Here is a 140,259-nt window from a genome sequence, read left to right as displayed (position 1 = left end):
GCCAGAACGAATGCAGCCATGGTTTTCATTTTAATTGCTGGCTAAAATAATACAGTGTTTAATTTTAATCTAAGGTTTTTTTCTAATGTAATTTAAACACGTTCATACAGCGTAACATCCACAGACATAAAAATGAACCCATGAAAGTATATTCAGTACTAAATAATTCTAATAAACAAATGCCGAATAAAATTATTTCCACTGCATTTCTTGGCAAACAAAAGCTCTTTCTGAACATCTGTCAAATTCCAGTTTTCAAATAAAAGTCCTAAAATGCCAAGCAGATCACATTGCACCTCCAACTATGCAACCCGCACTGCAAAGTGCGTAAAGATAGACAATATACAAAGCAAAACATGCCAACATTCACAATTATGTTTTTAATAACACTGTTATCAACAGAGTGTCATGTGTTCGCGATTTAGGTGTTATGTTAGACGAAATGCTATCATTCGATAGTCATCTTGAATTGGTCATCGGTAAAGCTTACTCAAACCTTGGCCTTATTTGTTGCATGACTTCGGGCTTCACCGATCTGAGGTGCCTTAAGGCATTGTATTGTTCCCTAGTGCGCCCCGTTATTGAGTATACTTCTGTTGTCTTCTGTACTATCAGGGTAGGTTGGAATAATAAACTCAAAAGTGTGCAAAAGCGCTTCACTAGGCGTTTATATCGTCTCTTTGGAATTTCCATCACCTCATTACCGTCATACAGTGATCGTTGGATATTATTCAATATTGAAACACTCGAACCTAGATGAACTTAAGAATTGTGTCATTTATCAGCAATTTGTTACGAGGGAATGTAGATGCACCAGACTTGCTTTCTCAGCTTAGTTGTGTATGTTCCTACTAGGTGTTTAAGAAATCGGACTGCTCTAGCAATACCTTTCCGCAATACATCTTTTGGCACTAATGATCCGTGGCTAATTTTTTTGCGTCAATTCAATGAACATTGCCATGATTTTAATTTCTAAACTATGTTCCGGCTCATGTTATACAATCAAATTCTTTTCTCTTCTTTTTTTTTCCTTAATTTTTTGTTTTTGTTTTTAAAATATGTTCTTCTTATCCGCTGCTTATTTCTTGCTGTTATATCCTTTTCTACTTAGTTTAGTACAGTTCCAATTAGCTTAGTACCAATAGGGCCAGCTAGGTGTTAAGCATTTATGTTCAACCCAACAGGCAGACATATTGAAATTTATAAATGAAATGAAATGGTTTTACATAACATTTTATACAGTTTTCTAACTACATCTTGGATCTTTAATAGCTTTATTCAATATTCCCGTGATGAAGACGTCGCCATGATTTAAATTGTTTCTTCCACTCCAGATGAAACAGTCAATATTGCTTAACGACTTCAAGTGTTAAAGTGTTAAAATAAGATAAGTATTCTTAATATACCGCTAAGGCTCAAGTATCAAGCTTGATAAAGTCAAGTGTGAGATATCTTTCAACGTTAACCAACACTTCTTTACTAAAAAAATCATTGTTCCTACCAATACAAACCTCGATTGCGAGCCTCACTTCAAACCAATCCAATTCTCCAACTACCGCGCCACAGCTCACTCTACCGAGCAGTTTTCAATTCAAATTCACCTTAAAATGGACTCCCTACCCAGACCCGACCGTATGCTCAACACCATACGTGACAGCCGCTAGCGCTGGCTAACAGCGGCAATGGCTGTGGCGTTTGGTCCTTCGCGTCCTTATCGTGATGGCTCGCTTCTGACCGTGTCGAAATGACAGCGGGAAGTGAGCTGGGCTGCGCCCGGGCTGATCGAATCGGGTCCGTCCATCCCGGTTTGCCGGTTGGTCGAACATCGCTCCATTACCTTCCGTTGCTGCCGAGGAGGCTTGAGAAGGGAAGGAAAAACGACCCGCTTCCCGGAAGGGTCTCGGCAACCCACGGCAGCGGGGCGAAGGGGGATATAAAATGTCCAACAACCCATATCAATTCTGGTAAAAATTTAATCGACCCTCGTTTTTCTGACCTTTGTCTATCCGGAAATATTATCGGAGCGGGATTGTATCATACACACATACGCACACACGCGTACAGAGAGATACACAACAGTAAGGAGAAGGCTAGAAGCGAGAGTGAACTTTACACACATGCCTAAAAATACGCTGTTTGGCAAGCAGGAGCGACACGGGTCCACACGTGCCCAGAGCAAGGGAAATAAATTGTACCAAAAAAAAAGGCAGCGAGCAACAACCGAACGGAGTGACACTTGGTGGAAGATGGGTTAATGTTTTTCGATCGAATTTGTGAATATACTAAGAAAGGACTGTTCTGAGAATGTGTTTTGATTTCTTTTAAATAATAACAATAATTTTAAAATTCAAATCCTCAGCAAAACTGTTTCCTTCAGCACTCAAATTCCCGACAGAGTAATCTCCTCCAGAGAACTCCCTCTTCCACTGCTGTAATTGAAGTCCTTTATCCCACAATCGAACATGTAGTGCTGGTGGGTTTAATATCCTTGCATACTTCCTCACTCACTCACACACATGCACAAACCATTCGTATCGCCATTCGTGCACATAACCCTTTTTGCCAACAGCTTCCATCGGATGCAGCGCGGCAGGAAAATGTCGCGTCTGGACAGTAAATTCGCAAAGGGTGGAAAATGCTGCACACAATCAGAAAACGGTCGGGCCTCCTCCGCGCGGGCCTACCCGCACCGCTGACCGTTTGCCCGCAAAAATCGCCACCCATTAGCCCGAAAGGACCGTGCCCGGTACCGTTCCATTGGTGGGTGCAACGGCACAAAAGCATGGCGTCTCGTCCCAGGCGCGCGCGTGTGTGGTTGTGTAAATGAAAAAGGGTGCTTGAATAAGGAGCGTAATGTTTTGATTTATGCCTTCCTGTCCTGGCACCCTTGCGGGCGGTCCGGTTGGCAATGATGGCTACCGGCATGCGCGATATGAGGCGTATTTTGGATGCGAATTGTAATTTTGCTCTCAAAAGCACACACCTATTTTGATGAATTTAAATCATTGCTCGAATTGAATTCACGTATGGTTTGCAGCCTTTTAATCACCTCCCTGGACATGTCCTTCACCAAAAACACAAAAACCTCCCATTTTGCGCCGTCTGCTACCGAACGGACTGCAAGCAGGAAGCGCTCGGTAAAATGTCGATTTCCCTGTCGTCCAATTTGTCAATCGCGCCGCCGTTTCGGTAGGTGCGGTTCGTGCTTTAATTGCTCGAACCACCTCCTTCCGGCTTTCCTCTCTGCACGCTTTCAACTCTCAACCGTCCCGTCCCAACAATCTGCATGCCCGAGCATAAGCGCGATTGCACAGTGCAATTGCATGCGGGAAAAAGACGGGAAGCCACCGGCAGGCGAGAGGCTGCAAGGAAATTAAAAATTACATGTGCGGGCGCTGACGATTCAATTTTCCACCTAAAAACCAACCTCCCCCCGGTAATGAATCTAGCCCGGTGCCCCCGGGGGCGAAACTTCGATTATCGAAAGCATGTCTACGCGCAAGCGGGTATGGTGGGATGGGCACACATACAGCCTGGGTTGATCGGAATTGGCTCCGAATGGGCGAACATGGAAATGAGGAAGTACACATTTGGTCGCAAAATTACATCGCCCAGACCGGGATGGGTTTTGTAATTTTCATTGGTGCACATGGAATGGAAAATTCAAATTGCATGCATGTTACACCAGTTACCGGTTCGATCGGGCAACATTCGCAATGCAGCGCAAACATGCGAAGGTCATGGTGCTGGGAGTGGATGAAACATTTTGCAGCAAAAGTGACATGTCCGCTTTTCCCGAGGTGGGTTGTAAGCATTTGAATGGTAATTGGAATCGTTTGCTATTCAGTTTTGAGTTTGGACATGAAGCAAACTATGAGAATGAAATAGAATAGGTAGGAGCAAAACTTTCGTTATATGGTTTAGTTGTAGTATTAATCCTTTACATTAAATTTCCATACAAAATACAACGGTGAGTATAAAATCAACACCATCTTCCAGACAAATTACCCACCTCGCTTACCTTCAATATTATTTTCAAAACCCACGTCGCAAGCCTACACGGCCACCTCACATTTGGGACCATTTTCACCTCAACCCGCTTTCCATCATCCATTCCTTTTGCTTCCTGCGACGCTTTGATCTGAGGGTGAAAAACAAAAACAATAGAAAACGGCGACGTCCTCTAAACTTATGATGAATGGTCATTGTTTTCCCCTGGAGTGCCATTGTTCGGGTAGTTTTGAATGGTCGGGTTTTTGCTCCTGCAGTATTTTTTGCGTTTTTTTTGTTTCTACCCACACACATGTCAATCTCACCAATGCCGTCCCTCCCAAAGCCCACTCCACACACACACACACACACACACACACACACACACACTCACTCGCATACGGATGGCTTATCCCACTAATAGCACTTTCCCTATTGGCTAATGAATGTTTTGCTGATCTCAAGGATGGCTTTGCTTTATGCTTCGCGGCTCATGCACATTTGGACTGTCGACGGGTGTATCCACATGTATGTATGATGTGTGTGTGTGTGTGTGTGTGTGTGTTCATTATGTGTGGAGGTTTTTTTTTGCTTCCGTCTTTTGTTGGACCCTTAAAGGAAAGTTATTGGTTCACCGCAATGAAAACTGGGCGACGAAGATGATGATGATGGGGAAAGGAAACTCTTTTAAGCGCGCGCGTTCCCATTGAAATGAGCCCTCCATGGACGGGACGGGATATTGCTTCCCATTTTCCACACACACACACACACACACACACACACACACACACACACACACATACACACACATACACACACCTACATACACGGGATCTGGCGGGAGACTTTAATTAGCAATGATGAACGTAGGCGTACGATGATAAAAGCAAGCCATCGTTTGGGAGGTCGTGGGTCACACACATGTGTATGCAGGTTTTTTTTTTGTTATTATTATTTCTACGGCTAGTGGCTTGCAAGCAGGCCGCCATGGTTCGCGGTTTATTATGCCTTTTTCTTCTACCTCTGCCCAGTTTTCGTTGTTACGACTCCTTCATAATAAATGAGAAAAGGATTTTTTTTTGTTGCTTTCGAAGCGGACGAAATATCACTCCCCTGAATGCAACAAATGGGGAATGGGATAAAACCGCCAAGTGCCGGGCGGCAGGGTTCTCTTTTCATACACAAGTGAAGCCTTGTGGAGCAGCCTTGGAGCACTCGCTTGTGGTAGCCATTTTTTCCCCTCCCCATACGATGGAAGGATATAAACACTAATTCATTAGGCGAAAGCCTTCACAGAACAGTGAACAGTTGCGAGCTGCTCACCTGCTGAAAGTGGCCCTCCGTTTCACTGGCCCACCTGCCTTCTTCCGTGACTGACGTATTGCCGTAATAGCTAATGGAGCCTGTAGCTGCAATGGGGCGATGTTCCCAGCAGCCCAACAGCAATGCTCTTTTCATCTCTGCGTCACTTCCTGATCCGGACGGGGACTTTGGAACACAAAAGAAGCAGCAGCAGGGTAGCAGTTGGAATACGGAATGAACCGAACGACGGTGTGGGCTTCCCGCAGGCCGAAACGAAGCGAAACTTACCACCGATTCGCACATATGCGCTGACGAGGTGAAGATTTAATGCAAATTGAGAAGCATGTACGATCTGTGGCGCTTTTCCAAGACCTTCACTTCGTTGGCCGCAAGACAAGATGCTCCTCCCCCACCCCTTTTTGCAATTGTGTCGATACGTCCCGATTCGGTAAACCCGCGGCGCCGGTCACCATCTGGTTCCAATTAATTAAGAACCACTGTTGAACATGTTTACAGCAATTTGTGCTGGATAATGTCTTTCCATCGATCGAAGGAGTATGCCGTTAGCTGGAAATGGGGAAGTTGTTCGGTGCCGTGTTGACTTCGGCTTTCTTCGCGCCAATTTTACATACACCAGAGAGAACCATTTCGAAAAGGCGAGTAAGCGATTTGAACGTGTAAAAGCAGTTTAAAAAGGATGCGGTTGCGCGGAAAAACTCCCCGTGTAGGAAGGATTTTGCGAAGGATAGTTTTGGAAACTTATGTGGTGCGCTTATGCACTTTATTTCCAATTCCGGAGTAGAAGCTTTTACAGTGCAGTAGAATCAATCAAAAAGTGCGGAATGAGTTGGAAAGAAGCTTTCTTACAGGTTCGTAAATATTTGAATACGGTAATAATTAAAACGTATATTGTAGATAGAATACCATTAATATAGTGTCTTTTGCCTTATCTGTCATCCAAAAAAGAATTATGTCCAGTAAAACCCCGGAATGCTCTTTGTTGAATTTGGCTTAGAAATTGGAGCGCAATAAATAAATTGTGCTATAGAAAGAGCTGTTTTTGCTTCATTTTTTTTAATATTAATGATAAGAGAAACTATTAAAAGTGTCTTTTTGTCTCATATTGCATATCTGCAGGCGTTTTGTATAATCATAATACATAAATATTCATATTTACCGATAACAATAAAATACACTTGATTTTCCAGACCCATATAACATTCGCTTTTACCTGGTTTCATATTCGTTAGACTTCTCTAATAAATGAAATTTACAAAAAAAATCTAACGGAGTATACTCCAGCCACCGGTTCACTCGATTAGTGAAATCCTCATGGCATGTTAAGTGCTCTCTTGGCCAAGATTCACTGTACCTATATTATGTTTTAATACCATTCCTCTCTTTGACAGTTTCTTTAACATCCACCTTACCACGATTAATCATAAGAATGCACATTATTTCCCCGTTTCTTTTGTCATACAAGCGAATAAGACATTTTGCTTAACATGCATTGCGACCCGAGACACTACAGGTAGGTTCTACCGGTATCCAACGTGCAAACAAAATGCAATAAACTGCACAAAATATGCACAAATCTGTCCCATCCGACGTTATGATATGCTTCGATCGAGCAGGACTAGTAAATCTCGACCCCATCCCCGTGGAACGTACTCCACCGAAGGCTTACATGCTCGCTGCTCTATTATAATAACAAATTCCTACCGAATGGAGTTCGCCGAAACTCCTCCGTCAAAACTCCCCTTCCCCTGCAAACGGCGCTGCGAAACTGCACCAAATGAAGGTATACAAATTTACAAATAAAACATATTATTAACGTCGAATACATGCCGAGGACAAATACATGCGCAGCCGCACACACACACACACCCACACATCTTTTCCTGGCCATCCGTTGTTGAGGTGGAAAGGTAGGCATCCCTGGGATCAGATCGGAATGGAATTGGATTGGAATGGAACGGGCCCTGGGCGGACGCTCGCTAGTCCTTTCGACCGGAATGTACAACCAGGAACACCACCTCTTATCCATCCCTTCTACCATTCTAGTCAAGTTGTGCAGAATTTGTACAATCGTGCCTCTGTCCGTGTGCAGTCCTCCCACCTGCTGTCCGCGTGACCAGGGACCAGTTCGGCAAAACCGAACCGACGAACTTATCATCATCATTGTTGTCGCCGCCATCCCCCAGCACGATTCAATTGAACGGCGACGAAACGCGACGACGAAGAAACGGTGGGCAACGCATGCTGCAGGAAAACACGCTGACGACATCTCATAGTCATCATCTTTTCCCGAACTTTTCCATCCTATTGTGTGTGCATCCTGGTGCGCTCCTGCTAGAGCTGCTACCGGTGCTAGAGCACGGGTTTTGCCCTGCGCGACACGACATCTTCACGCTGCACTACTGGTGTGCAGCGGAATGGGGACGGAGATTGGAACTTCTTCCTTGTTGCTGCTGCTCGTCGTCCCAACCGCGCCGTCGGTGGAGTAGTTATTGTTACCACCGTTTGCTGACTGCGCTTTGCTACCGGGCTGCTAACGACGACACACCCACGCCGTCCGAAAGCTATCCAAAATCAGCCGCTCTCGTTGCCCACACCGGTGATTGCACTGTTGGATTTCCGCACCTGCGTTTTGGACCCTGGGACCCGTAGGTACCACAACGCACAACCAAAAATAACAACATCTACACGCCGGTCGTGGACGGGGCCACGGAATTCTTGCAAGATTTTCCCACATTTCCGCCCAACAGTGTGTACGCAAGCGTCTCGACGGCCTCAAGCCGGGTGCAGGAGTAAAGAAAAAAAGCCTTCCCTTCTTTCGGAGCTGGCTCGTCGGCTATGGCCGATATCCAGTGGCTGAATGCAGCGCGGATCCTTTTCACAGGAACTCAGCCGTTATTTAGTAGCCTCATTGTGCAACCCATTGGAGTGCCGTGGAGTCGTCCGTACTCGTCGGAAGCATTGTCGGCTAGATGTTGGATAATGTTGGTTGGTTTTTTTTTTCGCCTTCTTTCACTCTTGTCAATATCCTGCTCCTATGAACCACGAACCGATGTACTGAGATTTGTTCGGTCCTTTCCTTCCTCAACATCAATTCATGCCGATCCATATCTGTGTGTGTGTTTGTTTGCTTTATTTAGTCGTTATTTTATTTCGCATCGCAACGACAAAGCACCTGTGATGCTTCATTGCATCTTCTATGGATGGGTAATCGGGAGCTGGAAAAGCATCCAATTAGAATGGCCCGAGTGTGTCTCGGGCTAATTGGGAAGGAAGCTTCAGCTAGAGGGTTGTCTGTTGTTATCCATACATTTTCCAATGAGTTTTCTATAAGAGTACGTGGATGTTTAGAAGGAAATGAGCTTATTTTGCATAATTACATCACAATAAATTGCAAAGCACTTGTAAAGTAACTGTAACATGCCTCAAATCAACTAAACTCACGTCTTCACTGCCACTAAACTGTCCAATACATCGTAGAAATTCCTCATTTCACCCGAATAGCCCCTCTAAGGTCAGAATGGGCCAACGAAACACGTGTGCGCTTGTGTACCGAAATACGGTCGCATAAATCATCCACTCATCCAGCCCAGCCTGTCATCGCACGCTGGACAATTCCCTGTAAACAGACCGCAAAGTACAGACACTTCCATTAACCCTTGGCCCAGCCCAGCGAGTTTCCTTTGCCTGGCTAATCCTTTCTTCTTATTGCTGCGGACACGCTCATAAACTTCTTAAGAAACGTGTTTCGCGCCCATAACCCCTTGTATCAGCAGGAAGAACTCAACACTATTTGAACGAAGCTGACAAACTGGACATTGTAGATCCGGTTTGTCAGTGTTTTTCTTTTCTTTCTTGTCATATGCGCTGTGTGTCCTTTTGTAACAAGTTTACCTTGTCAGCCACTGTCGTGCTTGGAGGCCCTGTGCTTTTATAAAGACAACCACCATCCAGAAAGGAGAAGTTTAGTTAAAAGAAGTTAAAAGTTTTACTTTCTCCCTCCTGCACCTTTTAACCTGCACGCATACATTGTGGTAATTTTACAAATGCAACAACTTTTGCCCCACGCCAAGAAGCCTTGCCGTTTTGTCTTGCACGGGCGTATGTGAAGTATGTAACGCCCTCCACCATCCCAAGAGGTGCCTGATTTGTGAACAATGAACAACGGCCTGCACCGTACGCGGCCGTGGCAAACTTTTGCCCATCGACCATCAAAAGTTGATACTTGGTGCCCGGGGTTGCTCGGCGCACCGTTTGCCAAAAGTCCGTCCTTTTCCCGTTAAAAGATGTCTTAAAAGAAACCGCCTTATTTCCCTACCCTAGAAACTGGTGGCGTGAACTTTGCTGATGAAGTGTTCTCCCGTTCACGAAACCAACCCACCGGGAGGAGTGAAATAAACATCACATACGGGAAGATGGGCTGAAACAACCCAGCATTTTCTTCTTCCTGATATGCTGAAAAATACTTCATTTGGTTGAGCTCAAAGTTTGTGCTTTCTTAAAGACAGTCAAAGAAAGAACATCTCTGTAATGAACCGAGCCAAACAAGCATTGAAGTTACTCCCCGGATAGATGAAAAACCCGAATGATTGGTTTGAACGGAGCATCGCAACATTGAAATGATACAAAAAAGCTCGCTGGAAACCCCGGGAACATGAGACATTGTACCGAGAATCGATGTCCACGAAACACGCTTCTGATGTGACTTGCGCCCTTCCACCCGGGTGGATGCAGCGGTTCTTCTGCCTTGCTGGGCAAGTCCGTCCAAAGTCCGGGCACGTCCAGATACACGCGGTTCCCGGCAACCGGATGCGAACAGTCGGCGCTTGTCGGCCAGCCCACGCCCACGCCCGGGCCGGGTTCCGGAGAAAGGGAAGTTGTATTAGAAAGTTAAGCAAAAAGTAGCACACTAAAACTATATATTTTCACAAAACTCTTCCCGATCGAGAACCGCTCTTCCTGCGAAGCGTACACCCGGGCACCCCGTTCCCTCCCAGACCGTTCTGCGGTTCGTGGACCATCGTAACTCTGCTTGTTTCTGCTGCTTTTCGCGGGACTCTATCGCACTATTCATACACACACACACGCCCACACAAACACAAAGCACATCCAAGAAGCACGAAACTTCTCCACTTCGAAAGCGCCTTCGAGTGGAAACCTTGTCCGCTGGGTGCGGTTTCCGACAAAACCAAGATGAAAAGTTTTGCCTTCGACGTTCCTGTTGCCTAGCCCCCGTGTCCATTTCGCTGTAGCCCGGGGTTTGGTTTGGAAGCGGTATTCTAAGCCGAGGTGGCGCACAGGTCTGACCACCCACCCCAAAATGGACTCCCGGTGGGTTTTCGGTCCGGTTTCGGTTGGATGGGTTTTTCCACTAGTGGTTCGTTCATTGGAACGGGGCGAGTGGAAGCAAAAACCGAACCGAACCTTTCTTATTTCAGTCTTTGGGTGAGACTTTGCTGGACCTGACTTTCTGTTCTTAGTGAGGGGGTTCCCTCGTAGATGGTTTCAATATTTTATGAAGTAAATTTCGGAACCGAAATTCGTTAGATGTCGGGTGCCCGGGTGCCACCGGTACACGCTTGGATTGGTCGATGGATTTGATTGTGGCCAGGGAGCGTTTTAAAGAGGACCCCGTCAAGGGCGATGGTGTTAATGTACTGCTGTTGCCGTCGCTTGGTCGGTTGGACACTGAAGACTGCAGAGGTGGAAGTGTTACAATGTATCAAAAATGCTGACATGATAGGGCAAAGTTTGTTTTGTAACTTCATCCCAGCAAGCCGAAATACTTTAACCTTTGATTGGTTTGCTTAAACAAGTCCACACGAGTAGCCTTGCTTCACGCCCGAAAGTATGCAATGTGATGCCTTGCAGCTTAAAAAGGGCGATGTATATGTACAATTGAGTCATTTTTAGATAAAAATGATGCAGCGATAAATATAAGCTACAAAAATATGCCCTTTATTCATGAAAAAAAAGGGAAAAACAATATATTTAACCTACAATATGACCAAACAATAAGCAGAAAATAAAGAATGCTATTGTACTTTTGATCACGATACTTCATAATTTATTCCTCGACACGGTTTGCATACTTTCAGGTACTCTAAAAACATAAATTACAGAAATATATACATTTGTACTGTGCCTACAATACCAAACTGTCAAAATCATTCTAAAAACAATAACTGCTATGAATAATTTACACGATAATTGCATTTTGTAGAGATTTATGAAACACAAAACGAGGTATTGCAATGCATCCCAGCAGAAATAAATCTTACTCGCGTAAAACTACACCCAACTCGATTTCATTGCGCAATGATTCTTTGCCATTCACCAAGCTGCTTGCATATTAAACTCAGCCTCACAGCAATTCGATCTACATTGCACCCTTTCCGGCTTCGGTTACACACAAATTTATTCAAATAATTTCCCTTGATACGGCTTACGTGGTAGCTGCCCGTCACACTTACGGCGCTGCTACACTACTTGGCCGGTGTTAATTGGTCTCGCCTTTGGCAATTTCAATCAAACTCAAATTTAATTTCATCGCACTACCAAAACCATTCTCTGTCTCCCATTACGGGCAAGGCGGCCGACGCACACTCGAGCACGCCAAAACCCCATTGCAACAACCCTATACTGCCAGCCCCGTTCTGCCAGCCAAGCCCGGACACCGATACACGTATGGTGTGCACTAAAGCGCATGTACCGAACGGGAGGGAGGTTTTTCACCACCTCCGGACGACATTTTGTCCCGGTTTCGGACGCAGGACGCGTTTAAAACTGTCCGCTGGCCCGCTCGGGAGCGGCGTCGGAAGCACCATTTGGAGTGGAATAAAATGACGGCACCGGGCGGTGGATGTGAAAAATGCGGAAATCCTGGCCGAGAGGCGAGTCCACGTTGCCCGGCTAAAGCCTAAACATGGCCTGAACCGTGCGACCCGTGGAAAAGGTTGTATGCGCCCGCACGACTGACCGGCAATGGACCGAACACGGGGGCTTTAATTAAACCCTTCGACCCCTTTCGCGTGCGCCTGTTCGGTATGTGTGGTGGGTATGTTTGTGTATGTCGGAAGTGTGCTTCGTCATTTCCATTTACCCCCGTTTTTTTGGGTGTTTTTTCCATCCTACCCCGGCAAGGGTTGGAAACAGAAAATCAAACACAACGGAAAAGAGGAAGCAGGGGAAAAACGCACAACCAGGGGTTTTGCTCTCAGCCGTACCGGTACGAGCGTGCCTAAAATCCCGGTATCCCTGTGAATGTGTCCCTTTTTTCCATTCCGTGGATAGCTACATCCGGTAACGGTACGGTCGCTCGGCCGCTCGGTATCGGGGCTCCTGGTTCGCGTATAAATAATAGATTAAAACTTCGCCCGAAACGACAATAATATTTGAGACAGTTTGGGATGACCCTTTGCCGGGCAGCTAATTTGCATATTTTCACCATCAGTACTCGCCATTGGTCGAACCGGGGCTGGTCGTTGGTGAGCCTGGTAGTAACAAAAAACACGCCAGCTTTGCACCCCTTTCCGCACGGGCAAAAGGGTGATCCGAACCGCAGGTAGAATTGACCGCCACGGAAAGGAACCCTCGGGCAGCAGGCCTCCGGAAGCACGGGACGCTTCCAATTTGTAGACAGATTTTTAATGGACCCTCTGATTTATGCGACGCAATGGCCTCCGGGGTGGACGGTGGTTCCGAAGGTCACCGTTCGGTTGGAAAACTCACGATGTCCGATCGCTCGATGGAAGTAAGATATTACCTGCGATATTACAGGCCAAAACCTTTACCGTTTGCTGTTTTGCAATTAAAATAATCATCATCATACACTGTGATTCCAACAAGACACTCATCAAATCAACATCCTCCACGACATGTTGCACAACCCGTCCCAAGCGTTATGCCTCGCTGGACAGTTTTCTTCCAGCCTCACAACACAATGCATCTTTCGTCTCGGCTTGCACAATACTTGAACGGGATCTTGCTCCACTACAAAACAAAATCCCAACTCCAGCAGGAGCTTCCAGCGCAGTGCAGCACTGTAACGAGAGACCCGGTACCAGTACAAAAGCGAAACAGTGCGGGGCCATTCTTTCTATTACTACCCCCATTATTGGCTCATTCTTTTCAGCCGAACGGAAAGGAACGCACGCAGGCAAAGGATTCAAATGCGTGTGCAGGGTTGGAGGAAATTTTCCAATATAACTTCACTCACATTGTACACTATATTGTGCTGCAGGAAGACGGTCGGTCGGTCGGTCGGGACTGAGGCCCTGCTTGCTGCTTCTTGATCTGTTGCCGTAGCTGGTATCTGGAGCGTTAGCAGTCGGCAAGGCTTATCATGTCCCGTTTCTGCATGTCTTCAGGTATCGGATTACCAGGTGAACGGTGTGTCATGGTAAATAGAGGAACAGTGATAGAGCGAGGAAGCGAAAAAGAAAAGAATGTCCTTTAAAAAATACCAAAGCAATATTACAGAGAAAAAAACCGAGGACGGATACATGCTGGATGCTGCAAGAGGTTATGTTTTAGCAGGAAACGGACATTGATCTGTTCAATATACGTGGATGCAAGGTACTAAACTAAATATGTTCGCTGTTATTTGCAAATGATTTTACCAGTTTACAAGCTTGAATAAAAATATTGATGCCATTCGGTGAGCAATCTTTCGAAGAATCGATTAAACATTAAAAATGAAAGATTTTGAAAGAAATGTTTGGTTTGTTAGTTTGTAAACAAATATATAAATAAAACGCCATGATTCGAGTTCAAACAAATATTAGAGAAAATCATTTCTAGTAGTTCAAAGCTTAAGCAATTTATTCTTTCTTATCTTGGTTTTTTGTTTAAGATTTACACGAAAATTGATTTCTTCCTTGTTGAAAATATTTTTGGGATTAGCTTATCTCTATATCAATTAACTGTACTCTAAAATAATGCTGAAATATATTTCACAGAAAGGACAAGGTTATCAACATGAATTAGGCATTACAAACCATACAGCTAAGTATAGTACTAACTTACTAAACATCTATTATCCAATAAAATGAACCATTTTACATTTAAGCTTTTGATCGAATATGAGAGTTAGAAAACAATCAACTTAATGTCTTACTACATTTATTTTACTTTTCCAGTCCAAAAGATTATCTAGTGTACTCCATACACAAAATTTAATCAACCAAACAATGTACACAATGTACAACGTACGCCCCACGTCGAAACCTTCTGAAAGACCTGCCAGCATGAACACAGTGTCTGAAGAACTCTTAATCTCATGCTCGATGCGCAACCAGAGCATGGGTAAGATTTAAAACAATCCTACACACAGGAAATTCTTTTCCATCCCTACCAACATGGCCGTCTCCATACATTACATACGCTCTCTACCGTCCAACTCCTTTTCATTACATTCAAGAACATGCTGTACTGGAGCTCCACTCATTGACTTCTGTGGTGTGCTGGGGAACCTCTAAACATGAATGCACTCTAGAATTAAGATCCTGGCAAAGACACGCGGGAGCAGAACTAGGAATGAGAACTTTAAAAACAATAATACACAACAACTCCTACCGGATGTGAATGGCGCCGCTTGACGTTCCGATGTGTGCGTATGTGACTTCAACCGCGGTTCGTATTCTGCCGTTCAATTTGGCGGTGAAGGTGTAGGATGCACTGCATTCTTTCCCCCCTGGAATGAGAGATTACACAGGACGCCTTCAGTACGCGGTCCGTCTTCCTCCACCTAACCTCGATTGCAGAATATAATTTATTCAAAACAAATCCTTTCGTCTCCGAGTTCCCATTCTTACACTGGCCCAAATGGCCGCCTAGCCCATCGAACGGGGTCCGTCTACCCCAAATACAACCCCGTTTGCTTTTGCGATGGAAGGCGCCCGAAACTAATCGCCCTGCACGGCACTGTCCACACCATGGCGGTCCGGTGCGAGTGCCAGCCACGGCTTTGTGCGGGTGTCATTTCCGGCAAGACATTTTTGATAAGTGGCAGTGCTTGCGGTTCGCAGCTCCCGGGCCGTCGGCCATTGTCTAACTAACCCTGGCCAAGGCTGGCCGGATTGGTAGATCCGTTCACCGCCGCCAAACAGTCAGGGTGCCTTCCATCCCCCGACCAAAAAAGGGACAGAGAGAGAGAGAGAGAGAGCGACCGAACCGAAACATTAAAAATGATTTATGCTTCTGTTGGTGCTGGTCGGTTCGCGAGACTGCGCCGGAAATCTCGGCAATGGCTTACCCGCGCCTCAACTTTCCACCTCGCCACGCACAGGACCCACACTTTCTCGCATTGTTTTCTCTGCCGTTCGACACTCCGTGGTATGCGTTGGGGAAGGGTTTGTTCTCCATGGAGAAGAACGTACGCCCGTACGGAGGAGGAAGGGCAAGGTGAAATTAAAATCGTAATAAAGCACCTGATCACGAGACTTAAATCATGTACATTAACCCTTTTACAAGCGCTGCGAGAACGAGAAGGGCCAGCACGAGGGAGGCGATCGTTAGGCGATGTTAGGCGAAAGGAAAGCGGCAAACATGGAGAGGTTTTGTGCTGAGCATACTCGTTCAAACTCGTATGAAACAAACGCTTGTTTTTTTGTGTGTGATCTTTTGTTATTTGGGTAAGCAATAGTTGCACAAGCAGAAATGTAGCACGGAAAATTATTTGTTAAAACGTATACCAAGCACATCAATCGTTCGCGCACGCCTCGGGTAACATCAATTGAACCTGGAACCAGCAAACCAGCCGTTTGAACTTCCGCCACTCTAGTTCGGCGAAAATCAAAGCAAATAATGCTTCGCTGCGCTTTTAGTTTTATGCTCCTATGTGCAGTGCTGTGCAGATTATGGTTTGCATTGTGATAGTTTTTTTGTGCGGTGTTTTGAAGCGCAAATAAATGTAACACAGAGAAACATAAATACTTGTTTGTTGTTTGTTGCTTTTGTTCACTGATGTATGCTTTCATGTACAATTTTGTGCGTGGTAAGTAGGGCAACTTTTCATTTTAAACATTGTTCATAATTTGCGTATTTTATTTGTATCTAACCTTGTGTTCATGGTATTGTAATACACTTGGAGCATATATGTTACATGCAATGTCAATTGGCATAATGCTCTACATTACAGTCGTATGTCTCTATTAACGTTGTCAAACTCATCCACAAGACCAGAGCTACTGATGAAAATGACGTTTTTGGAAAGTAAATGTTTGATAATTGCCCTTTTGTTTCAGATTTGTCTCTAATATACATTTTATCTATTTATATTTATTTTATTTTATATTGTATACTTATTTGATACTTGGTTCCGATAAATAACGAACAATGCATAAGCAATTTCATGGATTGCATCTTCTTGATTGCTTAATGCTCTATAAACGGAGAACATTTGTATGGTAGGATCATCTGCATAGCAGTATCAAATCGTAGAGAAGAATGTAGGTAGCTCTGAAGTCCGATCTTTCAAAAGTGCTTGATCCTAATAAATTACCAGGAGCGTTGAGGTCAAATGTCTAAAGAGAAAATATGGCATCTGAAACACTAACTCGTATCAAAACTATTTGTAAATTTATTGCATTGTTTTTTCTTATTCTTCTTCTTCTTCTTCTTCTTCTTCTTATTCTTCTTCTTCCTCTTCTTCTTCTTCTTCTTCTTCTTCTTCTTTAAAACTTTTGTGCTTATCTTGCGTTGTCCAGATCACTGCAAGAGCCCTAATTGTATAATTAAAAATCCATCCCAATCGCCTAGCAGCGCGGCTCGGTGTAGTACCAGCACCCAACACCGTATAGCAGTTGGCGCCCGCGTAGCCAATTCCAATAAGCATTTCCCATTAGCTGGCGGAGAAAACTCTAAATCCTAATTCCCCTAATTTCCCCTTCTGCTTTGCCGTCGTCGTTCGGCGCTTCCCTTTCGCACGTCGCCTCGTTTGCAGCCCTTGCTACGGTGGAGGGGAAGAAATCCTTCATTTTATTTCGATCCCAACCCCGTAACACGCTTACACGCACGCCTTGCCCGCGCCAGCCGTACCCGTGGTGGCCCGGTAGTGGTGTTGGGTTTGTTGCTGGGTATGGGTAGCGCGGAACAGCGTCGTCTAGCCGGATCGGATCGGTTCGTGCAGGAATTTAGCAGTGAGTGTATTTGTTTTGTGACGAGTGTGCCGAGGAGGACAAAATTATGCAACATAAAGTGTGTGGTAAGTGTTTGACCGAACTTGTTTAAAATCTATTTTCACGTTCGTGCATTGATTAAATTAGTTAAATAAGCTACATGAAAGGGTGATTTCTTTGAATTAAAAACAAAAAGCAGGCATTAATCCATCAAGTTATATTTAATCATACTAATAACGCGTTATGTGGTCAATTTCTTACGCAACTGTGAAGTCAACGCGAGGCAACCATCCTCACTCTAAAGTTCGCCAAACGCCAACAATGAATGAAGCTGCCAACACGCTGAAGCTTTAAAGTTACGTTTCCTGCTTTCTTGCAAAGCCGCCAGCACACCATCAAAGCAACCGTTTATTTTACGTTTTTTACACACTTTTCTGCTACCTTCACTGTGGTTAGGCGTCGTGGAGTAGCCTACACCAGCCAGCAAAGACGTGGCGTGACAGCAACAACCATAACAAGCACACAAAAAATCCTCTAAACTTTACGAACAAAAACTCCACCGGCACGCTCCCTCGATGGTGGTGGCTCTCGAGCACGTCTCTGCTCAGCCCCGCACGTTCCCGCGCGTTTGTTCGTTGCTGCGGTTATTGCTCCCTATTCACCAGTGACTTCAGGACTCGCGCGCGGCCACAAGTCGCACTTTCGCTATGCAAATGATGTAAACAATGCATAAAAGCCCGCGAGTGAAAGCACTGTCGCACCGTCGTCCTTGAACTGGTGCCGGCCATAAAGTACCGGCCACCTTCCAACCTTCGCAGCGGTGAAAATGCGTCCACCACAACGACGACGACGACGACGGTGCAAAACTCGCGGGAAAACATCGCGAGATGAAAGCAGACGACGCTGTGTGCTGTTCGCGTTTATTTTTTTTATTCCTTTCCTTCCTTTATCGCTTTTCGCACTTCCGAGAAATCGTGTACGCCCAATGAGGCGCTCGTCCGTGTCTTTTTTCCGCGCACCCCCGCACCTTACCGTGTATTTTATGTATTTTAATTTATGATTGCAGCCATCAGCTGATGAAGTTGTACAGCACGGCTCTGTTGGCAGCGAAGAGAGAGAGAGAGAGAGAGAGAGAAAGGCAAAACTCCAGCACCGGACAAGGCCAACGCCAAAGTGTCGGAGTGTTTTGTTCTCAGTTCGCGCCATTTTTCGCACCACGGTACAAAAAAAACTCCCCAAGCGAAGGGAAAAGGGCCACGCTGCGTAAAGGAAAATTTAAAAATAAAAGTGAAACGCTTTGCTTGCTTCCATTCCTTCTGCTGCTCTGGCTTTCGGGAGGTTCTTTTTTTTTGCGAGCAGCAAAAACTTTCTCACTCAATTTCTTTCCGTTTTGCTTACCATCTCGAGGGACTTTTTTCGCGGCACTGGGATTTTTTTTCCATCCCGCTTTGTGGTGCAGAAACGGCGTCTAGGAAAAACAACCAAACCCATCCCGCCCAACTCTGCGACTGAATGAAGCTGTGTGCGTCTGCGAGTGTTTTGGGCTGTGAGACGGTCACCCCCACAACACACACACACAAACCCTCTTTCTACCTTTTGCCGCGGACGAAAGAACTCAAGATCCGCGCCGGTACGGTAGGGTAATGAGGATAAAAAATCGATACCGCTCACGCCACGCCAGACGCGAGCGCCGGTGTACCGAAAAATGGGCCACTGCCGAGGGGTGTTTTTGTGGACTGATACCAACCGGGTGCGAGGGGCAGCGGGGAGAGGAGTGGCAGTGGACGAAACAAGAAAGTAGAGAAGAAGAAAAAAAGCATTATTCTATCTGCTTCCTCGAGCCGTCTCGACCCGACGAGTGCGCGGCTGTGTGCGGCACATTTCGTTTGCCGGCGTGGCCGTGCCTCTGGTCTCTGGTTTTTGCATCTTTAAAGCAGTGGGAAATAATTAAAAAGATGCTTTAATTTTTCCGTTTGCACTGTACGGGGCACGAGACGACTACGGCCCTTTGACTTTGGGTTAGCGTTTTTTTTCTCCTCTGGTTTTTGTTTTTAAAAATAGCTCCCTTCTTCTGTGTCGATCAATATTTTTCACATTTAGCATCTAATTACAGGGACTCGTTTTTTTGTTTTTGTTTCTCATCAGAAAAGAAGGTCAAGTGCGAATAAAAGCGGTGAAGCTTTAAGAATATTAATTCCTGAATGGTTCACTTCGGAAGCTTTAAAGTATTTTTGGTTTCATTAAGGCTTCGCAAAGACGAGCTTTAACTGGCGATTTAAACGCCTCAATGTATGCATTGCTCATTGCAAAGATGTGTTCATCACTCTCTTCCTCAGCATAGATGTTGATAGAGACCGTGTTTTTTTAAATGGATTTTCGTTTCCATGTTTTCCCAACTATCCTTTAAAAACAATATTTTCACTATATTTTTTGTGCACCGGAAATCGGAGCAATTTTCCACATAATTCATGTAACCGACAAGCCCCATACATTCGTAATATAAACATACACCCGAGGACAGGATCCTGTTGGCCATCCTGTCTATCAGTTTCCTCCCGGGTTTTCCTCCTTCTTTCTCTCTCTCTCTCTCTTTCTTTCTCTCTCTAGAAATAAAACCTAAATAATTCCATTCTTTTGCATTATCAAATTTCGTTCACCCGACCCGGCGGATTCCATCGGAATTGAAAGCAAGCGCATGTGACAAACAAATGGACCCAAAAAGGGACGGCAGGATGGGTGTGGTCCACACAATCGAACGAGTCCTTTTACCGCTACCGTTCACCCCATCACCCTCCCACCCCGACCAAACCGCAAAGTAGCGGAAAAATGTACAAATATTTGATGCGTGGCCTGCCCTGCCCGGCCCGAGTTTTCGTCGTTTCCGTCGACGGTAGCGGAAGCCATTTTGGTCCATTGTCAAAGTTGCCATCTACATGACACATACCGTAGGGCAAAAGGTAAACAAACATCTCCCCGCACTTCCCGACTTGCAGTTGTGGGCCGACAAACGCGACTGCGAATGGTCGAATATATACTTTCTCGCAAAAGCCCCCGCGTTTGGCACATCCCGGGATGTTCGGGGTAAGCCTTCGTGGAAAATGCAAACCGCGGGCCGGAGAGCGTAGCGAAACTAAAAACCTCCACCGGTGAAAACACGCTGTGTTTGATGAATGTCGGGTACAGGTTTCGGTTGGTCCTGCCCCATTACGCGGCAGTGTGTTATTTCTGTGTCACTTCCGTGCGAGTGTAGTGAGTGGCCTGGTGTGGAAAAGCGTAGCTCCCGTCGGTCCAGTTTTTGCCTGTTAGTGATTGGGGTTTTTTTTAGTTGCAAACGGTTAGCATGGTTTAAGTAAAAAGTCTCTTCCACCAATCCAACTACCCCGCCACGCCATGGGAGCGTTGGACAAAGGGAGGAGCGGATTATTTGCAAAGTATTGAATGGCACCGATAATGGAGTTGTGTTTTCCATTCCATTTTCAATGCCTTCTGTCCTATCGGGAGGGGCCACGACCGGGGGATGGTTCGGCCTTAATTGAATGATTTGAAAGCTGATGCGACACATCGGGCTGGAGTGGTCGAAAGATCAATCGAACATCATTCACGCCCACACAACCCCGCCAGGCACTCGTCCGGTGTGTTGTCACTTTCGACCAGCAAATGTAATAAAAATCCAATACGACATGCTTCAGGTGAATCGAGTCAATGCAAGGATACGCTACTTGTTCGTTCCTGTTCTGTGTTTGTATGCTTGTAAGAGAGAGAGATAGAGAGAGAGAGAGGGAGAGGGAGAGAGAAATCACACAACGACACAACTCTTCCTCTTCCTACAGCACACAGCTCGTCCTCTCACGTATGAGGCAACTATTCCCAACCCATCCTCGCCCAGCCTGTTCGCCGTGATGGACAAATTTTATTTGCATGGACTTACCAAATTTATTTGCCAGCACTTGTACCGAAGTTTTCCACCATGCCAACGACCACTCCAGCCCGGTTCACGCTTCGCTTCCCACGTCCCGGCAAAGCAGAGACGAGCCGGTAGGTATGGAATCCTTTATTCCTGATAAACCCGGTACCGACCCGACCGACAATCAAACCTGGAAAATGGGAAACTTTATCCCGTGTGCCGTGTGGGACCGTTGCGTTCATGCGTTGCTGTTGAGATTTACCCAGATTTCTCCCCCAGCATCAGTCCCGTTCGACTACCCACAACGGCACTGGCACCCACCCGGCTGAGTGGACGATGGATGGTACTTCAAACGGCGCTGGTCTTGGTGTCTCCCGGAAGGAAGAATCATTCTCGAGTGGTCTGCACCCGGCTGGCGTTTCAGCCGCACCACGATGTGAGTGAAAATCTTACGCTTCTTACCGGGAATACGTGATGTGTTTTGGAGATCCGTGTTCCGTGTAGTTACAGCACAGTGGAAACCAAATCAAACAGTAATTTGTTTGCGACTTATTTTCACGTGAAGAGCCATCTGTGGTGGCCAGAGACATGCATCAGCAAAGGGAAATTTGTAGAGAAGTTTTAGCTAAAGTCTATTTTTTTCCGACCAATGCTTCTATGTCCAGAAATAGCTCGTCCCTGAATTGATAAGGACCATATACATTGATACATCATCATTCTACCTACTTATTCAGAAGAAATTGAGAGGTTTTCTTATTTAAAGATAGACTAAAATTAGGCGTATTATTCAATCTCAAATTTAGCAACTACTTACCCACCAAGTATGCAATACGCACTGCAAAAGTAGCTTTCCCCGTATTGTTAAGGTAACGATTCGCCGCAGTTTCAATATCAACACACTCAAAACGAAATTCTTTCAAACTTTCCTATTTTACGCCACAAACTTTCACATGAGTCTTAAATTTCTTTCCATTGCCCCTTCGGAAAATCATTCTCTATTGAACGCATATGGTTGCTAATCAACCAAGAACAGAAAAATGGACACACACATCCCTTTGATCGGCGTTTGCTGGCAAGTAAATTTAATAAAGCTGCCTGGCTTTTTTTTCTTTGCTTCGCTTTACTCCATCTCGCTCCTTTCTTTTGCAACACTCACCCACCCGTGACGAGGCACCAGTACGAGACACACAAAGTAGAGTGAAAAAAAACCGTCACCATGGACGCTATCACTGTAACCCCCAGCAGGAAGACCAATTCGATAGGCACGTGTTGTCTGCTTTGCATGCGGGACAACATAACCAGGGGTGACACTTCTGTGGGTGTCAAGCGACGCCACTGCCTCATGACGGTCAATTTTGGATAATGTGTTTTTTTGTTCGCCTCTCTCAATGTGTGCTTCTGCACTGTGTACCCTTCGGTGGGTTCTTTTTTCGCTTCCAAAGCTGGACGGCAACGTCGTTATCTTCACAACCGATTACTCTGCGGGGTGATTTGCATCCGGGTGAAATGTGGCGATGTTGTTAGTTGCCGGGGCTGCTTGTGGTTCAATATTGGTTGAGGTTTGCTTAAGGGGGCAAATGAGCAGCTCGCTGGTCGTTCGTCTTTTAACAAGCGTGAGAATGGAAACGGAATACACATCACACTTTCTGCAGTTTATTTATTTTAAATAATTTCTTTTAACCACAAGCCTGTATCAGTTGAGTCATTGAGAGGCTAAACCTTTACATGAGGTTCGTTCAATATTGGTTTCTGAATTTGAAAGGGTAAGTGAGAGACATGTACAATAATTTGTATATGTATTGCTAAGCATCTTTTAACAACTTAAAACACATCGTGTAACTAATAAGAAATCAATGATTGAGTCCTGTTCAAAAATGATGTTTAAAGTTTATCTATAAATGCAATACTGCAAGCCATCGTTGCATAGTCCTTGCAAATATTCATAAAACAATCAATAAGTAAATCCTCTCTTATCAGTGTCAACAGATCCCTTTTAAAGTGGAATCCGTTTTTTTTTAATGCAATCGCAAGCAGTTTATGATAGCTGATACACGACGCAGTCGTAAAGATAGCTCCCTCCGTGTATTTGCGCGTTCGTGTATGCGTACGTATCGCTTCAATGGGCGCAACATTCACATCCCGAATGCGCTGCAGGACACAGGCGCATTGCACGTTTACATCCCCTGGACACTGGGCAAGAGCCGACCGTTTCCGCCATTTCCAACGCATTGCCACAGGTTACCAGGGACACACCCATACCATGAAACACACCTTCGATCCTCCTGTACTTGTGTCCATCATCCCACCACCATCCCCGGTCAACCGTGACAATACTACGAAGCAAGGGAGAGAACGAGAAGCACAAACACAACAACAACAAAACGGGAAAAATCGCCTCCCCGTTTGGTAGGTTGTGGGGGAAAATCATAATGGACAGCGAAAGAAGGGTGTGTGGAAAGCAATGGAAAAACCGACCCGAAAGGACATTCGCACACAGACACGTCCAATGGTAGGAATGTGTGTCCACTCCTACTCTTCCACCCCAGGTCAGTGGATGAGCTCACCCTCTCGCTAGCAGTTTCGCCATGTGCGCGAACGGGATAGACGACTATTCCGGCGTTCGTCCTTTCAGTTTGTAGGTTGTTGTTGTTTTTTCTCTTCTCTTTATTTCATCCAGGCACAACCCCTCACATGATATGAGCATTTGCTTTCTTTTTTTCCCTAATTCCACACATACAAATACACACACACCGGATAGCTTTCTGTGTCCCTGTGTCGGAAGGGATGGTTTTTTTTCCTGTGGTGTTGTGTAGTGCCATTCATTTTCAGCGCAGAGAGAGAGAGAGAGAGGGTGAGTGCAATAAAAATATGAAAACACATAACGGCAAAAAACGGCACACACTTACAGCGATGTGTTGTGGAAGTGTGACACGGATAGAAGGACAAAGCCTGCCCAGAGCGACCGGCAGCCCGTCTAATGGTTAGATTATATGAAATTCTGTGCAGCCCAGCGATGGACGAGGCACTATAACGGTCGGTAGAGTTTCCCCGACCACCCCAAACCCGCCCCCAAAACCAGCTCTAATGTCAGTCACATATGTGCGCGAACGCTGCCGGTCACAGCTGAACCGACCGAGGGTGGTCTTTCATTTTGCGAAGTAATTTTTGAGTGCCCATCCCATCAGGCCCCGCTGTTGCCATTGTTTTAACGTACAGGGGCGCACACACACACACTCACACCATCAAGCGTCAAGTGTTTGCTGACGCCATGGTCGAGCATAAGTGGCGTGGCCGCTTGCGTTCGATTGCTTGCACGGTTTTTTACCACACTACCAAGGCGCAATGCTATCCCCATTTACATTAAGCGAAGGGTAAAGCGTTAAGATTCGGGCCCATAACGATGGTCCGCCGTCATCGCCCTCCCCAGAGGGACACATCGCACACAGCCACACTGCCAGCGCTATTCTGGACCGTTGTTTTGCGAGTACGGAAACGGATAAGACGCTGGAAAAAGATCCCTTTTTTATACCCAAACCCTCACTAATATCCTTCTTGCCGAACAGGACCTAAAATTAGTTCACAAAAATACACACAAACTCCAAGATGGAAACACCCGCCCTTTGTAACCCCCGTTTCTCCCACACTATCCCAAACTATGGACGAGTGGAGTCCTTATCCCAAACACTCCCCTCCCTCGAAAGACACACACGCAAAAGAAGCCGTGTAAGATATTTACTTTATTTTGCAAACCAACAAAAAAGGGTTCATCCTTTTTGTCGGGCGCACAGCAAAAACCCACGCCCCACGTCCACTTCGGTCAACGGACCGAACTTCTCTGGAGAAAGGGGCAGCCCTCCAGGGGGCAACCGGTCCATCGCTTGGAGACACAACTTTGCCACAACGGTTGTCCTGCCGTTGTGGCACACCACGGGGGTTGGGTAATACTTCAGAGACCCCGTCCAAACGCAACCAGCAACCGGCACAGAAACGGATGGAAAATCCGTGAAAAGTTAGGTTTTGTTTCGTCCTCATCGCCGACGAACTTTCCGAAAATGCTAGCAAATGTCCAACTTTGGGCATGCCGCCAACCCCTTCAACTATGTCCAAGCATTTCCATTCGCACCTCCGCGCTCCAAGCAAAAGGTTCTTGGTTCTTTTGAGTACGGATTTCGGGTAAGGGGACCTCCTAGGACTGGGACGTAACCGTGTCTCCGGTGGGAGTTTTTGCAATCAATTAATTTTCCTTCTAGGAAAATTAATCCGCTCTGTTCGATACATCATCAGCGGGCATTCGGATCGGACCCGAGTTCCCTTTCCCCGCTTGAGCTGGAGCGTTTGTGTGAAGGACCAGCTTGGCAAACTTTGTGGAACGAGCCCGAGTGGGAGCTCGTTTTCGATTGATTGGCCGAAATGGACCTTCGGGAAATCTGGGAAATATTTGAGCCAAACTTTTCTGGCAAAGATTTGGTACGATGGAGTAACGCCTTACGGTTAGAATCTTACGAATGTTTATTTCGGGACGGGTGAAATTTTGCATCCTTTCTCGAGGTAGAAAGTCCCAATGGTTTGTTTCAAACTACTAACTTACTCGTTTACTTACTCCCTCATCTTACTATCATTCTACAAATACCAACAAGCTCAGTTCCTTTGGAAAATTAAAAAAAAATACAACCCTCCCAAACATTACACTGCAGTCGACGACCGTTCGGTTCCCATGTCCCTGCAAAACCCCTTTTCCTGCTCCTGCTTGGCCGTCTGCTTCACATTCCGCTGCTGCGTCATTGCCCTTCTTGTCACAGTTTATTAAAAATAAATGTTTGGAAACATGCGCCGACCACTCGTGATCGGCGAGCTTAGGCGGAAGTGATGTAACAGAGGAAGGCCACAGCAAACCTTCCCCGAACGGAAAATACCGATAACCGATGACGGTGCACAAAAGCATAAATGTCCTACCAGGATACGTAAAAAAAACATGGCTTGCCTGTTCCGCTGTAGGGTAAAAACCGAACGGATGCCATAGGTGGAGTGTAATATTCGAGTATCTTGCCGAGTGCAGGACACTTCTGGAGGCCTCTGGTCCATTTCCATTCGCGTCGGGTCGGCTCAGGGCAGAACATGGAAAGAAAGGGTATTAGAGAAAGAGAGAGATATATAGAGAGAGAGTGAGAGGGATCGTTGTGGAAAGCACAAACATGAATAGTCACCGAATTATCTTCGGCTTACAGGAATGCGTTAATTTAGCGGAAGGAAACGGATGAATAGTGAAACGAGCATCATCCGTTTATTTTGTCCTTCCTCGAGGTGAGGACAAATCAACGCACAACGCACTGCCATCTGGATGGATGGTTGGGGCACAATATTTAAAAGCACAAAATGGACGTCCACCTTCCATTCATGAGTGGCTCGCACAAACTTGTATGAATATTTCACTCTAAATTCAACAACGTCTCTCTTTTTTGTTGAACGGTTTGGGCTATTTTTTAGTAGGGGGACACCCTACCCCCCCAAAAGACAGCAGGAAAAAAGAACCGCTCATCACAAAAAAGATATTCAAATGTACAAATGTACGGTCCATCAATACGTAAGTAGCCCTTTGGCCCGAATATGCGACCGTCATCGTTTTGCATTTGCGGTTACAGAAGCGCCGGCCCACCTCTGCGCGTTTGCTGCGTCATGTTGCTATGGTGTGGTGGGCCATTTTTGCCACAGACCAAAAAAAAAGCGAGCGACGAAACGGGAAGGGATTGTGGCCGGTCCACAACAGTGTGTGCACAGTGAGTGCTCAAAATAAAACCACACCGGCACCGGGCCCGGTGCGGTGGTGGGCTTTGTCCAAAAACCGACTGGCGCTTTCCTTCCGCTTTGTGTGCCTTTATGTGGGGTGCTTCTGCCAAACCTTTCGAGGTTTTTGGTCCTGCCGTCCCGGGGAAAACTCTCGGCCTCCCTTTTTTTGCAGGTTGACACTGTCACGTCAAGGAGGCGCTCGCACGCACACGCCGGGGAGACTCCGGTTTGTGAGAGTGAGTCGCGCGAGGATTTATGTGCGAATAGGGCGCGCAGGCCCTGCATGGCCCCGCAGCCACCAATCCATCCATCCAAGCTTGAGCCGCCGCCCATTGGCGATGATGTATGGAAAATGGTTTTGAATTTTGATGAAACGAATGTTATCTTTTTCATTTCGGACGTTCCTTCTATTTGGGGTGTTGGTTGGGGGGTTTTCCTTTCTTCCTCTGCTGTCTCTTCTGCTTGCGCCTCGCATCGAGTTTCCATTTCAATTCCCATCCATTTTCCTGACACAACGAGAACCACCGAAAGAAGAAAACCCTCCGATGCTGTAGGGTGGCGGGGCAAGCGAAGGGCGGTTTGGACGACGACGACAACGATGACGACGATGGCGTCCATTTCGGAGTCGTGTAGTTGTCAGACTTCGAGCCTCCGGTTTTATTTATTTATTTCGTTGCTTCTTTTTTTCTCTTGCTTCCCTCCCTTTCCTCTCCATGTGTGTGTGAGTGGGGGAGTACATGTGGAGAATGGACACATTATGTATGTGTCTCATTTGGTTATGCAGCAGATTTCTTTCACTGTGGCCACTCTCGCAGCTGCTGCTCGGGTTTGCCCGGCCCGTGCCGGTGTCCTGCCACTGTGTCCTCCGTATTATATTCAATAAATTAAGTTTATTGTATGACGGTGGCATACATCATCCTTATCGGAGGATACGTACCATCGTGGGGCACAAGGGAGCCCACACACACATACACACACACAGCACACGCAACGCACACGAGCACATCTCGCAGCGCCTCGCCGGCTAAGCCGTGTCATGTGTGTGTCACATTTGCTACTTTCTCGCCCGCTCGGCGCTACCACGGCGTGGCCACACAGCGCCGTGTCCATGTCGAGGGCAGCGCCGTCCTACTCAGTCGAGATTAGCACAAAGTTCGGGTTTTTGCAAGACGGGCAAAGCGTACGGGCGAGCGTCCTTCACGAATGCCGAATGCTGCTTCAATTCGTTTACTGGCTGATGGAAATATGGAAATCAGTTTGCATTTTTTTGGAGCATGATTTATGGAGCGGACTAGCTTGCGCGTATGTTTGAAATACTGCTAATTTATGCCCCACTTTCTAGTATTCCACCGACACCAATCCGGGTGTACGAAGATGAAACAATGCGATTCGAACACACGCGAACAATAATCAAACCATTTGTATCGCCTCACCAAAAGTCCACCCAACCAACAACAAAAAAATGGATTAAATTACATCGAAAAGTAATCTACGATTGCCAAAGAAAAACCCCTTTCTTGCTACCACTTCCCAAGGACCTGCACCAGAACTCACCGCCACATTGCACAACAAAACAAACATTCGCTCACTTCCCACTGCTGACCTCCTCATCAATTTCAATCAAATCTCGCACCAGAGGGTTTGCTGAGGTTTCTTCAACATTTGCAGCTTTATTTTACAGCACAAATTTGTGATTTGATTTATGGACTCGAATCGCACGAATTGGAACACGCAACACGATAGAGGCGGCTCTCAATTAGGACGAACGAATTAGCGATTGACAGCGATACCCTGTTCCATAACGCAACGGAATCGTTACACACACGCGTACACAGCGGCCACAGCGGTCCGCCGGCGGGTTCATTAATCATTTCACTCCTGGACGATTTGCTCCATTTGCCCGTACACCCTCCCCACGCCCGCTCGAAAACTGTCAAGTGGAACGGATTTTTAATTACGTTTTGCACTCGAAAACTCCGAAACCGATTCCGATTTTTACAGCTGCGGTTCACATTGCACAACATACAGCCAGACAGAGAGCGAAAGTGTATGTTGCCGTCGCGTGTCCAGTGGGAATTTTGCGGAGCCGTTTTTAATGGACCAAACAGTCGGCCGACTGGAATAGCGCACCAGCGGGGCGTTAAGCGGGGCGGGAGTGAAATTGAAAACGACACAGTTTCCCGGACGTCCAGTAGTTGATGGTCATATAAAATTTATAAACCCCTACCGCCATGCTGCCCAAAGGCCTGCTTTGATGATGGGCCTGCATGGGCATCGGACCAGTGGCGAGCTATCCTTAAAGGCACGTAGCGCCAACCCACTCACCACATCTAGTGCGTACGAGTGTAAGCCACCCGTTTGCTTGAGGGTGGGATTTTTACGGCTCTAGAACCCCCGAACGGGTAGTGCCCCGAATCGAGCCGGACGAAAACGGAGACAAGGAAGAGTGTGGTACATTTATTTCTGGAAACGAGTGTCAAACTGCTCTCCTGGGTAGCATTATCGACCCCATTTGCCCCGTTCATGGGCGATGTTTTTATATGGTGGAATTTTATCTCCTCCAAGGCAGCTGTGGCCAAGGACCATGGAAAGGCGGATGAAAGGAATGGTACGGAACGGTCGAGGGGTGGGACTTTTATGTCGCCCGGACTTGAGCTTTGCCGGATGTCCACGTGTCCGTCAAAAGGCTTTGGAAACAGTGGACCGGTTGTATGGAAATAGCTTTATTTGCAAAACACAAACTAACTTAGTAACTGAGTAACTTTGCTAAAGATCCAAAAGGTATTCTCGCTTGAGATCACTACACAAAACTGCCTGAATGTGCCTGAAACCAGACAAATTCTACCGCGCCGTGATGTGAGATCCTACCAAACCATCCAACTCCGAACGGGATTCTCAAGCCCGTAAAACTTATGGTTTTCAATTCCCCAGAGCACACACGGCACACGGGGAACAGCTCCCGGACGGAGCGAAAGAAGTTCAATGTTAAAAATGAAATTCAATACTTTTTTACAATTCTTCCCCCAAGGTTTTTTTTCCTCTCCGCAAACCCTAGCGAAAACTGGCGCAAGATATTATTCGTCTTGCAGAATAAAAGTAACGTCGGACAGGCAAACAACCACCACTACCGGCCAGTTTGTATGCTGCGTGCGTCCAAACACCCAAACGGTGGCCAACTCGTTATCTTCACCGGTCGGTCCAGAACGGCGGCCTAACCTGCTTGCTCTCCTGGTTGTGCTGACTTTTTACCACTCTTTTTCCAGCGCACCAGCCTGCAAACACTTCATCTTGCTGGTTGAACCCGGTGGACTGGCAAGCGCGGACGCGGGGCAACCGTCCCATCCTCACATTGCGAATGGATCGAAATTGATAAATTGAAATTGAATGAATTTACATCTTTCGGTTCGGTTGGCGAGTTTTATGCGTATGTGCTTTGTACGCGTGGACGTACACACAGCACAACAGCAGTATCAGTATCATTGGGCCGCGGCAGTCCGAAACGCAACGATTTACGGCTCCGGCTGTGGCAGTGAAAAATAAGAATAAAAATTGTTAGCGGCCCTCTTAGCTAGATTAATCGCACAAGGCTCTGTGCACTGTTTTTCTGCACCAAAAAAACCCCTTGAGCTTACAACATCTTTTTCAAGCAAAATGAATTTTCATCCCTCGCAACGGCGATTGATTTGGCAGGGTAGTTTCTGTATTTTAAACTTTTATTTTAAATCGCCCGCCACGCCAATGATCTGGCTCAATCTGGTCTAATGCTTTCCGGCTCGTTAGTTGGATGGACGGACGGAGCCGGCCGCTCTCTCTCTCAACCCTTTTCATAACTCATGTGTCAATAGCCGTAGCCATCGATCCGTCCGACTGTGTACGCCGAGAGTACCCTCGCGCTAACCCCAGACTATTAGCCCGGCTGGCTTACATGGATAAGCTATAAATTACATAATTTTCCCGATTTTCCTCTTTATCTGTCGTGCACCAGACAGACATTGGCCGGCTTAGAGGACACCCGGCTCCCGGCCCGTGGGTACCGGGAAAGGGGTACCAAACATCACGGAACCGATTGGAAATATCGACAGAAGGATGCTGCTACCGCCTTTTTCCCCGTGCGCACCAAATCACCAAAAATGTCCGAAAAGAGTCCCGGAATACGTGTGTGTGTGTGTGTGTGTGTGTGTGTGTGTGTGTGTGTGTGTGTGTGTGTGTGTGTGTGTGTGTGTGTGTGTGTGTGTGTGTGTGTGTGTGTGTGTGTGTGTGTAAGAGTGTGTACAGTGCATTGAATACTGAATTATTATCCGGCGACGAGCACCAACAACAAAAAAGTAAGGAATTGTAAAGAGTACACAAAAAGGGTTACAACAAAAGGGAAGTCACACAGTCGTCCGCCTGTTTGGGATTTCGCGCACTACTTTTTTCAGCTCACCCTTTTTTGCTCTACCCCTTGTGGGGGCTTAATGTGTAGCCGTTTTAAAAAAAAAATGTCACGGCTAAATGAAGCGACTGATGGGTTTCGGGAAGCGACAAGGTTTTTTTTCGTTTTTCTGTTGCAAAAGCAGGCAAAAGTCGATCGCATCAACCCCGTCGTGACCATCATGAGCCACGAAATTGCACACGCACACACAATTTTCTGCTGTGTTTTCCGCTACCGGCTGAACGAGCAATGTTGTTTCCTCGTTTCGCGATCGATGGCGAATTGTTTGTCTGTCTCGGCAAAGGATTATGAATGAAATTGCTCAATGAAGCTGCAGCTGAATGTCGGAGGGTATTCCGTATTTGATTGGGGAAAGAATTTTGGTTGGGCGAAAGCTTAAACACGGTTGATAGGAATGGGCATGAACTTCTTAGTGGAAGAATGTATGGAGATTTGAGGACGAAACTTCTTCGATTTGATAGCATATGTTTACTAAAAGACAACAGTTTACGTACATTAAAATATGGATATGTCCTTTAGATATGCGAATGATGAGTATTCGCTTTTAGGGATTCAATAGATATATAGATCGATGAGGAAAACAATAGCAAAGACTATCAAGCTAAGCTAATAAGAGAACACATTTACATTCCGATTGGTCATATTAAATCAGTATTTACATCGCAGAATACCGCAAATTGTTTATAAAGTTGAAAACTAAGTGCTGCGTTTATTGTTTACAGCCCATTACGAAGGATGAATGCAGAACAGATGTAACTGCACGATCCTATCCAATTCTAGCCGGTTACGAAGCACTTCGAACAATCTAAGGATGAACTCTTAACATCTAATAATGGAATCATGGATTCATATTAAAATGCTCTTTGCAGTCCACAACGTATGCGCACTGTCATGGTTAGTAGAACCAAGCGAACTTGCTGTAATCCTTTTTCCATTTCATCAGACACTAAAAGCATTCGCCATTGCAATGCTGCGCCAAATGCATTCCAAGAACTTCGCTTAAAACCAATATTGGGGCCCTTCACGATTCTAGTCAGTTTTTTGTATGGAGTTTGACAGTTGGAAGCTGAAATCATGTAAACACTCCATACAAAACCACACATAAAACTAGCCTGCAATTTTCAGTCTAGATTATTCTAGCTTCAAAGCTAGAATTAGATTCGAGTACCTGCTCGAAAACACGGTGTTGTTTACAATTACCCCAAGGTGCATTAAAGAGATCACGTGGTGGAATCTAGAATCAAAGTGTATGTAGTCCAGGTGGTCTCATAGCATGTTATTTATAACCAAATTTGAATATCACTTTTTAACAGAATAGGTGAAAACTTTTGTTCAAACAAGCTTTCTTGAGACTTGACGAATACTCAAAACACTCTTAAAATCATCATTCAAAATCAGAAGCGATAAAAATCAGCCTTCTAAATTCATACACCTTGGGATAAGCCCACCTGTATATTATACTCACTTAGATAGCTGCTCGACAACTGCTATACAATGCAAACAGCTGGCAGGCTGAAATTTCAGCCTACGAACTTACAACAGAAAGGACCCCATTAATCGTATGCCTTATTGTATTCATAGACTGAACTGAATCATTGGAGTGATCTAGGCCAGAATCTACAAATGCACCAACTTTCTTCACCACCTAAAGCCTGACCATACCTCCCCGGTTACAAATTTTGTCATTCGCTCGCCAACTCCTCCCTTGTCGTCAATCGCCTTCTACCGTACGGCACGCGCTCAGCCCGGAAGTAATTGCACGGTCCTGTGGTTCTGCACGTCTTGTAACAGGAAATTAGCGACATGTACAAAAAGGACGCAATGCCCAGTACATATGTGGAAAAAGGGGCAGAGAGCGATGACGTCCATCGCCAACGCTGCCAACGACGTGCCACACACACATAAGGGGTCACAAAGAAAGTGCTTCCCCCTTTCGTGAGCAACCCTTCACCGCTCGTCCGGAAATGACCCGGCCAGCCCAGGCGAAACCCGGCCCAAGGACTCGGCCGAAAGCGAAAGTTTGCCGCCCGACCGACCGGGCAGAGTTATTTATCGTCCGGAAATCGACAAATAAACTAAAAATAACCGAAAATGGAGACCAGCAAACGGTTTCCGGCAGACATCGACGAGGAAAAAAAAATGACGCACGCCAATTTCTCCCTTCACCACACCGGCCCTTCCCGGCCGACAATCGCCCCCGGGACGAAAGTTTGCCCGTTTGTGCCGAACTGCTTATTATTTGGGCTGTGATTCGATGGGCATTCATCCAGCCATCGCACTCGCATCGTTATTGGCAAATTTTCCCATCCCGTACAGTCACAAACTTTTGCTCGCTGTTTTGTTCGCCCCTTGTACCGGAAGCAGGGAAAATAGACCTTTCTCCCACAATGGACCACCCTCTCTACCTCACGGCCGCTTCTATCACCCCCGTACTAACATAATCGTAAAAATGGCCACTCACTAGCACACCGTAAAAAAAAGCGTCCCCGTAAAAACTCCAAACCCCCCGAAGCCGATGCCACCTTCCAGCTCCCCGTTCTTTGAGGCGAGTTGGGTGGAAAAGTTCCAGCGAGTGAAATTGGCAGCACGGTTATTGTTATTTATTGGCCGTCCAATTCGGCGTCCGAAAAGGTTTTTCTGCCCTGGTGTGTGTGTGCTTGTGTTTCTTGTTGTCGTTTTTTTTCCTCTGTTCCTCTCTGACTTCACCACTGTGCCCGGGTGCATGTAATGCTGCGTTTGTTCGTCGCAAATGGACCAAACATCCGTACCCATAAATTTCTCTTATTGCGTTTTTCCTTGCTGTAGTTCTGGCAGAACAGGGTTTGCGCGTTTGAAAGCGACGAGGCTGAATGCACGGGTGCAGGAAGCATGCAAAAAGTTCCATCCCCCCCAAAAGGGTGAGGACATTTCTCAGCCAATCAACATTGTACGGAGGGCGGGGGTGCCATCGGGACTCATCGGTGTCGGTGACATGAGTTATTGGGCTGGCCATTGCAGGACGTTTCGTGCGAAATAACTCGCTCGCGGTGCTAAGTTGATTGGTGCTTGGAAACATATTTTCTTATTTTTTGGAATTTATGTCTAACGATTTCACTAAATACTCTACTTAAAAGTAAAGAATAAGCAACTTTTTTGAATTGTGAAGATCTTAAAGATCAAATTTGAATCGTTTAATGTCGATTTTTTGACAGTTGTCAGTTGTGATTCAAATGAAAAGACCTTTTTTTAGCGCTCAAACTCCTACCCGCAAACTCTTCCGCAAAGCTTAAATGACATTCTATCATCTATATCTAATATTCCAATTCGCCTGGTGTAAGCGTAAGTGTTACTTAGCTCGTCATCATATCCTTCCCAAAACGACGCACGGTGCCAAACACGCTTACGCCAAACCGAGAACACATTTTTCAAGCATTTATTTTCGGTCGGATGTATTATTCAACCAAGGAACCAAGGAACGCGGAGTACCGGGTACGCAAAACCCCAAAATTCAAATGATTTACAACCCCACGAACGCTCGTCACAATTAGATTTTGTCTCACCCCGTCGCCCGACACGAGCCACCCCCGGTTTGTCCAAATAGCAAACGAGCGCAGGCTGTTCTCGCAAAATCATCAAAGCTTCAAACTTGGTGCCTGGTGCTCTCGAGCGAACATCACTCCCACTCAAGCTCACTAACGTGCCTCCCACTTCCCCCCCCCCCCCCACATGAGTCAAACTGTTGGATGGACACATGTGGCCATACCTTTGCCGAGGTTCGCTGCTACTAGCAAACGGTTGCAGGACCACCCCAAACCTACCAGAACCGCTCGCAGGAGCGGGTGAGGCGGATTGTGTTCCCTTAATTCACCGCATATGTTTTCGTTTCGCTACTGAATAAATAACGAAACATAACGATTTCGGTTCGGCTCTACCCGGGCTCCACGGACCTGCTCGCCGTGGTGTGTTGGTAACGGCGATGGATAAGAAAACCCAAGTCTTCCCTTCCTCACATCCACTCTGTGTGTGTGCCCTTGTGGACGAGCATCCGAGGGTCCGAGGGTTTTCGTTCGAATGTGGGGGGATGAGCACAAAAAGGCAACATACTCACACGGATGATGATAATGGTTCCCATCGCCCCCACGCTTCCCCATTCTGCCAAGCGACCAATCCGTGCACTAGACAGCGCTGTGTTTATTTTTGTGTGGTCGTTTTCCAGCCTTCGCCCTCGCCGCCACCACCAAAAACACATGGCAAGAACGATGGTTCATCCTATAGCGACGTCCTATAGTCCTACGTACAGACGTGGACTTGCGGCAATAGCAGCATACACAGAAAAAAAACACATCCACACACACACACACCCATGGACGGTCCGAAAACCGAGCAGGACAAATGTGTTCTCAAGCACAGAGAGCCAACGCCAAAGGAAAGCGTTACACTTGAGGTTTCTGAGAAAGAGGGCGAGAGAGCGAGAGAGATAGAAAGAGCGTGTGGAAGGGGATGGATAAATTTTCCTCCCAGCCCAGCCCAGTCTTGCCGAATGGGCAACACACAACTGTGTCCAATTTCCCGAAACTAAACGCAAACCGCCCCACATTCGCGTCTCCTTTCCTCTGCCCCAAAAAGCGGGGCAAAAGCATGTGCGGGGAAAACCATAACAAAGCACAAATTCTATTCTCTTTCCCCTTGGTGGTGCGCGCGCCCACCCAAGACGCTTTTCTTGTGTTGTGGAAAATCTTCCTCTTCTTCGTGGAAGAGACGGGAAGGGAATTTCGTTTGTTGTTGTTGTTGTTACGACCAAGTGGCCAACAGGGTGTGTGTGGGAAGTGGTGGTGGTGGTGGATGGGACGAAGCAGGGAGGGGTAAAGAAATAGCCATTTGCATCGAGATTTCAACACATGGGGACCCACGGTAGCCCACAGCCGGTACATGTGTGTGTGGGTATATGTGTGTCTGGACAATGGAATGGACGCCACATTTGGCGACTCCGTACTTCCATTCCGGTACAGGGGCGTTGAATGGGAAAATTTCTATTTTTTCCATCCCATCCCCCGTTTGCCCCGTTCCCTCGACTTTCCATTTTTTTCTCTGTCCCTCCAATTTTTCTTAACATGTGCCCGGAGGCTGGAATATGTTTCAATTTCCTTCGATTGTTATGCATGAGAATTTATGAAAGAACATAAAATTAGCATATTCTTCCTTCGGCCGACTATTGGATGAATTACTACATCGGGAGGGCGGATAGACTGTGTGTGTGTGCGTGTGCGAGCAAAAGCTGGCCAGTCCACCCGAGCTGGACACATATGTGGTGTGTGCGTGTGTGGTTTAGTTCGTTTCACTTTTCCCGGAAGCGCCTTTTCGGACAATATTGGTTGGCTCGGGCATGAAATGGAACAAAAAGATGGCCCCCTTTACCTTTTGTGTACTCTAGCGCTTCCTTTTGGAAAAGAAAATCGGCCCAAGAAAAAGGTCCATAAATACTAACTCGACTCAAAATAAAACACCCCACCAGTTTCCCAATTCCCATCGACGTGAATTCGAATTTTGAGTTCTTTTTTTTCCCTTCTGTTTTGTTTTTGAATTTTTCTGTGCGATTTTTTTCGTTTTACCTTCGCTTCGAGCGATTTTTTATAACCATTCTGAAAAGTGTATGTGTGTTTTTCGACACATTCGGCCGCAACCAGCAACTCGATTGTTCCCTGTCACGGAATGACATTAATCAATAATTGAACCCTTTTTTCCCCCTTGCTTTCAGTGCTCGCATCGTACTGCGTCAATTCCATTTCTCAGCAGCAGCAGCAGCAGCAACACCATGCGCCCTGTTCGTTACGACGCCGGTGGCCCGTTCGGGGATGAGCCATGAACTTTAAACTGAGACACGGGCTCCCGGATTCAGCGCACAGAATAAAATCAAGCACACCGTGTTACAGCAGTCTAGCAAAGGGCAAAGGGGTCGCCCGGGCCACTAGGTTCGATTGGAAATATTGACAGAGAAAGGGGTTAATATGTTCACCCCGGGGTGCTAAACTTCGCCAGTGCGAAGACACACACACACTCGCCTGCTGGCCACCACGGTGGTAAGGTAATCCGTGCGATTTTGGTCCTTCGCCGGCTTTGGCGCGTCGCATCTTGCAGTTCGTTTGCTGTTCGAAACATTGTCACGATTTTTTTTTTGTTTAACTTTTTACTCCCCTCGATTCCTACCGTGGGTCCGGGAAAAATGACTTGTCATGGTTTTGTAACGGTGTGTTTCGATTTCGATAGGAATTGTATATCGATCCTTTTCTGTTTTTCATTGCGCTTGTTCTTGGGGTGCGCGAGTTCCTTTTTTTGTTTTTCTGCTTTGGTGGCACACATCGCAACGCTACTTTCCCACATTTGCAGCAGTGATTGACCGAAGCTTCACACTCCTCGCTCGACGAGCAGGGACAGTGAGGAGTGTAAAATTTTTATTTATTAGTCCATCGCTACCGTTACATCATCGTGGACGCTGCAAACTTATACTTTTAAAAAGGATGGGTGTAGCGTGTTTTTTTTTTCTTTTTTGATTCCACTACCAGTCCATTTTATACCTGTACTCGGGGATGGGATGTTTCCCTTGCTATATTTTGCTTGGTGAAGGGTTTAAAATAGCAAAAAAAACGGATCGCAATGCATTGATTTATGCTTGAGGATGGATGGATTTTTGCAAACTTTTGCACGTACGCACTTCCGTTAATAAAGGGTTGAAGTGGTGTACGGAATTACGGGCACACACACATAAAAATCCGGTGCTTTGGATTGAAGCCGGGATTTGAGGAGTAAAGTCAAAACTATTCGTTTTTTGGAAAAGAATTCGCAGAGAGCAGTTTCGTTGGCAAAACGGTAAGTTTTGGAATAGATAAAAGGGATGGCAGTTTTGTTAAATCAGACTAATAACAGTGCTATAAATCAACACTTAGAGATTTTTGTTTCACTTAGAGATTCTTAGAGATGATCGTGGTTTTTAATGATTTGGTGTGATATTTTTTATGTCTACTACTTATTCGACTACATGTCGTATAAATTATTCATCTAAAAATGCATTGTTTTAGGCGTTCTAAAAACAAGTCAAACTCAGCGCTTGGGTAAATACAACAATTTTATAAAATTACTCTCTCTTTATGGTTTTATAACTGACTTAATCAATAAAACCCTAAAAATCTTTTGATGTGAATGGATTTTTAACACAGAATATAGGATTAACTCGAAAATTTATCTCTTTGAATGTTTAACCTCATTGAAAAATTTTAATCAGCAATATTCTAAAAACAAAGAACTTGGGTTGACATGTTCTACGAGCAGGAAGAGATGAAAGAAATGCTTTTATGCACCATTCGTGTAATTAAATCCACGTAAAAAATTTTATGTCGTTTGAACCAATCTAACTAACCTAGTTTTCTTTACAATTTGCATCTGCATGTAACAACTTTGAGGCAATGTCATTGAGCTACGAACAACATTCGACTCAATTAATTACCGACAAAACCAGGAGCACTAGCAAATCCGTCTCGTAATGATGTGACTTACAACAAAGGCTCAGCAAACATACATCCTCATCATTCAGCCATTGATGGCAGCCATTTTGAAAACAAACAACATAACCCTCTACACACCAAAAAAAAAAAACGAGTGATTCGATACCACTGAAACACACACCACACGAACGGAGAGCAAAAAAATAGGTATTTTCCTCCAACAAAACGAGCGAATTTTACGCGACGTCTAATGGCCACACCCGACCCAATTCACGCAAAACCCAAGCGTACGCCAGGCCGCTATTCATTTCAGCCTTTTGTTTCCCACCCTCCTGGCAGACCTACCGGAAGATTACGCTCGCCAGAAAAGGGTAGTTTTTCCCGTCCATTTATTTTCCACCTTCCAATCCAATCCAACGTGGACGTAATGCGACGCATTTGGTTGGTCGGCGTCGGAGCACTGCACACCCTACTGCCCTCAAACGGTCAGCTCAACGACAACCGAACCCGAATCCCCTGTACGTTTAATGGCGTTTCTACCCGTTACGTACAGCATTGGGGGTTTCCAATTTTCCACGGATGTCGTTTGGTAGTACGAACTAGCCACAAAGTTGAGAATAAAAATGAAGCAAAAAATACACACACATTCAAGCCACAAACTGCAATAAACACAGCAAACGACAAAGGCAGGACACACGATGGCGATGCTGCCGGTGTGCCACATATGGTCAAAATTGAGTTCCTTTTCCTTTCCACCTATTTCCATGGCTCTGGCACCCCAAAGCACCGCGTTACACCCTCGTTTTTTTTGTATCCGTTTCAATCTCGGCTCGGTTTTGGCTGGAAAAAATCCCTCCCCATGGCCATACATAGCTAAACGAGGGGGTTGATCGTCATCATAATTTTGTGTCATATTGGTGTTATTTATCAACAACATCGTCCAGCTATTGGCAAACAACAACCCTCACCCAGCTTGATGTTTGCTCCAAATGCCACCGATTGGATTGGGAGAATGGGTGTCTACGCCGGGTGCATGTGAAGAACGGTGTTCAAGATGGATTTATTTTGGCTCTTCCTATCCTTCACAAGGCGCCAGTGCGTGTGTGTGTGTGTGTGTGTGTGTGTGTGTAGGATCTATCTGTAGGATCAATTTCGGAAACCCTTGGCGATGACCAAATTTGCATTGCGGTTCGCTGAATAAAAACGGCAACCCACTTCTCACCGTGTAACGGGGTAAGGAAATTTAATTTCCTCAAGGATTACCTCTACTTCAACCCGCACCACGCCCCTCGCCACGTCACCCTTTTGCGAAACCCCAATCGAAAAGGAGGGAAAAAAAATCCCCCATTTTACGGACACTCCTTGGTGACGCGCGTGCAAAGGATTAGCAACCGTACTGAACGCATTGCCGTACGGTACGGCCCAGAACTGACCGAACCCGATGGCCCGATGGAGGAACGAGCGTGCAACATCAACAACAAAAAAACACATCCCAGTTACCTTCCGAAGTTGGAAGCGAGCGGCAAGGAATGCCCAAATCCCTGCTCGATTTGTCATAAAACCGTAACCGAGCGGGCACACAAAGAAGTGATCGAACGTCGTCGAATTGCGTCTGCCGGAACGGGCGGGAGGGCAAATCGACCTCTCTCGATGGCTCCATAAAACGCAAACATCCACACGTGGGACCACGGTCACGACCCACGACGGTGGACCAGTTGGATTGCCACCATTGGCTAGCAAATCGAATTCCAATTCCAAGGCCCACGTGCATGGATGCTGCCCCTCTCCCGCCAAATGGTACGCGAGACACGCGTTTCTATGCATAGCTTACGAGTCCCCGGGGGAAATTCGTACACGGTGGTGACATGTGACAATGTCCGTGGGAGGGTGGAGCAGGGGTGGTCTTCTTTCGGGGTAGCTGCAGTATGATTTCAGAACTTTTCATGAGTTTTATTTATGATACGGTATTTCTTGTTACCATGTCGTCGTTGTTGTCTCCCTGCCCATTTTACACCGGTGTGTTGTGGATGGGGCTCTTGCCAATGCGGCGGACAGAGGGGGTCGTCCAAGTGTTAGAGTGATGAAATGGGCGTCGAAGATGTGTTCCCTCAAGATCAAGTGTAAAGGATATTTATATAGAGGACATAAAACGAATGATATTTGAAGACTTTTATACAAAATAAATTAGTACAACTGAATGAAGCAACTTTCAAACATTAACAATGCCATTGAATAAGCGCCCACACGTCCTAAAGAAGTGGATACATTACAACCAAAACTACGTTAAATTCCACCCAAAAATACAGAACAAAACATATGAGCAATATAAAAGAAAACGCCTCCATAGACGGCCAAAAACTCCACCGTCTGGTTAGCCGTTCACCCCTTGGTCTATGCTAACCCTCTCGACAACTGGCTAATAAGCTATCCCGAGTCTCCATTCTACATACAAAAAAATCCAAAATGCGCTATACTCCACCGAACAGACGAGAATCGAACCGACCAAGATAAACAATTCTTAGCGTACAGTCCGTAGAGGACGAAAGACCACACGTTTGGCATCGATCGCTAATCGAAGTCGGCGACGACCTATGACAGTGGCGACCAGGACTGCCAACGAGAGCGAGAGTGTGAGAGCAGAAGAGCGGTCCGCTCCAGGAATGTAGCGGAGCAAGGATTTGCAAGGGATTTAGGAAACGATGGCAACTTCTAAGAACGTTATAAGCTTTGTACTCCGTTTTTTGCTCCGTGCGGTTCCCGCATCACCTCGCCTCGGATGTCCGCCAACGGCAGCTCGCCAAACTCCTGCACCCGGTCGTCTCATGTCAGTCCTCGAAAGGCATCCCCATGCCTTTTTTTCCCGCCATCAAGCGCAAGCTCCCTCTGCATGCGCTGGGGCGGGAAGTAAAGAATGGGCGGAATTGTAGTTTGCTACCGTTGCTAGGGCAGTCTGTCCTTACCGCAGACACACAAACAGTGCGCATAGCCAAGCCGGGACGGTGTATAGGAAGCCAATATCCTTTCCAGTGGTCTCCTTGCACACCGTCACCTTCTACAAGCGCCGAAGCGACCGAAAGGATATATTCGTTTGATTGGAATTGGCATTCGGGTCTTTCGTTCTCTTTTTTATATGTTGCTTATAACATTGGGGATTTGCCCAACCCTCGTCCAGCCTGGTCCAGTTTCGACCGCCCCCGGTCGGCTCACATACCGGGACCGTAATCATACGAGCACCAAACCAAACTTACCGAGCAAAAACGCGGTCCCGAGCTCTGAACGTCCTCGCGCCCATCCTACCCCCGCAGGAATGGACAGTGAATGTATAAATATATATCAAAAGATAAGTACGTGGGATTTATTTTTATTATCCTTGGCGAATCATCTCCTCTCGGTTTGCTTTGCACTTTTTCTTCCAGCATTTCCTTACTCGCTCGGCCCGTCGCACGGGCCTTCGTCCCCGTCATATATTTAGCACAGCACACAGTACCTCCCTCAGTGCGCTTCCGCGTTCGGTTGCGACCCTTTGCGTGTTGTTGGCCGGCTCAAGACCACCACCCCAAGAATAAGCACTCATATGAGCACGTATAAGACTTTCGGGAGTTTTGCATGCTTTTTTTGTTGTTCTTCCATCCTCCTTCTGCACCGAGATTTGCGCCCGACTCTCGGGGAAGGTCTGTGCTGCTGTAGTTTGTTATTTTCTGCTCATCTCTCGAAGCTTAAAACTGGACCGGAAACGACGGCCGAGTCGGGCAAGGCTGACGCGGTTAATGTGATTCCCAAACGTGCCGACGTGAAACCACTGATCCCACCTTCTCGGTATCGATAAAGGGGGGGGGGGGAAGGGGGCCGTTCGGTGGCGCAGCAGAATCGTAATTTCCAATATCCTATCATGGTTCATGGTCGATCGAGTTTCGCCTTTACCTTGGAGCGTCCGCGGGTTTGGGTGTCCGTTGTGCGCCGTCGGTTTCGTTTGGCTATTATATATCCGCCCGGGATTGGATCGGAGTATCAGGTGCCTTAGCATCTCGGTGATGTGTGATACGGTACGGGGGGATTATGGTGGAAAAAGAATGAGCCAACAATGCTTTGAAGTTTTGTTGCTTTGGATTGAGCGCTTTCGGAGGACTGTAAAGAATACTTATTTATTTTGCCAATCTATTGGCAACAGTGCTGTAATGGGGAAACCATCTTAAGCTCTTCGTTTCGGAGTTACCAGGTCTTCAATCTCTTCACACAAATCTTCCTTTCTCTTGACACTTCTTAACATCTTTTACACTCCTAATTACCCTGCTTCCAACATCCTTCACCACTACCCATCCGCGCTATTAACTCGCTCGCTGACAAATTGCACCCCAACAGCTCATTACACCCGTTGATCACCCGTTGCGAATTCCGCCTGACCGACAAAAAAGGTCAAACAGTCGCACCCTATCCTCTGCAGCTCATTCATTAACCGTTACCGACATCACAATCGACGGTATCGTATTTGGTGTGAAAACATCTACTTTTCACCCCAAAAAACCTAAAGCCAAAGCATTGATACCCCGGGCTGTCGGTGAAACGTGAGAAAACAACAACTAAAGCCACTTCCATCGAGTGCATCGGTCGGTGGTGCTTTGTTGCAATGGTTCACGGTTTGGGTTGCCCTTTTTGTTTGCTGTTTGGGTATTTGGTGCAATCGAGAACCTGGGAGAAGGGCAAAGGCAATTACAGACGCAACAATATTTACACTAAGCGCAGACAAAACATTCGATTAGGATTGGTGCAGTCGTTTTCCCCCAGTTGGCTTTTGGGTATGTACTTCCACTGCCATCGATCCTTCGATGCTGCCACTGGTGTTTGCTATTTTTATTAGGCAATCTCAGGTTTTCATTACCGCTCTTTCCCGGGGACAACCCAGTGGGAAAGTGTTTTCTATTTTTAGTGGAAAAACATGCTTTTTGGTACCATTTTTTCCCCTGCACCTCTCCCATCGTTGAGGGGTGAACGATTAATTTTGTTGCTGCTTCGCTTCTTCCACTCTCTGAGCACCTCCCGCAGAGTGTTGAAGACCGCAACAGATCAGCGTGTTATCGGTGTGAATCCGTTCCACGGGAGTGCCTGTTGACTTCCGGCGGCTTATCGACGCACTATAGAGGGCATCACGCAATCGAAATCAAGTGTCTGATGAGGTTTTTTTTCTCTGCTGTTGTTGTATGCATTCCTCCCAACGGGATCCACTTCCAACTGATCGTACGATTTGATCGTAATCGGTGCGGCCTCTCGAGTTCGAGTACCGCTGCTGACGCAGAGAGCGAACCGTACCGGGAAGCAAATGAATTGTGCAAGGCTTTATTTCCAGAAACCTTACGTCATCCTATCGTGTCCCGTTTTTTTTCGAAGGGTTGTCGAAGGGTTAGCAATTTTCCCATGAAAAGTTAGAACCTTCGGAGCAGGATCTTCTATTCTTCTCAGGTACCTACTGGGATGCGCCTCGCTACCTTAAATTGAAACACAAAAGCCAGTGAATTATGATGACGCCACGATCGCCAACTGTGCAAGGTATCCTTACTCGTTGGGTGCGTTCTTTCTTTCAAATAATCACACACCACATAAAAAAGCGAGCGGGGAAAAAAACGTATCGTTACGTCAGTATAATTACAAAGTTTTCTTTCGCCGGTCAAAGAAAAACCGTTTCGTCCTTCTACCTGCGCCCGGGAGTCGTACAAATCCGGCAAAACCGTTACTGTTCTTCAACGCGGGGCTGTACCGTGCACATCCTTAACGCGTCCGTGTAAGTTCGTGTCCCGAATGTTTGCCAGGTAATGCAGCTGTGCTGTGTGAGCCTTCTTACGCTATCCTGCGAGTTGCAGATCACGGAGAGCGGATGATGTGTTTCGTGCTACATCCGTTTTCCCACGGAACGTGGCACAACCCGTTAACCCCTTTCCCTAGCTGCAACCGATCGGAGCTTTTGGGCAGATTTCGATTTCGGGCCACTGGTACGGTATTGTGCAATTTATTTTGCACTTCATCAAACCAACATCCTAGATAATCCCGCGTGCGTCGATGCCAATCGGAGGGCCTTGTGTAGAGGCCGGAATCTGGAACAAAAGTGAAAGCATTCGTTGCTTGGTGTAACTGTAACCGGCATAATATACGAGACACCCAGCACGCCAGACCTTTGCCACAAAAGGAGGATTAGTTTTAAATTTGAATTACAATCGATACGCCACCCTAGCGTCTGTGTGTGTGTGTCACTGCCGACTGATGCTACTCCGTTGGTTTGAAGGATTTTTACCGAAACGCTGCGATCTCGTTACCGCACTAGCCGGAAGATTCTGTAAGCCATCACAGCCATGTGGTGATTTGAAAGAGCATTGGTGCTCGAGTTTTCGCTACAGATAATGTTCACATATGTCTTATTCATTGCTAGATACTCACCTTAGCCATGTTATGGTGAGATAGATCGTTGTATGGTCGATAAGGTAAGAATGTAAGGTTAAAGTTTATCAACGATATAATGGCATTGATCGAAGATTGCATGTAAATAGATTGATGCAGAAATACAATATGCGAAAATTAATGGTCTTATGGTGTCTTTACTTAGACGTATCATTCAATTGTATGATTCATTGTGATAAATCAACATTAAAGCAATTGTTAACTTGACAAATGCAGTACATCTAAGCTTTGTGGACATTTCTTACATCATACCCTGAAATTTGGAAGTTTTCTGACAACTTGAAAAATCACTTAAAACTAATCTTTCCAGCTATCTTTCATTGTAACAATCAATTTTGAATTTTGAAAAAAAAACATCAATCTCGCTTTGTTCTACTGAAATCGCCATTAAACCATTGCCCAATGCTTCTAACCAATGCAGATTGGAAAAAGAAATACCTTTCCCAAATTAATCCGTCCCTGATGCCATTTGGAAAAATGCTTTCAGTTTGAGCAGCTTTCCCTATTTCCATGCGACGAAAAAAAAACATAACAAACCCACCGAAAGATCAACGTTCACTCAACCGCTCTCGAAACGGCCCACCAAACGCACATGCAGGACAGCCGAACATCTGTCCCATCGCACACACGTCCCAGCTCACGCCAGATTCACTATTTCGTTTGCGTATGCAGCTTGTTATGGTAATTTCGCCCAACTGAGCCAAAATTTCTGCACACACACACACTCATAATGCATCGACTGTTGCGCCATCGTCAACGGAAAGGGGTTCCCCGGGGTTGTTTAGGTACGCTGAAATTTAAAACCGTCGCTTTGCAGACCTTACCTACCTGGCCGGCTAGGTCGTTCCCGGGCTACGGTTGGTCGCTTAACACCTTTTAGAATCCCATTTCCCGCGGGCGCTTCATTTGGGACCGCAGCAACGAGTCCCCGGATCGGCATCCCTGGCACTCTGGCACACGCTTTTGGCGAGGCGAAAGTGCTTCCCGCGGCAACACCCGGTAATTTATAAATATTTCTTCGGCTGTGTGTATTTTTTACGATGAATAAATATCCTAATTCCGATTCCGGGACCCTTTCGCTATCATCAGCCGTTTTATCCCCTGTTCCCGATAGATCCCTTTGCGAAGGTCCCTAAATTTAAATGTTCGCCCGATTAGAATACGACCCATAAGCGTTACACTCGGTATCGTCTGCCATCAAACCCTCCCGAGAGATTGGAAGGGGAAATATGCATCCTTTGCCAGGACACTGGCACCAGTGCTGCAGTGGTACGCGTACATCCGCTAAATTCTGACATGTGTGCCTCGTGAAAGGTCCTGTTCCCGAGTTCAACGCAACTCCCGTACGATGGCGTCGGTTTTGTTCAGTCTATTTTGCATACAACCTTGGACATTCGGATGGACGCCGGAAGAATGACCGGACACATTTCGGTCAAGAAAACGTCAGGTAAGGAACTCCTTTTGACCCGACCATCGACACTGACATCGTAAAGGGGCAGTTTTGTTGACCACAGTCACGTGCTACTGTGTCCCCTTTAGCCTGAGCTTCATTTCCTTACGTCTTGCGAGAAAATGCGCCCTTGAGAAATGATTTTCACTTTCTCCCTTGTGCACTTTGTCGTTAAGAGCAGCGCAATAATTTGAAAGTAAGAGCCCCCTTACCTTTGACGTCACCGTTTGCTGCCAGTTTGTCACCAGTTCCCCCAAGGCCCACGTATTTGTCAACCAAACAAAAACGAATTCGTCAAACTATCCCTTTAACCCCGTGCACAGGCGTTCTCATCTGATCAGCCTGCACTCAATCAAAGGGCTTCCGTTAAGTGACACACGGTTGGAAAACAAAAATAAGGCGGAATGGAATTTTCAAAACACAAACCATTGCATTCCTGTCGGGGCCCGTCAACCTTCGCTCGTTATTCGCTGCCAGTTGTTGCATCTGCTGTGCTGTGTGTAAAATGAACCCGCTCGCGGAGCTTAAACTGTACGATTTGTTTAACCTTGTTAGCTGGAGCGCTCTCCTCTGCTTTGTCACCAAAACCATTCCACTGCCGGAAGTGCACGGCGGTGACGGTTTTGCGTTTCCCGAACAAACAAAGTCAAAGACAAAAGCCGTCACCACTTCCGGCTGTCCGGGGCTGTGGATGTTGCGTTTGATTAAGCGTTTGATTGAAACAGGGCAGGTGAAGTTGCGCAACAAGCTGCCTTTTTACAGATGGTGGATCACACCGCGGAAAGAGTGAAAGTGTAGCCTTGTGTACGTTCGTAATGCATTTATCATCTAACATGTTCTTCACTGTCCCCTTACAGTGAGAGTTAAATGGTAATTATCTTCTTGAGCAAACACTAAAGAAGCTTCTTGATGTAATTAGTCGTCAAAAGCCATAAGGACGAACAAAAAATCATCCTCAGGAAACAAAATAAACATCTTCAAACTATTATTTTACATTCTTTTCATAGCGTTTTCTTCCTTATTCTACTAGCCATTCACGTTAACCTAATCCTTTTCATACCCATTTGGGCTTCCTTTAGAATCCAAGTAGGACAAAACGTTAGTCTCAGACAACAAAAACACAAAAAAACACGAACCCTTTCATGCTTTTGCTCCTTCCCGAGACCTTCCACACAAAAGATCCTCAACCTCAACCCTTCGACCTGTGGATCCGCTCCCCGGATGATGAGGTGTAAGAAAAAGGACGGTAAGAAACGGCTGAAGGTAATTGCGTCAAAAGCAAAGCCGTCATTCGCCGTCAACGATGGAATGCCCCGGGAAGTAGGTAGCGTGCTTTCGTGTTAGTGTCGTTGCGCCACTGGAATGGGTATGGCACGGGTCTGGGCTTAGTCGTTCAGCAGCTACGATCGGTAGCAGGATCGTGAGTTCGGTTCAGAAGCGTTCGTTTCGGAAGTTTGTGCGAATTCAAGGCTCGTTTAGTTAAGTGAAAACGTGGTGATTGATGTTGTGACATATGGATTTTAATAGCAAATTGGTGTACATTTTAAATGACGATTATTATTGAATTTTTGATTGAGTGATTCGAACAGCAGCAACATGTGAAGTGCCTTTTAGTTCCTAATTTGAGTGTTAAATCCTTCAATACAAAATCTTACATTGAACGCTATGTCATCTAATTATCGTATCAAATCTTTTTGAAAACATTTGGTTAGATTTCTAAAACTAACCAAACTCCAAACAATTACTGTGAAAAAATACCTTATTTGATGTTTCAATCGACCGAAGATATGCACAAACACCTTTAACATGATCGTACAACAACATAGTGTCCTACAGCAGTTAAAGTGTTATATAAACAGAACAAGAAATTCAGCACAAGCTTATTCAATTTAAAAGAGGCAACAGTGACTTTTAAAGTTTGAAATAACAAACATTTACCGACAAATACCTAGATTGTGCTGAGATTGTGTGCCAAAGCTCATTTTTTTCTATTCCAATAATTGATAAGGATGCTGAAGCGAACACATAGTTAATTATCAGAACTTAAGACATAATAAAAAACATATTCTTTTATATAAAAAAATAATGAAAAGTAGCTCAAGTTTAACCACTCCAATACAATAAAATAGGTAAAATAATTGATGAGATAGTGTCAACACCATTTATTCAAACATCAATTGCTTATAAGGTTTATCTCATAGCTCATGTTCAAGTTATATATTACGCATGAACTATTATCATTTGTAGCTCTTATCATATCAAAATTTTACACTAATTCAATCGTGATTTAGGCTAATCGATGTAATAGAACGAATGAACGAGTTATATAAATATTTTTCTTTTATTTGATATTTCTCACGTTTCGCACACACTAAAACACTCCAAATTCCTGTCAAAATCTCTCCCCCAATAATTCGTTAATAAAACAAATCATCGAAAGCATCAACAAATCAGTGCATTAGCTATGTTTCCCTTACATTCCGAATCGCTTAGCACGGGCCAGCATGTTCTGCACGCCAAATATTTCACACTCCACGCGCCGGAATGTCCATTCTCGCACGAACCATTGTACTCCCGTTGGATCGAAATATCACACATTCTAATCAGCATGCCCTGGCCAGCAACCATTCGCCATCATCGTCCACCATTTTATTATAGGCGATACTTTGCGCACGCATGGGAGGTACGCCAGCGAAAGCGTTAACATTGTCCGGCCGCAAAAGGGAGTGAGAGAGCACAAAACACAAACACACACACACTAGCGTAGAGAGAGGAAAAATGAGAATAGTTTTTCCTCGACCGGACATAAAGCGTATAAATGCACGTCCCACCCATACACACACGCAAAGAGATACCGAGTGGCAACAGGATGGGATAGAAAGGGAAAACGGTGGGATGTCCGTTGCGCTGAAACAACGCTTCGGCGCTAACACCAGCCGCTCAAAAAACGGCCAGCCAAACTCGAGCCACTCGAAGCCACCGGAGGGGTTTTAAGTGGGTTGGCTAGTTATAAGTTTATGCTGTTCTTCAACCAGTAGCCCCGGACAGTCCTTCGCAAACCCTTCCCCCCGCTAACTCCCCCTCTTTCTCCGTCTGGCCCAAGCAAATTCCTTGCAAAATGTGTGAACGATTTCCATCTGACATTCCGGGGGCGAAAAGGTCCAACACGAACCCATCCACCCACCCTCCGTCACTACCCCACTTCCGCTCCCCCGTAAAGTGGTGGTGTGGAAAAGGGATGCCCCGTAAAACCCTGCACTGGACGGAAAGGGGTAAAAATGATCGCTTTACGATGCGATACGACGAGTCAGAGGTTGTTTGCTCTTGCGTCCACTCTCCGGCTCTCCCAAAAACCCCGGCCGCGGCCCTTCCCAACACACTGGACTGTCCTTTTTTACTATCAACCAATAGTCCGAAAAACCCTTCCGTATCGCACTTCCCTACGCCCGTCCCTGCCTCCCTCCCTCCCACCTCAATAGTGCGGACCTTCGTTATGCATTTATTTTCTAATAAAATTGACTCGTTTTCTTGTTACGAGCCCGTAAGCGCAGCGAGTTAGCAAGCGAGGGGTTTTGGCAAAGCGCAAAGAAGACACCCTTCTGTACGCGGTGAGTGAGTGAGTGAGTGAGGGATGGAAAATTCCGACCGTCGAAGACCTGGTCGGAAAAAGTGTTGCCTCCAGTTGCCAACGTTACGTGAAAGGGGAGGGAAAACAGAAGACCACGTGTGCTTGTGTGTGTGTGTGTGTGTGTGTGTGTGTGTGTGTGTGTGTGTGTGTGTGTGTGTGTGTGTGTGTGTGTGTGTGTGTGTGTGTGTGTGTGTGTGTGTGTGTGTGTGTGTGTGTGTGTGTGTGTGTGTGTGTGTGTGTGTGTGTGTGTGTGTGTGTGTGTGTGTGTGTGTGTGTGGGAGAGAGTTAGCCCACAGCAGAACTACACGCGGAAGCATCCTTCCGTTTCGGGGATGGCGTTTTCGTAGGTAGTTTGCTGGGCGAACTGGACGATAGAGAACCCTTTGCACAACCCATCCACCCCCGGGGGCGAAGCCTACCGTGCAGAATATTCGTCCGACGGGTCCGGCTGGGTGGGTGAGCGGGTTTGGTCCCTTTTTCCGAACGGACGAGGGTTTTCCGCATTTCCCGAATGGGTAACGCCGGTATGGTTTGTTTAGAAAGGACATTCCGGGCTGGGAAAAAAGGGATTCGGTGGATCCTGCACGTGCGTCCGTGTGTTGGTGTGTGTGTTTGTCCGAGATGGTTTTAGTGTGTGCACATTTGTGTGAATGTGTCAATATTTGCCGGTATGAGGTTATAAAATGGGCGTCCAGTCTGTGTGTGTGTGACTGTGTATTTATTTGCGTGTGGGAAGGGGACTAAGGCAAAGGACAACCCTTGTATACACATACACACACGTGAGTGCAAAAATGGTCGGCATGTGCTAACAAGATACTGGGAATTTCTGGCCTCCCTGGATACGAAATGGATGAATATTGAGATTGTCTTCTAAAACCCCCTTTACCGACCCTTTTTCCCCTCCGCACAGCATACCTTCCTTACCCAATCCCTTTTTTTTCCTTTCCACTTGACCACAGTCTGGCACAGCAGGCCAAACAGGCAGTCCATCGGATCGGAGGAAAAAAGGCAAATAAAAAGAAAAAGGGATGAACCACCCCACCCGACGGTCCGGGCGGTTGTCAAAGCAAACCTGCCTTGGTCTTGGCGCGGTTGCTTCGATTTTCAAAGTGAACATTTTTCTTTCTTGATATGTTTTCTTGCTTCCTTCCCTTTCCCGGTCTCCACATTTCCTCACCATTTCCCTTGGACGGGGAAAAGTTTTGTGCAGAGGCAAGGGAAGGAGGCCTGATGCAAAGCGGCATGGAAAAACAACAATTTTCTTCTCGCCCACTAGCACTAAACTTACTCCCAGCTTCCTGTCCATTTCTCAACTTTCTAGTTGAAGGTCGAAGCGTCACTGGGGGGGGAGGTGGTAGTGAGGGTGTAAAAAACATTCGCAGGACAGCACATATTTTATTTAATAGAAATAAATAGACAAGGGTTCGCATGCTTTTACTTTATCGCTACCGTTCGTACGGGCGTTCTGAGCGTTTATGCGTTTTATGTTTTTTCTTCCCTTTGTGACCGGGGAAATGGATAGACGTCCAAGAAATCCTATGAGGGACACTAGGGAGACTTGCTCAACGTTTGTGTATGTTGGTGTGTGTTGAAATGTCCATTTTCCTCCTCCTTCGAATGCACACTACTGTGCCAAAAGGGGGCGCATAAAAGGGATCCGTTGTGACATTTCTCAGCTGCTTTAGTATGTAAATTTAATGTGCTAATGAAGGCGTCCTTTAACTCGTTTACTGGCAGGCGGACCAGGAAGAATCAAGCGCTCCCTTCTAGGTACCGGACGGAAAACGGAAGTAAAGAGCTTCCTCCTTCCCATTAAAAATTGTATGCAACCGTTAGCACCGTATTAATCAAAATAGTACCACTTTCCAACAGCCACCGAAGAGGTGAATAGATTCATTCGGTACATAAAACATAATCCACTTTGCAGCACACTTTCAGCTGCACTTTCTAGTGCAAAATTTGAGCGGACGTAAAGCATGCAACCGAAGTTACTATGCAGTCGGGCGGAAGCCAACGGCCATACACGAACAATAAGCTGCACGAATCCAAGGCATGGACCCGTTTTCCACCCCGAGAGACGAAGGATTTGGCTCTTGTTTCTTTCCTCGATGCAGGCTTCCGGTTTCCGGAGCCATTAGTCGGGTTGGGGATGGAGTTTGCTGGAAGAAGCTGTGTCTGTGCATCGTTGCAATGATCGTAAAGTATTGAAAACATTTATGCAAAATTTAGTACAATTATTATATGATTAACAGAACCAAGCATTTTAATACCAATAAAGTAGGAAACTTTGAAAATACGCCTCTAATTTTGAATCATTTACAAAACGACCACAGTGCTGTCTATCCCAACCCGTACACAGATTCCAAGTTTCAGGTGCATCGAGCTGAAAGCTTCTCAATTTCAGCTTCAGCTCCTTTCGTTGCTGCTTTTGTGTTGCATGTCCAAAAACCCCCGATTCCCGTTGGCCGCTTATAAACCTTTCCGGCTTTTTCCCTTACTGTTAAGAGGTTTCTTCTTTTTGTTGTACGTGGGAACAATGGACCCCAGTCTTCCCTTTGCCTAACTTCGACCGCTCTCCCAAGCGCATCTCTCCAAACAACGGCTCGTGTGCATCGTTCCAGCTGAATATGATGAAAATCCCCGTCAGGTTCGGTGTGATGGAAAACATGGTGGAATACGTAGGAGATGCAAAACGTTCCATACCGTGTTCTTCCACCGATCAGATCCTGCAGAGTACCCACCGAAGCTGGGCGAAATTGAATTTGTTTTATTATAAAATTAAATCAGCTAACCAACGCATATCATTGCGTCGATCATCGCTTCTGGAAGGATCGTCTCGCAAACTCCATTATCGAGAGTCAATTTGGTAGATGGTCCCTTGGATGAAGCCCCCCCAAGGTTGGTTTCTGCGGTTATGTAAGAAACCCCGTCTTACTTCTCCACCACAAGACCGCTACAGGACGCCCCCTCTCCCTCAGCACTGCTACAAAAAGGCCAATCTTGAGATGTGGAATCTTCTTCCATCTTAAAACCTGGCCCAATCGATCGAAGTCCAACCGGTGCGGTGCTTGTTAGGAGATGAAAACTCCCCCCTCTATTCCTAATTCCCAGAACGGACCAGCACTAGGTACACCGTCCTGTCCTTTTGCAAACATTCACACACACACACACCACCACCAGCCTGAAGGGGTGGACGACCGAAAGGGAAGAATTCATTAGGAATTCTAATCACCCTGGGTCAAGATAACAAGCGTCCATTTATGGTAACTATCAAGGCACACAAACAGGAGATGACGGGGAGTGAGTGAGAGGAAAACTAACTCTCCCACTCGGTGTGTGGGAGAGTGGGTGGTGGGTGTAAAAGGAAACATTCTAACTTCTTTTGCCTCTCTTCCACCCGTACAAACACACCATCACCACACAACAGAATAGAGATACGTCCTCTGCCGCGTCCATTCCGTGTAAAAGGGGCTAGGCATTGGGTATGCTAACGGAGCGGTCGTCCGTTTTGCTGGCTGGTAACTGTCCAAAACCGTTATCATGTGCTATTTTTCATCACCATGCCATACCAACTCCCTCCTGCCCGAATGGCATCATTCGGAAAACCTCACCTAAAACGCTACGATCACGTACACGAGCCCCGGGAGCGATGGAGTAATTTCCATTGCTAGCTACAAACGCCCGGCCATCGCCTACCTCGGGTTCGGATTGGTTTGGTTTTGGGAATAAAAGAAGCAAAGTCGTCCGCTCCTGGCCCCGTACCTTGGCAGACCCTTGGATAGGAAGATTATTTATATTTTTCAAAACGATAAATAATACTCCAACTTCGTTTGTGAGCGCTCCTCGGAGGGTGAAAATCGTTTTATGGCCAACAGTTTGAGGAGTTCTACGCCAAAATTCTGGCGTATGAGTTTTGTATTGCTCGGACATAGAAGTTAGAATGTGAAGGTTTTTTTTGCTTCTAGTTGGTAAGCGAAACGCGTCGTCCTTTGCTTTCGAATTGGCATATTGAAGAATTGAGCCAACGGTTTGCAGAGTCAATTCCCCCGGTGGGCATTAGTCTCCGTATTTTACTATTGTCGAGCCGTCTATACAGTGACTCGCTATGTTGAAGGTACTTTTAACTTTTTATTCAAGTATTATAGTAATGTTGTGGCCATTTCTTGTGTGAGACTAAACATGTTGATACCTTTTTGCAGATCATCTTTCATTGAATTAGTTGCTAAAAATAAAGATTATTAAACTTTGATTGTCATATTTTAACGAAAATGTTTGGTCATTAGAGGTAATAATTCTGTTTCAAGAGTAATATGGACTACTACACGTCTGCGGTCGCAACACTCACGATAAAAAGCGTCTATAGGATATGATGAAAATTGTCCATTGTCCAAAGTCTCTGGTATCATTTTAATGTACGAGCAATTTGTGGACACCATCTGGTGGGCAAGATGACAACTATCAATTCTGAAAGATGTTTTATGCTTCTATACCTTTCTAAGTTATCATCTACTCCACATACACTAATGATAACTCATTGAACTATCCTCCAACTGTTTGTACCACTTCTTGATGTTCTTCATCCTCCTCAAACCATCCCCATCGCCCAAATCACAAAGTGACCGAAACTGTCTCCCGAAATCCATCTTACCGCCATCACTCTCCGGGAAAGCAGCTGGACCGCATCGTCGGCTAACGTCACCCGCGTCGTTCTAGACAGCTAATTGAAGCATAGTAAACCAAACTACCCGTAACTTGCCCCGTCCATTGTGCCAAACGAACGGCACTACCCCTGCACTCATTGGCCTACATCCGCGCTTGTGTGACTTATTAATAGTGCCCTAATCCCAGTCCCGACCCGAGTGTGTATTAATTTTGGTTGCCCAAAACACCCCTTTCGCCTGCATGACCTAACCGCCTCCTGTCACTTTACTGGCAGCAATCTTTCGATTCAACTGTGTCCAACTTTATACTCAACGGAACTGCCAGCAAAGGAAAAGAGTCCCAGAGCTAGGACGAAAGAAACCGCTCCCCATTCATCATGCTTTCAAACACGAAATTGGTTATTTTCCGTGGACCGGGTCCACTGCACGCATGGTTGCCTCGGAGTCTTTCGCCCACACACGCGCCGAGAGTACGTTAAAACCCTCACCATACCCTACTAAGCGCCCTTTGGGTTAGCTAATAAATACGTTGAAAAATCGAAAACTCTTCATTCAGATCCCTCCTCCCTCCCCGGGACCGACACACACACACACAGACCATCGGACGTCTTAACAGCAAAGCCCCGAACCAAACAGGCCTGGCCAACAGGCTAGCTAGAATTTAAATAATGTCACCTACTTAGCCCATGACCATAAGCATTCTCATATCCTCCCCTAAGGTTCAGGTTCAGGTCGCCTCAAAGCCAAAGCCTCGTATGTGCACACGTACGCCAGGACCGGACCCAGTCAGGCAGAAGATTGTGTCCCCATGGAAACGGCAGGCGGACGAGATGGCGGCGGGAACAACCGGTGGCCGAAATTTAAATCAAAGACTTAAGAACTTTTCATATTTCTTCCGGGTGCCGGGCTCACCAGTGCCATACTGCGATGACGCCATCCCATGACCGGACGGACGGGGACCCGGGACACATTCGGGTATTCGCACGAGCCGTTTCGGACGATTGAGAACGGACGGTGTCGGTTGAAGTTGAATTGAAAATGGTTCGTTGCGTTCAAAGCAGCTCTCACTCTCTCTCTTAAGGAAAGGAAATGGGTACGGAGCGCAAGGGAAGTGAAAATGGCACCCGGGAATGGGCATGCTAATGTAGAGACGACTTTTGGTCATTCGTTTTTACGGGTGTCACTTATGCACGTACGAGTTTTTGGTGTGACCCATCGGCCGGGCACCGGGGTAAAGGGATCAAACTCGCAAACCCCTTCTTTCATTTTTCTTTGTCCTTTCTTGCCACCCGACCAGTTGTCTTCGTGCGAAGGGAAGCAAAGATGGATAAATCAAAGTGATTAAAATTCCTGCCAGCATGAAAGTCGTCGGCAGAGGCCACAATGGCACGGGGAAGGGTCCGAAGCGAGGGATATCTTAAAATGATGACCAACGCTTAAAATCCCCTAACGAACGTCTTGGGATATGGGAATTAATTTCTGAGGTTAGGTCAACGAGCTCCCTGTTTCTGTCTCATTTCCACACGGTCAACGAAGGTGAGTACGATAAGGCTCGGTTAGGCGACGCTGCTTTGTTTTACTACTGCTACCACCGTCGATCGATATTCCTCTCAATAGACACTGCGCTATACCGCTACCACAATTTGCCCGTACATCTTTTCCTCCCCGGCATTCTAGCACACAGGGCTACTTTTTCGTTCGTTTGTGGCCAAAGCGGCCTCCCACCTCCCCTGAGGCGAAACTACCGAGACGTCTTTTTGTGTGAGGAAGTGCCGGCCGAATGTTTGCTTGCCGAGCGCCATGGGCAGCCTCAGCCTTATTCGACCCATGTTTGTGTTATCCTCAAACAAGCTTAACCTTCCTTCCAAAAAAGCCCTCGCCTCGGACGGAGAGGGTTTTTCCACTTTCGGACAGCGACCATGTTGGTCCATGTCTCTTTGGAGCACATGCCACACATATACGAAACGTAGCGGTAGCTACCATCCCCAACCCGAAAACGCTTTGTGTGTGTTTGTGTCTGTGTCCTGTGTAGCTCCTGGGGCGCTTTTGAAGAAACTTTTCAGCTAAATGTGTTCCGAACCTTTCACTCCCCCTCATGCGGGGGACGCCTTTCCTTGGACTTCTAAGCGGTGGAATGTTTTTCCTTGCCATGCCGGTTCTACTCTACCATGGCCAGCTCGACAGACGTTGGACATCGGTTTTGGTCGAGTGGTCTGTTTGTTTTTCCAACCACCAGTACTCCCACTCGCACTCCCCAGCACAAACCACATTGCAGCAATAGCCTTCCGGAGTAGCCTCCGGGTCCCTCCTCAATCCCTGTGCCCTCTCCGGATTCCGGGAATTCGGGCCACCTCTCTATTTCTGTGTCTTTGAGTGTGTGTTTTTGGGACTGAAAACCCCCCAATACCCCTCACAAGTAATGGTTTTTCACTGAAAGCCCTCCCTTTCCTCGACCAAGCACAGGACAACGGTTTGTTTTCTCATTCTCGTTCTCAAGACCCTGTTGTGTGTGTGTGTGTTTTGCAGCAACGCACTGGTCTTGGGGCTTTGTTTATTTCCTGTCTAAATTAAAATGAAAACCGAAACACCACCCGCCTTCGAAACCCTTTTCGACACACGTTTGCGCTTTCCTTGGACCGCTCGCCGTTTCGGTTTGTGAGCAGTTCCAGCTCAAACCCAATCATGTTTGCGCTTTCAATTTGTACCAATTCGAGCAAACTGCGCCAAACGGTACACAACACCCAGCGGCAACGGTGAAAACTGTCCTGCCGCGTTTCGATGCAGGCATAATTTTAATTTCAAACACCGCTTCCGGTTAAATGATCATACCCTTTTCCGTTTCGCTTCTGTTGGGTGCTTGGGTCTTTTCGTTTTTTTTTGTAGAAACTCAATGTGTGAAGCCCTCGAATGCACGCGCCTGGGAGAGATGAGCAGCTGACAGTTTGCACCGCGTCTGTGCTATATTGATTGGTTATTGATTAAGCAGGCATGGCATGCATACGCGTCCTCGCTCGAAGGGGTTACACGCAACGGCTCGGTGTTACGGAGCTGCAAACAACCCCCTGGTATGCAAAGGATTCCTTCCGTTCGCGAGCGCGCTCGGTGCCACCGATGCATGCATAAATCGAATTAACCCCGGGCGCGCCGAATGAAGCACCATGCGGTTCCCGCGTACTCGAGGGTTTCCCCGATGGGTAAAGGATTACGGGGATCTTTTAAAAAAGGGTGATGCATCCGACGAAAAGGGCTTTTCCACGGTAACAGCTGCGCAATGGGACGAAATGCATCAACAGCTTCCACGCGGGACAAATTGCGTCACTGAAAATGATCTCCAAAATAATGAAGAAAGAGTGCCTTAAACCCACATTTTAACAAGTCTCATGTGATGATCTTTACCCATGTTATGTTACTTGCTGTCTTTGGATAACCCAAAGTACTCCTGATTCCCAGTTGACTCCAGAAATTCCCCAACACGTCACCAAAGTTCAGGAATGAATTCGACTCGCAATGGTTCATTTTCGGAACAGTTCCAATCTCTTCACTCCCATCATCTCCATACTCAACAGCTCCAGCAGTATCGCAGGCTCGTTTCTTGTCTTCCTTGTTTATAAAACACTTCAACCGATCGAGCCAACTCATCATTCGCTCTCCAGTTGTCTTGATAGTCGCTTGGTGTCCGGACGATACCGAATAAAAAAAACCCGAAACTACTCATACACAGCAAACTGCTCCAGCATGAAGCAGCATGGGTTTCTCCTCTGCGTAGCGATTGCGATGTCGCTAGCTGCACCTCAGCAGGCAGAGCCGATCGTGAAAGACGATATCGCAGAGATACGAACGATCGTGACGGATCTGCTCGCGAGTGGGTAAGGTTTTGAGTGGCAGGAAAACGAATTGACAGAAGTTGGCAACGTTGTTAACTTGTCGTTTTTATTGCAGTGTGCAAATCAACCTGGAGCAGCATCAGACCCGATTCGTTGACGGTGACACAGAAAACCTGATCATAGAGAACTTTCTTTTTGCGACCGAGGATGGACTCGTTTTTACTGTAACCTCGGAGAGAGTTCTAGGTAAGTCTTACGCACCCGTACTCATCCTTAAACAGTTCGTTCTCATTCTAATAGTACATTTCCTTCAATTTTCAGATAAAAACTACCAACCAAAGGTGGTGTCCTACTTCGATGTGACAGATGACGACGCACAGAAGGTTCTGCTCTCGCTGCTTGGTGGAGGAAACATTAAGACGCTAACCATCAACAAGAAGTAAAGTTCCGGAAAGCTTATGAGGCTATCACACTATCTGCATGGCTATTGAGGCAAAGCAAACGTTAACATAATAAATTCAATACCCAAAAATAGACCCACTCTATCCAGCTCGCAAGGAAACCAGTTTCCAAAACGGCTCTTATTCACATCCAATGCCGAAACGTGTTAAACCCGTGTCGGCTATAAACTGCTTTTGATTGGGATTTTTTTTTCTACCTGACACCTTTCCACATAAATTCATGATCCCAAACAAGATGTTAGAATGATAACCAAATCACTTCTACAATGGAACTGCACCGAGTTCCGGCAACTTCCCGTACACACTCAGACGCACGCCCGATGCTGACTCCACACGGTATGTAAAAGTCGTCGTGAGCTTCAAGTTCAACCCCTTTTGCATTCCACGGCGCGCGCGCACACAGTGGAGGTAAGTGGAGAGACTTTAAATATCACCACGCGCGCAACCGCTTGATCAATCAGTCCTAGCTGGCCGCGCTCGTGATGTATCGTTGGCAGATATTCGCGCTACTGCTGCTGTCGATCGGCGGTGTCATTAGCATGACACTCGGCAGCGTGTTTCAAGTGTTCTCCGTACCCTTGGATACGCTGGACGTCGGCGGCTACTGTGATCGATTAGCGAGTCAGCTGGAGGCGACGGGTACGTCGATTATTGTGCTACAAGTTGGCCGGCCCAGCCAGGCATTCGAAATTGTTGCGGGCGATAGTGCAAACACGACGCGAACTTCGAGCTGTGAGTTTTTGGACAGTGACAATGGTACGAGCGAAGAGGATGCTAGTATGAAGGATCACATTGTGCAGCAAATACACGACAGGTGAGGGGTTTTTGGAGTCGAGAAGATTACTTCTCCAGGCGTGAACCTTATGGTTGTGTGTGATACCTTTTCTTTATAGTGTGGTTGAGGTGATAAAGCATCGCATTGTGGAGTACATAACCGTACTCACCGTGGACGGTGAATACCTGCTGACCCTTGAGCGAACCGGTGACTTTGAAGGTAACCTTCGCAAAGACGCCGCTTATCACCCGTGCCCTTTGCTAATACCCTCTCCTTCTCTCCCGTTCTCTACGCGATAGAACCGATTACACTCGAGCCAAAGTTTGGCGGTGTGAGTGCGAAGGAGAAGCTTCTCCTATCGCTTGTCGGTGGTGGCAGCGGTGGGCGTATTAAGAGTTTCGAGCCAGTGAAAAAACCTGAGCCTTAATTTCAACCCTCCTGTCAACGTGATGGCAACGGAATCACCGCACCGTCCTCTGCCCAGTGCCGGTGACTTTCGGCCTCGCAAAGATCGGCCACACCACACCGGGACCGGGGTCTAATCTTCATCTAATCCCGTCCACCAAACTAAACCAAACCGACCAAAGTACACCCCCACCGAAAGACAAACAAATCCAATTATAATTTATTACAACAAGCGATAACATATAGCCATACACTTCCGGCAGGCTTTAAATCGTCACATTTGTGCTGAGAACGGGAAGAGGGCGTTCCTCTCAATCGCTGGAAAACTTGCGCCGGTAAACTTCGAATAAATATTAGCCCATGCCCGAGATAGGTTGCGCCGCTCGGCTGCCTGTCCAGGTCGAGATGAAGTGTGTTTTCTCCGGCCAAAACCACACCAGATATTGAACGCCGAAAGTATTGCTTGCCCAGGGTTTTTAACCTTTATCATTCACACGGTAAGCCCGTTCTGTACCACCGATCCATCCATTCCAGCGCTCTCTAATCATTCCCAAAAACCCGAGTGTGAAGAATCACCAACCGAGCTCCATATTGTATACCCACCCATCCTTTCCAACGCCCCACAGCCGACCGCACAGGTTTCTCTATGACAAAAGGTTAAGGAATCACCGCAGCACCGCCACCAAGAACATCACCAACCAACCATCCATCCCACTTCCGGAGGTAAAGTTCTTCATCAACGATGGTCGGTGCGCTCCGGAAGCTAACCTGCTGGTGGTGCTCCTTGTGTTTGCTACCTTACTGGCATCTTCGAAGTAAAACTTAATTGAATGAAATTAATAATAATAAATTTATTCGTGACTAAACTAACTTGACCGTACTTTAAATTTATCATCTTTTGGGCAGAGCGCCACATCTCAGAACCGGGGAAAACCCTTTTTCCTTTGACGCATTGGACGATGTTGGACAGAAGCTGAACCTCTTAGCTAGAAGGGTATACCTTGACAAGCCACTTGGAGCTGTATTAGGAAGTCGGAAGCCAAAATTGATGCAAGAGCTTTTTCATTTTAAACATACACTTTCTTCACATTAATCTCGTTCACAATTGCTAACCAACTAGTGACAGTAATGCAGCCTGTTTCGGACTAATCCGGTTGCCTGCACCAATCCCTAGACACGGCAGCTCCGTCGTGTTGCCTTCCTCATTGTCAGCGTTTGTTTCGTTTGAGGGATCACTTGGTAGTTCCACTTTTTGACAGGGAATTTCGCCCGGCGGGGAAAGCTCGGTCACTTCCATGTGAATTGGTGCCTCCGTTACGTCCGGTGCACTCTCGGAAGCTCCTTCAAACCGCGTGCCTAAATCTTCATCAGGAGCACCACTGCTCTCCGCGATTGGTTGTGGAACTACGGACAAGGGCGTTACAATTGCTGGACTTTTCGGTGCCACAGGTTGCCGGCCCACATTAACGGTAAGCCCCGTCGGTACACCCAAATGTACTCCACCGACTGGGGTTTGTACTCCGATGCCTCCGAGGAAGGAAAACTGTGGTCTGCAAGGTTTAAGCACACGAAAACGGCAGTGGTAAAGTATGCAGATCGTACAAAGCACAATAAAACGCTAAGCCCACCGTGCTGTAGTTGGACGGAAGAGGCTCACTGCCACCGTTAGACACACAGCAAACACCACCGATCGTATCTTCACCATGGTTACCCGTTCGCGATCGTACTGCAACTAATGCGGACCAACGGGATGAAGGATCTTTTTAAGCCTCCATCATCTGCAAGTACTCTCTTAATGATGTTTGCCATTTCGTAGGTTGTTAATCTCTTACAGTCACGGCAATAAATAGCTCGCATCAGATGAATGGTTGAAAAATATATTATTATTCCCTTTCATCTTCCATAAGTGTTTGGGCAAGAAATAACGCATGATCAGCTGCATTAGTTTGAAATTTGTTTATTTTCCCTTTCATCTTTCACTGCACCTACATTTACGTCACCACCTGTAATCTTATCGTGTGCGATTTTTTGTAACGCTTTGTCTCACAGCCCAACCTCCCCTTCAAAGCGGGTGGGATGGAGGGTTGGATAAGGTGCTTTCCGGTTTCCTAAACCGGTTTCCTTCTAAAACCTTCTTCGTGCTGGAATTCGTGCGAGGCAAAGCAGAATAGATTGTTATCAATGAACACGACGCAGTAGCAGAAACACAATTACTAGACTCATAGACTTTTTTCCTTTTTAATTTTACCATACAAAAAGACACACAAAATGTTACACTGTTTAATAACGAACCACGGTTTACAGTGCCAAAGTACAAATAACACATAATAAGCAATAATTTAGCCAACGAGCGAGAGAAGCAGCTTGTGATCGATTCGATTGCCAAGCCCGTGCTCCTCTTCCTCCTCCTCGTGCGGTGGTTCGGTCGTTACTTCCTCCTCCAGGGACGGGTCTTTCGTGTTGCCTCCCACACTGGCCCAACTGCTCGTTTCCCACGGAACCCGTTCCGCGATCGAGCCTCCCGCAGGAGCCGCTGTGGTGTAATGCTGCGTAGGACGTACCGTTCCGAGCACTGGTACCGGCTCATCAACACTTGGCGGGAAGTAGATCTCATCCACGTCTGGAGCAGCGGTGGTGGTTGTGGTTGTGGTGGTCGTCACCGGTTTGCTGGAACGCTGGTACGGTCGTTGCCACTGCTGGAATTGCTGCAACTGTTCTTGCGTGGGGATGATCAGTGCGAGAGGATTCGCACCTATCGCCGGATCACCTTGGTACAGGGGACCGTTGCCGCCCTGTATCGCTGAAGACGTTCCGTCACTGTACGTTGACCATGTCGCTCGCTGATCGGAGGCGATTATCTCCACCGTGCTTTGCTGCTGCGGTTTATCGTTTACACGCGCTTCTACAGTGAACTGGGGAGAAGATGCTACTGGTGGTGCTGCTCCCGCCGTTTGCAACACAACCCGATCGGGAGTGACACAGTTAAACAACCGTTGCAGTCCTGGCACACGTATCACTCCACCGCAGGACAAGCCTCCCTGTCTAATCGGCGTTGTTCGCTGGGACAAACGATTCTGCGCCACCGGTTCCAGCTGGGTACTAGAACGGGATATTAAAAGAACATACAGAGCCATCGCCAGTGGGTGCGCCGGGTCAAGGGAATACCGTACCGTACTGCAACAACCGACCGCAGTATACCGTCGACGGTGGCCGCCTGGCCGGCACCTGCAACCCGCTCGGGCGATCCACACACGAGCACCAACCAGCAGCTAGCGGCGGCTACGAGTAGCTTCCTCAAGTTCACGTTCATGACTACGGCCGGTTGGCAGGGCAGAAGCTCACACTAGCACCTTCCGTCACGCGAGCTCCCCCACACACAGACAGCCAGACAACAGGCTAAATTTCCTCATCACAAAAAACAAATAAACATCTTCACCAAACTGTCTCGGTGTTACTGAAGCACGTCAAGCAAGCAGCATGGGGCCCCCAAAATTCCCCATCCATTTCAACGCGTCACAAAGCTGTTAGCAGAGGTTTTTTTTTTTGTTCGGCCGTCAAAGATCAATCGAGAGCATACGATCGCGAGCTTGACGCGCATCAACAAACCGAAAAAAAAAGTTCCCCTCCTCATGCATAATGAACAGGTAGCAAAGCCCCATGCTACTTAAGAGGGGCTCGCGAGATCTGTCTATGGGCATGTAAAATGGGTGTGTATGTGTGTATCTATCCTGTTTTTTTCTTCTTGCCTCATTTAGCCCATCATTACCGCCCTGCCCTTTGCCAATTGCCTATTAATAACCCCTAGTGCGATGGTTCAATTCACGTCTTACGCTCATCCACTACTGTACTGTGGCAGCATCACTTGAACCTGTGTGACCTTCATGAAAACCAAACAGCAAAATACACGATTCCGGTTTGCCCGTTTTCTCACCCTATGATGTCCGACATTTGTTGCTCCGAACAACAACTCATCTCGTCTGCAACCACATCATTAAAAACAGTGTCCTCCCTGGGCGAAGATCAAATCTGGACCACACCAGAATTCACATCCTTACATCATCTCTCACACACAAAGGGGTCCACATCTCCACGAGGGTCAAAAGTTGCTGACCATAAACACTGACCACAACAGAACAATCCCTGCTACACTCTCTGACGTCGATTAGCCATAGCACTTAATTGCGACATGATTATGAATGCTGCGTGCATGTTATTTTCACCCAAAAAAAAAAAACAAACCCAACCTCCGGGATGCTGCTGGCATGGGAGCAGCGCAAGTGTCAAGATCAAATCTGTAACACGATCTGCATCCCATTGTGAGCATCCGCTGACCCGCCACACGGCGGACAGCGACAGACAGACTGACTGGGGACTGGGCTGCAACCAGACCAGTTCCAGTGTGTCTGACGGCACGGAAGCACCTTCGCAAAGCAACGGTGGCAAGCTGCAGCTGGTTCGCTGTACGGGTACGGGAGGGGGACTCGGCAACTGGTTTAATACCAAAACCGACGAGCCTGCTATGCTTGGGCGGAATGAATATTTATCCAGAACAAACAAAAACACATCCGAACCTACAGAAGAGTGGTGGAAGTGACGATGAAGCGGACGCAGAAGCAAAAAAAAACTGGAAGGATCGCTTGCTAATCAGCCCGTTGATGAATGTGAAAGAGACGCACTTTTTTTTTGGTTGCCGCCTTTTAGGAGGGTAGAACCCCAATACCGAACGTATATTCTAGCGAACATATACCGGTTCATTCATGCCACTCTAGTGCTAAATGTCCATTTGGGTGGATGTTCTGGCCAGGGAATACCACCACTAAAAAGGAACGAGCAATTCTAGCCATTGCTTCGTTGAATGCCACTAGTTCTACCGAAAGTGTTTGGGGGTTTGGGCTCTCTCCTATCGCTTTTTTATGGTGAAATCGGCAAGAACATTTAAAAAAACAAGCTGAACATAAGCCTTTTGCTAATTAAGACAATCTTCTTGGAGGATCGTTTCTTGGAAGCGTTTTGCTCTCTCTCTCTCTCTCTTCATGTGGAATCACCAATCACACGAACGCCGTTAGACGAGCGTTACTTGGGCCGGTGAACTTTACAACATCCCACCAGACGCGGCTCGATGATTAAACGACAACCAACAGTCGCGCGGCCGGCATACACTGATGAATATTTAAATTCTCCCTTGTGGAACAATTGCGAGCTTTATTTTCGGGGGTTTGGGAACGCGTGGACACGCTCTACGCGTATGGAATGCGCGTCGCGTACCTACTTTGAATGGCTGATGAAATATCTGCGGCGGTACGATCGCGTTGATGGATGCGAAGCGATCGGATGAATGTGGGAAAACGGCCAAGCGACGAACCCTCCGAAGCTCCGCGACAATAGTGACACACATTTGCTGAGGAAAGTTTATGTACTAGTTGTGATGTGATGTTAACCGGTTTTAGTGCGTTTGGTTCTTGTGCGTTTTAGCTACAAAGTGCTCCCAAAGAAGTCTACCAATACATCTCCACCGCTGCTGAAAACGAAAGTATGCCTCCAACAACTGTGCCCAACAAGTGCCCCACCATCGCTCTAACAACCCCAAAAGTAAATAAATCAACGTACTATCAGTCAACACCTCCAAGGTGTTAATTGTACAGCTCGAAAGCTGGACCAAACCATGCCATGTCCAAGTTCTAACGCATTGCACTGCTTCGGTTTCGTAACAGAGCGCGATCGTGACTGCGTCGATCTAACTCACAAACACAAATTCTTTTTTTCAAAATCGACAAAACAGGTTTCACCTCAATGGGCAATTAAAAGCCCAGCCTTTGACGTAAATCTGCTTTCTATACCTTTCGGGAGGTGCTTCACAAAATGCCTTCCTTTGCGTTGACTGTAAGGGTACTCCAAAACTCACCCTCCTGCCAGGTACTGCTGGCAGCTGATTAAGCGTCACAGCTTCGGACATGCCATAACCGTAAAGAACAATCTTATTACTTCCTCATTTAGCGAAGCATACAACAAATCGAATTAGCTCAATAGAACTGTCAATCTCTAGCATCTAACAACAAACAAAAAATGTAACCTTTAATGCTGAAATGATCGTAAATCGAGCAAGCGAGTAAACATCCCATGGAACTGCATTCGCTCCAAACTCATTCATAATATGTTTACCATGGTCAATAAGGAACAGCAACAAAAAAAACAATGATGATGATCACTGCAAAAAGCATCTAATTGAATGCAGCCAGCCGCATTGACTTGATTCCCATAGCTCGCCATTCCTTCCGTGTTTGTGTGCGTTACAAGACAGAACGCTTTGAGTTAAAATCCCACCCAATCGCCCTGGTGAGTGGTTACGAGAGGAACACCCGACACCCGAAAGCTTCTAATGCCGGCTTTTTTCTTGATGGAGCGAAGAAAAAAAAGCCTTCTTTTTCTTCTTCTTCTGCTGCCAACCAGTACGCTGCGCACGAAGAAGATCAAACGTTCGCACCCGTTTGTCGTTCCAACCCTTTTTACGCTGGCGATCTCCCGTCACGTGGCAAATCGATTCCCAAACCCGAATTTCAGCATTTTCGGAGAGTTCTTTCTGGGTGGATTTCGGGCGGACGGTGTGAAGAATATAAAATTCGCACCACCACTACCGGCCGCACTCATTGGCACGGTGCTGTTAGAACTGTCAACATGAAGCTCCTCGGTAACGGTGGCAAGTGTGTCGGAGCTGGTGCGCTGGTTAGCTACGTGGCTTTCGTTGTAGTTTTACTGACAGTGATCGGGCAGGGCAGTGCGTTCTACACGGTAAAGCACGTCGTGACGGAGCGCATCTCCAACCAGACGGAGTTTGTTAGCAATGTGCTTAGTGACGAGTAAGTGCTGGGGCTGCATTGAGTTGGTTGTGTGCTGTGCTGACAAGCTGTCTCGTATTGCTTTTTCCGTACAGATTGCCGCTGAAGATCGTGGAGTTTTCGCAGTACGCGTACGATTGGGACCGCGATACGCTGAAAGTGAACGGGAAGTGGGTGCTCAACTCACCGAACGACGACTATCTGTACTTTGTGGAATACACCGAAAAGATTGACAGTAAGTGTGTGTGCGATCGATATAGGAATGGCTCTGTGCGGCACAAGTGTCTTTCGGATTAGGGTCTTCAAGATTCGCGTTATGTGCAAGAACGTTCAATTTTATGCCTTTGGCAAAGTGAGCAAAAAACTTAAATCCGTGTCAAAATAGTTGCTATCCATTTTGCCACAAGATCACCATTCTTTGATAGATTTTCTGGCAGCAAGAATATGGTTTAACGTGTCGAATAACTCTAATTTCCAACGGAACAATTTATAAATGAAATCTTGCACTTTTACCACAGTGAATTTCACGTGAAATATTTCACCAGTGAAATTTTTCTGCTAAAATGTTTCCCTTAACTCGCTTCACAGATTGCATACCTTCAGGGGCATTTTCATCGTTTTGATCGTTTCTGTCGTTTTTAAATCATTAGAAGCTGTTTTGAACACCGCATTTTCCATGTGTTTCACTTTATTTTTGTTGAATAAATAATTCTAAAGAGCTCTACTAACATTAATTCATTTCATTTCCTTTTCAGAAACGGCAGGCTTCAAGGAAATTCTGAACAATCTTCACTCCAAGGGGCTCATTACCGACATAAAGCGAGTGGAGCGTGTGAAACCGCAATCGTTCACGTTTGAAAAGACGTTTTACTTTGGCAAAAAGTAGCATACCCAGAGTGAGAATATCCCACCAAAAGTCCAGCATGACAACATCTTTGAAGCATTTGTGTACAACGGTTGGAGTATTTAAAATAAAGTAACATTTTCTGTACATTACACCTTCTTTTTTTATTTAAATTAGCAATACATCTTATACACCAGCTTTAAAAAAAAGGCATATTACCTTGGCTTGTTTGTATTATTTGCGACACACGATAGAAACAATATCATAATCCTCCCGCAGACCGATGACACGTTTCGCAAATGCAAATGCATCCCGTCTGCACTGCTGGCTCGTGGCGCATAGACACATTTGTCAATCGGTATTGATTGATGGCCGCTCGTTACCACCCAAATGAGAGCCAGCTTAAGCAAAGATGCAAAACATTTAGGATCTCTAATCTCCGCTGCATAGGATGCAGCACCACACCAAAAAAAATGTCATCTCAGTTTCGCCCAAAAATTTCTAATATAAAAGATCTTGCAGCACACGATCAGCGCATCAGTATTCGGTACAGTATTCGCAAGTTCAAAACACACAGTATTCAAAATGCAGCAGCAAGTGTTTGCCTTTCTAGTCCTCTGCACAGTAGTCGGAGCCGCTGTGGGAGCTCCCGTTGATTCTGGCGCAACACCATACATTGTGCAGTACGAAAACAATAACGCACAGAGCGAAGGATACATCTTTGGGTAAGACATAGCGAGCAGTGCTAGATCACAGACAAGTAGATGCTATATATCCAGCTTGTCGGTACTTTCTCTCCCGTAGATTCGAGTTGAGCGATGAGCAGCGGCGCAAGGAAGAGGGAACGATCCGGTACAGCAAGGACGAGGAAGGCAAAGATGTGCAGTTCGTCGCCGTCCAAGGACACTACTCGTACGTCGGAGACGATGGCCGCACGTACTGGGTGGAGTACGTTGCAGACGAGAACGGATATCGCTCCCGGATGGGCACCGGTGACTACGATACCGATCGCAAGCTCGAGCTGTCCGGCGGGGAGCGCAAGAATCGCCCATTCGCCTAGTAGTGGTGGCATGATTAATGAATGGAAATTCGCGTGTATGGGAATGGGTAATGGTCAATAAACGGATGCGCTGATGTTGGAGGGAACAGAAACTACTTTGTGTGATTTTTAAATCATTAATTTCACGGCACCGCTCATCGGTCATCGGTTATATTACTTTACGGATAAGCGTGCCCATGATGTGTGCGAACGGTAGATAGTAATGGCGTCTTACTTATGCAAAGCGTGCTATTAGACTTCCTGTTAAGGGTATAACAAAATCATCTTATAAAGTAAGCGATCGACACCACTTTTTGTTTTAGCTATGGGTCAGAGTGCTTCTCGCTAGGTAAAATACCATTGCTAGACTATCATTGATGGATTTATCATCCATTTTGTTTGATTGAAGCTCTATTCTATCTATTGGCAGGATTATGAGTATTAGGAAGATCTCTTGAATGATCATTAGGAAGACAATTGAATGATTTTGGATCATTTGTCTAATTTTTTGGATTTTTATGATTTGTTTATAATCACACTAATTAATTTTGTCTAAATAATCACGACTGATAGCCAGACACTGACATATCATAACCAAGCCAAATGCTCTAATTGCTCTTGTCACTTTGTCAACCATGGTTAGTCTGGTTGTGCCAAGAAGAACATTGGATATTAAAAGATTATTTCATTGTATGAGGTTAAAGAGACGAATAAGGCGAAAAAGAGCTCAAAACTCTCTATAAACGTTTGATGACATCATGATTAAGAATATTGATGTTCTTGCCGTTATAACACCTTCACGTACATTCACGTCCGAAGCCTGGTATAGCTTTAAATAGTTCTATCAATGTGTCCAGATAAGAATCGAACCGCATCCGACCTTTACAGGAGCCAGCTGAAACTACGATTAGACCATCCGATCGCTTCTATCACACAGCAATTATGTGCAAATATAATTCAACAAAGAATAACAGGTACTTACCGATTGGTCTAAAACGTTGAATTAGTCCAACCATAGAAGAATGGCCAAAACTTAAGATAATTTTCTTTCACAATCATTGCAAAGTAATACTGTGACACCTTCGGTAAGTAAATACACGCGATCGTTTAGATTTTCCTACGCTTCTTCGTTTATTGCAGCCTCCTTGAAAGTGTCACACCAAGAAGCACACAAAAAAGCATCGTTATTTACATCGACTATCCTTAAGCCTAGCGAAATAGAATGCCACTGACTTTGCATGCTGACGCGCACGCGAGGGTTGCTGTGTTTGTTTGTGTAATTGTGGATTCTTTCTGTGTATCTGTATTTGCAGGAGTTGTGTGGTGTGTGGTAAGTGTATCTCGTTTGTAGATATCCTTCCTGCCAGACATCTAACGCACTGAGCAGAGTGTACTGAGCATTTCTGGGCGCAGTTCAATCGCTTGAACTTCACCCGACTGTCGCTTCTGTCCTCTCTAGGCGCTGGCCACTGGCGCGTCCTGGCCCGCTTGAATTCCACCCGTTGGCCCGGTGCCGACCTTCGGATGGTAACCGTTCTCGTCGGCGGTGTAGTTCACCCAGTACGTCTGGCCGTCCGGACCGACGAACGAGTACGAGCCCTGCACGAACAGCGCCTTCACGTCCTTGCCCTCGGCGTCCTTCACATCCCGGTAGGTGCCGACTTCCGATCGGATCTGCCCATCGCTAAGCTCGTAGCTGCGGAACGATGCGGCAATGGGAAAAGCAGAAATGAGGGGGTAAATTATCACCAATCGCCACTACCAATCAATCACACGGGTCAAACACTTGTGGGCACACACGCACAACTGCACCCAGCACTTACGTAAACTTGTAACCATCCAGTCCATTGTTTTCGCTGTAATATCGCACCGTTTGCACATCGTTCGGGTTCTGGCCGGCCGGCGCACCGCCCTGCTGGGGCGCGGGGGCCGTCAACACAACGCGTCCTGCCAGCAGGACACAGCACACACTAGCAAACACCACAAACTGTTTCATCTTCGCTGCACTACGCTGCACGGTTTCACGCTGGATCGCAAGGGATATGATAGAGCGCTCGAGAGGAGTTCGCGGTTTGAGTTTGGCTTGCGAATGATGCTTCTAAGTAACCATTGCGCGGTTTATATACAACCCACCCGCCAAGCTTCGATGTCTTCGGCGGGGCACAGACGCACTCCACGCCTGCCCGAGGGGTGGCGGTGGGTGTTGGACCTGGGGGAGCTGGACGAAACCCACGGAGGTTCGGTTTGGGGTGAAGATTCTGTGCGGTTTCGTCTTTGGCTTTTCGTCTTGCGAGCATGCCGCAGTGTACACGATCTGCAGACGTACGGACACGGGCACACACACACACACAGACAAAGTTCGCACGGTGTTGGTCGCGTCATCCCCGCCGCTAGCGCAAAACCGTCCACACAGCTCAGGGCGGGCAGGCGTTCGTGCACGTGTACCACAACCCGAACGGACCGTGCTTTATTTTCTTCTTCTCTCGTGTATTTATGGAGTAAGCATGAAAATATGCAAAAGCCGCCCATTCCACGACGTTTCATAAATTCCAAATATTTCTCTCGAAGCTCGCTCGGCCACGATCGGACGCCGAAATCGATGCTTTAATCGTTTTAATTTTCAATCCACAGTACCCACCCAACCACCCAACCTCTGTTCCTCTCAAGCCGACACCGAAAGATTCACTTTCATTCAACAACAAAAAGATCTCCGCCGCTCGTGCCTCCGAACAGTACGATCTGTAGATACAAACGACACCATCCATCAGCAAGCGAGGAACCCCTTTTTGCTGTCAGCCGCTTTAAATGCGCGCTTTCGGAAAGATAAATGTGGTCCAGTGGTGCTGGGATGCTCGTGCCACCCCTGATAGTGACTTAATTTAGGGTGACACACCGGTTTGCTGTGAGCTTGATAGTGGCGGTGTTGTGGCGTGTGGCCGATCTTCATTGCTTGCTGATGATCTTTTGGATAGCTTTGATTAATGGTGTTGCTGCTACGCTTATTTCAATCGGAGTATTGTGTGATTAATACGGGCGTGTGTCGAGCTGATCACACGTATTATGATTACTGAAATCATTTATGTTTCTTTGACTTGTCTACTTCCACTGAAAGATCATCTAAATCTACAATTTGCATAATAAAACGTTGCCTGTGAAATATTTGAAGTATTCGCTTCCTTCTATCCTCCCGATGGCGATAACACCTTCAGCTGCGAGCACTAAAAGCCCGCTGAATCCCGGGGCACTAGCATCTCAGAAAGGAAGTGGATTGGAATTAATGGACATGCCTAATGGAGGTTATATTATTTCCTCCTCCTCTCCGCTGCTTCGAAAACGCACGAAACCGTGCCGGGAACAGCAGCGGCATCGGAATCAAAACCAGAAGCAATGCTCTGCCATCTACGAAAAATGTGCGTCGTCTTCGGCTCACCTTCCGCCTTCCTTGCTAAAGGTCACCCGCGGAAAAGATGCGCGCATTTGGGGTGCCGTCCCAGAGCGCCTGTTTGGAACGAGCTAATTACTTCTTCGTAACGGGAAATCAATTCACTACGCAGAGTTTGAACGATGGGGGTACCCCCCGAATGATGCTGCACGAATCAACGCAGTACCTCGGTGTACGATGGCACGTACACACGACGGTAGTTGCTAACATGATGACACTTATGGTCGTTTTATTTACGTTTTTGTGGGTTTTTTGTTGTTGCTGCTGTCCGATCGTCCGACGATCAAACACAGCAGCATACTTAAAGGTTTAGGTCAAACAGTGAGTTTAGCACCCTTTTGGCTGACATTTTGGCCAAACAATGGTGGGTTTTGGCACCGATCAAACATCCTTTAAGCGCTCCTCTTCTCATATTGATCGATCGATGGCTTAATTAGTCGTTTGGTTGATCGCAAACGATTCGACCTTCTGATGGCAGATGTCATCCGTGTCTAACGCTCCCCCTAACATCCCGTGCGTCATTGGCAACATGTTTTAGCGTACTCTTCCCTTTCTTGAACGGGGTAATGATTATTGTCGTTAAAAAAAAAGCTATTCAAAACCCATCCACGCTTCAGAACGTCGTAAAACAATCATCACCTACCGCAGCAGTCATTACAGTTAATTAGCTTTAAGACCTAAACGCTACGACGCTCGATATAAAATCGCAACAAGTCCACAGCCCAGAATGGACTTACATCACACACACTTTTTTGTTGTATGGCGCCCGAGCGCCTTCGAGAGAGCCCCTTTAAACCAATCCACGCACTAGCAAGTGATCAATTGCTCACTTAATCTCGCCAGCAAACGGCAAACAGCTGTCATAAAACGCACCATGCTCGATCGAACCCGTGGCGCTCGGGTGACACCCACCTCCTCGAGCTCTCGCCACTGACGCGCTCATCACAGTGCCACTAGTTCCCCCCAACCTGCCAAAGAGGGTGCTTGCCTCATTCTCGACGGATATCGGTACTCTTCTGCTGCTGCAATGGTTCATAAATTTCCCGAAAATATTGTCCCATAAATCGTGACATTTCGGTACGCTTTGTGTGGTTTGTCTGCTTCCTTTCCCCGGCGTCTGCTTTGCCGAGGGATCAACTGCATGGATCATGGCGCTGAGAAGATGGTTTCGGTTCTCACCCGGCCGATTGGCCAAGCGCGCTAGGCAAATGCGATTAGATGGTGCAAATGTCAGATCATCTTGGTCCCCCTGCCTGGCGCTGGGTGCTAGTGTGTACGAGAGCAGCTGCACAACAGCAATTGCAAACTGACCCGACCCTGCCGGCGTCGAGCTTGGACGCCTTCCCTACCGGAAATAGAAAAAAGTATTTGAGCCATGCGGAGCAATCGGCAGAGAAACAGTTACGAACACTGGTAAAAACAACGATACTGGGCGAAAAAGATGCCATGTTTTGCGGAACATGGCTTCAAATTGGCTCATAAATTTCACTCAACAAGTCGCTCGCCGGCATTGCTGCATGTTCGCGCGTCCTAGCCGACCAGAGATGTTCTTCCTCTGCCCGGGATGGCCAGTGTGGCTGGCAACCGAACCGATCTCAATGAGCGATTCAGTGAGAACGAGCACGAACTGGCCGTACCCAAATGTGTTCCCCTGGCTATGCAAATTGCACAATCGACAATCGACACAAATGGGCTGCAATTCGATCCTCGCTATCCCCAACGGCACACGGACAAAGTATCTCTCGCCTAACATGCGCATCTTCAAGCGCGCCACCATCGTCATCGGCATGCCAACACATTGCACATAATAAAATGTCACCCCCAAACGGTGCCACGGTTCTAGTAGGCTGTTGAGAAAGGGTTTTATTGATGAGGAAGAAGGGACAATGACTGTTTAGCTTATCAACTGATATAAATCACAACAAAAAACAGTTACACAGCTATTTGCTTTGTCAATTAAGATCTTCTTTGTCCAATTGATTGAAAGCTCTTACTGAGCAAAGCTGCTCAAACTCATATCCCACTCCCACAGGAGCCCATCGAATCCCTTTTGGTGACATTTCCAACAAGCGCTATCGCTCGTTCAACCTCACCCGTTGGACCTAAACACGTTGGCCAGGTGGGCGCACTGTTTCAAATAAACGAAAAATGCACGCTATGCGCAAAAAAAAGCCCGATCCCTTCCACGTTGGGCACAAAAGCACTCTCCGCCAGCCTGCAACCCGATAACTCCATCCTCACACACCTCGACGGTGCATGATTTATGACCGCCAGCCTCACACCAAACCCAAAGCAGAGTGTGGGTTTTCGTGGTTTAGGTGCGCTCAGTCTCTCGCTCTTACCGGCACTGATTGGGGTCAAACCCTTTTGGCGAGTCCCGCCTCGCCGCGGATGATCGTCTAATCACAATCCGGCCCACCCGAAACTATACCACGGGCTGGCGCTCGGACCAAAAGTCTCCCGAGTGCCTTTTTTGGGGGATCACTTTGGGAGCGAGATGGTTCACCTGATTGTTGTGCGAAATTTAGACGAGTTTGTGCAACAGTTTTCAGTAAGGCTAAACAAACAAACCACCCGGCACAGAAAGCGAAGCTACCCGAAGCGGCAAAACGATCGCACTTAACCTACCCGCCGTGTGCCTTAACGATCACGACGATCGTGTGTGTGTGTGTGTGTGATAACGTGTTGCGTTTACTGCCAACAATCATCCCATGTGGGTTCGTGTCGATCAAAACGGCAACAAGCACAAAAAAACACCCCATCTGTCTACAGTAAGATCACACGACGACGCATCTTCACCGCTGGTGAAGGTCCGCCTTTAATTACTGTCCATCAATAATGAAGCCTTTCTCAGAGATCCTGCGCGGACTGTCCCAGGGCAGGTGAATTTTATTATTTTACCATTCTACACGACGCACCATTATGATTAGTGTGTCGAAAGTGATGAAGCAATCGAAACAAAGTTTACCCTCGGGCTAGGTCGTTGGAGCTAAAGCAAAACCGTGTACCTATCGGCAAGACTTCTTGCCAGCAGAGCTGAGTTTTCAACTCCATCCGAAAATGCGCGCTTTTGCAAAGAGGGAAATTGATTACAGATCCTTAACCGCTGGACCGCTTTCATCGTGCATGTTTTGATGCGCGGAAACCTTGAGAATTTATTGGCAAGCACATAGACGGGAGGTGCCGGTGAGGTCACACACCCTAAATATCAAAAGGCTACCAGGCAAACCAGGAAATTGATAGTTTGATAAATTAGCTAACGGGCCTGCCGATGCGATGGTGCGAATTCTTACCCGCTGTTGGTGTTGATGGGGGGAGCTTGTGTTGCTTTGGAAGCCTTGAAGATGTTGATAAATGCATTAGGCGACGAACCTCCGGCGCGTGAAGTCTTTCGACGCGTTTGGTTAATTAGAAGTGTCTACAGCCGTGTGACACCCTTGCTTGCGGTGCAGTACTGTCGCGTGCTGTCAAACAAACACCATCCTATGTTTTGTTGAATAATTAAACGATTCAAACAATCGGCACCATTGATCAGGTGAGGTGATCGTACAGGATTGTTCACCAAAAAACCAAAACAGCTAGCAAGAGGCAGTAGAGTTATTAGCGCATCATGTGCACTTTTACGTTTTCGGCGCAATAAAATGCTGCCGGTAATAAAATTGATTTATGATTTATGTGTATCATAGGTCATGTCACTGCGCCTCTTGCTGCGCAAGCAAGCTAGCGTCTCGCCGTGGTGGTGGTGGTGGTGGTTCAGTACGGACCGATGCTCGAGTACCGTAAGATCTTGACATTTCTGTAACGAAAATTTCCCACCCGAACAATGTCAAACGTTTTACGAGCGGCGAATGAAATGAAACGCCGAGCAAAGAATGGGTAAAGGTTGGCCAGGCTGCAGAAATAACAACCCGCCCGCCCCGAAACGCTACCTGAATTGGCATCAATCTAATGTAATGCACAAGCAGAAGATCCACCACAGTGTGCCCACCCGTTCGGTCTAAATGTCAATGTCTTGCTGCTTTCATCGCTCCCAGCCCGGCGTGCATTACCGGATGATCACGGTAAGTGAAACGGGCGCGCGCGCGCACACGGTCTTTAAAATTCTAGCATCACATTACCCAACAGCACACTACTATCATTGTGTATACACACCAAGCCACACTCACACACACACACACAGGAGGTCAAGGAAACTGACCGTCGACGGCCCCCCCAACAGCCCAACGCTGTTACTAATGCTCTACGGTTTCCGTAGACATATTAACATTCCACCGGGCACGACGCTTCACTGTCGCCGATCCGTTTCGCTCCGTTCGCTCGCCTAAGATGACGAAGATGCTGAAGATGAACTTTAACCTGGCTGGTTATGTTTGTTAAAAACATCGTTTGGGTAGTGAAGATAGTGCCGGTTCGGGTTTGAAACCATCTTAAATCGATCCGTATTCCCTCCCCGTAGCATAAAACGTCGCATTTTAGCAGTACTCGCTGTTGGGTTCCCGCAAAGTTCATCGTGTTTACAACTTTCATCCGCCCCGTGTACCACACGTCTCTGTGTTGCTGACGCCGTTATGCAACCCCCTGAAGGTTCATCGTACTTTCCTTTTGTCTCCCCGACGCTTTGTGATCACTGCGCCTGTGCGCGGTACTGCGGATGTGTGTGATCTTCTGGACCTCCACGGATGAACCGCAGCAGCGCCAATTCACACTTGCGATCCCGCCCGGCTTTCATGATCACTGTGCCAGTGGGCCACCACCGGGCGGGCGAAGCGGAGTGCCACCTTGACATTATCGGCATCCTGATGCCGGCGTTTCGGTCGCTCACGCTCTCGGCACAGGAAAAAAAGGAACCAACATTTTTCCCATGCTGTGTCTTCTGATGCTGCCGCACTACACTTTCTTCATTGCGCTGCGAAAGATGCATGCAGTAGCCTCCTCTTCGCTGCTTATAAGGAAAATTTGCATTGACCCTTTTGACAAGACGCACAAGCGAGGGAAAAAAAGCTCCTCTTCGGGGTAAAGAGCTACCGGCAGGCTTGTACGCATCAAGCAGGCAGATGGGTAGCAATTAATTTACGAACTGTGATGTGCACAGCAGCAACAAAAAAAGCCAAAACATTGCACAACATGTGCGTTCTAATTAAAGCTCCGACAGATGGTGTGGGTTGCGATTTAATGGTAAACAGCGGCGATGATATGCGTGTAATTATTATACGGCAACTGTTGATAAGTTTTACATTAATTGATATGAAACAAGTGAAACAACGCGCACAGTTGACTTAAAATTCGATCGTACCTAGCTCGTGTATGGGATGTGACCGTTGGCAAAGGGGTCGAGATAACCCTTCAGCGACCGCCGTCCACGCTCGGTGGAATTCATTGCAAATCCATTAATTGAATGCCCTTAAGGCACATTGTGATGGGTACTTGCGCCATCGCCGCACTGCCGATTGTCCCCAAAGACAAACAGATGAAGGCTCCCCTGGCAGGAGGTGGTGGAATACGATACTGGCCATGCCTTAAAACAAACATCCCCAAAGCGGTGCTGGTACAGGCAGATAGACGCTCACAAAAATACCCCATAATGATCCCATCTGGACTGGAAGAGCGCGGACCTCTTCTTATCTGATCGCCTATCGCAGAAGCGATCGGTGAAGCTTCACCAGTGTAAGAACGTAAATAAATCTTCTGCCGCTCAGTGGAGCCACCCTTTTTGAGGGGAGAGATTTATCGATCTGCCACAAACCGTCGGCAAACCGAGGTGCAGAACCGTTTGGGCAGATGAGTCGCCCAGCACGAGTCGAGCCTCACTTGACCCCGGCGCGACTGTGGCCAAGGGCGAGGCGAACATCACATTGTCGCGCATTAATTTGTGCCGCTCGATTGAAGTTTTACGCTTCGTCATTCCCGTGGGGGAGGGGAGCTTCTTCGGTGGTGCATTCGAGATTTCGGTGGCGCTGTTGGGCCCATCCACACTTATCGTGAAACATACTTGTCGAGAGGAGCCACAGTGCGCAGTAAAAAAAACCCAAAAACATTTAATTGCATACAAAACCACTACTGGTTGTTGCCACTTTGTTAGAGGACAGTTTTTTTTTTGTATACAAATTTAATCCAAACGATTTATCACATCACAAGCACCTGCCGCGATGCTTGTTCAGGTTCGTCGCTTACTCTTCCCCGACGGCGCGTTGAAGTCTTTTGAGTTTGTTTGAAGGTTCACACACCAGCAAAAAAAAAACTCTCTCTAAACGTCTTCATTTTTTGCACACACAAAACATGTTTATCTAATTAATGCAAATAATCGCCAAAATTTGCCACTAATTAATAGCTCTGCCAAAAGAAGCGCACCCGAAGGAAACACATTTTACCGACTAGACGAATGTGGCGCAAAGAATGATAGTAAACGAAGAATGTTAACGCGTTCCCTTCCTTACTGGCGCTGGAAAGAATTCTCCGCGTTTCCGCATCTTCATAACGTTTCGATTAATTACACTGGTGCGCGCCGGTGTTGCTGGAGCTTACATTTCCCACCGTTTAATTACCGCCAAGCGCCAATCTTTGCGATGACTGTGGCGAATGATCGCTAAACCCCATCTGTGTTGCCGTCGCCGTTGGCCAGCAGCAAAAGGAAGCACCGAGAAGCGCTTCATCTACGCACTGTCGTATCGGTTGGCTTGGTTTCCGCCTCAAACTTCCGCGGAACCCTGCGTGGTGTGTTTGCATGAAGGTGGTGCAAAAGCTTCTTGGGGGAAAAAGAAAAATCAGAACTGCTCACGTCACTTCCAACGGGCCCATAGTACGGCATGGGGCAATGGACTGAAGCAGAATTGACCGGGTGGAGGAGTGTATTGCTTCTCGAGCGCAGGATTGGATGCGTGAGAACAGGAAAGGTTGTATTGCGTCTTTAAAACCGAATTCAGAGGCTCACACAGGACGATGAGCTGTTAAGTTTATGTAATACGAAAATTGTTTCATTTTCTTTACACCTGCTCGCATGTTTCTTTTTTTTTTGCGCACTTCTAACGACCTCAACTACCATTCGCCGCACATAAATCTCGAAGAGTACTGTTGCGTGTTCAAAATGCCACCAAATGGCTATCAGTCCACGATCTACGATCGTTCCTTCCCAACCCCAACGCTGCTCCATGTTGGCAATCGCCACACACAGACACACACACAAATCATTTAACAGGGCGAATTAATTCCAATTCAACAATAATTATTTTTAATTCCTCCCTACGCCCCAATCTGATCGATCCGATCTGGTGGCACGCTGCTGTTTTGCCCGCGATCCGAACCGGTTGCACTTGATCTTGGCGCCGGCGAAGGACACACCGAGCACACGCGGTGGCTGGAAAATCCACCTTTACCGTTACAAGATCGCGGACAGGGAGGGGGGTGGGGTGACTTCCATTTTCCTTGCCATTTCTTACTCGAGCCGCCCCGAAGTGTTTGGTTTTCCGCCGCGCCGCGTCAATGTCATTACGAAGCTGCGCTACACTACATTGCTACTTGAGCGACTATCTCCCTCTTTCTCTCGTGCGTGGTCGGGTTCACGTGGGTGAACTATTACTTAAGTGGAACAGCCCAAAAGCCTACCAAAGAGTGGTTGATCCGAAAAAACAACAACAACTTGCGCTAGAGACTGCACGTTTAGCAAGGTAAAGGCACGTTTCGCAAGGTCGGGCAATGCAATCTGGGCAGGTGGGTGCTGCGGTACGGTATGATTTAATAAGTGGAAAAAGTACACATTCCACTCCAGCCTCCTGTTTTGTGTCCATCATACACATCGTACATCGTGTACGGTTGGGTCCGCTTGGCCTCAATCTTCACCGCCGCAGCGCTAACGAATGTGTTTTGTCCAAATGTCAAAGCCCTATCACGATCGTGTGGCACACGCGCGTCATCTGCCGATGAAAACATGAGTTTCATCTTGGCAGTTTTGGCCTATCTTCATTTATCACGCCTCTACTACTACAAGCGCTACAAAGGGGTGAGGCTAAGCATTAGGCGAGCGATTATGCGTAGCAGTAGTAGATAAACAGATCTTTCTTGTGCACTGTGAGGTTGAGCTTGTTAGGAGATGACCTATTTAGTGCATTCTTCCTTGAAGTTTTTATAGCAGCTCAGTTACGCCCAGACAGTGTAAGTGAAAAACTGTCCCCTTCATTAACAAGTGTTTTTTTTTTCATTCTTTTCGCAAAAAAACCCCTTCAGCAAAGGGTAAGGTGTGTGCCACTTGATATTTCACAAAAAAAAAAATGAAACACACTCTACACGTCCTATCGCACCACAGTGGCATTTAAATTAATGCGTTTTTCCTCCCATGCGGAATCTATCAAAAACAATCAAACGACTCATCAAAACGGCCAACAGCGGCGAACCGGTTGGGGCAAACGGGGGCTACCATCTTCCAAACTCCTTTGACAACATATTTGCCCCGCGCGGCAAAGCGCCTGCCGTTTTTGCCTTCAACAACATTTCTGTATCATTAGTGGAGGCTGAAGAAGCTTCTCACCGATCGATGGTACGATGTTGCAAACGGAAACATATCCACACCGAAGAAGCAGTGTGTGTGTTTGTGGTGGATGGCACCAGACCTTCAATTTCAGGCAAAGTGGATTCTTCAAACTCGCCTCGCCGCCGAGGGAAGGCAATTTCATAATCATAAAGCATCAAACATTTCGTTGGAACGGGGAGGGAAGTGAGCATTTCGGTGCCACCTTTGGGTCACCCACCGTATCATCATTAAACTGACCTCGTTTAATCGTCTTTATAAAGCGCAAGGGCGTACCTTCCTACAACAACAACAATACACTCACACACACCGGGCAGCAATTGTCACGACCAAACGGTGCGCGACGTCATCCTGCAGCACGGGGTCTCTTCCCGCCATCCACTTTGCTGTGTGATTAAGCAATCCGATAATCCCTGCGCTGCGCGACAACAACTGCTTTGACACACGCAAAACGCTCGCGCACATTCCACCCCGTTTTCCCGTCGTCCCAAAACGGGCTGCGCTCATCGAAATTAATTACATAATTTTTCATCCCACCCGCTTCCCCGTTTTTGTTCACACGGTTGTTCTGTCTGCTCGAGGGTTTAGTGATAATGATTGAAAAAGAAATGGGAAAGGCCACCACCACATACACGTCGTTCCTGTTCTTCGGTGAGCGCCGTGCACATCAACCTGTAACCATGGCTACGATGACGATTAGTGTTGCTGCGCATCACAGTTCATCAAAACCGATCACAACGATGTCACCGTTCGCAGCAGTGTGAGCAGTTCGCATTGTGACTGGTGGGCTTGTGACTTCACGCGGCCCACGTGGTAGGCGGCATTGGATTAGGAGGTTCAGGGTGCGAAGGTTACACATTGACTGTGAATGGTCGTGCCCGGGTGTCTTAATTAATACTCCGCATCGGATGGCGGATGGCGGTGGGCGGCTGCGATAGCGCATCAGAGGAGGCAGGACCCAGCCAATAGCACAATATGCCGCACCGTCAGTTAGACAAGATGACATTTTTATCAGAGTTCAAACGGTGATTGACAGTTGCGCAATGAGTACACGATGATTGAACCCCTTACTATTGCACCCAAGGCCCGAGACCGGGAATGAAGCAAAGTGCGATTCTACGATACGCGCGCGTAATGCTTGGAGGGCTACGTATCCCGATTTCCTGCTGGCGCAGTGTAGCGACGACTTGCCGTCGTGTGCCCTCGTCTCAATGATGACAATGCGGCCCCGGGTGATATAATCTCGGACGGGCTCTGCTCGCGGAACCGTTTTGCTTGTCGACGACATTTAGCAGTTTTCTGCCTCGATCGCTGGATGTCGCCGCGTACCGAACAAGAAAGAACGCATCCGAAAACCGTTTTCAAAAGCAATGAGGCAACGGGCACTAATGGAAATCACTTACAATCCAATCACCCAGCGGCTCCATGGCTCCAAAGATTTGAGATGTGATGCTCCAAAATGACGCAAAGGGAACAGTGAATACATTATTGCACACCCGATCCCGTACCCCGGACCTGTCGCGAGATCGTTCCCAAAAGCCACGATCGACTTTCTATTGCTTCGCTTCCTTCTGCTGTGCGAACGTAACGCAGAGAGAAAAAAGGGACCGAGATTTTGTGTGATTTGAGCGACGATTTGAATTAAATAACAAACGCTTTTCCGTGAATGTGATTGTGCGCGACAGGGCGGCTCGTGCGAACGAACAAACAACCAGTCACACCGTGTCATAATTCTGATTTTGACTTTTGTGGCATAAGGTATGCGGCGCGCTGTGCCCTAATAAAAGCGCAAACGAAGCCCAATTCCTAATGCCTTCGCGTATAGCACACGTTCGCCGCGGGCGTATGTCCCACTTCTCACAACGCCCTGAAAATCGGCGTGCTCTGCTCCCTAGAACAAACGACGATTTTCGGCGGAAATTAACATATTTTGGGCATTTCCTTTGCAGACCAAGCGTAAGGCCGCGTGCGCGCCCACCGATGTGACATTGCTTTGTTCTGGGGCAACGCAAAACGGCTCCCACCTTCGAAGGTCGGCTAACTTCAGATAATTGAGCTTTGCAACCTCTCAAGTACGGACGATACGTTGGTCAGCATCGAGAGCAAGCGTAGGCCGCGGATTTTACTTCCCCTTGGCCCTTGACTTTTCCTTCCCAACGTGTTTTGTGGCGTGGCCAGAGACACCTCTCTCGACAGCGCATTGCTGGGCGGGTGTGTTGATTAACTGACAGGAATTTGATTAACTCTCTGCGCTTTGTGCACGGTGCTAGTTGAGATCAGAAGAAGTAGAAGAAGAAGCAAAAAAGGCGTTCGTACGAGTAACTGCGAATCTTCCGGAGATTCACTGCGCAGTCTGGCTATCATCACCCGCGACGGCGGCGTGATAGATCAATGACCGGAGGAAAATAGTCACATTTTCTACCGTTCTTTGTCTTCGTTTGCAAACAAGGAAAATATAACATTAACATCAAAAGTTACTGCCCGCTTTGTCAGTGTGTTGCAATCGCACTTTGGCCATTGTTTCGGTTGGTGATCCTATGGGATCTTTCGGTGGAACACCGATCAAATTTGGTGCAATAAAACAGCGGAACATCGACAAATAATCACTACCTGGTGTGGGTGTGGTGCCTTATCTCAGCGTCATCAGCTGAGATGTTTTCTCTTTTTTTCCAGACGGGCGTGTGCCGATGTTGTACCTATTACCAGCACTCAGCCCCGAATTTCCCGAAGCACCCAAAACGCCCAATGCAAATGATACGATGTTAAACACGCTGAAATGATCATGCAAAGTTGGGGCGTTTTGGTAGATGGATTAAGTAACATTTTTGATGTATTTTTTAGTTATAACGTTCAGTTATTCCAGGGGTCAGCAAAGTTCAGCCCACGGTCAAATGTGGTCTATCTGGCCCCCGAAACTATTGTATCGGTATGTAGTTGGATCCAAAACAGTAGAGCGCTAACATAATATTAGCGATGTATTGAATAAATTTTGAGCCCTAAATAAGTATAAGTTTGTTAAAAAAAGCATTCGATGTTTAATTTACAAATTGTATGTATGGACGTGTATGAACACTTTTGGGCACATTTTGATGAAATCTTTGCAATACACCATTGAGTTAAGTTACTTCGCTCTTAATTGGCTAGATCTGCCCAAAATCGTAATTGAGCACTGAAAGAGTCTATTGAAAGGATTCTAACTATTTCTTTAGCATTTTTCACATGCCGACGACTTCATTTTCTTACCCCTGTTCTGGATGACCCCGACAACTAAAGCTTGAAACCCACGATAAAAGTTTCATTGAATTTTATGACAATTTATGAGAAGCTGGATGGCTGGGGTCATGAGGATGCCGGACTCATGCCCCACCAAGAAGGTGTTCGACAGCGATCCCAAGCTCGGTATAAGGCGCAGAGGAGCACTGCGAACTCGATGGCTGGATCAGGTGAAGCGGATCGAAGATCGGATGTCTACATGGATGGGAGGCTGCAGCCAGGGACCGAGCATCCTGGACAATTATTGTTGACCTGGCCTTGTCACCTCAACGTGCTCTATATCGTGAGCAGGCCAACAAGCGAGAGAGAGAGATGCCAATATTAAGCTAGTTTAGGAAAACATAATATAATTGGGGAATTCCCGAGTTGACGTCGATGTATGTCGGTGTTGTTTAGGCGGTATATCTTTGCCTAAACAACACCGACATACATCGACGTCAACTCGGGAATTTAACAATTCTTCGATGATGCTGCTATGATTCTTCTGTGCTCTGCAATGGGATAGGATCCGAAGCCCTTCTGAGGGATAATATAGGCTCTCTTATTTAACTCCTACTCGAACAAGTCCCTGTTCGTGCAGAGTGGTAACATGTGTCATCACATATTCAAGCTTGGGTACACGTACTAATTCCAACCCCTCGAAAAACAGCATCGTAATAAGGGATTTTTTTGTCATTCCAGCCCTTTACTTGAAAAAAGCTTGCCGGCCCCTGAGTAAACTAAAAAAATGTGTTGTCCGATAATTCGTTCAAAGCACCATTGTGTTTGCAACCACTCGGCAGTGCCAAAGGGTGATACTTTTATTGTACTCTTGGGTGCAATTAGCGACAATAAAACGTGTGCTTTTAATTAGTGCAACATCGATTGCTCCTCAGCAAATAGGGGTTAATATGCTCCGGTGGCAGGGCAATTCATTTCACACTCTTCGTACCAGCCATTGGACCCGTTTTGCTGGCCACTTTACACCAAGCCTGTTTTCCAGCATTTCCAGCAATCTGACGCCTTCCTTTTAGAACTCTTTGCAGCCATCCGTGACCCATTTCCACGACAAACACACCGCACGATACGCCCCAACCGATACTGACACAGATCCACAGCGACATCAGATGCTCAAACTCCAGCGAACTGTCCACCACCGTGTGTACGTGCACGGTCGGCTGCAGATACTGCTCGTACTGGTGCCGAAACAAACCCATCAGCCCGGCCTCATACATCCACCGTAGGTACATCGCCACCAGATCGGTCAACGGTGAGCCACGGGCAAACGCGTACGATAAATAGCTGTATCTTGCCACCATTTCCGGCACAATGTATGACCGCTTTCGACCGCTAACCGGATCAATGCCGACGTTTTCACTGATCTGGTACGAAGCCATTGCGAAGCTTTCCAGATGAGCGCACTGGGTAGAGTATGGCGCACACACGGATGCGCCAACACCGCGCGCCATTATTGCATCCCTCAAGCGTGGTTCAAGATTGTTCAAAAATGTGTCCATTCCTTCCTGCAACCTTATCGGTATGCCCGTGGCGAAAAATTCCTCCAGCGTTTTCGCATCCGGCACGAACCGGTAGGCAAGAAAGAAGGATGTCACCGTAGCGAGATACGACTCGATAAGGACGAAGCTAATGAACGCGAAACAAATGCGATAGAAGGATGCGATCGGTTGGCGAGCGAAAAGCTGTTGCGCCAGTCGCCCAAGCCGAGTGTGCTGCTGGGATAGTTCATTCAATGCGCTTATCAAAACCGTGCACACTACGATAAACCACCAAACCGCGCCTGAGAACGGACGCAGCAACGATTGCGTCAGGTCGATCTGCGTAGTGCGTGGAGCTACCAGACAGTAGTACGTAATGTCCGGGATGTACACGACGGGCAGAATACCCACATAGATGTGTCGGCGCGTCATCATTGCGTCCGCTTTCAACCGATGCAAACTGCCAGTTATGTCCGCGATATCATTTTCTCTACTATCCGTCGGTTGTATGATGCGCACCTTCAGCTGACAGCCGATCCGTTCCATAATGGTATCAAAAATGTTCACATCAATCCCACAAAACGATCGATGTTCGCCCTGGAAGTGGGTGTAGGGAAAGGTTATCAATGCCTGGGCGTAGATATCGAACGTGACATTGCGCAACAGGCCGCGGTTCCACTCAAACGCCGGTGCGTACGCCAGTGGACCGTTCATGAAGTAAACGCTCGACGCAAAGAACAGCGTGTACTGGAGCTCGGTCGCCCGGTGCAACCCTGTCACACACCAGTACACGACGTTGTACGTTGAGAACGCAGATCCAAGCTCGATTGCGACCGCTACATTGCCCTTAGGAAGGTACGCGTCCTCCACCAGTACGATGTACTTTCCATTCCGAACGATCCTGGTAAAGTCACGCATGATCGCTTTGAATTGGATGTGAAAGTTGCTCTAAAACAAGGTAGAAAGCGTAACTGTTAGTAAAATGGATTCATGGATCAAATTTAAACACTCCAAAACACTTACCAATGTGCTGCAATCGATGTACATTACGATTAAGCTTGTCTCATCGGGTGTGCCGATGGAGACGCCGCTCTGTACGATCACTTTTGGGTACGGCAAGGCAAGATAACTCTCATAGCTGGTAAGCTTTTCCAATCCTACTAAGTACAACGTTCTCGAGTTATGGTGAAAACATTCTTCCACCAAGCTGGAGATTGCCTTGGGAACTTGCGTAGGTTCAGTTGCGGCAGCGAATATAACTCCAACAGCTAGCCCAACTAATAGCATTCGCTTCCATGCCATCGTGCTTTGCCGGTATGACTGAAGTGTGTGAAAGTATCCTACTGAGTATCCTGAGAGCTCAAAATGACTTTAATTGCTATCCAAATAACGTGTAATGGTATCATGGCATGGACCTAGCCAATGATATGTTACTCTCGAAGCAATAGATTGCCTATATCTTCCCAATAATTATAATTCTGTATTGTGTTTCCAGTGTGTTTCTTTCAAAACATGGACCACTCCGATCCTGCTTGTGTCTCTTGGGAGAGATAATTACACAGCTTAACAAATCTGGTGCTACTAATTAGTGCTTCCGATAGTAATTGCGATAGAAATGTATCCTTCACAGATGCTCATTTAAAGCCTTTCGGACCAGTTCCAAAATAAACACACAGCACGACACTCCCCAACCGATACCGACACAGACCCACAGCGACATCAGATGCTCAAACGCCAGCGAATCTTCAAGCGTATGTGCATAATCGTTCGGTTGCAGATACTGCTCGTAATCTTGATGAAACAAACGCATCAGCCCGGCCTCATACATCCACCTTAGGTACACCGCTACCACATCGGTCAGCGGTGAGCCACGGGCAAACGCGTACGACATGCAGCTGTATCTTGCCACCATCTCCGGCACAATGTACGATCGTTTGCGGCCACTGATCGGATCAACCCCAACCAGCTCCTTAATCCTCACCGAAGCTCTCGCGAACGTATCCAAATGGGCACATCCGCCAGAGAACTCTTCGCACTCCGTACCGCGAACGCCTCGTGCTACTATAAGATCTCTTACGCGTGGTTCAAGATTGTTCAAAAATGTGTCCATTCCTTCCTCCAACCTTATCGGAATGCCCGTGGCGAAAAATTCCTCCAACGTTTTCGCATCCGGCACGAACCGGTAGGCAAGAAAGAAGGATGTCACCGTAGCGAGATACGACTCGATAAGGAAGAGCTAATGACCGCGAAACAGGTGCTGTAGAACGAAGGCAGCGGGGGGCAGGAACAGATCCACCTCAGCCACACACCCATCCGGGTGTCGTACTGCGAGAGCTCATTCAATACACTTATTGCCACTGCACAGCCCACGATGAACAGCCACACTTCGTACGAGAACGGGCGCAACAGCGATTGCGTTAGGTTGATCTCCGCAGCGCGTGGAGCGACCAGACAAAAGTAGGTCGCTTCGGCAATACACACAACGGGCAGAATACCCGCATCCACGTGTCTGCGCGTGAGCATTATGTCGTCCTTTATGCGACTCAAACTATCAACTATATGCACAACATCACTGTCACTATTGTCCGTCGGCTCTACCACGCGCAGTTCCAATACGTACCCAAGTTTCTTTATGATAGTGAACATAACAGTAACATCTATACCACGATACTCTTCCCCTCGCAAGTATACGTATGGAAATGAAGTAAACGCAATACCGTTGATTGTTGACCTCTCATAACGCCACAGTCCTCGCCTCCACTCAAACACCGGTGCGTATGTCAGCTTGCTGCCGATCGTGTGAACATGTCGGGCAAGATATAAGGAGTACTGGAGCACTGTCGCATGCCGAAATCCCGTCACACACCAGTACACGATGTTGTACGTTGCAAAGAAGTGTCCAAGATCGGCCGGAATCGAACCATTTCCGTGCCGCAGGAGAGCATCCTCTACCAGCACGAGGTACTTTCCGTTCCGAACGATTCGGTTAAAGTCACGCAAGATCATGCTCAGTGTGTTGTACATGAAGCTCTGCAGCGGGAGGAGCAAAACAAAAAAAACACACAGATTAAAACAAAATCAATACCAAATAAAGTGCACAAGTAACTCACACGTGTCCTGCAATCCACGAACAATACAATCAAACTTGACTCATCGGGCATACCGATGGAGACGCCACTCTGTACGATCACTTTAGGATATGGCAGGGCGAGATAACTTCGATAGCTTACCATTCCCTCCAAGCCTACCAAGTACAGCGTTCTCGAGTGTTGGCGAAAACATTCTTGCACAAAACGTATGAGAGCGGAAGGTGCCTTGGCAACTTCCGCAGTAGGCGATAGGGCAGCGAATGTAACTCCGATCGCTATTCCACACAGCACGAGGAATATTCGGGACGACAACATCATCATGCGTTACTGGTACGCGACTGAGCGGAGTCTCACCGGGACAGGGCCGTCCACACACACTTTTAATTACTATATCTACAAGAATTATATTACCTTGCACTAATGATACGTTACTTTCGGATAGTAATAACTTTACACAGCTTGCTTTTAATAACCCTTCTTCTGTATTCTCTTCTGTCCGTCCGGTGAAGTGAAGTACTGTATGTAATGGTTGCAAAATGTGCAGTTGCTCTTATTCATTGACAAAACGAAAAACAATCTCCATCGGTAGGAACTGCTTCTTCCCCAAACCCTTCAAACCCCCCCCCCTCCCCTCAAACAAAAGCTCCAACGAGAGCGCGCGAAAGCTTATTGTAAACGGTAAACCTGAATCGTCTATTGGTATGTAGGTAAAGGAGGTGTTTATGTTGTGTTGTAGAGGTGATAACAATCGTACGCAGATAGTACGATGATGATGTTATTAGCGGTAAGATTAGAACGTAGTAAACATTAGTCGGCTCTTCAGGCTGAGGGGTTTGCAAACCTAATGGCAGAATATGGACCACATTGCTGTGTGTGTGTGTCCCGGAAACCGGTTTGACTTACAACAAGTTCCAGAGCCACTAAGAGCATAAGAATAAACTGTATACCTTGGGTGCATCAAATTTGCATAAGGATAGTATAAAGAGCTTACCAGATTGGAGCAAACCCAATGTCAGTTTGACACTACCCATTCGACCTTGCTGCGGTAGTGCGTTGTAATGATGAGGTAAGACGTTACAAGATTTGTAAGAAGTAGGAACGGAAAAGAGGTTAAAACGTATAAAGAAAACAAAGCCCACCGTACATTTGGGTGGGCTGCAAAGGATCGACAAGGCGAATGTCAGTAGTCCACCAGCTTCTTGATCGGCTTCGGTGACCGATTCGACTGCCGGCTGGACGTCACCGTCCCAGATCCGCTTCCACCGCCGCCATTCCCCCTGGTGGTGGGCCGTTCGTTCGACCGCGAGCGACGACCGCGTGAACCGGAACGCGATCTTCGGCCACGGTAGCGACTCCCACCACCACCACCACCACCACCGTAACTACCGGACGACTGTTGCTGCCCATGGCCACTGCCTCCGTAACTGCTCTGGTAGCGCTCATAGTCGCCTCTCGTACGGCCATAGTCCGTACGACGGCTGCCTCTGCCAGCCGCATTTTGTCCCGCATCGCGCGAACCTAACCGTTCCCTCGATTTCGACCGTGACCGATCGTAGCGCGATGGCGGTGATCTTCGGCGATTACGATCATCGAAACGACCAGCGCCAGTCATTGCTCCGCCTCGGCGAAGATTCATCGAGGGGGATGACATGCCGCCGCCACCACCACCACCACCCCCGTACCCTCTCGAGGACGAGATGCTCCCACCACCCGGGGCGGGAGATTCGCGACGTCGCAAACGACCACTATCGCCACCGTACGAACCCGACTGGTGCTCGGAAACCGCAGACTGTGCACCAAAGTTAGATGCACTGCGTAGTACCGGCTTTCGTTCGATAACGGCACTGTTCCTATATCCTGCTCCACCACCACCACCACCACCGGAACCCATCGGTGGACCGCCACCTCCCGCCGGCAGTGCGGGTGGTGGCCGGGAATGAAGCGACACCTTCGGTGGTGGAAGCGACGTTAACGGTGGCACCAGTAACGGGAGCCGACGGGGTGACGAGGAACCGTCCCCATCACCACCGGATGGTTGCAGTTGACCAAACCGATGTAGCCGTGACGCCTGCTGCTGCTGTTGCTGCTGCTTACCGCCTGTCTCGTCACCTTCGTCCGAGCTACGCTCTTCCGAGCTGTGCGATTTGCTGTGTTCGCTCTCCGGCGTGCCGTACTTGTGACGCAGCTCACGTTGCCGGCGCCTCAGCTTCAGTGCCAGTTCGCGCATCTCGTCGTCACGTTCCTGCTGCTGCTGTATCTGGCGCTCCACCTTCTCGATCTCGGCCTTCTTGTCCGCTTTGTCTGGAAGGGCAGAGAGAGAGAGAGATAGAGACACGTTCCCATCATTACGATCCCACAAGCGGGGAGTACACAACGGCGATTGGTATACGGTGATACGAACTCACATTGTTTGTTCAGCAGGATCTGCATCTTGCGCTTGAGACGATCGCGCGGGTTTACTGACTTCGAGCTGGCCCCGGTACTGGCAATGCCGCTAGCCCCTATCCCGACCTGTTACGCAAATTTTTGCATGCGTGTCCACGCGCGTGTGTGTGTGTGTGGAGGGAGGAAAAAGAAAACAAACGGTAAACTAGTTAAACGACCAACGCAGACGGCGATTCGGTATGAGCGATGAGATGAATTGTGACTCATTGGGGAATGTGTGTAGGTGTTGTGTGTGTGTGTGAGGAGTGTATGTGTGCATGTGTTTAGTGGGTGTGTATGTAGATTATGAGAGAATGAGTGTTTCGTGTGCGATGGAATGCATGAATGATAATACCACACTTTACGCAACATTAACAATAAAGAATCAGCAGAAACCCTTCGGCAGGTTTGGAGTTTTGGAACATGGAAACTGAGCGCGTAATCTTATTCATCTATGCCACCTTGAGAGCTACATGAGTTGGTGGTGCTTCACCGGACGACAGGCCGAATGGAAATTTAAACATGAACTTTACATCAAACTTTGGCAAACATTTTGATAATGGAATAGGATCAATCAGTATCCGATCAACATCGATCCGGTCTTATGGTCACATAAGGTCATAGGACATATCATATTCTATAGGAAAAAGACTAAAACAAGAGCCGTTCGAGACGCCCTTTACAGATTACGGATGACGTATTGAAGAGTTTGGCACAAAAAGGTCCATCAAAAGCAAACGAGAGCGCTTATAGATGTGAAGGATAATATACCACCTGAGGAAAGCCCTCAGATAATGCCACCAATTAACAAAATTCACACGCACACACGCACATCGGAGGATTGGAGACAGAAAGGACGCAAAAAGCGATTTTGCATATTTTTGCTGGTGATCGTGGTGGTGGTGGTGGTATTCGGAAACGATCGGATATAGAGGTTGCGGTTGTTTTGGTTTTCTGTTTGAGTTATTCTTACTGACTTTGGATTCGGGCGCGCTGGTTCCACCAGTAACCGTTTTACCAAACCTTAACGATGCGCTACCACTGCCGCCAACGCCCATGGTCGGGCCGACGACGGGCTGCGGCTCGATCGCAGGGGTTTCCAGCTTTTCCTGCTTGATCTGTAGTACCATCTCACCAGCGGGTCTGAATAGAAGAAAATGAGCATTTTTTAGGGTGTTAATTGAAGACGGTTTAACACACAAATGGGGAAGCAAATGGCACAGCAAATAGTGAAAGTGAACGAATACGCTACACGCTACACTCACTTAATGGTGCCGGCTCCCGGCTGACTATCGTCCGCTCCCGTGGCTAGTTCCGGCGTCGGCATAGCCGGTAGCAGTGCGGCGGCCGGTTTACGATCACCGTCCCCGTTCGTATCGTCGCCGGACGTGCTCGCCTCGTCGCTCGAGCTTTCGTCGCCCCGCCTGCGTCCGTAGTACCGTTTGATGGGCACTTCCGGCTCGGGTTCGATCAGTGCCAGCGTTGGCAGGGGTTTCTTTTCGTCCACCGCTGCCTCAACCGCGACCGGCGGTGGTGGTGGCGGAGGCGGCGGAAGTACACCGAGTAGTGTGTGTGGCACAACGAGAGGTAGCTTTTCATGCGTGCCGACGACTGGCACGGCCGGTTGTTTGGCAGCTGATGCAGCTGCTGCTGCTCGTGACCCATCACTGTCCTGTGATTCACCCGTACGGAGTTTCGTACGTGACTGTTGGGCCCGGTGTACCGGCGGCGTTCGGGACCGTGATCGCGAGCGTGATGAGGTAGAAGAGGAGGAGGACGATGAGGAAGAGGATGACCGCGCTGTACGGCGCCGCGTTAATGATGACTGGCCACCACCAGCAGGATAGCGACGCCGTGGGCTCCGACGGGACGCTTTCGCGCGTGTGCGCGAGTGTGACCGGGAGCGCGATCGTGACTTCGTTTTCGAGCGGCGTCGGTAGCGCGAATAGGTCGAGCGGCCACCCGCTCCACTCCGTCCGCCACTTCTCGATCGTGACCGGGACCGACTCCTTCCCACGGCGGTGCCCCGCAACCGCCTACGGCTTTTACTGCGGCTGCGCTCCCGACTCCTGCTGCGGCTGCTGCTCGAGGACCGCCGGCGCCGTCCCCGACTTCTGCCCCGACTGCTTCGGCTGCTGCGGCTGCCGCTACTACTGCGGCTACCCCTGCCACGACCGCCACTGGCCGCAGCTGCCGCCGCCGCCGCCCGCTGATACTGGACCGGTGGCTTGCGGTCGCTTTCCTTCGACTGGGCCTGCGTCTTCAGCTTCTCCAGGTTTTGCTTCACCTTGTCCGCGTAGCTGAGCGTGCTGGTCGAGCCTTCCGGACCGCTGGCACCGGCGCGCAGCCGGGCCGCCGCCTTCGACGTCCCCGCAATGCCGCCCAGCGTGCTCATGTCCCGCGCAAACCCGAACGAAATCTTCCCGTGCGGCTGCAGCTCCTCCTCCCCACCGAACGAGGTAATGTACGTGATCTTGCCCGAGTTGACCGGCGACGGCGACCGGGAGCTGTCGTTCGCTTCCACGAACGTGCGCGGCACCAGCTCTTCCTTCGCCGCGTAGCTCGGTGGGCTAAGCGGCCGGCCCGCTACCTTCCGCTCCCGCTGGGCCCGCCGCTCGCGCCTACTTTTGCGCCCACTGAACATGATCTTCTCCTGCTCCTCCTCCCGAGCCATCCGCAGTGCGTCCGCCTCGTCCGCATCCTTCGTGAGGAAGGAGTAAAAGTCGTTGCTCTTCATGCCGTACTGCCGGCCGCACGTGTTCAGCTCGTGCGCCTGATTCGTGCCGATCTTGTTAATGTCGATCGACACGTCCATATCGAGATCCGAGTCGGAATCGTCCTTCATGCACTCGTCGAACCGGGCCGCCGCCGCCGTCGCCGCCGTTCCCCCGGTCCCCGTGCCCGACAGTGGAGTGGCCGATGCTTCCGATGCCTTCTCGATCGCCGTCAGCGACTGCGAGAATGGGATGCTGACCGTACCACCGCCCCCGGGGCCCGAACCACCCGGCAGCGTTTCCGTCTCTTCGTACGTGTAGCCGATCGCGGCACCGGCGGACGATTTCTTTTTGGCGGCCGCTGCCGCCGCCTTCGTTTCCGCCTCGATCTGCGCATTCACGCCGAACTGTTCCTCGAGGTAGAGCTGGTGGAGATACTTTTCCTCCACAATGCCTGCAACGGAGGAGGGGAGTGAGGGAAAAGGGGTAAAATTGGGTCCAAACCACAAACACACACTCTCGGCCGTCTTCCCGTTGGATGTATAGTTACCCACCGAGAAATTCGTTCTGCGCCAGCACCCGGTACCGCTCGTAGTTCATCGCACGCTCGTCCGCATCGTCCACGTCGGGCGCGTCCGGCTGGTCGGGCGGATTGGTGCGCGGCACCGGCGGTATGTAATCCAGATGGGCACGCACATCGAACCGATCGATCAGATTGTCCTTCTGTCCCTGCCATGGCATCCTGCGCACGAGATGGAGGAAGCCGGAAAACGGAAGCAAAATGACAAACATAAAACAGACCGCCCTTTTTTGTGTGCGTATGCTGCAAGCCTGATTGAAGGGTTTCTTTGACGCGGTCACTTCTAACCAAGCCAAGCTAGGATAAGCGAATAGGATGGGGTAAGTGTGTGCGTGTGTTTCCGTGCCCAGTGCTGTGCGGACAATTACGCTGCAATTACGCCGGGCATGGAGAAGGTAAACAGGAAATGTATTTGCTACTTCACTAGGGCGTCCGGCAGGAACCGGCCCGGTCCCGAAACCCGGCCGGCGTCCGGTTGTGTGGCGGGTGGAAAGGGCTGGACACGCATGGGAAGCATGTGAGAAAATTGCAGCGCGTATGAGCGAACAAATCAAAGCAAAAGAGGGAGAGGGGGAAAAAAGAAAACCAGGGAGAACCATCGCTCCCCGTGCGCATTGAATATCACTTGCATGATTGCCGGATTCTCCGCAGCTGTCGCGACGCTCGCATCCAGGTGTATTTTGCATTTGCGTCCGTGCACTTGAAGGAACTGTGTCGGGTCGGCTTTCTGCATTCGGGACGGCGAAGGAAAAAAAAAACGGGAAATTTGCAATCAGTACAAGGTCAACGGTGGAAAAACAACAAGGGGTCCTGCCCAGAACCGGTTCAGCGTCTCTCTCCTCTCTCCTCCCGTTCCCGGCACTTACGATACGCTCGTAGAAGTCCTGCCTCCGTTCGGCCCGCTTCCGATAGTCGACCAGCATGCCGCGGATCTTCTTCTCCTGTTTGCGCGCTTCGTGCCACATTTTTTGATGGTGGGTCCCGGTTGCAACCGTATGCTACAGGAACTGATACTTGGCTTCGTTGAATAATATATGTATGATGAATGGTGCTTTTGTTTTTAAGTGTTGCGTGCCCGTGTGGCGCTCACATTTTCCCGCTGCTTGGTAAACTTCCCAAGCGTATCGCGCATCGGACCGAATTTTAGCAAACGTTCCTCTTTAACCACTTAACACAATGCAATATTTGTTTGGCACATTATCAAATAAGCACTTTTCTTCCAACACACGCCCGGCGATTTTTTGGTTAAAAAAAAAATCTTCTGAACAGCCTCACTCCCCTCGCCGTACACTCTGCGCCAATGTGTGCAGAGAAGATGCCGGCTGCACTGTTTAGCAGCTAAAAGTTATCGTAACACGCAGAATAATGTTTGCACTTTATTTACAACCTTCTGCACACAGGTTTTCCGTGCACATTTTGGTTTCGAAGCAGCAGAAATGATTTTACTTTAGCAAATAACCAAAACCGCACATTGCTGGGATGCGGCAAAGCGAGTGTACAATCGTTTTTGTTGTGCTTGCCTGCTTGCTTTGACAGTGTCGACCAAACCCATCAAACAAACGGCCCACTGCGCGTTTGATGGTGCATTCAGTCGACATTGGAGGTTGGCTCTTGGTCGACTTTCATCGACGGCGTTTCTCATATCGTTCGAGTTTATCAAACAAAAATAAAACTTTTATTGTTGAACAATTTTATGAACAAACAACGGCACAAGTTTTGTTAGACCATCAAGCCAATAAAAATATTTTTGTGAAACAAAAATCTTGAAACATGTTTTCGAAAGAGTAGAAAAAGTAAGTAATTAAATTAACTTTTGCTGTTCTTGTTTACATTAAAATAGTCGAGCAATTAGCCCATAATTCAAAGCTACCATACTGAACTGCACAGGGAATCTGAACCAAGGTGTATTAATATGAGAGGATAGAGTTCTCCAGAGCATTTCACGACTTGACATAACAATACTAGAGGCTTCGGTGCTACAATCAGGAAGGACTGGATGGGATATAACAATTTGTATGCAATTTAACATATCAATTCTGAATGATCTCGCCCAGCAAATGCGATAAAAATACAGTCTATTCCCGAGTTACGCGGTTTCTGCGTTCCCGACGAATCCGTGTAACTCGAATATCCGCGTATGTCGAATTTCACGTTTATTGACTAAAATACTATTGATTACTCGGTGTTTTTTATTTAATTTAGTACTTTTATACACTTTATCATTTATTTGATATGATTCGTGCAGAGAATTTTAATATTTCTGGTTTTTAAGGTTTCAATTTGTTAGAATAAATGCAATTTATACCGAACTTGACGCAAATTGTACTGATTTGACATTTGATCTGTCAAATTTAGAAAACCGCGTATCTACGAATCCGCGTATGTCGAGAACCGCGTAACTCGGGAACAGACTGTACCCTAATCACCTTTTAAGTACATACATCTTGATCTGAACCGCTCGGTGGAGTAGCCTATACTGCCGTCCATCGACGTTCCGTCCTCGCTCAGGCAAGGGGTACAAAATAGTACAAGGGACGGACATCTCGACAAGCTACTGGACAAATTTACTATAGGGTAGAAGGAGAAGGCCTGACAAAATGAGCGAGAAGCAATGATTTTTTTCCGTGGCTTAGCACAGCGAGACAGCGGGAATGTTCAGTGGGAATTGATCTATGGGATCGTAGCGACATCGCAATGTGTAGCGGATGCTAGCAGTACTAATTCGAATCGTCCAATAAGTCCGTTAACATCAAAATAATTGAAAAGAACGATGAGCTCAAACTCCCGATATTTAAATTAAAAACAATTGCTAAATGCTTTGAAAAATCCGATCATTTTTTAATAAAACATTACTAAAGCTATGTGATGTTTAAATTATCCTTAAAATAATAAATAATCTGATAAAAACTGTAATTTAAAAATCGTTGTTTAGTCGTTTTATTTGCTTTAAAATGTTTTCCCAAAAATGTTTCCATGAAAAAAACAGTGTACAAATATTTTACTTTATTTCACCAGGACTCAACACTTCTCCCAGATCACACTGAGCATGAAAATTGGACGTCAACGAGGACAAATCCGTTCCCTCGCTGGTACCAATCTGGCCGGCAGAAGATCCGTTGCTTTTCGTATCGCCGCTAAATGGCGTGTCACACGTAGAAGAAGAACAAACCGAAGCCACCTCCGAATCTGTATCATACTCATTTTCAGAAATAACCAGACCGTCGTAGTCGACCGTACCCAGCAAACCGTCCGATCTGCTCGATACGCTTTTTGAGGGAGACCGCAGAAGCACGGGAGACGATCGCGAACTGCAACAACTCCTTTCCGTTATTGTGTTTCCTTGCAGTGATTGTAAAAATTTCTGTGCTGCTTTTCTCACGCTTTCATCTCGCTCTGGACGGGCCGCCGGCAGTGTTTTTTCACGGCCACCAAATTCACAAATCTTACGAATCGTTTTTGCATAGCGTGGATTGCTTTCGAATACGGTACGCTGAAATTTCTTGTAATCGTACGGCGGGGACGAGAAGGCGGGACGTGATGATGCCGGTCGCTCCTCGAAGGTGTGCTGACATCCGAAACATTCACACGATTTGGACCTCCGAGCGGATGATGCTGATGTTGCTGGACGCATCGGAACACACTGAGCCGGGTAGGACTCCTCCACCACATTCGAGACGCTGCTTTTAACATTCTGAGCAATTTTCACTACCTTTGCGCTTTCTTCTGCAATCTTCTGCAAATTGTCCTTGAGAGCTGCGAGATCTTCTGCCAGTTCGTTGCTCATTTTCATATTCCTTGACTGTATGTCCACGGCCGACTTCCAGATGCGCAAGTTATCCAGAAACCTGCTCGAAGACTGTCCGCTGAAAGTCGGATCATGATCGGATTCGGAGGTACCGTCGACCGCTGCCCGGCTTAACTCCGCCGGACTCCGAAGTGCCGGAATGCTCGAGACTTCCAGCAAACTTCGCTGACACTGTACGCTGGTGGGGAGTGTCTTTTCACGCACCGCTTCCCGAGATACCGAGTCCGATGTTTCACTGGAGCGATCATCTTTCCAATTTAAAAGCACTCGTATATCGTCCTCTTCATGATCATCTTCCGTACTGGAGCAGCTAGAATCTTCATCAACAATGTCAAGCGACACCTCGGGCCGGTTCTTGGTAGAATATTCCTTGCGCTTCCTGCTAACGAATGGATCTAAATATTTGTTCGGCTTGTTGTTGTGTTTTGTCAGCTTACAGACAGATCTAGGGATGCGTATCATAGGCAGACCACCGCCAGCTTCCTCTCCAGAACTTGTTACTTCTGTTGCCGTATTCTCCGACTCACTGTTTGAGTGTGCGCCCGGTTTATCTGCAACTTCTACACGCAATTTAGAACGCTTCGGCGCAATATCAGTTTCTAAATCCTGCTTAATATCTTCAGCTGCTCCATCCCGAATGTCTGTGTTTAAGTGTTTCACCGGAAGTCCCTGATTCAACTCAACGTACTTCACATTATCATTTTGAAGTTTGTCACAAGACGTATCTCTTGGATCAACGATTGCGATGCTCCCCGTTTGCTGTACCTTCAGATTTGCATCCCAACGTCCCTTGATAGACAAACTCGGCAGGATGTGGCTTGTAAATCCAAGCGATTCTCCCGCTTTTTCATCTGTATCCGACGCTTTTTCTTCAGTCGTTGATTTCTCTACTGCTTCATTGTGATTTTTATCTTTTTCTGGAATTGTGGAATCTTCTTCTCCTCCGTTTACCTGCACCAGAGCCGGCTCAACACTATCCGGTTCTTGAGGAGGTGGTTCCGCTTGCTCCACCTGCTCAGTGACAACGTTTTCGAGATGTGCTGTATGATCCTTCGCCGCATCGGGATACTTTTCCGACTGCATCTGTATAAACCGGTCAAACAGGAGCTTGAATTGCCCATCGGAGAACGTTGGCCTACCCAAAGGCTTTCTGCTAACCGTTGCAGCTGGCACTGTAGCAGGAGGAGGAGGCCGTGTTTTAATAGCAGCCCGAACACGATGCTCAGGTGCGCTGGGACACTTTACCGACCGGGTAGCAGCAGATCGAACGGACAGTGTACCACCACCACCACCACCACCACCAGCACCCAGCACATTGGTTCGCTTTGCACGCGGTGAAACAAAGTTCACATTGGTCCCTATACTACGTACCTCGGGCAGCGTTTCCACGGCAACAGTGTTGTTCAGCGGTTCAGTTTGAATGCTTCTTTCGCCCGCTGTTGACATCGTAACACGGCCCACTTCCGGATCATCGGACAAGGCTCCGGCATCATCCCTCGGGACGGTTTGTTGAATCACCGTAACAGCACTTCGACGCCGGTTCTCACACACCGTAAGTACCTCCCGTTCTACCGTCCTTTCAACCACAATCGGTTGCTTCCAAGCTTTCGGCGTTGAAACCTTCTTGTTGGAGCGCCTTTCCGGCCCACACTGCACACCGTGCTCATCGACCGTTACAAAGGTTTTTCTCGTTTCACGGATAAAGGTACGCGCGTACCTTATCAAATCGGCGATGTCTTCCTTGTTGAGCGCTTCCTTCTCGCTGGCCCGTTCCTGCTCGATCGACTCCACCGTAAGTGTGGCCTGTTCACCAAGCCTATCGAGCTCGTCGTACAGTGCCTTAAAGCCCGACCTCATTGCGCTGAGCGAGCTGGGCTCGGCTACGCTTTCGTCCTCCGTGAAGCACTCGTCGTCGTGTTCTCGCATCCTCCTGTGCAGTCATCAGCGTACTGAAGTGCATTGCAGGTCCTGCTGCGTTCGGCTGGTGCGCTCACACCAAGCCGGGTTGCTAAGCTACCCCCAGCGCCCAAACAACGGGCTGGCGTTATGCATGGCTGACGACGATGTCGATATGATGAAGGTGCAAATGCAGAACTGTAAAGCAAGCACGAAAAATGCACATACACACACACACAATCTTGGTAGATTTTGTCAATAGGATTATTATTGTAGAATTTTTTTATATAATGTTTATTATTTGTTTCTCATTCGTTTCAATATAATGGTTCACTATTTACAAAAAAGGGAGCATGTTCGCCAGATTCGCGCTCTATTGTGTTAATTTAGATTTCTAATGACTTCTTCGTCGAAGATCCTCCCTACTACAGCGTTTTACAAGTGTATCCCTTCTCGCTAACGCTGACTAATATGCCAGTTTGGGATGTTGAAACGATGAAGCGCTTCTCTCTTCTACTACACTGCATTTCCAACACTACCAAGGGAGAGTTGCGTATGGAGCGATCGAGCGATCGAGCGATGGTACATGCTACAGTTCCTTTCAGTATTTCAATCAGGTATTTTATCATTGTCAAAGTTCAACGCGCACACACTCTCAAACACACACACTTTATGCAGGCTTTTTAAATTGTGCAAAAAGGGGTTCGCTCTCTCTCTCTCTCTCTTCTATAAATCATCCTTGAAATGTCTCCTACTGCAAGGTGATCTTGGGACGACGACCCCGTTTGCTTTACAAGTATGTACACGTATGGCGAGTGTTGTGTTCCAATGGTGACGCAAAGGCGACGACCACGGTGCCAGAGGCCGCCTTCGATCTGGCTTCGTTCGGTGCAGGATCCTCGGATCCTTAGGTGCACCTGGAAGCGCCGGAATTATCCGTCGCTTCCGTTACACACAAAGCGACGATCGTGCACCGTTCGAACGTTCCAGGCGTCCAGGGCCAGCTGCGTGTCCGTGCCGTCGCCTGGTGTCAGTTTTGCTTAATTAAATGTACAAATTGGGTGTAAAGAACGAAACGAAACAACTGTTCTTCCTGCAACTGTGTTGTTGTTGTTGTTTTGGTTGTTGTTGGTGTACGCGTCTCCTCTCCACGTGGGCTAACTGGGTGGTCGATGGACGCTTTGCTAAAGAGTTGCGTCCTCGCACAAGGGTGAAACAGGGATGATCGGGTATAACAAGGGACTGTTCTCCTAACGAAACAAGAAGGTGATCGGTGCCCCCACCTCCCCACCCCTCTCGAGATGGCTCCTATCAGTAGTTGGTGGTAGTGGCCCTATAATGCTTCTGTTTATGGTTATGTAGTAATGCTTAACTCTGTTAACTTCCTCTGTCTCTCTCTCTCTCACACACTATCGCTCATTGCTACTATTTTCTTAAATTTGCTTTGCAAAAACCTAACAATACGCAGACCGAAACACGTGGCATGGATGCGTGGTTTTACCAAACGGTGGCCAATGCCTTCATCCCCCCATCAAATCTCAACCAAACGTTCGGTCAATGCTGCTAACGAAACGCACAAACAATTCCTATTCTGGGGAAAGAAAAACTTGTCACACCACACAAACACACAACTACTCTAAGGAACACTCTCCTAAGCACGAAACAACCTAGTGGAATAAATTAATCACCTCTAACTATTGTGTGGTTTAGGGTTAAAACTTTAGACAACATTCTCCTCCCATCCCGGGCGCAGGATGTGCAGTCCTGCAATATCAATATTGCAAGTAATTCGAAAAACGCTCTAATAATGGTAATAATATGCAGTAAAGGTATGCTAGGAAGGTAGAATGGTCAATGGTAATAGAGCTTGCTGGTAGTATGAAATAGTTGGTAATAAGGCCTGGGAAAGAAAACCATTTTTAACCGTTGCAACCTATCTCGATCATTTGTTACACAAAATGGCCAAGAGGATCGCGCACTGTGGGCTGTGCAAACAAACGGTTCACAAAACAAACAATTCAAACTATTGTAGCAAGTAGTAGTGATAGTTCTAATGCTAATGCAGCGCCCCACTATCGCTTGTGTATTTTACGTGGCCGCGATTGGTAATGATAATGATCTTTCTCCGACTCCGACTGAGATCGGGCCTGATTAACTGATAACCCCGGAATGCGTCCCCTCGGTTCGCCACCTACGGTCACGATCAATAAATCTATCTAAAAGTGCAGCACACGACGCTATTGTAGTGTAGTCCCCCCCTCCTTCCCTCCCTTACGTACAGGCGGGCTGGTAAACTCAAATCCATCCAAACAATCGTCCGATCGTGTTTTTTTTCTATATTACTATTTTATCTCGGCTATTAAAGTGCAAAATTCCGGGTGGGGGATGGTAGTAATTCTCTTTTTACATGACTTTAACTGCTATTATACTGTTTCCGATAGTGATTGAGGACACTCTACATGCTAATGCGGCTTGCTAAAAGAGGGAGTTGCTGCCTTTATACAGCAGCCGAGCAACACTACTAAACTCACTACTACAGTACAATACAATAATTTCCAAAATGCGACGATGATGGGTTGGTTTGTTTTGTTTTGTTGTTTTCGCTTGATGATTCGTTAGTATGTATGATTGATTGTTTTTTGTTTTCTTTTTTTTTTTGTCTGTCCTTCTTCACTTCGGAACATTAATTTACTTCTCCTTTCTCTCTCTCCCTCTCTCGCTTTTGATGCTTTTACATCATTGCATAGTAATTGCAGTTTGCGTTTGCGCCGCATTAGAGTGCCCCCTTTCTCGAGAAAAGGGTTACTCGATTGCTATAGTCAGAATATTCTACATATCGTTCAAAGGTACGGTTCTTCTCTCTGTGCGTGTGCGGTTGAGTTTGGCGCTGTCCTATTAGGCGTAGGATCAGATCCACTGAACAACCCACTTCACCTCTTCTTCTTCTTCTTCTGTGCAGCAACAGTTAACTTTACTAAAACGAAAACAATAAACACATAACACGACTAACGCAAACACAAATTATATTTAAAAACAAATACATATTAACACTAACATACTCACCGTTAGGGATCAAATCATTCAAAAAACGAAAACGTACAACACAAACGGAACACAACTGGAGAAACGGGGGAGAGAAACAAAGAAAGCACGAAAAACCGCGGAAAATCGAACTAATAAAAACAAACAAAATCATTCCAGAAGAAAAACTGTATTATTTTTCACTGTATTTGCAAAATTGTATTCCATTATTCTCTCGCATCTTCTCTCGCTCCCTCTCTCTCTCTCTCTCTTCTTGCTCTTAAAGTGCATTCTGCGTTCCTGTTTTTTATTATTATTTACTTTCCCCTTCTTCCGCCCATTTCTGTTGGCGCGCGCGTGTGTACAATGCAATTAGAATTCTTTTTCTTTTTCGCAGAATATGATAGAAAACTAAATTGTTTGTTAAAAAGAAGAAAAAAAAGTAAATAAACAGTACAGTTACAATGTGTTACAGAGAAATATTCTTATCCTCAAGCTAATGTACTTATATCTTTCTTCTGCTATCCCTTTTGTGTTTTTTACCTTAGCGCATATATGTACAAAAAACAACCAAATGGAGGACACCACAAAACGGGATTTTAAACTCTAAATAAAAAAAAAAAACGGAAGAAACTGTGTATTTGTGTTACTACTACTCTTTCAACGCGAAATCAAAACATTAAATAAACGTTCATTCGTCACAAACTACGGTTATAAATACGTACATAGTAATAAAATTAAAAAATTCCCCCCCCCCCCCTCAACTGCGCTTAATTAAACGATTCTCCTCCTTTTTCTGCTTCTTACATTGTACAAAAGTTTGCCGAACGAATGCATCCGTGTGTACTTATGCGTATGTGTACAAAAATTGCAACTCTAAAGCATGCTCAAACTTATAGTAAACTCTCAAAAATCGAGTTCTAGCTTCTGCGTATCCAATCCTCTGCTCTCTGCTTCCATGCTACACACAGCGTAACCCCTCTTCTTCGCGGGCTGAAGTGATTCCTAGTTCTGAATAAGGTTTCCATTTTCCAATCATTGTGTTGCATTCCTCTCATTATGACATTAGCGAAGCAGCTCATGACAAAACGCTTCGAAACGAAAGTAGGTTGCCGGTGTGGCGCAGCTTTACATTTACACACTTGCACAAACTTCACATCGATCGAAAAGCCGCTACAACATCCAAAGAGAAGAAGCAAATGAATAGCTTTTCATCCCGTACAATGCAGCTTGCTGTATGTTGTGTTTCCAAACCCAGGAAGAAATAGTTTTAGCTTTTGAATGCCACCAATTCTACAAGACTTTGTGCGACACACAAGAAAGAAAGGGCCCATATAACAGTTTAAAAAACGAAAAATTGTGTAAACTTCAACAATTGTACACGGTGTGGTGTGTTATTATAATATTATTACACACACACACAGCAGGAAGAGAGGGTAACTGCTTAAAGTGCCGCTTGTGTTTACACGTGTTGCACAAAGCACAAACTACTGCTGTGTAAGCTTTACTGCCTCACGAGCACGAAGAACGCCTTCGGCCGTGTGTTCGCTCTATCTTAAACACAAAACAAGAAAAACCATTACCCCCGTTGTACTCTTGCAGGAACGAAGACAAAACCAACGATCTATCAACACCACTACACCACCAACTCACGCACAGCAAAACCAAAAATTACCCCAAAAACGGGATTTCTTGAATGCTTGTTGTGTGTGTCGGTGGTTGAGGGCGCGTTGTTGGTGCTGTTGTTGTTGTTGTTGTTGAGCGGAAAGAAACGTGCTCTCTATTCCGGTTGATTGTAACTGTTAATTGCTATCCAAACGCAGAGCATCCTTATAATCCCTACTAACTTCATCGAGACCGATCGATCAATCGATCAGTCGATCGGATACTATACACAAACACACACACGCACTTGATGTGCGTGTAGTTCCAAATGTTCAAAAATCTATGTACAAATTTCGATCCTCAATTCCCGGATCCTACGTACCCCCTCCCTCCTCACAAACGTTCTTCTCTCCGTGGGGTTATATTTTTTGTGTGAGTGCGCGTACGCCCACAGAACAATTTAAAAACGAGTTCCATTAAAAACTACCAAAAAGATTTCTGCTCCGCCAGCGCTGGGCGGAGCGTACATCCTTCTCCAAACCACTCTATCTACAACCTCCAACACAGCGTGTTGCATGTTTGTGTGGAAGGTGCTCGTTTGCGTTCGGTTTTTATAAAACCAAGCGAACAAACACGCTTCCGTGCAACATTGTGCCACCGCGCTTGTCTCGTTTGCCTTGTTTGCACACATTCCGTTGTCCAACATAATTTAGCACTGTAGGCCTTGGTGCCCGGGTGAAGTCATCATCATCATCAACCGGCCGGGGCACACATCACATCACAAGTGAAGCAACGCACCGTCGACGGGCAGCACGGTTTCAACGATGATGCTGCTGGTGATGGTGTTGATGGCGCAGATGTCGATGCGATCGGAGCTGACGATCGTAGCGTTGCTGGGGAATCGAGGGCGGCTGTGGTTGCGGCGATTGTTGATAGAAATCCGTTTCCCATGATTGCTGCTGCCGCTGCTGAGCGGTTTCGATCGGATGTGATCGTACCGCCGGATGGTCGTTATCGGCCCTTCCACCACCAGAGTAGCCACCAGCGGCTATCGGACGCTGGTAAGCAAGGTCCGGTTCTTCGCCCGGTGATTCCCTATCTTCGCGCACGATGCTTCGCACATCCGCTCCATCATCGTCCTCGCAAATGCGCACCGCGTCCTCATCGTCCTCATCCTCGTCGTCGTCGTCATCGTACGCATCATCGACCGATGGGTGATATCCGCCAGCCGGGCCCACCGCAACCGATGGCACCGGTTCACCTTCCACGGACATGGAACCGCCGCCGCCGCCGCCGCCGCTGCTGCTGCTGCTGCTGCTCCTGCTGCCACCACCATTTGTGTTGGTGGGCGTGGTGGCGTTGGTGTTTGTGGTGTATCTTCCCGTGCACGCCGGAACAGCGACACTGTTGGCAACGGTGTACCGACTTCTCTACGTTTCGCGCTCCTTCTTTACCTTCAGCTCTTCGCCCAGAATGGTCGCAATTTCGCCCTGCATGAACGCCCACGGTATCGTCGAGTTGGCGAGCGGACACTTTTCCCCACTCGGACAGTACACTTCCGCACCGGAGCCCTGTTGGTGTGTGTGTGTGTGCAGGAGCAGAAGAAAGAAAACAAATTTTAGTACACCTTTCACAAACAGATCGTCCTTCCTCTCATAGTCTTCCTTTACCTGTCGCTTGATGCTCTCCCGGCTGCAGGGGAAGCAGAACTTGTGGTGTCCAACCGACGGACACTGCACGAAGTGTGTGTCCTCGAGCCGCTCCTGGCACAGGGTGCACTTGAGCGTTGGGTTCGGGGCCGGTGCCGGGGGCGGCCCACCCGTGCCCGGTGGTGCATTGGTCGCTCCCGAACCGGGCGGCGGCGGCGGAAGCCCACCGGGGCCTCCGGGCGGCCCACCCGCTCCACCACTGCCCGGTGGTCCACCGTTACCGCTGCCGGGTGGTCCGGCGCTACCGGGCGGTGCGGGGCTTGCATTCGGACCGGCCGGGTTCGGACCGGGGCCGGCACTGCCGCCACCGAGACCGGGAGGGACACCGTCCGGCGGTTGCGATTGCGACTGTGACTGGGGCGGTGGTGGAGGTACTTGCTGGGACATTTGCTGACCGGGGCCGAGCGGACCCATCGGTACGGGCGGGGTGCCCGCGTTGCCTCCGTTCGGGCCGCCCGCGCTCCCACCGTTCGGTGTCGTCGATCCGCCGCTGCCCGGCAGGGACGAGTTCGGTTGCTGCGCTTCCGACGAGGTAACGGTCGTGCTGGACACGTGCCTAGAGCCGGAAGATCTTCGTCCACTGGAGGAGCCTACGGAGGGAGAGAGAGAGAGAAGGAAAAAAAGGAACATTTTAGTATCTTCATTCTTCCATCATTCAACTAAAAGAAACAGGAAGTTTCTACAAAGAATATAGGATAGATAATGGTGCCTACGAAGGTAAAGGTGTGCGTGTGCGTGTGTGTGTGTTTGTGCAGGAAGAAAACACTAGCCCAATTAATTCTACCGCTTCTATGCATAATTCCGTTCTACTGAATGAAGTTCTTCCAAATTCTCTTCATTCACCATTGGATTACAAGGGGGGAAATTGGGGGATGGAAATGTGCACATGCTACAAACTGCAACGAACTGGATTGACCGCCCAAACAGAACGCACAAACAACTAACAGAGCTAACAGACTTAAGCCGCAACCCCGGAACCGGAAGAAGGAAGGAGCGTTAGGATGAGAGCAAAGAAATAACCGGGAAAACAGCAACAACAACACCCAAAAACAACAAAAATCACAACTTAAAAAACAAAACAAAACAAACAAAACCTACCGGAACTGTTCGGCGAGTGCTGTGAGCCACGGGAAGCTGTCCGCGGTGGCGGCGGACCCGGCGGGCTTGGCCCATTCCGGGGGCTGCCGGGCGGTAGGGTTTCGGTGATCGACATTAGGTTCGCCATCGGGCTTTGCAACGGCGCGACGGACGGGGCCGGTGGTGTGCCATCGCCGCCACCGCCGCCACCGCCAACCCCTCCGCCGCCGCCGCCGCCACCGCCGCCCATCGATGCGGGCGCGATCGGTATCACGTTCGGATAGACTGAAAGAGAGACATAGAGAGAGAGAGACACACACATACACTCAGCGTTTTTACTAGGTTTGTTGAGAACCCCTGGAAAGGGTTTCCCGCTTGTGTGCTCATTGTGCTTATTTATATTCCTATATTTCTAAAAGTGCTCCTTCTTGCTGGCTTCTTGCGCCCTTTGCAGTCATCCTTAGCTCACAAGCGACATTTGATGCGCAAGTTTAGAGTGCGCCAGGATCTGTGCGCTCGCAATCTTTTCCTCAACGTTAGGTCATTGCGTTATCAAGCGGTCCACCAGAAATCCGCTCCGCCCTTCTTCCACTGCCACAGGAACCTACTTTCCTGCTGCTACGTGATAAGGACCGGCTGCGAGCAAACAGAAACACAGAAACCCATGTCCTGTCCCACCGAACCGACCGAAACCGAGCAATTGGACTCACAGACATCGTGACCAGCGTGTCATGATTATCAAAAGAATGGGAAAGAATTGGAATTGTAACAACAAAAAAACAAAACACAGCACAACCAGCCAGCCAGCAGCTGATTTGTGCTCTCGTGCAAGTGTTGATAAGGGCAAGACACATCATGCACAGTTCCGGTGTAGTAAATCGGGGAGCATCTCACCAACACACACACACACGCTGACTGACTGACTGGACTGGTCAGAATCACAACAAACTGATTTCCACAGGCCAAGAGAGTTGTAAGCCCGTCAGGCCGTCTTATCAAACGGGGCTGCGAGTCACAAACCGCTCCACTTGCGTTCTTATCAGTGTTTTTGTGTGAAAGAAAGAGAGCGAGAGAAAGAGGGAGTGAGAGTGGTCACTTCCCCACCGTCATTCCCAGGTCATGATGATGCGTGCGAGGGCGCGTTGCATCATCGCGCACCACCCCGGGGGGACGACGATTGTGATAACTCTGTCTCAGCATTTTACAGCTCCCCTTCCAGGGAGCACGCGGACAGCGCTTGATCTTGAAGAAGACATTCGTACAGAGTGTGCTACTGATAACAGGAGCGGCCTGTACATGTCAACACACACACACTGGCAGACGAGGATCATCATATGCAGGTCGTCGCTGTTGGCCCTGCCTGCCTGACTGCCTGCCGGCACAGTTCCAAGCCGGCCAATGCTGATAAAAATGGCATCAGGCTGACTGGCACCGGGAGTTGAGGTGAAATGGAAAACAATATTATCACACACTACTACAACGAGGGTAGCGGGAGGGGGGAGGGGGAGTATAGGACCCAAAACTGCGCCACCGCTTACATTCCGATCATTGGAATCACGCTCAACGCGGTAATCAGAGCTGGTGGTTGGTTTTTAAACAAGGAAAAACACACTCTTGATACTGAAAGGCTGATATTGCACATACACACACAGTGAAACCCGTAACTGGCTCAGACTGGCTTGGGTTGGAGACCGATAAGGGTCCATATTTTCACCCTTATCATGCACACATATACTCTAAAATGCAGCACACCATGCAGAGAAACTGATGTGGGGGGAGAGACAATTCCCTAACCCAGCACGGCTGTTGCAATCGTACAGCGTGGACAATGCCGAACCACACTGCACTTGATCGTCACTCGATCACGGGTGTTGCATGTTTGCATTAAGTTCACCTCTCAATTAGTTACCGCGAGGGGTGGTGCAAGAGACAGTGATTGATGATGAGCATCGAAACAATTAACTGTGTGTTTCAGGGATTTAAATGCACTAATTAGCCTTCGCTTTGGACGTGCATCTTCTTTTTACAATTACAATGTGAGAAAATCTTGCAGAACGAGGAAATGACACTGAACTTGAAACTAACGAAAATAAACAAAAGCTTTTTATTCCCATTACCTGCTTTTCGTGTGACACGCATTTCTTTCGTGCCATATGTACTGATATAAAGCAATCTTTCCATTATTTTTAATGCATTTAGCTATAACACAAAGTTAGTAACTGAACGCATTTTCTCGATTATTATTCTTAAGCTTAGAAGTCCATACTCTGTGACGAGTTCGTCCCTCATTTCGTAGGAAATATTCTATGATTGTTCAAGTGATTTAACGTCCAATTTGAAAAGCGGGTTTTAAACGCCTCCTTTGATTTGCTTTCTTTTTGAATGAGCAACGTGGCTGTAGCTTGGTTCTAATTGACTCAATGCCGATCATAGAAAGATCCAACCTAGTGGTGTAGTTGTTAAGTGCAAAGCTGCACGGTATTTGCCCGTCCAACGTTCAATTCTCGCAAAGACCGAGGTTTTTTCAGCTTCTTAGCGCCCCGATCTACTGCAAAATCCCTACTACTTGTGTTCTTCTCTCTCTACTTTAAAAAATACGTTTGTTTGGCGCTTGCATGCAAAACACGCAACATAATAATTAAAATTAACACAAAAAAACAATGGAGGGCAAATGCAAATGCGCGTGAAAGGAAAACACAACATGCTTCTATTCAGCCAAACGGACAAAACCAAATGAGATGAGTTTTACATGAATTTAAGCAAAAATAAATCATCTTCTATTGTTGTAGGAATGATCCTTCCTACAACAACACCACATTATGCATGATGGCATTCTCATGGTTATAAACGTATGTGTGGAACGCTTAGCCACAACTACACAACCGCGCACAGAGTAGTAGTACGGTCATGGCCGCCTAATGCTTGTTTTCCCATCAGGTTGCGCGTGTTCAGTCACCTGGCGGGGGCAAATGCACCTCTTTCCGACCCACTCAAGGACGAGGAAAGAGGCAACAACGGTGGTTGGTAAGGTGAATCGATCCGTAACGGAACACACCACTCCACTGACACCACCGAGGGGTGGCCCTCGGTACCGGACAACCAACTCCCCCCTCTTATATCCCCGTTCCCGTTTCGTCACACACGAACGCCAACGGACAATGTTCTCGTTCGCCGGTGGTCACCGCTTGGTGGCGCCACGCCAACACACAATACAGCGGGCCAGTAGTGTGTGTTAACCTTTCCGGATGTTGTATAGACGATGGCTTGCTGCGTTTTTCCACCCAATGGGGATGATAGTTCTTTGCGTGGTAGAAAAAGAGAGGTGGGCGCTTTTGTTGATTCGTTTCGTTCGAACCCCGGCAGCAGCAGCAGCAGCAGCAGCAACAAAGTAGGCGACAAAAAGAAGCTTAGGCTCAAATGTAAATCGATTCTCACATGCACTTCACACCCCGTAGGGGGTTTAAAAAGCCATCAACAGCCCCGTTTGCTGGCAGTTCCCCTTCCTCTTCCCATCTCCTCTAGAAAAACTGTGAGAAGCAGTGTCCGTGCACACACACACACACACTCACACACACGCACCCATACGATCGCAAGGATGGAAGGATCTTTTGCATCAGCTTGATAACCTAAAATTGGTTCAATTTTATTATTTGCAATTGAACCCTTCAATCACTACACACTATCAAATGTCGAGCAACATGGGGCATAATAGGGGATTTGGGGTTTATTTTTTACGTATATTTACCTCGGGGCATTACTGGGGCGTTCACAAAAATCCCCACATTTTGTTGTTTCTGGTCTGCAATAAAGAGAGAGAGAGAGATGGTAGGGATAGAGAAAGGTCGAAATAATCATTTATCAAAATTCGGTCAACCGATTAGGAGAGTTTGTAAGTTGTTGTTGTTGTTCGTTTTCGATTGCCTTTCAACATCGAAAAGAACCGGGATTTGCTTATGCCAGTGAGGTTGGGTGGGGTGGAGTGGGTGTATTATGATGCCGTACGGGACATCTGTATTGTGAGGTATAAAGTACTTCCACCAGGGTTGGGTAAAATCCATAATACGATATTAATATTCATTCAGATTAGTTCATTAAGTTCTACCTTTACACACACATACAAACACACACTCTAACTATATATGGTGCCGAGTTGAACCACTTACAAGGTCCCATCATATCAGAAATCAGCTACAGGTCGGTGTGTGTTGATGTGCCCGTACCAAACGTGCTACTACCCCACAAACCAACTTTTACTCTAAAAATGGAATTTTCCACGCTACATCACACGCGCTAAAGGTTACACTACTGCTGCTTGGCGAAATGTTGCTTCCCTTCGTTTGGTTTGCTGCAGACGTTCAACGCAGACGAACACGTGTGCCACCACACACAACATCATTTCCACGTCCTTAACCTTTGGTTCGCTCGAGTTCCTTTCCACCAGAACCAAGGGCTTCTCTAGCATGACATTTGCGTGTCTGCGCGGTCCCTGGTTTTGCCCACTGGGAGGGGACGTTTTGACCGACTTTGCATTAGAATAACGGCGGTAACCCCTAAAGGTACTGTAGAACACACACACTCTTCGTAGGTTGCAGGAATAAATAAAAGAAAATGCCGTCACACTACGGATTTGCTTTGGGTTCTGTACTTGGTCTTGGGCGTGGAAATATTAATCATCAACCCCAATGTGTAGAGCAATGCCATGACCGTCACAAGTTGGACAACGACAGCCCGGAAGCTAGCTTAGAAGGTCTTATGTGATCTTTTATGGTTGAAGGCTATGTTTTTTTTGTATATATTGAGAAAAAAGTTGCAGTTAGTTAGTTTGCTGCAAGTTAGTTTGCAAAATGGAAACTACTAGTTACGCCAGGAGTCATCCGGAGTCATCTGGAGTCATCTAGAGTAGCTTGGAGTCGTCTGGAGTCGTCTGGAGTCGTCTGAAGTCGTCTGGAGTCGTCTGGAGTCGTCCGGAATCGTCCGGAGTCGTCTAGAGTCATTCTTAGTCGTTCGGACTCATCCAGAGTCGTAAGGAGTCATCTGGAGTCGTCTGGAGTTGTTAGCCATCAGGCTAACCCAGGCCAGTCTGGAGTCGTCTGGTGTAGTTTGTAGTAGTTTGTAGTAGTCTGGAGTCGTCCGGAGTCGTCCGGAGTCGTCCGGAGTCGTCCGGAGTCGTCCGGAGTCGTCCGGAGACGTCCGGAGTCGTCCGTAATGGTTCGGAGACGTCCAGAGTCTTTCAGAGTCGTCCGGAATCGTCTAGAGTTGTCTGGAGTCATTCGTAGTCATTCTGAGTCTTCCAGAGTCGTAAGGAGTCGTCCGGAGTCGTCTGATGTCGTCCGGAGTCGTCTGATGTCGTCCGGAGTCGCCTGAAGTCGTCCGAAGTCGTCCGAAGTCGTCCATAGACATCCAGAGTCATCCAGAGTCGATCGGAGTCACCCGTGCAAACGACCCCAGATGTTTTGCGGACCTACCTTCAGGTGTCAGTTCCGAAATTATCGAAGTCGTCTTCGGATTTTTGCAAACTTTACCCATCACTACCTCTGACAGTAAAGCTGCCCCGAAATTACCGCACAAAGAAAATCCCCCCCCCCTCCCTTTTTTCGCTTGATTAATTTCCACTACTGTCATCAATCTTGACCGGCTTGAAGTACACGACGCTCAACACTTTCTCAACACCCCTCCTTAAGCGCAAAGGACCAATGGCGGCCATTTTGTGCAAAGAAAGTAACATTTTTGCCAAATAACTAGCCACCCACCACCAAACAAAACAGCCCGCACGCAAGAAAAAAACTATCGCTTGCACTAAAGACACACAGAGACATCGAATACACTACCCCAGCCGGCCGCTGAAGGTCGAAAGCATCAACATCATCCCCTATCCTCCTTCTCGCGCTACTCTCCACACTTCCGGCCGGTTGTTGTTATTGCTGTTCGACGCATCAATCATGAAGCGCGCCATTCTTCCGTACACAGGCATGAAATGAAAAGGAATCCGGCGCACGCGGTGTGTGGCACGCAAGGGAGGGAGCGAAGGAAGAGATAGAAAAACCGGACCAAATTTTTTGGATGCCACTCCAGCACGAAAAGTGGCCAAGGGAGGAGTATGGAGCTGTTTGGCAGTAAAATTGAAGAAGAAAAATACCTCCAAGAGAAAGGTAGGATGAATGCCAGCCAGAGAAATAAATATGTGTGTATATGTGTCGAGAGGAAAGAGAGAGAGAGAGAGAGAGAGAGAGGGACACAACGAAGCTGTTTGGTGGAGCCCGCTTTGTAAAAGGGGAAGGGTGAATAAGACGGATGGATGGGTTTTACGGTTGCTGAACGTCTTTACATAATCGTAGAAAGCGAATCATCATCATCAACATCATCAGCATGTTATTTGTGAGTCGTAACGTGGAGTAATGCCGTGGAAAGGAAAACTGTAAGTGTGTGTGTGTGTGTGTGTGTGTGTGTGTGTGTATGTGTGTGCAGTGTACGATTATAGAAGCAAATAAACACTTTTGCTGTGAAGCAACCAAACAAACAAAAAAAAAAGAACGCCAACTGATCCGGAAAGAGAAAAGCAGAGCAGCAGCACGATTGAAAGCCGGTTTGAAGAAGGTAAAATCATTACGATGACGGATGATGATGATGATGATGATGTTGGAGAATCCAGGAAGGGAAAAACAGCACACACGCACACACAAACCGGTTTTCTGTATTGCTGGTTCTTCTGCGTACGCATTTTCCTCCAGGGAAGACGCCGTGGTTTTTTTGGCACGAGGGAATACGAAATTCAAACACAAATAAGAGGATATAAGATAAGATTACAGCGCGCGCAGAAGAAAAAGAAGGTGAAACCTCTTTCTCCGGGTCGCGAAACGGCTGGGATTTGGTGTGCAACCTTTTCTTGTAGAACAACACACCACACCACCAGGTGACGACCAACACAGCCCAACAAAGGAAGCCGGCTTAGCAACAAGAAGCAGAGCGAAGAAGCAAGCAACAGCAAGAAAATGCGCTTCATCTAAAAAGAATGCCCACAAACACACACACACAACAGAGAGAGCATAATGTACAGTTAGGAGGGCAACATAACTCACATAAGCACACACACACAAACGAGTAACAGCATAGGGGGAAAAAACAGGGAGAGAGGAAGAATAAATGGCCGCGCGGCCAGCCAGCTCGCCAGGTACGGAAAAGAAAGAGCAGGAAGGACGACGACGACGGACGCAGAGCACAAAGTAGGCGCAGAAAAGTAGGTTATTCTCGTGAGCGTTTCCTGCGCCTTTGTGCAATGCAGGAGAGAAAGAGAGAGGGATAGACAGGGAGGTTGTCGAAACGTGGCCCACCGCCGTCTTGGATGCCTTCTTGTACACACCTGGCCGTTAGTAGCGGACAAGAAGACAGTGGGAAGTGCATACAATGTCAAGCGAAGGAAATACACCCCTGGCTGTCTGTGTGCTGTCACCAAACACCGACGGAACTGTGTGTGTGTGTGTGTGTGTGTGTGTGTGTGTGTGTGTTACAAGGGTAAGAAGAAGCAGATCCTTTCTGCGCACGTCCAATGCCCTTCAAGAATGGGACAACCCACCACACCATGGAGGAGCGGCGCTGGTGGTGAGTTCATCGATCGATAACGTGAAGGTGGTGTTGTGTCGGTGGGTGTTATGTTTGTGGCATAGAAGACGCCACATTATGCCGCCACCAATACACAGCAGCCTTACGACAGTATCACATATCTATAGGGATATCACGGTAGTTTGAAAATGGAATCCTCCTCGACTCCCCGCCACACACACCCAGAATTTCCCAGGGTTACGCGGTGGACGCGGTGAGCCCAAATGCGGCGCAAGCGATGATGGCACACATTCCATTCAGAACCATTTCCCCCCGGGTCTGTTCGTTGGTACACAACAGGCTCGTTAGCAACGGTTGGATTGGTTGGCGGTCGTCGTCGCATGGACATGGACCAAACCAAAACGCTCTGAACAAATCAAACCATCGCCAAGCAGCCCCCCACCGCCGCCCCCGGTCCATTTTATCGATCGAGAAACTAAAATAAACGATTACATCGAATTCCTTTCTCGTGTTTCTTGCCCGAACCGGCTGGTGTGTGTGTGTGTGTGTGTGTGTGTGTGTGTGTGTGTGTGTGTGTGTGTGTGTGTGTGTGTGTGTGTGTGTGTGTGTGTGTGTGTGTGTGTGTGTGTGTGTGTGTGTGTGTGTGTGTGTGTGTGTGTGTGTGTGTGTGTGTGTGTGTGTGTGTGTGTGTGTGTGTGTGTGTGTGTGTGTGTGTGTTCCTAAACTTGGCAATGATTAGCTTTTGCTTTCAATGCAATCGGCTGCCACCGTAGTAAATGTGGAGTGTAGAGAGTGATGGAAATAAAAACAACCGTATACGGAGCAGCCCCCGCCACACATTTTTTCCTGGTTTCCCTCGAATCTACTCGTACCAGGAGCGTTTGCGGAGGTTTCAATACGTTCGTTAAGCAATTTGACTAATAGGTGTTTTTTTTTACTCTTTGATGTATTCTATTCACACTACGAAACCCAACCGACACACACACATACATACACGTTTTCTACCACACGTTTGAATTAGTTTCGTGATAGGCAAAGAAAAAGAACCCGAAAATCGAACCACGTTTACGCGCGATCGATTTTATGCTCTTTTGAAAGGGGATGACGCGCGTGATGATGATTCATCATCCAGTCGGTCGGTCGGTCGGTCGGTCGGTCGGTCGGTTGGCCAGCCCAACAAGCAAACAATTTATCATGCGCTTTGTTATGAGAAACATCCAAACCCACAGCTCCCAGAGCGAACTAAGAATACGAATATATACCTTGGAGCTTTATTTAAACCTCGACGGGGAAATGGGGTCGATCCGTTGCGTGTTTTTCAACTTTTAAAAACATATATAATTTACAATACATTACTTCTACGCCCCTGGTTTTTGCCAGTCTCTTGAGAGAGGTTGAATGAGGGACACGGGATTTATAATATAATTTTGGCATTGTGCCCCACTAGTATATATGATTCTGACTGACAAAGTAACAGTGTTTTAAGCAGATAGGGAAGGTAGGTAAAGACGGACATTATGGGTAATATGGACACTTGTCTGAAATACATTAGTATACAAAAGTACAAATACAAAAGTAATTATTGAATAGTTTAGCAATGTAGCATCCAAACTGATGATATCTCCAAAAGTATTTGCAAATATTTTTGGCTTGATATCTTCAAAGTTAGTTAAATTTATGAACAAAACAAATGTTCAATCGTGTGGTGCACACAGTGGATCTATAATTTGACTACTTTGAGTTTTACTAAATGAATGAGTTGTCGTGATTATTAAGCATTCTGGAACTCAGGTGAGAAAGACGAACACTCTGCCGTAGGGAAAGATGGGCAACGATTTTTTATTTATTTACTTCTTATATCAATTGATGATGAACAGATGGCATCAAATACCTTAACTAAGCATAATCGAAAGACAAACCATCCAGCATTGCAAGAAACCCAATATCTTGCCGTGACTTGGACAACTTTAATCAACAAACAGAAAAGGCATCGCTAAGGCAATGTAGGAATAGACGAGAGATGCTATGGAGTTACGAAAATTTCAAAAAAAAATTAATTTTCAAAGAATCGAACATGTTGGGGTTCTTTTCGCGGACTTTCCGCGGAATAATTTCGGAAAGAGAAGTACTAAACTGATCTTCTACAAGCTGGAACAACGACAGCAGTTAAGTTTCCGGATATGTCAATAATGCTTTAGATTCTGCATTCTACGAGGTGTTCGAAGTGGCACTTATAATTCCTAAATTCACTGCTGAATGAACCGTCGTTGCAATTGGCCAAACATTTTTATTATGTATGTGGACCAGGAGGACGTGGAAAGCAATAGGATTTGTTAAAATACTGTAAACCTCCTCAATTTCCAACACTTTTTGATAAAAGAATAGTATAAGATAAAGTATGCACACTTTCAATGTCGCTGAATTTATATACATCCTAAGATTTTTTACATTTTCCTTAATGTATCCATCTTTATCTACCGTCTTCTAAGTGTATTATTTATTTCCTTTTTTTGTGCTTAAGTCCAATAAGATATAATACTGGAAATTTAGCTTGTCGGCAACAAACACTCCCCTCTATGTGGTAAGTGATGAAAAGTAGTAGTTCAAACAAACATTACATTACACACTACCAAAACAGCTAAGTTTTTTAATGTTTGAAATGGGAAATCGTTGTCTATTTTTGCCGTCGGTGTTGCGCTGATCGATCATGCACACACACACATACCCAAAAACGTTGTGCGTGATGAGATGGGAGGCATGTCCCCGACAACAACTCCACCAGCAACACAGAGTTACGCGTTAGTAGCGTAAATAGTCGTCCCACTGGTGCGTGTTTTCCCGGTTTAGGTTCAGACGGCCTCCTAGGACATCAAATGGGAAAACGAAACACGCAACACGTTTCGTTTTTCTTGCTCCACACGGGAACCATTCACGGGCGCGCACACACACACACACACACGCGCAGACAGCTATAGCTGGTGGAAAACTACCTTTGCGAAGGGGTGGATGAGGAGGTGCGCCAGGAATTGAAAACGTTACCGCACACACACACACACACACACACACACAACCGACAAACCAAATCCGACGAGTTGGCGGCGACGGCGGCGGCGTTTGTAAAGCACACCCGCGTGTCTCACTCTCAGTCTCTCTCTCACTCTCTCTCTCTCTCCACCGCACGCCCCACATCCAAGGCGGCGACGATGGCTCCGGCTGTTCGCCAAACTGAAAATGGGAGGCCATGGTGGATTCCTTGCCAACCACTCTCTCTCTCTCTCTTTCTTCCACTCTCCCCCATCACTCTTGCTTTCTCCTCCTGTCCCCGGCCAGAAAAACTTGCACTAAACGACGTTGTTGCTGCCTTCGTCATCGGTGTTGTGTTTGCTTTCCTTCTCGTGTCCGCTTCTTCCTTCACCCAGCCACTAGCCCACCTCCTGCAGGTCCCGCGTTCAACGAAATCTCTTGCCAAGACCACCCCCAGACGTGACAGCGAAAACCGTCGTCGTCGTCGTCGTCACCACGAAAGGAAAACGGCCACGGTCAGCCAGGAGGCCACCGACCTCTCCTCCCTGCTACATTCCACACCATTCCACCACCACGCCCAGACGAGTGGACCGAAAGGGAGAGAGAGAGAGAGAGAGTTGCGTTTTACATTACTGCTTCACCGTCCCATCCGCCTCCCAAGCGCTCAAAACACGCTGCACGCGATGTTTTAGTAGCAAACTGTTAGTAAATCAGTACATTTGTATGTGTGTGTGTGTTTATATAGGGGGGGGGAGCGCAACCCACCAAACAGTGTGCGCTGTGTAGTAAAAATCCTCCCTTCCGTGCGCCTTTTCCCACCTTCCCCACTCGGATACACATCCATCAACAAGTCTGGCTGCCGTCGGCTAGACGTTGAAGCAGAGCGTACACCTTCTCTCGTGTGGCCCACAGCCCGCTGACTGACTGGCGATGATGATGATGGTGATGATGTAATCCATAAACTTGAACCATGGTTGGTTTCGAGGGCCTTTGGCCAATGAACGAAACCACACACCGCACAGTTACACGAGACGCACGCGCCACCACTACCCAGCACAGCAATGCTCGCGCGGCCTGGACCTCCGAGACACGAGACTGCGCTGAGACAAAGTGAAAGGGCGCACAGTATGATTGTACGCGAGCATTCGCCCCAATTCCCTTTTCCCCACCACCACTTGGACAGTCCAGCACGAAGAAAGAGGGAATTTGGGATTTGAGGGAAAGCGCAAGCCAGGGCGGCAGCGTGCCATTTCAAAAACGGACCATTTTATCAATGCGCGCGTCGGCGTGGCCGAGGATCGAGAAAAGGGAAATAAATTCCTCATTCCCTCAATGCTTCACACACATCCTCCCGCATCCAGATGAGATGGGGACAGAGGTTCTGTCTGACTGAAACTGGCTCCTAACCGAAGTGATGGTACCCTGGACCGTTGGACAACACATGCAACACAGCATAAGAATATAGCGCACCGCTGCGAGAACTGCTTGCCCGCAAACATAAACACACACATGGACACAAATTCTTTCCTTGTTCCACCAGCGACGGCGGCAAAAAGTGCATCGAACCATTTGTTGCACACAACAACAACAACAACAGCAACAACAACATGACAAGATAGCTTAAATCCAGTTTCCAGTTTGAATCCGCATCAGCATAACACAGCACACACACACACGTAGGGCGCGATAAAACTGGTTTGAATTAGGCCAACCGGTGCAAGTCCAGCACGGCGACCGGTAGTGGTAAATGCAGTCAGCCCCCAGTGTCGTCCACAGACAGCCGGTAGAAATAATCCATAATAAAACGCAAAAACACACACACTGAGCATGGGAAGAATAAGGCCATTGATGATAAATGTTTGCACTGTGTGATGAATTTTAAATATTTTGCACACCACATAATATTGCACAATATTTTGCAGCACAACACACACTCGAGACGGCAGAAGATTAACAACAGCAGAACAGCTTCAGCACAGTATCAGCAACAGAAGTGTAAAAATCGTTTTTAAATGCATCTTCCTGCACGATAATACCACATTGTATCATATCTGCTGTGATGAATGAAGGCTTAAAAAAGGAAAATTTATTTTTACACAATTTTGTATTGTGCACGCCAAACAAATCCTTTACAAAGATACCATCAAAAAGTTTAATTTTTGGAACAGATTTTAATTTTCTCTTTGCAAAAAAAGGAAATAAAGAAACCTGTTCCGTATCCGAAGCTGTTCCGGAATGTGGCAAAAAAACCCTACACAAAGAAGAACATACACACACACACGCGCAAGAATTACCCCCATCCAGCAACAACATAGCGGTAAAACGGCCCATGATGATGGCGGCTTCGTGCAGCAGAGGTAAGGGACAAATATCTTTTTTCGCGAATCCGGTTTTCGTTTTCGCAGTCTGAGCGATGTCGGTAGCTGGATGGACCTTTCTAAAATACCGTCGGATGGGACACATGTGGGGAGGACGGTTCTCGCTGACCATCAAATCCATCCATCTCCATTAAAAACCACATTCATTCTCGCGCGTTCATTTTGGCTCACTACACAATCAACCATTACACCCTCCAGCAGACAACGAAAATCACAGAGACAACAGAACGCAGCTTGAGCATGTTGATTGAGCGTGGTTTCTAGTGGTGGGAGCTCGGAATCGGACCTACCCGGTTCTGGAAACAATTCCGATTCCGGAGCCGAATCCGGAATTGACTCTGGAGCAGATTCCGGAATCGGTATCGGCTACGGAATCGGAATTGTCCTGGGAATTACAATTTGCTCCGGTAACGGTATCAGAATTGACTCCAGAATTGGAATTAACTCCAGAATCCGTTCTTGAATTCAAATAAGAAATTTCTGATGCAAAATCAGTCCGGGAATGTCCTATAGAATGGATCGTTTACAAGTAAATTTTGGATCTTTGTGGCTAATTCAATACATAGCATCATTGGATCCAAAAGCCTATGCTTAAGGAGATGCCAAAACCGACTCCAATTTCGAAGCCGATTTTGATTTCGGAGTGAATTCCGACTCCTAACCGATTTCGATTCCGGTACCGTTTCCGATTCCAAAAATGATTATGATTCCGGAGTCAATTCCGGAGCCGATTCCTATTCTGGAGCCTATTCCGATACCAAATCCGGAACCGATTTCGATTCCGGAACCGATACCAAATCCGGTACCGATTCTGATTCCGGGGCCAATTCCGGAGCCGATTCCTATTATGGAGCCTATTCCGATACCAAATCCGGAACCGATTACGATTCCGGGACCGATTATGATTCCGTAGCCAATTCCCAATTCCTATTCTGGAGCCTATTCCGATACCAATTCCGGGGTCGATTATGTAGCAACTATCCGGAATCTAATCCAGAAAATTTCGGAGCTAGCTGGAATCGATTCCGATGAAAACATCATTTTACCCATCACTAGTGGTTTCCTTCTGCCCTGAGAGATGGGTCGGAAAAAGGTAGAATGGCGCACAGAGGAAGCAAAAAAACACACACGCAAAACCATAGCAACAACAGCGCTAGGCATTTGAATCAGCAATCAAACCATTCAGGGGGAGAATAAATAATGATTTACTTTTAATGTAGTACCGCCCGCTCACGCACACAACTGGGGTGAGGGGTGTAATGGTAAGTCAAGTCAACACTCATACACCGAAAGGAAATAATGTTTGTCCCAGGTGTGTGTTGCGACTCCCGCCGGCCGCATTAGTAGGCCGGCCCACCCTACCAGAGCGACCGAGACGCGACCCGCGGTTACCATGTCATCATCATCATCCCCGCCATCCTGATCGTTGGCTAGGCTGATCAACAGAACACTCATGCAGGAGTGGGGGCTAGAGTGGGAAGCAAAAAGATTGCTTCATTCTCCTCCCGAACCGGCCCGGCTCTGTTTTTCGCGCTCCAATCAATCAGCCGACGGTTTTCTGACTCATCTTGAAGCATGATATTGTTGTACCTTTTTTCGTCAGTGTATGTATTTTTGGCTGACATCACACCGCACCCTATACCGTCCGTTCACAACAGGGTAGCTGTGTTTTTGCGCCTATTTGTCCTTGGTTAAATTAGACAAATAAGCCTTCCATTGCTTTTTTCTTGAAGGCCTACCCACGGTGGTAAAATGGTAAAAAACGTGGGCAAATAAACTAATGTTTTCTACTTCATAAAAAGTGTAAACCAATATGGCAAATGTCTTGGTAATGTGACAATAATCATAAGAAACCATAAAAATTCACTCCCTTTTTGGGTACAGCTCCCCGACTCCTTTGACCACCGTTTGCTAAAGATTACCTTTAAAGCTTATTTTTAAATAAATAAAAATACAAGCTTCTTCGCCAAACTCACTCGACTGGCTGTACCTGTGATACCTGAAGGAGATAATCAAAAGAAGGACCGTTTGTTTTTTATCCTTAGACAAGGAGCAACGACATACAGTTTCGGAGGAAATTGGTTTCCCTCTTGCCCCTGTCGTCACTCACTAATCTATAGTGGGAAACAGGGGAAAACACACACACACACACACACGGTTGTGTCAGCTGATTGACACACCACTCTTGTAACCCTAGCTGAGGCTGTGTGGGCTGGCTGTAACAGCTGCGACGAGAAGGACGGCAAAAGCAACACACCACATGTGGCAGAAAAGGAAGGGGGATAGAGGGGATTGATCTCTGTTTCACCATCCTTTGGCGTCCCGTTGGCCGACGACAAAACACGGTAAAAACCGTTAGAGGGTCTACCCTCAAAAACAGCACCCGCGGTCGGTCCCGTCCCTCCACGGTGGTGCTGGTGACGGGTATGGCCGTTGCACGTGCTCGTCCTTGAACTTCGCCGGAGCAGGGCTCTAGCCACTGTGGAAAGAGGGCCGGTGTGGTGGCGGTGACTGATGGCGGAAGTCGGTGGCTGCTACTGATGTATGGGAGGGAGGGGGTTTGCATCATGACACATTTTGTAACACACCCTGTGACTGTTGTAACTGTGTTGAGGTGTTTGTGTGTGCTTGTGTGCCTGTCCAAAAGCAACGTCGTCAACACCCAAACAAACAGCAAACCCAATACGCTCGTCTCTCTCTCTCGCTGTTGACAATTAATGAGCCATTTTAATGGTAATAATGGTGACGGAAATTGCACATCGCTTTATTAAAACCTTGAATCATCCCATTACACAGTTAAAAATGGTTGATGGTATGAAACAGTTACACGTGTCCCGATGGGCGATCCGTGATACGCGTACGGATGCATACAATTAATTCCGAGATTATTTGAGCCGTGCAGAGGAAATACGAAAGAGATAATCGAAGCCGTCATGAGGGAGTATAAAAAAGGTTGCCTAACTGTCTATAATTGCTTGAGAATTGCCAATGGTAATATATATTGCTTACTTAAAAAAGAGAGAAAACAAATAATGCAATAAAAAGACACCAATATTGGGATATTTCACTACCCCGTAGGCAGATTTACCGCTAAGTAATAACTGAAAAAAGTCTTTAAAAAAACCCCCGTTTGTGGAATGACACCCGTTTAGAACATGCAAACCCTCCTATTCTGTTTACACGTGTTCAGGCAAATTTCTATTCGGGTACAGAACTGCTATTACCGACTACCCATAACCATCTAAAAAATCTCTTTTTTATCCTCAAACCAAAAACAAATAAAAGGTCGTTTTTTTACAACGTTACTCAGAGGAACATAAAAAAGGGATTCAACAAAGAGCGTCTACCACCGTTCCATCACCACGTTTACACACTTTTTGCACCAAAACACACACACCTTCTTTCACAAAAATCCTACCTTTTCCTCAGTCACACACACACAAACATACAACAAACACATTCACACAACACACACACACACACCTGGGTGAGGAAAATAATGATCGTTTGGTACCGAAAAGAGGGATTTTCTTTACAGGAAACGTTATTCAAACCTCTGAAACCCTAACGGCGAGCAAATTGCGTCTTAATTCTACACACAAACACCACTATACATTCACATCACCGTAAGTGTAAAAAAGGACTCAATCTTAGCAACGGGGAAGCAGGAAAGCATCTAAGCTGGCACGGGAGTTGTGTGGGATATGTCGGGATGGTCCCGCAGAAAGGTCCCGCAGATGGCTCCAAGCAGGCTGTGCTGCCCCATCCCCCACAGACACACCCTGAACAGAAAACACTTACCAAGCGGCTTGAATGTATCGAACGACCCGGTCCGCAACGGGTGCTTGTCCTTGTACGTAGGCTGACGGTCCGGCACGAACGGGACGGCCGGTAGCGATTCGCCCCGCGTCAGCGGTGGCCGCTGAATGGCCACGGTCGGATCGTCCCCGGCACCGCGCTTCGCACTGCCCGTCGGGCCCTCCATCTGATGGTCGTCGTCGTCCGGCGGCGGGCGCTTCAGATTGACGGACAGGGCCGGCGGTACCTGCTGCCGGCCGGCACCGTGCGGTGCCATGTGGTGCGGCGGCATGTGCTGCTGCATCCGGGCGCCCGCCCGCACGCTCGCGATGTCGTGCGGATCGTGCTTGGGCGCGAAATCGACCAGCGTCGACCCGTTCGGCCCGGTCCGGACGGAGTAGTGATGGGGACCGGCGGCCGTCGGCACGGACCGGTGTGACAGTTCGCCGTTCTCGTGGCCCCGCTTGCCGCTGCTGCTGCCAGCGCCAACGCCAACGCCGCCGCTGCCACCGCCCGCCCCGCCACCGCTGGCGGCTGAGTGGATGCGCTTCATCTGGCGGGCCGTGTCCAGCACGAGCTCGATCCGGTCGGCCCCCTCGTAGTTGACGCACCCGCGGCACACCGCCTCGGAAAAGTCGTGTATCATGGCCCACGGCATCCGGGGCAGATCGCACAGGTAGCAGTGTTGCCGCTTTGCCTGCACCGACATTGTGACGGAGTTTAACGCTGTGCGTGTAATGTTTGATTTTCCAAAAACTGCCCAACGCTTCCGCCTCTCTTCTTCTCTGTCTGAGCGACACTATTTCCTTCCCCCCGGGGAAACTCGCTTGTACTTTTCCAGCAACCAACCAACAAACAAACGAAACTTTTCCTCTTCGCTTTTCAACCGGCTCCGGCAGCACTGACCCTCACAACGATTTACACAAAAATGGCTCGCCCAGCCAGAAGGAAAATCGCACCGTTTTGGAGCGTTGGCGAGCTCACGAGAACCTGTTTTTGCCCTGCGGTGTCATCGTTTATATCATCCCGTCGGTAACTTCGCTTGCCGTCGCACGAAAACTATCCATCGCTGGAGGAGTTTTGGGAACAATTTCCTATTTCTCTGTTTTTCACGCCACCGTATTTACCCGGATTTAACTTACACGTTTACTTCGTGTTGACTTTCTTCGCAGTTGCCGTCGGTAGTTGGACATTTAAACGCACACGCATACAACAACGCTTTGCTTTCGTAGATGAAATGCATCAATAAATTGAGGTGCAAAAACGGGTTTTAACTTGTTTTAGTTAAAATAAAAACAACACCATACACTTTAATTATTTGTTTTCCCAATTTGATAGGACGTTCAATTTGCCGACGGGACAATTGAAGGTTCGCTTCTGTTTGATCGTACCAAAACGCAAACTTTCTCGTTCGTGTAAGATGCTTGTTTTCCTTTGTTTTTAGCTTCACTTTTCACACCAAAAACAAAAAAACTTAAACTTCTTCAATTTAACTTTAACCACCAAAAACCGCCACACAACAATCGAGCCGACGGTAAGGGCTATCTTTTTTTGTTTTGGCACAGCTTGTGAGACTGTACAATTTACACCTTTAATTTTTAACTTTCTTTCAATCGCGGTTTTGATTTTTCACACCTTTAAATTGCCTCCTTGCGCGATCCGTTATCAAAAATTCAACCACACCACCACTCTGCTTCTCGCTCGCTCATACACACTTCACACACACACACATAGGCTGCTGCAAAATCCACCGAATAACTGTACTTTACAATTTCTCATGCAGAAATTAACACACTTTTAGCAAGAAAAAACGCCCTCACGCCCGTGTGGGGGGTGAGTGTTGAACGGTGAGACAAACTTCCGTGCTTCCCGAATTTCAGGCAACCTTCTTTCACCTGGAGCGCGGATTGGAGTGCAGATTGAAAACTCTTCTTGGTAAAATTCACCGTTGTGACACGAGCAGCAAGCGAAACGACGTTGTGCCGCGACCGACGTACACAAACAAATGCCGTCCATTTTGGCCAACTACCATTTTACCGCCGCCGACTGGGACGGCGAGCGAAACGGCTAGCTAAGAGAGCGCTGCCCGCGCGTGCGAGAGCGAGACACCCGATGCAACGGTAAAGTGTGTTCACCAACACAAACGCACACGCGCACACCGATACACTGCAGTGTTCGTTTTGCGCGCTGCTTCGCAGTGGTGGTGGTGGTGGTCGTTGTTGTTTTACTCTTCACGGGCGCTGACACAATCTCGCTTATGTGCTGACGGCTGCACGGGAACGTGATTGCGGTGTGTGGTGTGGTGAAGGGTGAGGTAAGTATGGATGGTTGGGAAGAGGAGGAAGAGGGGCGGTGAAAAGTGGTGAGATAATCGAAAGCATTGGCCGTCACCGACGGCGCAGTCAAGCCCGGCCAACTCCGCTCCACTCCGCCCCACCCCACTTGCGTATTTCTTCTTCCTTCTTCTTCGCTCGCCGTCCCGTAACTCACACGCCACACACACTCACACGCACTTTTGCTTTCCACGAACAACGGTCTGCTGCTATGTATTGGAATGGTATTCGTCTGTGTTGTGTGTGTGCGTGCGTTTATTATAGCCGCGTAGTAGTAGGAAGCGAAATGAAAGCGAGTGACGTAGGATGACGGGAACGGGCTACCCGGTGAACGTTGCTGCAGGGGTGGTGGACTGGAAACGGCAGTCGGGGTTTTTGGGGCAACACAACGGAAAGAAACGAAATGACGGGTGAGAGTGAGTGAGTGAGTGAGTGAGGGAGAGGGGGCTGCGGGGAAACAGACCGAAATAGCATAAGTGAGCGTGATGATGATGGTGCGCGGCTGTGTGGTTTGGGGCCGCGAAGGTGAAGGTTGGAACGCGCAGCGTAGGCAGTGAGAACGACTCTGTGTGTGTGTTGCGGAATGACGGCCAAGCACAAAAAAGCGGTCGTGAATGACGGCGGGCATACTGTTTGAGGTGTAGGGGGGGGGTGTTGTATGCCAAAATCATACCGAACAAAAAACAACATTAGGTAGGCGGCCAACAAAAAACGCGGCCAGCATTAACCCCTCACTAACACGACCATGATTGGTATGATTTATATTATTCATTCATGTCCGATGAAATTACGCGATGATGATGATGATGGTGGTCGTATGGTGTATGAGCAGTTTTTTTTAGTATTCAAATTTTTGCGTTTCCGCAGAACTATAACTGCCCTTTGGAGAAAAAAAGCAATGTTAACATACTAGGTGGACCGTAGCAAAGGGAACACAGAACTTGTGTGGTAAGCAATTGCTGTATCTTAACCTTCGAATGGTTGCGAACAGTATTCGTTCATACGCTCCTCAAATACTCAAATGAAGGCGTGTGTGTGTGTGTGTGGTTTAGCAAATAAGTACATTTACACTCCAGCACCAACACCGTTTACTACTCAGGCACGCACCCTTGCCCTTCAAATTTTAAACATCTCGTAATGCCTCTTGAATAAGGTTTAACAAAACATTAAATGCATTTGAATATTCATTTACATTTACATCACATTTATGACTTTTCTTCTTTACAATTCATATTGATGACGACATTTTAACTCAACATATTCCAGACCTGATAATCTTTGCTGAAACACACTCAAACTCCGAACCATTTCCACCTTTCTAATGATGCGTCAAACTATTCCTTTGGGAATCGTTCGGTTCGACGCCTGTCAATCCTTCCAGGGTGCAGTCTCTGCTCAAACTCCCCATCTCTGCCTCGAATATGATATCGTTGATCAGCTTCTGGGCGAACTTGTTCTGCAGTTCGTTCAGCGACCGCAGCTTGTTAGCGACATGCTTGCCGTACACCGCCGATGGATCATGCTGTAGGAAGTCGTTCAATTTCTGGTCCACCAGCTCGTCTAACTCTTGCTCGCCGCTAACCCAAGCAGATGCTGTACTGCGCCGTTGCGCAGTCGTCAGTGGTTGGAATTGGTGCTGTGAGCCACTACTACACGATTCAGTCCACTGTGAATTGATGGTATGTTGCTGTTGCTGCTGCTGCTGCTCCAAACTGTCATCAATGTCATCTGCTTGCTAAAATCAAGAAATGTCAAAACCATCTTAACCCCTGCTCGGCTTCCAAGGACCGGTGCCGCCTACTTAGATCCCAAGTATGATAACTCACCTCCACCTCGGAGTCCTGTGACATATGGGCTTGCTGCGATTGCTCCTGTCGGCCGTTCTGCTTCAGCCAGCTGGGATAGTCGTCTAGGAAGTCAAACAGTTGAAAATACCACCAGGTCGGTTGCCGCTGGGCGTCGCTGTTGTTGTTACTGCTACTACTGCTGCCTGCTGCTCGGGATGGCCGATTCAACCGTCGCAACTGCTTGCGATATCCAGTTCGGAGTGCGTTAATTTTTCGCTTAACCGTCTCCTTGTTTGCCTGCGGATCAACCTCGCGGTACTTTTGCACCAGCGCATCGTAAGCGCGCTGCTTCTGCTGCTCGTACTCGCTCGACTTCCGATGCCACAGGCACGGGAAACTTTTGTACAGCTCAATAAACTCCTCCACAAAGTTGGGCTTACAGTTTTCGTGCCTGTCTTGCATCGTGTGGGTTTTTAACTATTTAAGAAACATAAAACTACTATTACCTTTTTCCCGGTTGGGAGAAGAACTCTGCAGCACACTCTCCAGCACCCAGTGTGCCTTACCTTGCGGTGTGTGCTGCAAAATACTGTACACACCACACATACACACACACACACCTTTAAACAGCGATCACGTTTCTCTTTCACACACACTCTGACTCCACCGCTAGCCGTCTCTTTTCTGCTACCACACTATACACCACACATCTACGTGCGAGAGCGAATGGGCTACAATTAAACTTTCTCATCTACGTCGTCTCGTCGTCGTCGTCGTCGTCATCGTCATCATCATCATCGATTGCTTTTTTCTGTTATGTTGCTTCTTGCTCTTCTTGTACCATCGCAGTTGCGCGAACTGTCTGTTTTGCTTCTTCGCTTGGTTGTTTTCTTCTGCCGCTTCCCGTACCGGGGGGCTTCTTCGCCTCTTCTTACTCACTGTAGCCGCTGTAGCGTGACGATGGTGGCGGCGCTAGCGCAGTTTCGTTACCGCACGCGTGCTAGTGTTGGTGTGCCGCTAGCATACGCACACACATTCACAGCCGTGCTAAGGTATGTATTCCACCGTGCGTGTGTGTGTTTGTACGGCTCATTAAATGCACTTCGGAACTACCCCCGCTGTTCAACTGTTTTTTTTTCTATGTTCTCTTCGTCATGTCGTTTATATCTTCTTTTCCCTTGCAAACAAAAAAAAACACACACACACACACACATACGCGCGTTCGAAACGTGGCTTTTCGTTGTGTTCTTCCTCTTCTGATCTCTTCTTCCGTTTTTGCGTACTTTTGCAGGGTTTCTTCCTTGTTTCTTTTCTGGCGCTTCTATCGATTCCGCCCCGGCGGGTATTCTAGCGCGTGTTTTTTTACCCGTTTTCCTGCGCTTTTCTTCCCAGCAGCATGTTCCGTTCGAACGGTTGTGTTTGTGAACGTGGTCACGAATCGTGCTGTTCCCGCGACGTTGCTGTTTTTTCTTCATTCATCGCTACCGTTCTTATCGGTCGGGGAAAGAATCGTTCTTGTTGCAGGAAAGCAAATTATTTCAAATAATTTTCTAAAAAACAGCCTTTTTGCATTGCATTGCATTGAAATATGAATTAATGTTAGATTTCTTGAATTATTCTTCCACTCTTCGTCAAACTGGCTTTAAGAATAACTATTTGGATGGTTGTTTAATAGGCATTTAATGTCGTTAATCGGGTAAAAATTCACCTCTTCTACAACCCCCCCCCCATTTACCCACTTTGAATGGGGAAAGATGGAAACACACACCAAAATGATTCATATTTACATGCACATAAGCTTGCCCGTCGAGCAAGTATATGTGTGTCGGTGTGTGGGTTAAAAAGCTTTCCATTTATGTTTGCTAGGGCTAGCATAAATCAATGAAAAGTATGCTTCTAAGGGCATTAATCACAGCTTTACGACTCCTCGCTCTCTCTCTCTCACTCACTCACTCTGGTAGAGTGCAAGAACTGCATTCCCATTTGATACAAAGCATAGCGACCCAAAAGTATGGAATGAAAAGGGAAGGGCAAGGAGTGTCGCTCTCCACCCGGTCGCTAACGCTCACGTCCGATAAAAGAATCTTGATAACGGCGTGCTTCAACGTGTGCAGCGTACAAACGTCAAACCTCTGCGCTGCTGCCGTCTCGCTTCCGGTAATCTTGTCCGATGGCTAAGTTATTTAATCAAATTCACTGTCCCTCCTCTTGCTGGAGCGGCCGCCCCTGGTGAAGGTGGTAATGGACGCAGCACATAAAACTCACCACCCCCAAGGCCCGTCCCGGACTCAGCCGCCGCACAAGCTTTGGCTTGCGAACGAACCGTTATTGGAAAATCTGTCCACTAAAAGAGCGGATAAATGGACAAGATTAAGATGAAAAAGCTGGTTCAATCAACTGGTAATGGCGTGTGTGTGTGTGTGTGTGTATCGCATTTATAACAGTGAGTGCAAAAGGTGCGGCAACTTCGTTGGGGGCAGCCAGAACACGGCCAGATTGGGTAATAAAGTGTTCATAAAGCATGGACGTTTTTAGTACAATTTTTGTGCTTCATTTTGGGAGCTGAATGTCTTGTAGTAGGGTATATTATTTTTTACCTATTTTTGTACCATTTTATTAACACCAATGCCTTCGAATTACCTTCAAAATACCTCATAACTTTATCACTTATTCGTAATTTCACGTTTTATCATTTCTAATGAGTTATACGCAGTAAACAAGAAAAGAAGAGATGGAAAGCATCTCCTAACGTGCTTATCGAGTTGCTTTTATAATGAGGCAATTTAAATTCTGTTCGCAGTTTTTCCCGATCGAAGCGAGAATTATGCAGAACGTGGCATCCCGTTGGCTTGAATAAAAAGCGGGAGGAATAATTTGATGTGAGTGGCACTATCGTCTACTTTTTCCCTCAACAACCGTTCGCCGTCTTTCAGCAGTAATTAAGTTACAGTTTTATCTCAACTTTTGTACCTCCGCTGGGGATAGTATGTAGTGCAAATGATCAAGAAAGAAGGTTTGGTCCTTTTCAAACCAAGAACTCCATGCAACTCGAGTAGTGATGGGTAAAGTTGGCAAACATCCGTTGGCGAATTACGAAGGTAGATCCGCCCAGAATTATACGGAACCATTTGTAATCATCTGGAGCCGTCCGGAATCGCTCGGAGTCGTGCGGAATTGGCTGGAGTCATCCGAAGTCGGCTGAAGTCGTCCAGAGTCGGAGTCGTTTGGAGTCATCTGGAGTCTCCGGAGTTATTCGGAGTCGGTCGGAATCGGAATCGTTCGAAGTCATCCAGAGTCGGAGTCGTTAGGAGTCACCCGGAGACTTCTGGAGACACCCAGAGTTGTCTGGAGTCATCTGGAGTCGCCCGGAGTCGGCTAAAGTCGTCCGAAGTCGTCCGGAGTCGGCCAGAGTCTGTTTAACTAGTTCACACAACGAAATGAAATACCTCTAGCCGACTCTGATTCCGGGTAACTCCGGACGACTCCGAACTACTCCGTCTCCCGACGACTTTGCATGACTTCGTCTCCGAGCGACTCCAGCCGACTGCTAACGATTCCGACTCCAGATGACTTCGGATGACTCCGAAACGACTCCGAACAACTCCGAACGACTCCAGGTGACTCCAAACGACTCCGGATGATTCCAGACGACTCCGGTCGACTCCAGACGACTCTGGGTGTCTTCAGAAGACTCCGGGTGACTCCAGACGAATCTGGGTGACTCCAGACGACTCCGGGTGTCTCCAGAAGACTTCGGATGATTCCGGACCACACGGGATGTCTCCGGACGACTTAAGACGACTCCAAACGACTCCGATTTTACTGGACTAAGAATCAGATGACTCTGGACGACTTCAGATGATTTCAGCCATCTCCGTACGACTCGGAATTAGACTAACAATAGCCGGAGTCGAATCGGAGTCATGGGCGCGCTCCAGAAAACACACCACCAATCTCGTAAGCTTCTTTGCGACAGTAGTATACGTGATGGCAAAAGACTTTTTGAAGTTTTAAACCCCATGTTTCCGTTTTGTTAGCTAATTTGCGTAGCACAGTAAACAACTCGTCGCATTGTGCTGTGGCTTCTTTACGGCACTACTACAGCAACAAAAAGAAAAACCGGGTGTCCGGCAGCTATCATCTGTCAATAGGCAAACCTGATAACATATCACACTCACACACGGCCAGCTCGCGACACCGTTGACGTTTCGCGCTTATCGCTATCGCGGGAGGGTGGAAAAGCTCACCCATTACGCCACCTTATCGGTCACGACTGGTCTGGTGATAATGGAGGACGCGCGCGCGCGCACTGTTAGGACATTGGCCACCATCAGCCACGGAGCGTAAAAACCGGCAGATGGCACAAATGCAACACTCCACGCCAAACCATCCTCATGCTACTGGGGCACGCTTTAACCTCAACGCACTTAACCTTCTCTTACTGGTAATCTTATCAGCAAAGGCGCATTTGTGCAGCCGGAATCAAAATCTGAGAAAGGCCGGAAAGTAGCAGCAAAAAATAAAATAAACAAAACCCGAAAGTTCTCACCAGCCGCACACATCCCGGCACCATCCACCATCGGTGCATCCGGTCGGAAGCAGATTAGCGCAGGCAGCACAAATAGTTTTGCCCCGAACGGCCCCACGTCGAAGGTTATCAGTGGAAGAGGAGAAGGTTTTTTTGAAAAAAAGGGGGAAGAAACACATTTCTTCAAAAAATTACCACGCAACAACTGTCCCGACGATCAATTGTAAAACGCGAAACTGGTTCGCGGTCTCTCCTATCAGGAGCAGCAGCCTGTCAGTATGTGATAAGGAAGGGGGGGGGGGATGCAGCCCGCTGCGGGACTCTGTCACAGTTCTAGTTCACGACCTCTCGACGATGATGATTTTTGCATCGTGCGGAACGACCTTCGATGCTAAAGGCTTGTTTGTTGTTCTTCGTTTCCTTCTCTTTTTTGTGTGTCGCCATTTTTGATAAGAACGCACACACATTCGCTAGGATGGCCTGCATCATTATGGGGTGGTTTTAGTTTCTTTCCTCATTTGCTGTCCTAACTCCAGCTGGTTTGCAACTACCACTACCACCAAGTCGCGGGAAAAACAACAGTTGATAAGGGCCTGCCTCCCCACTTTCCAAGAAGCGAAACCCGATTGCGCAAACGCAAACGGCTCGTAATCAGTGCCCCGTACGTTCGGTGTGGCATGTTTTAGGCATGGGTTTGGTTTCGATAGCGGTAATATCGTAATATCGATTGCTAGAGAGAAACTACTTCATGAAGCAAGCTTCACACATCCGCACCGGGCGAAGTGAACATTCCAAAACGTGTCCAACGGTTGAGTTGGAAAATGGCTATTATTTTTAGAAATGCAATTCTTGGTTCTCCCTCTCTCTCTCTTGCTCTCTCTCTCTCTCTGTCCCCTTAGCAGTGTTTCCCAGCAAATTGCATTCCTCACGTTTGTTGTCGTAGTTAGACCATCGTAGACCGGCATTCTGACCATGGTGCTTTCTCTCAGGGCCACTCACACCTTCTCTTCTCTCTCTCTCTCTCTCTCTCTCTCTCTCTCTCTCTCTCGCCTAGAGTCCCCCCCCCCAGCTATGTAGTTGGCGACCTAAGAAGGCAGACAACGTAGAAATGGCACAGAAACGTAACAAAAAGGAGAGCTCCTCTTCTTCCTCTCCTCTTTTGGAGATCTCTCTAAACCCGCAGTCGCCGGAAGGTCTGCCCTCCCTAGATCTGGCCTCCCGACCGAATTACATCATCCGAACGGAGCGAGCAAGCAGCACGCGTCGTCGTCATCTCCCGGCCTCGCCTGCGCCAACCCGCGTAAGGAGCGTTCGTTATTTATTTTCCCTTTTATTTACTACGTTGTCCCGCGCCCGTGTTGAGGCGCGCGTGTTGCAATGGCATTGCATTTCCGGCCCGCTGCATCCGGCCACCTCCTGAGTGTGTGGTAGAGGACGGTTGGTAAACGTTCTGAGATTGCAAGTTCTTTTTTGGCTGCTCAGGAGCTTACTTAGTATTGTCGTAGTATTGCTACTCTATTTCATATATACCTGTGTGTGTGTCTGTGTGTGCCTGGAGCCGCGCTTGCATTCATATTCCCCCACGCCATTCGCTTGCATGGCATGCTACGAGGTTTGAACGGTACATAAAACCGGGATCGTTATAGTACGCCTTGCACATAAGTGCGCGGGAAAAAGCGTTTTCAGTTTCAACCGTCCGACCCATGTACGTACGGAAATGGCCAAATATGTCCATGTGCACGTGTGTGTGTGTGTGTGTGCCCGATCATGTGACCCACAGCCGTGTGCCCGTTTGTGTTTCTTTGGACGGAAAAATAAGCGCAACCGCCATGTGCCCGTGTCTTCTCGTGCTCGGCGTGTAGGAGGCGCTTGCTGCTGCTGGTGATGGTGCTGCAACTCGATGCTGCAACCATTTCTCGGGCAGAAGGCAATCGAAATGCAGTCACAGCATAGGTGGTGATGGTGGTGCAAAAAGAAGGAAAAGAAAGCGATTTGTCGAGCGCCTTGGGACGTTTCTTTTGGCTGCGGTAAATAGACGATTCCGGGGTAAACACTTCCGGGTTTGACGGTGTACATAAAAGCTTAAACTGCACACCGCTCTATGTACAGTGCTGTACATTGCATTGCTTTCAAAGATCTCACAAAAAAAATATGCACAAAGTACTTGAGAATCTTTTTTCTCTTGCTAAAAATTTAATACCTTCCTGGACGGTTCTAGCATCAGTTCTTGGAAATTGTTAAATAATAATAAGGATGCGATAATTAATTCAACTTTAGCACGTTCAAGCTGCTTTGCCGGAGCATATACAATTAGAGTTTTTTGTTCAAATAGAGAACAGAGATTCACATTAAAAAATAAAACACTCACAAAAGAGCTTTGCATTGCTGTGAAGGTCTTCTTACTCCACCAGTCTCTTAGATGCCCTGCGTCATGATCACTTCGTGCCATTAGACACACTTTTCCGTGTCCGAGATAAGATACAACTACCCGTTAAAAGGGGCACGGACTTTCCGTGCACAAAAAACCGTGTTTCGGTGATAAGGAAGCAAAAATAGGCGTTATCAGCCAAAGGCGTACTACTCGTGGAGGACGGGGAAGAGGGGATTTGAATCAACCAGGAGTTTCTAATGGCTGATAAGCGGCACGGAACTGTGATGCGGCGTCGGTTGTTGCTGCTGCTGCTGCTGTTGCGTGTGCATCACCATCAAATTCCCTGATACGATCTATCTTATCTACAGTGTCTTATTGACATAGAAAGATTCGGTTTGTTTGTTTGCGTGCGTGCGTGCGTCTACCTAGCCCCAGTTGGACGGCTGCGTGACGCTACGGTGCGGTCCATCGATACGCGGCCGTTGATAATGAAGTTGATACCACATCGAACTGTGCCACCGATAAGGCGCGCTGCCAGCGCATCGAAAGTGAAACGAATGAGGTAAACGAAGGTAACGGCAATACAACCAAACAGTTACAAAGCTTTGATGAAGCAGCTGTTTGCAGTGAAACATTTTAAAATTGTCTTCTTCTGCAATAATTACCTTCGCCTGCCTCGTATGTGCGTAACTTCTACAATTACGCAGCCAAAATTCAAGCTCATACATTTGCTCATTTGCGCAAAAAAAAGCATTGAAAACAAACAAACAACATGCAATCAATTATGCAAGGATAATCAAGAAAAACGACAGAAAATAAACAACACACACACTCACATATGTAAGGAACATTTTTCCACACACACACACAAAATCCCGCTTTTGCCCATGAAGCACCATGTACAGCACAAACGATGGGGCGCTTACTATATGGTTGCCATGGTACATGCTGTAACGATGTGGCTGTGCACGGTTTGAAGCGATCATTTGTCGCGCGGTGTTGTGTTTCGTTTCTCTCCAATGGAGACGCATGGTGCTTGGTGAATTTGCTCGAAGGACATTTGGCCGAACCTCTATTTCTATTTTTTCGCAGGTGTGTGGGTAAAAAAACACGAAAAACAGCTTAATTTAAACTACATGCAAAACATGATCACCAAACATCACGCTTCGTTTAGTTCAACTTTAAAGCAATTGCACTGTAAATGGATGGGAAAAATCACGCTTCCCTGGTTGATTCCCCTTACCCTTGATTCCCCCTGTTGCAGACGGTTGAACTTCAAGGAGTAGCTCGCACCCGAACGCCCCCAAAAACCTGTCTCCTATGCCGCCCCCTACATCCCAAAGCCCTGACCGGATGGTGATGGCTGATGTAATTCATTCAAATGCATTTTCCGTTTTTCCATCTTTTCCACGCGTATTTATGGCCTTTTTCGCTCACCCATTCGGGTTGTTTTTGTTCGCTTTCCCTATGTAACACAGCAAACGGTTCGTCGCTTGTGCAACGCCCCTTAAAAGCAGACCGAACACCCGAAAACCCGAACCCGGTGTGTTCGTGCCCCGTGGCCCCAAGATGGGAAGTTCCGGAATGGCTTGCACAAACCCTAGGCTTTTAGAGGGTTGATGGGGGAGGGGAAAGGCGGAAATTGAAATCTCGCACGCACACCAACACAACCATCGCATCGTGTCCGGCATTTCGCCCTTCGAAAACGCCCTTGCCATAGATTTGTTTACTCGTGGCGCGGCGTTTACAATATATAGCGCAGACGACGGTCTATATACTGCGAACCAAACGTGGGGGAAGGGGTGTTGGGATGGTCCGGGCGTCCGGTGACCCGTTCCCGTGCTGCCCCAGCGTCGTTACGGGACGGGTGTTTGGTGTTGGTGTGCGGATGTAGACGGATGAGCGCGCAATGACAGACCAGAAGAGGGAGCCTTAGAACAAGGGGTGGGGGGAGGGGGCGGGAGTGAAGCAGCTAGGGAGAAACCAGGACAGCCCAGACCCTGGCAGGGAATCGATAACACGCTGCTGGCTCGTAGCCCAGCACCAGCACCAATACCAAAGCAAAGCGGGCGGCAGGATTACGTCGAACGAGACAACGACGACGACGACGACGACGACTACGACATGAAGTTGGCCAGGGTCTGGGACGAGAATATATTTTCTCGGCTAGCGGAAAAATCGATACTCCATCCTGTTTCTGTTTTGGTGCCTGTTTTATTTTTCTTTCTACACAAGCTTCCCTCTCTGTCTCTCTTTTACACTACACACACCAGAGTGTTCGTGTTCGTTCCGGGGTTCTCTGCTCTCACACCCTTTCGCACCAAAGGGGTGTGGTTCACACACTGCACGTGATAGTTTTCGCTTCGTTTCGCCCTCCAAAGGATAGACACCGAACAAGCAATTGTACAATTGTCAACTCCAATGAAACCTTCCATTAATCTATTCCAGCATGATTGGGGCTTTCATGGTTTCGCTGTTCGCTTCCGAACTTTTGCTAATCAACTTTTGAAAAGTTTTCCTCTTATTTTTTTCCCTCCACTTAACATGATTTGTTAATCCCTCTTGCCAGCTGGATTGGAATGAAGGAAATCAAATTTACGGCAGCCAAATTGGAAAAGCAAAATTTCATCACGTCCCACCCAGAGTGCCCAACACCGGAGCTGTGTTATGTCAAGTCTTGTGCAAATAATCGCACACATTCCTCTCTCTCTCTCTCTCTCCCTGGAACCTCTCTGCACGGGAAACATTCCACCAGTTTATCGATTTTTCCTTCCAGGCAGGGCACGTTCTCACCAACACCAGTGCTAGATAGGACCAGTGAGAGAGACCAGCGAGTAAAAAAGCGGATCGATATACGCACTTCCGAAAGTGTGACGGGCAAATCGCGTGACGGACACGCGGACGGACACATGAAGTGCAGCGCAGTAGGCGGTGATGGTGGAGCAGTGCAACCCAGATGGTACGGCTTTGTCATGTTGTTGTTTATGTACCCCCTCAATCATGGAGAAAGAGAGTGGAAGCTTTCGTTCGTCTCTCTCTCTCTCTTACAGAGCATTCTAGCGCGCGGGGTTTTTGAATTAATGTTTCGTACGTGACTCCAGTGGCCCGTTCAGGAGCGAGCAGCGTCGAAACCGTGTGATGAACGAAACCTGTACGCATGTGCCAACAATCAAGCAGTATCTCGCCCCGGGAGTTGTCTTCCTCTCGAACGCTCCAGCCCGGAACGCCGGAAGCAAATCCAATATTTAGATTTTATGGCATTTTTTCTTTCCTCGCTTAATGTCCTCACCATTTCCCGTACAACTGCCCGTACGATTGATATAAATTTTCACAATTGCGAAAAATTCCACCCTTCTTGAAAAGGAGGATCCCACTCTGTCCCTGCTGTGCCCTTTCCCGCTCCCGGACGTTTCGTTCGTTCCCTGGGTAATATCGCGTGCCTGAATCGTTTTGCACGGAGTGTTCCTGTCCCTTTGCTGCCGGTCTTCTACCTCCAGCTCAACCTGCCGCACACTGTGGCCTTCAGACGTGATTAATCGATAGCATTTTCCTCCACAGCCCGCTTCCCGTTTTGCCCGTAGCTGTACTGTCCCTTGTACGGTGCCTTTTGTTTGTCCGTGTATTGGTGAGCGTTTCGATGCTCTTCGCGTTCGACAGGGCCCAAAAGTAGAGCAATCTGGGGGAGAGCTCACCCACAGCGGTGGGATTTGCGAATTTGGGTTTGAGCAAACCTCACCTTTACTTCCCACCACCGTCCGTTGAAAAGGGGAGGCAATGCGGGACGTTTGATTAATGTTTGTACACCAATCTTGCCGGTTCAATAATCGAACGAGTCGTACGGTTTGGCACGCAACGAGGAAGGTCGATACCACTGTATTTGTGTGTGTGTGGTACCAAATATTGATGTGCCATTTCCTGCTGGAAGAGCTGAGAGGAAGCGATGAACCGTACTGAACCCTAATCTAATGGCATCCAGGTTCCGGAAGTTCGGTACCCTCTCCTCCCACTATCGATCGGCCATCAAACTCCACCGGTATACCTAACAGGCTCATCAGGTATGGTCGATGGATGGCACAGCGCCAGAACGTGACCGTCATTGCCGATCTACTGGCGCAAAAAATAAAATAAACCGCCGATCCAACTCGCTACGGAAAGTTTGCGGGACGCTTTTACGAAAGGAAAACAGCCTACACTTACTTACGACGAGCGAATACTAAAACAAACCAAAAGGGAAAGAATCATCGCTTGTTCCTGTTTCTTCCGCTGCGGTCTTCGCTGGCCCTTCCCTCTCCCCCTCGGGCGACTGCACGCGAGCGCGCGTGACTAACGTACCAAAACACAGATGATGATGGCGGACACCGAGACACCGGGCACAACGTCCAGGCAGCAGCGTTACCGACCGGGACCTAACAACGGGCACGTCCAAGCGGCGGCCATCGGTGGGCTCGTTTTTTTTTTTTGTTC

The 140,259-nt window shown here is 47.5% G+C and overlaps 13 protein-coding genes across 18 annotated transcripts; 4 read left to right on the top strand and 9 right to left on the bottom strand.

Annotated features, from left to right (window-relative positions):
* The first annotated feature begins 58,815 nt into the window (after window positions 1-58,815).
* On the top strand, window positions 58,816-59,568 carry LOC120895469. The gene is made up of 3 exons (XM_040298900.1): window positions 58,816-59,076; window positions 59,150-59,280; window positions 59,356-59,568. Exons 1-3 carry the CDS (start codon window positions 58,946-58,948, stop codon window positions 59,475-59,477), a joined length of 384 nt encoding a protein of 127 aa, XP_040154834.1. The 5' UTR covers window positions 58,816-58,945; the 3' UTR covers window positions 59,478-59,568.
* A 395-nt stretch (window positions 59,569-59,963) lies between these two features.
* LOC120896898 lies at window positions 59,964-61,085 on the top strand. Its single transcript, XM_040301407.1, has 3 exons — window positions 59,964-60,309; window positions 60,389-60,489; window positions 60,570-61,085. Exons 1-3 carry the CDS (start codon window positions 59,978-59,980, stop codon window positions 60,695-60,697), a joined length of 561 nt encoding a protein of 186 aa, XP_040157341.1. The 5' UTR covers window positions 59,964-59,977; the 3' UTR covers window positions 60,698-61,085.
* A 416-nt stretch (window positions 61,086-61,501) lies between these two features.
* LOC120896899 lies at window positions 61,502-62,433 on the bottom strand. The gene is made up of 2 exons (XM_040301409.1): window positions 62,304-62,433; window positions 61,502-62,225 (listed from the first exon to the last, which is right to left on the bottom strand). The coding sequence occupies exons 1-2, from the start codon at window positions 62,378-62,380 to the stop codon at window positions 61,784-61,786; spliced, it is 519 nt and encodes a 172-aa protein (XP_040157343.1). The 5' UTR covers window positions 62,381-62,433; the 3' UTR covers window positions 61,502-61,783.
* A 203-nt stretch (window positions 62,434-62,636) lies between these two features.
* LOC120894425 lies at window positions 62,637-65,029 on the bottom strand. The gene is made up of 3 exons (XM_040296994.1): window positions 64,920-65,029; window positions 63,846-64,071; window positions 62,637-63,774 (listed from the first exon to the last, which is right to left on the bottom strand). Exons 2-3 carry the CDS (start codon window positions 63,983-63,985, stop codon window positions 63,015-63,017), a joined length of 900 nt encoding a protein of 299 aa, XP_040152928.1. The 5' UTR covers window positions 63,986-64,071; window positions 64,920-65,029; the 3' UTR covers window positions 62,637-63,014.
* Window positions 65,030-67,329: 2,300 nt separating this feature from the next.
* LOC120896326 lies at window positions 67,330-68,504 on the top strand. The gene is made up of 3 exons (XM_040300352.1): window positions 67,330-67,529; window positions 67,604-67,743; window positions 68,264-68,504. Exons 1-3 carry the CDS (start codon window positions 67,348-67,350, stop codon window positions 68,392-68,394), a joined length of 453 nt encoding a protein of 150 aa, XP_040156286.1. The 5' UTR covers window positions 67,330-67,347; the 3' UTR covers window positions 68,395-68,504.
* Window positions 68,505-68,905: 401 nt separating this feature from the next.
* On the top strand, window positions 68,906-69,497 carry LOC120897426 (endocuticle structural glycoprotein SgAbd-5-like). The gene is made up of 2 exons (XM_040302323.1): window positions 68,906-69,077; window positions 69,157-69,497. The coding sequence occupies exons 1-2, from the start codon at window positions 68,938-68,940 to the stop codon at window positions 69,410-69,412; spliced, it is 396 nt and encodes a 131-aa protein (XP_040158257.1). The 5' UTR covers window positions 68,906-68,937; the 3' UTR covers window positions 69,413-69,497.
* A 1,000-nt stretch (window positions 69,498-70,497) lies between these two features.
* On the bottom strand, window positions 70,498-71,491 carry LOC120897498 (endocuticle structural glycoprotein ABD-5-like). Its single transcript, XM_040302447.1, has 2 exons — window positions 71,215-71,491; window positions 70,498-71,087 (listed from the first exon to the last, which is right to left on the bottom strand). The coding sequence occupies exons 1-2, from the start codon at window positions 71,385-71,387 to the stop codon at window positions 70,847-70,849; spliced, it is 414 nt and encodes a 137-aa protein (XP_040158381.1). The 5' UTR covers window positions 71,388-71,491; the 3' UTR covers window positions 70,498-70,846.
* Window positions 71,492-85,535: 14,044 nt separating this feature from the next.
* Window positions 85,536-87,990, bottom strand: LOC120897381. Its single transcript, XM_040302228.1, has 3 exons — window positions 87,792-87,990; window positions 87,123-87,256; window positions 85,536-87,047 (listed from the first exon to the last, which is right to left on the bottom strand). The coding sequence occupies exons 1-3, from the start codon at window positions 87,988-87,990 to the stop codon at window positions 85,536-85,538; spliced, it is 1,845 nt and encodes a 614-aa protein (XP_040158162.1).
* Window positions 87,671-89,332, bottom strand: LOC120897370. Its single transcript, XM_040302211.1, has 2 exons — window positions 89,210-89,332; window positions 87,671-89,129 (listed from the first exon to the last, which is right to left on the bottom strand). The coding sequence occupies exons 1-2, from the start codon at window positions 89,330-89,332 to the stop codon at window positions 88,302-88,304; spliced, it is 951 nt and encodes a 316-aa protein (XP_040158145.1). The 3' UTR covers window positions 87,671-88,301.
* A 319-nt stretch (window positions 89,333-89,651) lies between these two features.
* Window positions 89,652-96,417, bottom strand: LOC120894848 (CLK4-associating serine/arginine rich protein-like). The gene is made up of 7 exons (XM_040297694.1): window positions 95,773-96,417; window positions 95,536-95,633; window positions 94,881-95,068; window positions 92,878-94,780; window positions 92,590-92,755; window positions 91,594-91,699; window positions 89,652-91,489 (listed from the first exon to the last, which is right to left on the bottom strand). The coding sequence occupies exons 1-7, from the start codon at window positions 95,869-95,871 to the stop codon at window positions 90,369-90,371; spliced, it is 3,681 nt and encodes a 1,226-aa protein (XP_040153628.1). The 5' UTR covers window positions 95,872-96,417; the 3' UTR covers window positions 89,652-90,368.
* A 1,402-nt stretch (window positions 96,418-97,819) lies between these two features.
* Window positions 97,820-100,749, bottom strand: LOC120898364. The gene is made up of 2 exons (XM_040304129.1): window positions 100,083-100,749; window positions 97,820-99,794 (listed from the first exon to the last, which is right to left on the bottom strand). Exons 1-2 carry the CDS (start codon window positions 100,635-100,637, stop codon window positions 97,905-97,907), a joined length of 2,445 nt encoding a protein of 814 aa, XP_040160063.1. The 5' UTR covers window positions 100,638-100,749; the 3' UTR covers window positions 97,820-97,904.
* Window positions 100,750-103,821: 3,072 nt separating this feature from the next.
* On the bottom strand, window positions 103,822-126,793 carry LOC120898365 (interferon regulatory factor 2-binding protein-like A). 4 transcript variants are annotated; one of them, XM_040304130.1, is made up of 5 exons: window positions 124,780-126,793; window positions 111,765-111,818; window positions 108,041-108,304; window positions 106,904-107,532; window positions 103,822-106,804 (listed from the first exon to the last, which is right to left on the bottom strand). In XM_040304130.1, the coding sequence occupies exons 1-5, from the start codon at window positions 125,483-125,485 to the stop codon at window positions 106,664-106,666; spliced, it is 1,794 nt and encodes a 597-aa protein (XP_040160064.1). In that variant the 5' UTR covers window positions 125,486-126,793; the 3' UTR covers window positions 103,822-106,663. The 4 variants fall into 4 exon arrangements, with proteins under 4 accessions (XP_040160064.1, XP_040160066.1, XP_040160065.1 ...); XM_040304132.1 differs by lacking the exon at window positions 108,041-108,304; XM_040304131.1 differs by lacking the exon at window positions 111,765-111,818.
* Window positions 126,794-128,258: 1,465 nt separating this feature from the next.
* LOC120898366 lies at window positions 128,259-130,388 on the bottom strand. 3 transcript variants are annotated; one of them, XM_040304136.1, is made up of 3 exons: window positions 129,463-130,388; window positions 128,936-129,373; window positions 128,259-128,844 (listed from the first exon to the last, which is right to left on the bottom strand). In XM_040304136.1, the coding sequence occupies exons 2-3, from the start codon at window positions 129,356-129,358 to the stop codon at window positions 128,428-128,430; spliced, it is 840 nt and encodes a 279-aa protein (XP_040160070.1). In that variant the 5' UTR covers window positions 129,359-129,373; window positions 129,463-130,388; the 3' UTR covers window positions 128,259-128,427. The 3 variants fall into 3 exon arrangements, with proteins under 3 accessions (XP_040160070.1, XP_040160069.1, XP_040160071.1); XM_040304135.1 differs by having other exon boundaries at window positions 129,517-130,387; XM_040304137.1 differs by lacking the exon at window positions 129,463-130,388 and having other exon boundaries at window positions 128,936-129,396.
* Window positions 130,389-140,259: the final 9,871 nt, after the last annotated feature.

Source organism: Anopheles arabiensis, chromosome 2, assembly GCF_016920715.1.
Source record: "Anopheles arabiensis isolate DONGOLA chromosome 2, AaraD3, whole genome shotgun sequence".
Lineage (NCBI taxonomy): Eukaryota > Metazoa > Arthropoda > Insecta > Diptera > Culicidae > Anopheles > Anopheles arabiensis.
Note: the sequence above shows the minus strand (reverse complement) of the source record. Positions and strands in the feature narration are given on the sequence as shown.

What these genes read in the sequence shown, in the direction of transcription:
- LOC120895469 (XM_040298900.1), top strand. Translation starts at nt 58,946, where the DNA reads ATGAAGCAGCATGGGTTTCTCCTCTGCGTAGCGATTGCGATGTCGCTA. An exon ending in ACGGATCTGCTCGCGAGTGG is followed by an intron (nt 59,077 to 59,149) that starts GTAAGGTTTTGA and finishes TTTTTATTGCAG; the next exon opens with TGTGCAAATCAACCTGGAGC. An exon ending in AACCTCGGAGAGAGTTCTAG is followed by an intron (nt 59,281 to 59,355) that starts GTAAGTCTTACG and finishes TTCAATTTTCAG; the next exon opens with ATAAAAACTACCAACCAAAG.
- LOC120896898 (XM_040301407.1), top strand. Translation starts at nt 59,978, where the DNA reads ATGTATCGTTGGCAGATATTCGCGCTACTGCTGCTGTCGATCGGCGGT. An exon ending in GTGCAGCAAATACACGACAG is followed by an intron (nt 60,310 to 60,388) that starts GTGAGGGGTTTT and finishes TTTTCTTTATAG; the next exon opens with TGTGGTTGAGGTGATAAAGC. An exon ending in GCGAACCGGTGACTTTGAAG is followed by an intron (nt 60,490 to 60,569) that starts GTAACCTTCGCA and finishes TCTACGCGATAG; the next exon opens with AACCGATTACACTCGAGCCA.
- LOC120896899 (XM_040301409.1), bottom strand. Translation starts at nt 62,380, where the DNA reads ATGGTGAAGATACGATCGGTGGTGTTTGCTGTGTGTCTAACGGTGGCA. An exon ending in TTCCGTCCAACTACAGCACG is followed by an intron (nt 62,226 to 62,303) that starts GTGGGCTTAGCG and finishes TAAACCTTGCAG; the next exon opens with ACCACAGTTTTCCTTCCTCG.
- LOC120894425 (XM_040296994.1), bottom strand. Translation starts at nt 63,985, where the DNA reads ATGAACGTGAACTTGAGGAAGCTACTCGTAGCCGCCGCTAGCTGCTGG. An exon ending in CGGTCGGTTGTTGCAGTACG is followed by an intron (nt 63,775 to 63,845) that starts GTACGGTATTCC and finishes ATCCCGTTCTAG; the next exon opens with TACCCAGCTGGAACCGGTGG.
- LOC120896326 (XM_040300352.1), top strand. Translation starts at nt 67,348, where the DNA reads ATGAAGCTCCTCGGTAACGGTGGCAAGTGTGTCGGAGCTGGTGCGCTG. An exon ending in AGCAATGTGCTTAGTGACGA is followed by an intron (nt 67,530 to 67,603) that starts GTAAGTGCTGGG and finishes TTTTCCGTACAG; the next exon opens with ATTGCCGCTGAAGATCGTGG. An exon ending in ATACACCGAAAAGATTGACA is followed by an intron (nt 67,744 to 68,263) that starts GTAAGTGTGTGT and finishes TTTCCTTTTCAG; the next exon opens with AAACGGCAGGCTTCAAGGAA.
- LOC120897426 (XM_040302323.1), top strand. Translation starts at nt 68,938, where the DNA reads ATGCAGCAGCAAGTGTTTGCCTTTCTAGTCCTCTGCACAGTAGTCGGA. An exon ending in AGCGAAGGATACATCTTTGG is followed by an intron (nt 69,078 to 69,156) that starts GTAAGACATAGC and finishes TCTCTCCCGTAG; the next exon opens with ATTCGAGTTGAGCGATGAGC.
- LOC120897498 (XM_040302447.1), bottom strand. Translation starts at nt 71,387, where the DNA reads ATGAAACAGTTTGTGGTGTTTGCTAGTGTGTGCTGTGTCCTGCTGGCA. An exon ending in CTGGATGGTTACAAGTTTAC is followed by an intron (nt 71,088 to 71,214) that starts GTAAGTGCTGGG and finishes ATCGTTCCGCAG; the next exon opens with CTACGAGCTTAGCGATGGGC.
- LOC120897381 (XM_040302228.1), bottom strand. Translation starts at nt 87,990, where the DNA reads ATGTCGTACGCGTTTGCCCGTGGCTCACCGCTGACCGATGTGGTAGCG. An exon ending in GTGGGTCTGTGTCGGTATCG is followed by an intron (nt 87,257 to 87,791) that starts GTTGGGGAGTGT and finishes TGTACTTAGTAG; the next exon opens with GATTGGAAAAGCTTACCAGC. An exon ending in ACATCGATTGCAGCACATTG is followed by an intron (nt 87,048 to 87,122) that starts GTAAGTGTTTTG and finishes ACCTTGTTTTAG; the next exon opens with AGCAACTTTCACATCCAATT.
- LOC120897370 (XM_040302211.1), bottom strand. Translation starts at nt 89,332, where the DNA reads ATGGTAAGCTATCGAAGTTATCTCGCCCTGCCATATCCTAAAGTGATC. An exon ending in TCGTGGATTGCAGGACACGT is followed by an intron (nt 89,130 to 89,209) that starts GTGAGTTACTTG and finishes CTCCCGCTGCAG; the next exon opens with AGCTTCATGTACAACACACT.
- LOC120894848 (XM_040297694.1), bottom strand. Translation starts at nt 95,871, where the DNA reads ATGTGGCACGAAGCGCGCAAACAGGAGAAGAAGATCCGCGGCATGCTG. An exon ending in AGGACTTCTACGAGCGTATC is followed by an intron (nt 95,634 to 95,772) that starts GTAAGTGCCGGG and finishes TCCCGAATGCAG; the next exon opens with AAAGCCGACCCGACACAGTT. An exon ending in CCAGCGCGCCCGAATCCAAA is followed by an intron (nt 91,700 to 92,589) that starts GTCAGTAAGAAT and finishes TTTGCGTAACAG; the next exon opens with GTCGGGATAGGGGCTAGCGG.
- LOC120898364 (XM_040304129.1), bottom strand. Translation starts at nt 100,637, where the DNA reads ATGCGAGAACACGACGACGAGTGCTTCACGGAGGACGAAAGCGTAGCC. An exon ending in CCGTGGAAACGCTGCCCGAG is followed by an intron (nt 99,795 to 100,082) that starts GTACGTAGTATA and finishes CGGTTTATACAG; the next exon opens with ATGCAGTCGGAAAAGTATCC.
- LOC120898365 (XM_040304130.1), bottom strand. Translation starts at nt 125,485, where the DNA reads ATGTCGGTGCAGGCAAAGCGGCAACACTGCTACCTGTGCGATCTGCCC. An exon ending in CGATACATTCAAGCCGCTTG is followed by an intron (nt 111,819 to 124,779) that starts GTAAGTGTTTTC and finishes TCTTTATTGCAG; the next exon opens with ACCAGAAACAACAAAATGTG. An exon ending in GGGAGAGCATCAAGCGACAG is followed by an intron (nt 106,805 to 106,903) that starts GTAAAGGAAGAC and finishes ACACACCAACAG; the next exon opens with GGCTCCGGTGCGGAAGTGTA.
- LOC120898366 (XM_040304136.1), bottom strand. Translation starts at nt 129,358, where the DNA reads ATGCAAGACAGGCACGAAAACTGTAAGCCCAACTTTGTGGAGGAGTTT. An exon ending in CACAGGACTCCGAGGTGGAG is followed by an intron (nt 128,845 to 128,935) that starts GTGAGTTATCAT and finishes TCTTGATTTTAG; the next exon opens with CAAGCAGATGACATTGATGA.